Here is a 103,620-nt window from a genome sequence, read left to right on the forward strand (position 1 = left end):
CCGGACAGAAGTGCCCGGCTCTGGAGGTGTCTCAAGGCCTGCTGGAATGGTGCTTACAGTCCTCCTGCTGCTGCTGCTTCCCCAAGCCCCCGAGGTGACAACGCTGGTCCCAGAGGAGCAACGGGCACCCTGGAGACAGCAGACGGGGGTGTAGGGCTGGGAACCTCCCTGGGCTGACCCCACCTTATACCATAAAAAATTAAATGATCTTTTCTCCATCCCTGGTGCCGTGGTTCTTCCACCCAGCCCTTGATGCGCCTTCTCCCCCGTCCCACTGCCAAACCTCCCCTTTGCTGACCTCCCCCTCCTCTGCCGGGTCTCCCCCAGGTCCTGGCTCCGAGCTCCCCCGGGCTTCGTCCCCTCTGTCCGGCCCCGCGTCCGTAAGCACCACAATGGGGACATTTTCTTGGCCCAGAGCTGCTCCTGCCAGAGCAGGCAGGGACTGTGCCTGCCTGCACCCTGCCTCCTGACCCCCTCCAGAGCCTGGGGGCTGCGGGTCAGGGGCCGACCCCCTGGTATGCCCCCACCAGCTATATGCCCCCAGGTACCATGCAGCAGAGCGTCTCTCTGGCTGGGTAGGGCAGCAGATGCTGGGGGGACACGGAGCGGGGCCAGACAGGGACCGGCACCCCCGGGAGCAGCAGCTAGAACTCGGGGCACCACAGGGCTTTGTTTTGGGGGATGGGAAACCCCTCCTGAGCTGCACCAATCCTCGCGGGAAATGCTCTGCCCACTCACCCCCCCTCCGCTGCAGAGCTCCAGATGGCACCACAAGGGCTGGGCACAGCCCCATTCACGGAAGGATCCCGCCAGCCCTCAGGGCAGTGACACCCCGCAACCTCCCCAGCCCCCAGCCCCCCGGCAGGAGAGGGAGGACACAGTCCAGGGTTTATTTGGTTTTTGTTGGGTTTCTTGGGTGGGACGTGGAATGGGATGATGTGGCCCTGGCTGGGGTGGCGGTCCCGCTGTCAGGTTCCTCTTGCCTGGTGCTGGTGGAGCTCCCATCCTGCAGCTATGGGGGGGCCAGGGACGAGCCACTCTCGTGGGACACCCATGGCCACCATCGTCCCCAGAGCGGGCGGGGGGGTTGTGGGCAGTGGGTGCATCAGGGTGATGCGTCCAGGGGGCCGTCAGGCAGCTTGGCCCAGGACCAGCACGCTCATGAGGAAGACCATGAGGAAGAAGACCCACATGAAGAAGCGGTCCATCACCTTGGCCACCTTCTTCCACTCGCCGGTCCGGCACTGGGCGGCTCGGTGGCGTCGGAAGCAGCCGGCAATGTAGCCAACGTTCCTCAGCAGCCCATCGTGGTGGCACAGGCAGCGGTCCCAGGGACAACCTCTGGCCTCAGCACCCACTTCCCCCTCGCCAGGGCTCTCCCCCAGCCCTGCAGCGTCCCCTCCGTCTGCCCGCTCGCCCAGAGCCCGCCGGGGGCTCTTGCAGCTCTCGCCCACCTCGTAGACACAGCAGAGCCGGGCCATGTGGTGCAGGATGAGCCGCCTGGCCCAGGGGGGCACAGGCCGGGCCCCCGGGCTGCAGTGGTGGACGCTCATGATGAAGATTGTCAACGCAGTTGAGGCCGTGATCATGGTCATGGTGGCGATGTAGTACTTCCCTGCGTGGGCAACGGACAGGGATGCTGCGAAGGGGTAGAGACCCCCACCCTCCCCTCCCCACGCCACAGCCACCCTCGCATGGGTGCTGCCCATCCATCCCCTCGTGGGTCCCATGGGAGGGTTCTGGGTGCTGTCGAGGCTCACCGATGAGCGGGACGCTCTCCAAGGGCGGCATGCTCTCTGCCACCAACAGCTGGAAGACGGTGAGGGCCAGCAACACCGTCACCCCCAGTGAGACCTTCTCCCCCGAGTCGGCTGGCAGGTAGAAGCTGAGCAGCGCCAGGAAGGAGACCATGATGCAGGGCAGGAGCAGGTTGAAGATGTAGAAGGAGGCGTGGCGGCGGAGGAGCAGGGTGTAGGTGACATCAGGGTAGGGCTCGGAGCAGCAGCCGTAGGTGATGACGTTCCTCGTGGCCGGCATGCCCAGCACCTCCCACTCCACGTTCTCCACGAAATCCGTCAGGTCCGCGGTGTCCAGGCGGTTGTGGAGGTCAATCTGGTTCCCGTTGTAGGTCCAGGAGCCAAAGGTGAGGCGGCAGCGCTGCCCGTCAAAGGGGAAGTAGGAGACGTCCACCTTGCAGGAGCTCTTGGTGATGGCAGGCGAGTCCCACATGATGAGCTCGTCAGAGCGCAGCACCACGTTGGTCTCCATTGAGCCACCGAAGCGGTCGTCAGCGCTGGGGGAGGGACGGCCGTAGGGCCGGGATGGCCCCGAGCCCCACGTGGGCCAGGGCTTTGCAGGGCCAAGCGCCTGCCCCCAACGCTGTGTCCCCTCCCTGCATCACCCTGCCCCCCAAAGTGTGGGCTCGGTGGTGCTGGCCCCCCCCACCCTCATCACCCACACTGGGACCCGCCCCGTGCAGCCCCAAGGTTGGAAATACCTCCCGTGCAGCCCCTCCCCAGTCCCAGCCTGAGCCCTCCCAGCTCCGGGAGCCGTTGGGGGCGGGGGGGGGTGTGTGTGTCCAGCACAACCCACTTGTTGTAGAGGATGATGTCCGGCTGCCAGACGTAGCTGCTGGGGATGCGGATGCTGTCGATGCCGCCGTAGGTGTCCTTGTCCCAGGCGAGGTGGGCGTCCAGCCAGGCCTGGCGGACCCACAGGTAGGTGGTGAGGACCTGGTTCCTCTCGTCCTGCCGAGGGCAGCGGGTGGGTGCAGGGGACAGACCCTGGTGCCACCCACACCCCCCCGTCAGTCCCCAACACTCTGCGAGGGTTCCGGAGGGGCTGAGCTGCCTTCAAGGGTGCTGCTTTTGGGGTGGGGGTGGAGAGATCTGAGTCACAGAATCCCAGAATCATCGAGGTTGGAACAGCCCTTGAAGCTCCTCCAGTCCAACCATGAACCTCACCCTGACCGTTCCCAACTCCACCAGATCCCTCAGCGCTGGGTCAGCCCGACTCTTCAACCCCTCCAGGGATGGGGACTCCCCCCCTGCCCTGGGCAGCCCATTCCAACGCCCAACAACCCCTTCTGCAAAGAAATCCTTCCTAAGAGCCAGTCTGACCCTGCCCTGGCGCAGCTTGAGGCCATTCCCTCTTGTCCTGGGGCTGGTTCCTTGGCTCAAGAGACTCATCCCCCCTCTCTGCACCCTCCTCTCAGGGAGTTGGAGAGGGCCAGGAGGTCTCCCCTCAGCCTCCTCTTCTCCACACTAAACCCCCCCAGTTCCCTCAGCCGCTCCCCATCACACCTGTGCTCCAGACCCTGCACCAGCTCCGTTGCCCTTCTCTGGACACGCTCATTCATCCCGGCCCCCTGGCTCCAGCCTTTTCTCTCTCTTGGGGAAGGAACAGCGTTGCCTCTCCTGCCCCGTCCCTGTGCCCATCCCTGTGCCCAGCGCAGACGTCTGCACTGCTGGCTCATAGAATCACAGAATCCCAGAATCCTTCAGGTTGGAAAAGCCCCTCGGGATCATCGAGTCCAACCCTCAGCCTGACTCTACAAAGTTCTCCCCTACCCCACATCCCCCCACAGCTCATCCAAACGGCCCTTAAACACACCCAGGGAGGGGGACTCCACCCCCTCCCTGGGCAGCCTATTCCACTCTCTGACCACTCTTGCTGGGAAACATTTTTTCCTCATGCCCAGTCTGAACCTCCCCTGTTGCAGTTTAAAGCCGTTCCCTCTTGTTCTGTCACTAATTCCCTGGGAGAAGAGACCAGCACCAACCTCTCTACAACGTCCTTTCAGGGAGCTGTAGAGAGTGATGAGGTCTCCCCTCACCTTCTCCTCCTCACACTGAACAGTCCCAGCTCCTTCAATCTCTCCTCACAGGATTTATTCTCCAGGCCCTTCCCCAGCCTCGTTGCCCTCCTCTGCACTCGCTCCAGCCCCTCGAGATCTCTCTGGTATTGAGGTGCCCAAAACTGGACACAACCCTCCAGGTGTGGCCTCACCAGTGCAGAGCACAGGGGGACTGTCACCTCCCTGCTTCTGCTGGTCACACTATTGCTGATCCAAGCCAGGATGCCGTTGGCTTTCTTGGCCACCCGGGCACACTGCTGGCTCCTGTTCAGCTGCTTGTCAGTGAGAACCCCCAGATCCTTCTCTTCCAGACAGCTCCAGCCACCCCTCCCCAAGCCTGTAGCCATGCAGGGGGTTGTTGTGTCCCAAGTGCAGGACCTGGCACTTGGCCTTGTTGAAGCTCATGACTTGTGACAACAGCTCTGTGAGAACCACGAGCTGAGAAAAACAGCCTGAGAAAGCGATGAAAGAGAGCAGGGGGGGTGGAGGCCGTTCGAGCTGAGGAGTGCCTCAAACACTCACAAGTAACAAAACTACGGGCCCAGGGTGGATGGTGGGAGGTGGAAGCTGATGAGGCTGCCCCAGTAACACAGGGTGCAGCCGGAGGAGGGAGCCCTGTGGAGACAGGACGGCTCTGCTCTGGGGCACCTGGCCAGATTTCAAGGGGCATCTGTCCGGTGAATGCCCTTTGCTTCGTTATCCCCCACATGCATGTTAAAGTTAACACCCTCAATATGCTAACGAGGGCTAACATGATCGTGCTAATTACATCACCCCAGGAAACACCCGACCCCTCCCGTACATGGGATACGTAGGGATGTGGGTCGGCCTAGGGGACGGACCCAAGGGCAGTGGGTATAAATCAAGGGGGGGAAGAAAGGGGGGGCTGGAGAGTGCAGTGAAGGAAAGAGGACGGCTGCAAGCGAAGAAGACGGCTGCCTCCTGGAACCCCTGGCGGGATCAGCGCAGAAGCCCAGACCCGTGAACCCCACGCCATTCCCTCTCTCCCTCTTTTCCCTTTCCCATTAAGCAGTGCAAGGCATATTGTATTGCTTGCCACAACTTGCTAAATACTTAGCCAATTATCATGTGTTCAATTAGTACATTGTGGGTAGTTAATAAGTGTTTGGACTTGGAGAATTGTTGTCTGCTCCGTTGGGGATTTGTGAATCTGAGTCACTCGTCTCCCTCATCTGAGCGGGACGTGACACAGTATCACAGCTCCAGCCCCAGTAATGAGACCCCAATTCCAATATTGGAACTCCAGCTCAGTTTAAGGACCCAGCTCCCAGTATCAGCCCTCCAGCTCCAGTATTGAGCTTCAACACACGTATTGGGATGCCAGTCCCAGTATCTGGCCCCCAGCCCCAGTATCAAGACCCCAGCCTCAGTATCAGGACCCCATTCTGTGTATCGGGACACCGGTCCCAGTATCAAGACCCATCAGAGCTGCAAAAACGACGTCCTTGGGCACAATCCTGTCCGAGGCCCCTCACAGCAATGAGCACCAACTGCTGGCAGCCATCGGCTAGCAGGCATGCGCTCCCCCCTTTTCTTGAGACTTTGGGCTCACAAATCCAAGCTCTCAGCACTCAACACCCAAACCTCAGTTTGCGGCAGAAAAAGAGCCGCCGTCGCTGTGGCACAAGAGTCAGAGGTCCCTCAGCCGGAGCGGATGCGGTCGTTCCTTTGGCCAGTGCTGATCAGTAAATGGCAAGTATGGAAGCACAGAGGGATCGGCGGGCAACGCCCCGCTACTCGCTACCCCCCATTGGGACGGGACACAAAGATGGTCCCGTGAAGGTTCCTACGTGGATCTCGGGCGTTACACGCAGGCAGGCAGAAAGCGCCACGTCCCAACGCGCCGGGGCCTGGCCTCAGCTACGGGGTCTCGCAGCTACGTTGGCCCCGGGGACCTGAGCGGTTTGGCTCTGAGCCTCCAAGCGTGCCGTGCCGTGCCGTGCCGACACAGGGGTCCCTGATTTCGAGGGGGACACCCCAGCCCCTCCTGAGTCCCTCGCAGGGGGAAGGGCGTGGCAGTGGGGGCTGCCGGGTGTCACCGGGTGTCACTCTGCCCACCCTGTGATGTCACAAAGGGGGCTCCGCCCGCCTGCCCCACTATAAAAGGCCGCAGCCGCACTGGGCCCACAGTCATGGCGCGTGGCAACGGGCCCACCCTGGCCCAGAGGCTCCCGCTACTGATGCTCAACGTGCTGCTCGTCCTGAGCAATGCCACGTCGAGGGCCAAGAGCTTCTGTGTAGGTGACGCTGCACCGTGCTGTGCCGGGGGGGTGGGATGCTGTTGGGTGGTGGTGGGGGCTGTGGTGTGGGCCTGAGAGCTGCTCCCGTCTCACCCAGCTCTTGGGGTCCTGCAGGAGATGAGGAAAAAGGAGAAACGTTGCAGAAGGAGAGCGAAAGCCCAGATGCAGAAGCCAAGTGCTGAGCGGTCACGGTCCCGAGCACCCTGCAAACGGCCGACACCCCACGGCAGGCCTGAGCAAACTCCATCTCCTTCCTGGGCGGCTTCTCCACCGACAGAGAGAGGAATGAAGGAGCCCGCACCGACCCTGGAGACATGGTGAGTGCCGGGGGAGACCCCTAGATCCTGCCCCAGCCCCTCAGCCCGTGCCCTGCCCGTCCCGCCGGAGGGGCCGGCTCGGTGCAGCAGGTTCACTCCCCTCTGCTCCTCTGCAGTGCCATCGCGAAGGCGCCAAGCACGGGCGACCTGTGGCAGCGGCTACCCAGGAGGATGTACTCCTCAAGCCCCCCCTTGATGTCCAGCTCCGTTTCCTTGGACAGCTTCTTCTGTGACCCGCCCAGGCAGCGCTTGTATCAGCCGCATTGGATACACTCCTCGACGAGTGGCTCCATTTCATCAGGGGACAGCTGCTTCTGCATCCCGGAGTGCCCCGAGGACAATCAGGGGCTGGTCGCAACAGCGGGCGGCGATGGGACCCTCCCCAAGGAGGGCCTCCAGCCCCCCACCTGCAGGGAGGTGGAGGCGAAGCTGCTGCAGCCAGGAGCCAAAATGTGGCTCAATGGGCAGAGAGTGGAGCTGCCACGGGGGCTCCTGGACACAGACGAGGCTGTGGATGGGGACAAGATCAGGAGGAACAACGTGGCACCGGACAGAAGTGCCCGGCTCTGGAGGTGTCTCAAGGCCTGCTGGAATGGTGCTTACAGTCCTCCTGCTGCTGCTGCTTCCCCAAGCCCCCGAGGTGACAACGCTGGTCCCAGAGGAGCAACGGGCACCCTGGAGACAGCAGACGGGGGTGTAGGGCTGGGAACCTCCCTGGGCTGACCCCACCTTATACCATAAAAAATTAAATGATCTTTTCTCCATCCCTGGTGCCGTGGTTCTTCCACCCAGCCCTTGATGCGCCTTCTCCCCCGTCCCACTGCCAAACCTCCCCTTTGCTGACCTCCCCCTCCTCTGCCGGGTCTCCCCCAGGTCCTGGCTCCGAGCTCCCCCGGGCTTCGTCCCCTCTGTCCGGCCCCGCGTCCGTAAGCACCACAATGGGGACATTTTCTTGGCCCAGAGCTGCTCCTGCCAGAGCAGGCAGGGACTGTGCCTGCCTGCACCCTGCCTCCTGACCCCCTCCAGAGCCTGGGGGCTGCGGGTCAGGGGCCGACCCCCTGGTATGCCCCCACCAGCTATATGCCCCCAGGTACCATGCAGCAGAGCGTCTCTCTGGCTGGGTAGGGCAGCAGATGCTGGGGGGACACGGAGCGGGGCCAGACAGGGACCGGCACCCCCGGGAGCAGCAGCTAGAACTCGGGGCACCACAGGGCTTTGTTTTGGGGGATGGGAAACCCCTCCTGAGCTGCACCAATCCTCACGGGAAATGCTCTGCCCACTCACCCCCCCTCCGCTGCAGAGCTCCAGATGGCGCCACAAGGGCTGGGCACAGCCCCATTCACGGAAGGATCCCGCCAGCCCTCAGGGCAGTGACACCCCGCAACCTCCCCAGCCCCCAGCCCCCCGGCAGGAGAGGGAGGACACAGTCCAGGGTTTATTTGGTTTTTGTTGGGTTTCTTGGGTGGGACGTGGAATGGGATGATGTGGCCCTGGCTGGGGTGGCGGTCCCGCTGTCAGGTTCCTCTTGCCTGGTGCTGGTGGAGCTCCCATCCTGCAGCTATGGGGGGGCCAGGGACGAGCCACTCTCGTGGGACACCCATGGCCACCATCGTCCCCAGAGCGGGCGGGGGGGTTGTGGGCAGTGGGTGCATCAGGGTGATGCGTCCAGGGGGCCGTCAGGCAGCTTGGCCCAGGACCAGCACGCTCATGAGGAAGACCATGAGGAAGAAGACCCACATGAAGAAGCGGTCCATCACCTTGGCCACCTTCTTCCACTCGCCGGTCCGGCACTGGGCGGCTCGGTGGCGTCGGAAGCAGCCGGCAATGTAGCCAACGTTCCTCAGCAGCCCATCGTGGTGGCACAGGCAGCGGTCCCGGGGACAACCTCTGGCCTCAGCACCCACTTCCCCCTCGCCAGGGCTCTCCCCCAGCCCTGCAGCGTCCCCTCCGTCTGCCCGCTCGCCCAGAGCCCGCCGGGGGCTCTTGCAGCTCTCGCCCACCTCGTAGACACAGCAGAGCCGGGCCATGTGGTGCAGGATGAGCCGCCTGGCCCAGGGGGGCACGGGCCGGGCCCCCGGGCTGCAGTGGTGGACGCTCATGATGAAGATTGTCAACGCAGTTGAGGCCGTGATCATGGTCATGGTGGCGATGTAGTACTTCCCTGCGTGGGCAACGGACAGGGATGCTGCGAAGGGGTAGAGACCCCCACCCTCCCCTCCCCACGCCACAGCCACCCTCGCATGGGTGCTGCCCATCCATCCCCTCGTGGGTCCCATGGGAGGGTTCTGGGTGCTGTCGAGGCTCACCGATGAGCGGGACGCTCTCCAAGGGCGGCATGCTCTCTGCCACCAACAGCTGGAAGACGGTGAGGGCCAGCAACACCGTCACCCCCAGTGAGACCTTCTCCCCCGAGTCGGCTGGCAGGTAGAAGCTGAGCAGCGCCAGGAAGGAGACCATGATGCAGGGCAGGAGCAGGTTGAAGATGTAGAAGGAGGCGTGGCGGCGGAGGAGCAGGGTGTAGGTGACATCAGGGTAGGGCTCGGAGCAGCAGCCATAGGTGATGACGTTCCTCGTGGCCGGCATGCCCAGCACCTCCCACTCCACGTTCTCCACGAAATCCGTCAGGTCCGCGGTGTCCAGGCGGTTGTGGAGGTCAATCTGGTTCCCGTTGTAGGTCCAGGAGCCAAAGGTGAGGCGGCAGCGCTGCCCGTCAAAGGGGAAGTAGGAGACATCCACCTTGCAGGAGCTCTTGGTGATGGCAGGCGAGTCCCACATGATGAGCCCGTCGGAGCGCAGCACCACGTTGGTCTCCATTGAGCCACCGAAGCGGTCGTCAGCGCTGGGGGAGGGACGGCCGTAGGGCCGGGATGGCCCCGAGCCCCACGTGGGCCAGGGCTTTGCAGGGCCAAGCGCCTGCCCCCAACGCTGTGTCCCCTCCCTGCATCACCCTGCCCCCCAAAGTGTGGGCTCGGTGGTGCTGGCCCCCCCCACCCTCATCACCCACACTGGGACCCGCCCCGTGCAGCCCCAAGGTTGGAAATACCTCCCGTGCAGCCCCTCCCCAGTCCCAGCCTGAGCCCTCCCAGCTCCGGGAGCCGTTGGGGGCGGGGGGGGGTGTGTGTGTCCAGCACAACCCACTTGTTGTAGAGGATGATGTCCGGCTGCCAGACGTAGCTGCTGGGGATGCGGATGCTGTCGATGCCGCCGTAGGTGTCCTTGTCCCAGGCGAGGTGGGCGTCCAGCCAGGCCTGGCGGACCCACAGGTAGGTGGTGAGGACCTGGTTCCTCTCGTCCTGCCGAGGGCAGCGGGTGGGTGCAGGGGACAGACCCTGGTGCCACCCACACCCCCCTGTCAGTCCCCAACACTCTGCGAGGGTTCCGGAGGGGCTGAGCTGCCTTCAAGGGTGCTGCTTTTGGGGTGGGGGTGGAGAGATCTGAGTCACAGAATCCCAGAACCACCAAGGCTGGAAAAGCCCTTGAAGCTCCTCCAGTCCAACCATGAACCTCACCCTGACCGTTCCCAACTCCACCAGATCCCTCAGCGCTGGGTCAGCCCGACTCTTCAACCCCTCCAGGGATGGGGACTCCCCCCCTGCCCTGGGCAGCCCATTCCAACGCCCAACAACCCCTTCTGCAAAGAAATCCTTCCTAAGAGCCAGTCTGACCCTGCCCTGGCGCAGCTTGAGGCCATTCCCTCTTGTCCTGGGGCTGGTTCCTTGGCTCAAGAGACTCATCCCCCCTCTCTGCACCCTCCTCTCAGGGAGTTGGAGAGGGCCAGGAGGTCTCCCCTCAGCCTCCTCTTCTCCACACTAAACCCCCCCAGTTCCCTCAGCCGCTCCCCATCACACCTGTGCTCCAGACCCTGCACCAGCTCCGTTGCCCTTCTCTGGACACGCTCATTCATCCCGGCCCCCTGGCTCCAGCCTTTTCTCTCTCTTGGGGAAGGAACAGCGTTGCCTCTCCTGCCCCGTCCCTGTGCCCATCCCTGTGCCCAGCGCAGACGTCTGCACTGCTGGCTCATAGAATCACAGAATCCCAGAATCCTTCAGGTTGGAAAAGCCCCTCGGGATCATCGAGTCCAACCCTCAGCCTGACTCTACAAAGTTCTCCCCTACCCCACATCCCCCCACAGCTCATCCAAACGGCCCTTAAACACACCCAGGGATGGGGACTCCACCCCCTCCCTGGGCAGCCTATTCCACTCTCTGACCACTCTTGCTGGGAAACATTTGTTCCTCATGTCCAGTCTGAACCTCCCCTGTTGCAGTTTAAAGCCGTTCCCTCTTGTTCTGTCACTAATTCCCTGGGAGAAGAGACCAGCACCAACCTCTCTACAACGTCCTTTCAGGGAGCTGTAGAGAGTGATGAGGTCTGCCCTCACCTTCTCCTCCTCACACTGAACAGTCCCAGCTCCTTCAATCTCTCCTCACAGGATTTATTCTCCAGGCCCTTCCCCAGCTCGTTGCCCTCCTCTGCACTCGCTCCAGCCCCTCGAGATCTCTCTGGTATTGAGGTGCCCAAAACTGGACACAACACTCCAGGTGTGGCCTCACCAGTGCAGAGCACAGGGGGACTGTCACCTCCCTGCTTCTGCTGGTCACACTATTGCTGATCCAAGCCAGGATGCCGTTGGCTTTCTTGGCCACCCGGGCACACTGCTGGCTCCTGTTCAGCTGCTTGTCAGTGAGAACCCCCAGATCCTTCTCTTCCAGGCAGCTCCAGCCACCCCTCCCCAAGCCTGTAGCCATGCAGGGGGTTGTTGTGTCCCAAGTGCAGGACCTGGCACTTGGCCTTGTTGAAGCTCATGACTTGTGACAACAGCTCTGTGAGAACCACGAGCTGAGAAAAACAGCCTGAGAAAGCGATGAAAGAGAGCAGGGGGGGTGGAGGCCGTTCGAGCTGAGGAGTGCCTCAAACACTCGCAAGTAACAAAACTACGGGCCCAGGGTGGATGGTGGGAGGTGGAAGCTGATGAGGCTGCCCCAGTAACACAGGGTGCAGCCGGAGGAGGGAGCCCTGTGGAGACAGGACGGCTCTGCTCTGGGGCACCTGGCCAGATTTCAAGGGGCATCTGTCCGGTGAATGCCCTTTGCTTCGTTATCCCCCACATGCATGTTAAAGTTAACACCCTCAATATGCTAACGAGGGCTAACATGATCGTGCTAATTACATCACCCCAGGAAACACCCGACCCCTCCCGTACATGGGATACGTAGGGATGTGGGTCGGCCTAGGGGACGGACCCAAGGGCAGTGGGTATAAATCAAGGGGGGGGAAGAAAGGGGGGGCTGGAGAGTGCAGTGAAGGAAAGAGGACGGCTGCAAGCGAAGAAGACGGCTGCCTCCTGGAACCCCTGGCGGGATCAGCGCAGAAGCCCAGACCCGTGAACCCCACGCCATTCCCTCTCTCCCTCTTTTCCCTTTCCCATTAAGCAGTGCAAGGCATATTGTATTGCTTGCCACAACTTGCTAAATACTTAGCCAATTATCATGTGTTCAATTAGTACATTGTGGGTAGTTAATAAGTGTTTGGACTTGGAGAATTGTTGTCTGCTCCGTTGGGGATTTGTGAATCTGAGTCACTCGTCTCCCTCATCTGAGCGGGACGTGACACAGTATCACAGCTCCAGCCCCAGTAATGAGACCCCAATTCCAATATTGGAACTCCAGCTCAGTTTAAGGACCCAGCTCCCAGTATCAGCCCTCCAGCTCCAGTATTGAGCTTCAACACACGTATTGGGATGCCAGTCCCAGTATCTGGCCCCCAGCCCCAGTATCAAGACCCCAGCCTCAGTATCAGGACCCCATTCTGTGTATCGGGACACCGGTCCCAGTATCAAGACCCATCAGAGCTGCAAAAACGACGTCCTTGGGCACAATCCTGTCCGAGGCCCCTCACAGCAATGAGCACCAACTGCTGGCAGCCATCGGCTAGCAGGCATGCGCTCCCCCCTTTTCTTGAGACTTTGGGCTCACAAATCCAAGCTCTCAGCACTCAACACCCAAACCTCAGTTTGCGGCAGAAAAAGAGCCGCCGTCGCTGTGGCACAAGAGTCAGAGGTCCCTCAGCCGGAGCGGATGCGGTCGTTCCTTTGGCCAGTGCTGATCAGTAAATGGCAAGTATGGAAGCACAGAGGGATCGGCGGGCAACGCCCCGCTACTCGCTACCCCCCCATTGGGACGGGACACAAAGATGGTCCCGTGAAGGTTCCTACGTGGATCTCGGGCGTTACACGCAGGCAGGCAGAAAGCGCCACGTCCCAACGCGCCGGGGCCTGGCCTCAGCTACGGGGTCTCGCAGCTACGTTGGCCCCGGGGACCTGAGCGGTTTGGCTCTGAGCCTCCAAGCGTGCCGTGCCGTGCCGTGCCGACACAGGGGTCCCTGATTTCGAGGGGGACACCCCAGCCCCTCCTGAGTCCCTCGCAGGGGGAAGGGCGTGGCAGTGGGGGCTGCCGGGTGTCACCGGGTGTCACTCTGCCCACCCTGTGATGTCACAAAGGGGGCTCCGCCCGCCTGCCCCACTATAAAAGGCCGCAGCCGCACTGGGCCCACAGTCATGGCGCGTGGCAACGGGCCCACCCTGGCCCAGAGGCTCCCGCTACTGATGCTCAACGTGCTGCTCGTCCTGAGCAATGCCACGTCGAGGGCCAAGAGCTTCTGTGTAGGTGACGCTGCACCGTGCTGTGCTGGGGGGGTGGGATGCTGTTGGGTGGTGGTGGGGGCTGTGGTGTGGGCCTGAGAGCTGCTCCCGTCTCACCCAGCTCTTGGGGTCCTGCAGGAGATGAGGAAAAAGGAGAAACGTTGCAGAAGGAGAGCGAAAGCCCAGATGCAGAAGCCAAGTGCTGAGCGGTCACGGTCCCGAGCACCCTGCAAACGGCCGACACCCCACGGCAGGCCTGAGCAAACTCCATCTCCTTCCTGGGCGGCTTCTCCACCGACAGAGAGAGGAATGAAGGAGCCCGCACCGACCCTGGAGACATGGTGAGTGCCGGGGGAGACCCCTAGATCCTGCCCCAGCCCCTCAGCCCGTGCCCTGCCCGTCCCGCCGGAGGGGCCGGCTCGGTGCAGCAGGTTCACTCCCCTCTGCTCCTCTGCAGTGCCATCGCGAAGGCGCCAAGCACGGGCGACCTGTGGCAGCGGCTACCCAGGAGGATGTACTCCTCAAGCCCCCCCTTGATGTCCAGCTCCGTTTCCTTGGACAGCTTCTTCTGTGACCCGCCCAGGCAGCGCTTGTATCAGCCGCATTGGATACACTCCTCGACGAGTGGCTCCATTTCATCAGGGGACAGCTGCTTCTGCATCCCGGAGTGCCCCGAGGACAATCAGGGGCTGGTCGCAACAGCGGGCGGCGATGGGACCCTCCCCAAGGAGGGCCTCCAGCCCCCCACCTGCAGGGAGGTGGAGGCGAAGCTGCTGCAGCCAGGATCCAAAATGTGGCTCAATGGGCAGAGAGTGGAGCTGCCACGGGGGCTCCTGGACACAGACGAGGCTGTGGATGGGGACAAGATCAGGAGGAACAACGTGGCACCGGACAGAAGTGCCCGGCTCTGGAGGTGTCTCAAGGCCTGCTGGAATGGTGCTTACAGTCCTCCTGCTGCTGCTGCTTCCCCAAGCCCCCGAGGTGACAACGCTGGTCCCAGAGGAGCAACGGGCACCCTGGAGACAGCAGACGGGGGTGTAGGGCTGGGAACCTCCCTGGGCTGACCCCACCTTATACCATAAAAAATTAAATGATCTTTTCTCCATCCCTGGTGCCGTGGTTCTTCCACCCAGCCCTTGATGCGCCTTCTCCCCCGTCCCACTGCCAAACCTCCCCTTTGCTGACCTCCCCCTCCTCTGCCGGGTCTCCCCCAGGTCCTGGCTCCGAGCTCCCCCGGGCTTCGTCCCCTCTGTCCGGCCCCGCGTCCGTAAGCACCACAATGGGGACATTTTCTTGGCCCAGAGCTGCTCCTGCCAGAGCAGGCAGGGACTGTGCCTGCCTGCACCCTGCCTCCTGACCCCCTCCAGAGCCTGGGGGCTGCGGGTCAGGGGCCGACCCCCTGGTATGCCCCCACCAGCTATATGCCCCCAGGTACCATGCAGCAGAGCGTCTCTCTGGCTGGGTAGGGCAGCAGATGCTGGGGGGACACGGAGCGGGGCCAGACAGGGACCGGCACCCCCGGGAGCAGCAGCTAGAACTCGGGGCACCACAGGGCTTTGTTTTGGGGGATGGGAAACCCCTCCTGAGCTGCACCAATCCTCGCGGGAAATGCTCTGCCCACTCACCCCCCCTCCGCTGCAGAGCTCCAGATGGCGCCACAAGGGCTGGGCACAGCCCCATTCACGGAAGGATCCCGCCAGCCCTCAGGGCAGTGACACCCCGCAACCTCCCCAGCCCCCAGCCCCCCGGCAGGAGAGGGAGGACACAGTCCAGGGTTTATTTGGTTTTTGTTGGGTTTCTTGGGTGGGACGTGGAATGGGATGATGTGGCCCTGGCTGGGGTGGCGGTCCCGCTGTCAGGTTCCTCTTGCCTGGTGCTGGTGGAGCTCCCATCCTGCAGCTATGGGGGGGCCAGGGACGAGCCACTCTCGTGGGACACCCATGGCCACCATCGTCCCCAGAGCGGGCGGGGGGGTTGTGGGCAGTGGGTGCATCAGGGTGATGCGTCCAGGGGGCCGTCAGGCAGCTTGGCCCAGGACCAGCACGCTCATGAGGAAGACCATGAGGAAGAAGACCCACATGAAGAAGCGGTCCATCACCTTGGCCACCTTCTTCCACTCGCCGGTCCGGCACTGGGCGGCTCGGTGGCGTCGGAAGCAGCCGGCAATGTAGCCAACGTTCCTCAGCAGCCCATCGTGGTGGCACAGGCAGCGGTCCCGGGGACAACCTCTGGCCTCAGCACCCACTTCCCCCTCGCCAGGGCTCTCCCCCAGCCCTGCAGCGTCCCCTCCGTCTGCCCGCTCGCCCAGAGCCCGCCGGGGGCTCTTGCAGCTCTCGCCCACCTCGTAGACACAGCAGAGCCGGGCCATGTGGTGCAGGATGAGCCGCCTGGCCCAGGGGGGCACGGGCCGGGCCCCCGGGCTGCAGTGGTGGACGCTCATGATGAAGATTGTCAACGCAGTTGAGGCCGTGATCATGGTCATGGTGGCGATGTAGTACTTCCCTGCGTGGGCAACGGACAGGGATGCTGCGAAGGGGTAGAGACCCCCACCCTCCCCTCCCCACGCCACAGCCACCCTCGCATGGGTGCTGCCCATCCATCCCCTCGTGGGTCCCATGGGAGGGTTCTGGGTGCTGTCGAGGCTCACCGATGAGCGGGACGCTCTCCAAGGGCGGCATGCTCTCTGCCACCAACAGCTGGAAGACGGTGAGGGCCAGCAACACCGTCACCCCCAGTGAGACCTTCTCCCCCGAGTCGGCTGGCAGGTAGAAGCTGAGCAGCGCCAGGAAGGAGACCATGATGCAGGGCAGGAGCAGGTTGAAGATGTAGAAGGAGGCGTGGCGGCGGAGGAGCAGGGTGTAGGTGACATCAGGGTAGGGCTCGGAGCAGCAGCCGTAGGTGATGACGTTCCTCGTGGCCGGCATGCCCAGCACCTCCCACTCCACGTTCTCCACGAAATCCGTCAGGTCCGCGGTGTCCAGGCGGTTGTGGAGGTCAATCTGGTTCCCGTTGTAGGTCCAGGAGCCAAAGGTGAGGCGGCAGCGCTGCCCGTCAAAGGGGAAGTAGGAGACGTCCACCTTGCAGGAGCTCTTGGTGATGGCAGGCGAGTCCCACATGATGAGCCCGTCAGAGCGCAGCACCACGTTGGTCTCCATTGAGCCACCGAAGCGGTCGTCAGCGCTGGGGGAGGGACGGCCGTAGGGCCGGGATGGCCCCGAGCCCCACGTGGGCCAGGGCTTTGCAGGGCCAAGCGCCTGCCCCCAACGCTGTGTCCCCTCCCTGCATCACCCTGCCCCCCAAAGTGTGGGCTCGGTGGTGCTGGCCCCCCCCACCCTCATCACCCACACTGGGACCCGCCCCGTGCAGCCCCAAGGTTGGAAATACCTCCCGTGCAGCCCCTCCCCAGTCCCAGCCTGAGCCCTCCCAGCTCCGGGAGCCGTTGGGGGCGGGGGGGGGTGTGTGTGTCCAGCACAACCCACTTGTTGTAGAGGATGATGTCCGGCTGCCAGACGTAGCTGCTGGGGATGCGGATGCTGTCGATGCCGCCGTAGGTGTCCTTGTCCCAGGCGAGGTGGGCGTCCAGCCAGGCCTGGCGGACCCACAGGTAGGTGGTGAGGACCTGGTTCCTCTCGTCCTGCCGAGGGCAGCGGGTGGGTGCAGGGGACAGACCCTGGTGCCACCCACACCCCCCCGTCAGTCCCCAACACTCTGCGAGGGTTCCGGAGGGGCTGAGCTGCCTTCAAGGGTGCTGCTTTTGGGGTGGGGGTGGAGAGATCTGAGTCACAGAATCCCAGAATCATCGAGGTTGGAACAGCCCTTGAAGCTCCTCCAGTCCAACCATGAACCTCACCCTGACCGTTCCCAACTCCACCAGATCCCTCAGCGCTGGGTCAGCCCGACTCTTCAACCCCTCCAGGGATGGGGACTCCCCCCCTGCCCTGGGCAGCCCATTCCAACGCCCAACAACCCCTTCTGCAAAGAAATCCTTCCTAAGAGCCAGTCTGACCCTGCCCTGGCGCAGCTTGAGGCCATTCCCTCTTGTCCTGGGGCTGGTTCCTTGGCTCAAGAGACTCATCCCCCCTCTCTGCACCCTCCTCTCAGGGAGTTGGAGAGGGCCAGGAGGTCTCCCCTCAGCCTCCTCTTCTCCACACTAAACCCCCCCAGTTCCCTCAGCCGCTCCCCATCACACCTGTGCTCCAGACCCTGCACCAGCTCCGTTGCCCTTCTCTGGACACGCTCATTCATCCCGGCCCCCTGGCTCCAGCCTTTTCTCTCTCTTGGGGAAGGAACAGCGTTGCCTCTCCTGCCCCGTCCCTGTGCCCATCCCTGTGCCCAGCGCAGACGTCTGCACTGCTGGCTCATAGAATCACAGAATCCCAGAATCCTTCAGGTTGGAAAAGCCCCTCGGGATCATCGAGTCCAACCCTCAGCCTGACTCTACAAAGTTCTCCCCTACCCCACATCCCCCCACAGCTCATCCAAACGGCCCTTAAACACACCCAGGGATGGGGACTCCACCCCCTCCCTGGGCAGCCTATTCCACTCTCTGACCACTCTTGCTGGGAAACATTTTTTCCTCATGTCCAGTCTGAACCTCCCCTGTTGCAGTTTAAAGCCGTTCCCTCTTGTTCTGTCACTAATTCCCTGGGAGAAGAGACCAGCACCAACCTCTCTACAACGTCCTTTCAGGGAGCTGTAGAGAGTGATGAGGTCTGCCCTCACCTTCTCCTCCTCACACTGAACAGTCCCAGCTCCTTCAATCTCTCCTCACAGGATTTATTCTCCAGGCCCTTCCCCAGCTCGTTGCCCTCCTCTGCACTCGCTCCAGCCCCTCGAGATCTCTCTGGTATTGAGGTGCCCAAAACTGGACACAACACTCCAGGTGTGGCCTCACCAGTGCAGAGCACAGGGGGACTGTCACCTCCCTGCTTCTGCTGGTCACACTATTGCTGATCCAAGCCAGGATGCCGTTGGCTTTCTTGGCCACCCGGGCACACTGCTGGCTCCTGTTCAGCTGCTTGTCAGTGAGAACCCCCAGATCCTTCTCTTCCAGGCAGCTCCAGCCACCCCTCCCCAAGCCTGTAGCCATGCAGGGGGTTGTTGTGTCCCAAGTGCAGGACCTGGCACTTGGCCTTGTTGAAGCTCATGACTTGTGACAACAGCTCTGTGAGAACCACGAGCTGAGAAAAACAGCCTGAGAAAGCGATGAAAGAGAGCAGGGGGGGTGGAGGCCGTTCGAGCTGAGGAGTGCCTCAAACACTCGCAAGTAACAAAACTACGGGCCCAGGGTGGATGGTGGGAGGTGGAAGCTGATGAGGCTGCCCCAGTAACACAGGGTGCAGCCGGAGGAGGGAGCCCTGTGGAGACAGGACGGCTCTGCTCTGGGGCACCTGGCCAGATTTCAAGGGGCATCTGTCCGGTGAATGCCCTTTGCTTCGTTATCCCCCACATGCATGTTAAAGTTAACACCCTCAATATGCTAACGAGGGCTAACATGATCGTGCTAATTACATCACCCCAGGAAACACCCGACCCCTCCCGTACATGGGATACGTAGGGATGTGGGTCGGCCTAGGGGACGGACCCAAGGGCAGTGGGTATAAATCAAGGGGGGGAAGAAAGGGGGGGCTGGAGAGTGCAGTGAAGGAAAGAGGACGGCTGCAAGCGAAGAAGACGGCTGCCTCCTGGAACCCCTGGCGGGATCAGCGCAGAAGCCCAGACCCGTGAACCCCACGCCATTCCCTCTCTCCCTCTTTTCCCTTTCCCATTAAGCAGTGCAAGGCATATTGTATTGCTTGCCACAACTTGCTAAATACTTAGCCAATTATCATGTGTTCAATTAGTACATTGTGGGTAGTTAATAAGTGTTTGGACTTGGAGAATTGTTGTCTGCTCCGTTGGGGATTTGTGAATCTGAGTCACTCGTCTCCCTCATCTGAGCGGGACGTGACACAGTATCACAGCTCCAGCCCCAGTAATGAGACCCCAATTCCAATATTGGAACTCCAGCTCAGTTTAAGGACCCAGCTCCCAGTATCAGCCCTCCAGCTCCAGTATTGAGCTTCAACACACGTATTGGGATGCCAGTCCCAGTATCTGGCCCCCAGCCCCAGTATCAAGACCCCAGCCTCAGTATCAGGACCCCATTCTGTGTATCGGGACACCGGTCCCAGTATCAAGACCCATCAGAGCTGCAAAAACGACGTCCTTGGGCACAATCCTGTCCGAGGCCCCTCACAGCAATGAGCACCAACTGCTGGCAGCCATCGGCTAGCAGGCATGCGCTCCCCCCTTTTCTTGAGACTTTGGGCTCACAAATCCAAGCTCTCAGCACTCAACACCCAAACCTCAGTTTGCGGCAGAAAAAGAGCCGCCGTCGCTGTGGCACAAGAGTCAGAGGTCCCTCAGCCGGAGCGGATGCGGTCGTTCCTTTGGCCAGTGCTGATCAGTAAATGGCAAGTATGGAAGCACAGAGGGATCGGCGGGCAACGCCCCGCTACTCGCTACCCCCCCATTGGGACGGGACACAAAGATGGTCCCGTGAAGGTTCCTACGTGGATCTCGGGCGTTACACGCAGGCAGGCAGAAAGCGCCACGTCCCAACGCGCCGGGGCCTGGCCTCAGCTACGGGGTCTCGCAGCTACGTTGGCCCCGGGGACCTGAGCGGTTTGGCTCTGAGCCTCCAAGCGTGCCGTGCCGTGCCGTGCCGACACAGGGGTCCCTGATTTCGAGGGGGACACCCCAGCCCCTCCTGAGTCCCTCGCAGGGGGAAGGGCGTGGCAGTGGGGGCTGCCGGGTGTCACCGGGTGTCACTCTGCCCACCCTGTGATGTCACAAAGGGGGCTCCGCCCGCCTGCCCCACTATAAAAGGCCGCAGCCGCACTGGGCCCACAGTCATGGCGCGTGGCAACGGGCCCACCCTGGCCCAGAGGCTCCCGCTACTGATGCTCAACGTGCTGCTCGTCCTGAGCAATGCCACGTCGAGGGCCAAGAGCTTCTGTGTAGGTGACGCTGCACCGTGCTGTGCTGGGGGGGTGGGATGCTGTTGGGTGGTGGTGGGGGCTGTGGTGTGGGCCTGAGAGCTGCTCCCGTCTCACCCAGCTCTTGGGGTCCTGCAGGAGATGAGGAAAAAGGAGAAACGTTGCAGAAGGAGAGCGAAAGCCCAGATGCAGAAGCCAAGTGCTGAGCGGTCACGGTCCCGAGCACCCTGCAAACGGCCGACACCCCACGGCAGGCCTGAGCAAACTCCATCTCCTTCCTGGGCGGCTTCTCCACCGACAGAGAGAGGAATGAAGGAGCCCGCACCGACCCTGGAGACATGGTGAGTGCCGGGGGAGACCCCTAGATCCTGCCCCAGCCCCTCAGCCCGTGCCCTGCCCGTCCCGCCGGAGGGGCCGGCTCGGTGCAGCAGGTTCACTCCCCTCTGCTCCTCTGCAGTGCCATCGCGAAGGCGCCAAGCACGGGCGACCTGTGGCAGCGGCTACCCAGGAGGATGTACTCCTCAAGCCCCCCCTTGATGTCCAGCTCCGTTTCCTTGGACAGCTTCTTCTGTGACCCGCCCAGGCAGCGCTTGTATCAGCCGCATTGGATACACTCCTCGACGAGTGGCTCCATTTCATCAGGGGACAGCTGCTTCTGCATCCCGGAGTGCCCCGAGGACAATCAGGGGCTGGTCGCAACAGCGGGCGGCGATGGGACCCTCCCCAAGGAGGGCCTCCAGCCCCCCACCTGCAGGGAGGTGGAGGCGAAGCTGCTGCAGCCAGGAGCCAAAATGTGGCTCAATGGGCAGAGAGTGGAGCTGCCACGGGGGCTCCTGGACACAGACGAGGCTGTGGATGGGGACAAGATCAGGAGGAACAACGTGGCACCGGACAGAAGTGCCCGGCTCTGGAGGTGTCTCAAGGCCTGCTGGAATGGTGCTTACAGTCCTCCTGCTGCTGCTGCTTCCCCAAGCCCCCGAGGTGACAACGCTGGTCCCAGAGGAGCAACGGGCACCCTGGAGACAGCAGACGGGGGTGTAGGGCTGGGAACCTCCCTGGGCTGACCCCACCTTATACCATAAAAAATTAAATGATCTTTTCTCCATCCCTGGTGCCGTGGTTCTTCCACCCAGCCCTTGATGCGCCTTCTCCCCCGTCCCACTGCCAAACCTCCCCTTTGCTGACCTCCCCCTCCTCTGCCGGGTCTCCCCCAGGTCCTGGCTCCGAGCTCCCCCGGGCTTCGTCCCCTCTGTCCGGCCCCGCGTCCGTAAGCACCACAATGGGGACATTTTCTTGGCCCAGAGCTGCTCCTGCCAGAGCAGGCAGGGACTGTGCCTGCCTGCACCCTGCCTCCTGACCCCCTCCAGAGCCTGGGGGCTGCGGGTCAGGGGCCGACCCCCTGGTATGCCCCCACCAGCTATATGCCCCCAGGTACCATGCAGCAGAGCGTCTCTCTGGCTGGGTAGGGCAGCAGATGCTGGGGGGACACGGAGCGGGGCCAGACAGGGACCGGCACCCCCGGGAGCAGCAGCTAGAACTCGGGGCACCACAGGGCTTTGTTTTGGGGGATGGGAAACCCCTCCTGAGCTGCACCAATCCTCGCGGGAAATGCTCTGCCCACTCACCCCCCCTCCGCTGCAGAGCTCCAGATGGCGCCACAAGGGCTGGGCACAGCCCCATTCACGGAAGGATCCCGCCAGCCCTCAGGGCAGTGACACCCCGCAACCTCCCCAGCCCCCAGCCCCCCGGCAGGAGAGGGAGGACACAGTCCAGGGTTTATTTGGTTTTTGTTGGGTTTCTTGGGTGGGACGTGGAATGGGATGATGTGGCCCTGGCTGGGGTGGCGGTCCCGCTGTCAGGTTCCTCTTGCCTGGTGCTGGTGGAGCTCCCATCCTGCAGCTATGGGGGGGCCAGGGACGAGCCACTCTCGTGGGACACCCATGGCCACCATCGTCCCCAGAGCGGGCGGGGGGGTTGTGGGCAGTGGGTGCATCAGGGTGATGCGTCCAGGGGGCCGTCAGGCAGCTTGGCCCAGGACCAGCACGCTCATGAGGAAGACCATGAGGAAGAAGACCCACATGAAGAAGCGGTCCATCACCTTGGCCACCTTCTTCCACTCGCCGGTCCGGCACTGGGCGGCTCGGTGGCGTCGGAAGCAGCCGGCAATGTAGCCAACGTTCCTCAGCAGCCCATCGTGGTGGCACAGGCAGCGGTCCCGGGGACAACCTCTGGCCTCAGCACCCACTTCCCCCTCGCCAGGGCTCTCCCCCAGCCCTGCAGCGTCCCCTCCGTCTGCCCGCTCGCCCAGAGCCCGCCGGGGGCTCTTGCAGCTCTCGCCCACCTCGTAGACACAGCAGAGCCGGGCCATGTGGTGCAGGATGAGCCGCCTGGCCCAGGGGGGCACGGGCCGGGCCCCCGGGCTGCAGTGGTGGACGCTCATGATGAAGATTGTCAACGCAGTTGAGGCCGTGATCATGGTCATGGTGGCGATGTAGTACTTCCCTGCGTGGGCAACGGACAGGGATGCTGCGAAGGGGTAGAGACCCCCACCCTCCCCTCCCCACGCCACAGCCACCCTCGCATGGGTGCTGCCCATCCATCCCCTCGTGGGTCCCATGGGAGGGTTCTGGGTGCTGTCGAGGCTCACCGATGAGCGGGACGCTCTCCAAGGGCGGCATGCTCTCTGCCACCAACAGCTGGAAGACGGTGAGGGCCAGCAACACCGTCACCCCCAGTGAGACCTTCTCCCCCGAGTCGGCTGGCAGGTAGAAGCTGAGCAGCGCCAGGAAGGAGACCATGATGCAGGGCAGGAGCAGGTTGAAGATGTAGAAGGAGGCGTGGCGGCGGAGGAGCAGGGTGTAGGTGACATCAGGGTAGGGCTCGGAGCAGCAGCCGTAGGTGATGACGTTCCTCGTGGCCGGCATGCCCAGCACCTCCCACTCCACGTTCTCCACGAAATCCGTCAGGTCCGCGGTGTCCAGGCGGTTGTGGAGGTCAATCTGGTTCCCGTTGTAGGTCCAGGAGCCAAAGGTGAGGCGGCAGCGCTGCCCGTCAAAGGGGAAGTAGGAGACGTCCACCTTGCAGGAGCTCTTGGTGATGGCAGGCGAGTCCCACATGATGAGCCCGTCAGAGCGCAGCACCACGTTGGTCTCCATTGAGCCACCGAAGCGGTCGTCAGCGCTGGGGGAGGGACGGCCGTAGGGCCGGGATGGCCCCGAGCCCCACGTGGGCCAGGGCTTTGCAGGGCCAAGCGCCTGCCCCCAACGCTGTGTCCCCTCCCTGCATCACCCTGCCCCCCAAAGTGTGGGCTCGGTGGTGCTGGCCCCCCCCACCCTCATCACCCACACTGGGACCCGCCCCGTGCAGCCCCAAGGTTGGAAATACCTCCCGTGCAGCCCCTCCCCAGTCCCAGCCTGAGCCCTCCCAGCTCCGGGAGCCGTTGGGGGCGGGGGGGGGTGTGTGTGTCCAGCACAACCCACTTGTTGTAGAGGATGATGTCCGGCTGCCAGACGTAGCTGCTGGGGATGCGGATGCTGTCGATGCCGCCGTAGGTGTCCTTGTCCCAGGCGAGGTGGGCGTCCAGCCAGGCCTGGCGGACCCACAGGTAGGTGGTGAGGACCTGGTTCCTCTCGTCCTGCCGAGGGCAGCGGGTGGGTGCAGGGGACAGACCCTGGTGCCACCCACACCCCCCCGTCAGTCCCCAACACTCTGCGAGGGTTCCGGAGGGGCTGAGCTGCCTTCAAGGGTGCTGCTTTTGGGGTGGGGGTGGAGAGATCTGAGTCACAGAATCCCAGAATCATCGAGGTTGGAACAGCCCTTGAAGCTCCTCCAGTCCAACCATGAACCTCACCCTGACCGTTCCCAACTCCACCAGATCCCTCAGCGCTGGGTCAGCCCGACTCTTCAACCCCTCCAGGGATGGGGACTCCCCCCCTGCCCTGGGCAGCCCATTCCAACGCCCAACAACCCCTTCTGCAAAGAAATCCTTCCTAAGAGCCAGTCTGACCCTGCCCTGGCGCAGCTTGAGGCCATTCCCTCTTGTCCTGGGGCTGGTTCCTTGGCTCAAGAGACTCATCCCCCCTCTCTGCACCCTCCTCTCAGGGAGTTGGAGAGGGCCAGGAGGTCTCCCCTCAGCCTCCTCTTCTCCACACTAAACCCCCCCAGTTCCCTCAGCTGCTCCCCATCACACCTGTGCTCCAGACCCTGCACCAGCTCCGTTGCCCTTCTCTGGACACGCTCATTCATCCCGGCCCCCTGGCTCCAGCCTTTTCTCTCTCTTGGGGAAGGAACAGCGTTGCCTCTCCTGCCCCGTCCCTGTGCCCATCCCTGTGCCCAGCGCAGACGTCTGCACTGCTGGCTCATAGAATCCCAGAATCCCAGAATCCTTCAGGTTGGAAAAGCCCCTCGGGATCATCGAGTCCAACCCTCAGCCTGACTCTACAAAGTTCTCCCCTACCCCACATCCCCCCACAGCTCATCCAAACGGCCCTTAAACACACCCAGGGAGGGGGACTCCACCCCCTCCCTGGGCAGCCTATTCCACTCTCTGACCACTCTTGCTGGGAAACATTTTTTCCTCATGCCCAGTCTGAACCTCCCCTGTTGCAGTTTAAAGCCGTTCCCTCTTGTTCTGTCACTAATTCCCTGGGAGAAGAGACCAGCACCAACCTCTCTACAACGTCCTTTCAGGGAGCTGTAGAGAGTGATGAGGTCTCCCCTCACCTTCTCCTCCTCACACTGAACAGTCCCAGCTCCTTCAATCTCTCCTCACAGGATTTATTCTCCAGGCCCTTCCCCAGCCTCGTTGCCCTCCTCTGCACTCGCTCCAGCCCCTCGAGATCTCTCTGGTATTGAGGTGCCCAAAACTGGACACAACACTCCAGGTGTGGCCTCACCAGTGCAGAGCACAGGGGGACTGTCACCTCCCTGCTTCTGCTGGTCACACTATTGCTGATCCAAGCCAGGATGCCGTTGGCTTTCTTGGCCACCCGGGCACGCTGCTGGCTCCTGTTCAGCTGCTTGTCAGTGAGAACCCCCAGATCCTTCTCTTCCAGACAGCTCCAGCCACCCCTCCCCAAGCCTGTAGCCATGCAGGGGGTTGTTGTGTCCCAAGTGCAGGACCTGGCACTTGGCCTTGTTGAAGCTCATGACTTGTGACAACAGCTCTGTGAGAACCACGAGCTGAGAAAAACAGCCTGAGAAAGCGATGAAAGAGAGCAGGGGGGGTGGAGGCCGTTCGAGCTGAGGAGTGCCTCAAACACTCGCAAGTAACAAAACTACGGGCCCAGGGTGGATGGTGGGAGGTGGAAGCTGATGAGGCTGCCCCAGTAACACAGGGTGCAGCCGGAGGAGGGAGCCCTGTGGAGACAGGACGGCTCTGCTCTGGGGCACCTGGCCAGATTTCAAGGGGCATCTGTCCGGTGAATGCCCTTTGCTTCGTTATCCCCCACATGCATGTTAAAGTTAACACCCTCAATATGCTAACGAGGGCTGACATGATCATGCTAATTACATCACCCCAGGAAACACCCGACCCCTCCCGTACATGGGATACGTAGGGATGTGGGTCGGCCTAGGGGACGGACCCAAGGGCAGTGGGTATAAATCAAGGGGGGGGAAGAAAGGGGGGGCTGGAGAGTGCAGTGAAGGAAAGAGGACGGCTGCAAGCGAAGAAGACGGCTGCCTCCTGGAACCCCTGGCGGGATCAGCGCAGAAGCCCAGACCCGTGAACCCCACGCCATTCCCTCTATTCTCTCCATCTCCCCCCTTCCCCTGTCCCCCTTTTCCTTCGCTTCCATGAAGCAGTGCAGGGCACACTGTATTGCCTGCCACAACTCATTATATACTTAGCCAATTATCATGTGTCCAATTAGCACATTGTGGGAAGTTCATAAATAGCTGGACTTTGAGGCTTGTCTTAAGAAATACCAATTCTCCATCCAACAAACTCGGACGGGGAGAACCTGGAAGTGACCTCTCAGCTCTAAGCCAGGAGAGGTTCAAGCAGTGGCAGCCATGAGCGGCCGGGAAATGTCGGTGCTTGACTGCTCCCCTATTTTTGAGAAACTGCAGGAGTACGAGGCTTGTCCTACTCCTCCAGTAATGGTCTGGGCCCATAATAATTGGCATAATGCAGAAGCAGTGGCAAGCTGTATCAGTCTGCTTGAGGAGGGGCAAGGGTCGCAACCAGGAAAGGAAAAGCTACGGTGTGCGCTGTATTAGGGGCAGCACTGACTGCAGCCCAAAAAGAGGAACATTTTCGCCGAGAATTAGAAGAGGAATTTATCAAATCCTTGCAAGATCAGGCACAATTTCTCCAGGATCATTTGGCCAAGGAACGTAATGTTCATGAACAAAAAGCTAAACACTTGCAGAAGCAAATTGAATTTTTGCAAAGCCAGTTAGCTGCTGAGCATAACACCAGTCAGTGACTCCACACGGCTCCATCGGGTGTCTTGGACCAAAAAAAAATCTTACGGTCTGAATTAGAGGAGAAAAAACAAGAAATCCGCAACCGGACAGATCTCGGCTCTGTTCTGGAGAGTGAACAGGGAGTTACGAGTCTGGCAAAATCAGCAGCCAGACCCTCGTATCCAACAAAGGAGTTAGAGATAAGCCAAGAAATTTTTCACCCTGAAAACGAGGGGGCAAATTTAAAACCATTAATTAAAACAGAGACCACCGATGGCCAGGGTGGAGAAGCTCCGCAGGTCACCATTTGAATGACACCATTTTCAGTGACGGAGCTTGCGAAAATTTGGGAGAAATACACCCGAGGAGCTCAGGAAACCGGGACTGAGTACGTGTGGAGGGTATCTGACTGGTGGCGACCGAATCTTGTTATCAGCAGATGAGGCCCGGGGGTACTGGGGGTCAGGGGTTTTTTTAATTACTAATGACCAGACAGAGCCGTGGTCGTTAACTCAACGAGCTGCTTATTGGGCTGGGGGTCTGGATCCCTTGGAAAGGGGGGGATCCAGTATGTATTGAGACCCCAACCATAAATCATTTGACTGAAAGTCTGCAGAAGGCTGCTTGTCTCCAATTAACGCATGCCAGGCGTTCGGTTCCGCAGCAGCCTTCCCGGGTGCTGTTAATTGCTAATCCTGATCAAATGACTCCCCTGATTCGGGGCTTGCCGGCCTCTTTGAAATTAGATGCGTTAGAACTACAAGATCGTTTGCGGGATGTATTAGTCCCGCGAGGGGGGAGACAGGCAGGGGGAGGACCCAGTAAGCTCAAGACTTAATAAATTACATCCAGAGAATGAGCCTTACCGGGCCAAGGGGTAAACCTAAGCCCTCGGTAGGCAGAGAGGAACAGCAGGAAGATCCGTCTCCTTCCTCTCCGCGAGTATTAAGGGCAAAGAGAGACCTCTTGTGGGTTGAGGGAATTGGACTGGGGATTCCCCGAGAGTTAATGGACAATATGCCTACTACAGTTTTAGAAAAGCTCATTGGAGCCCGGAAAGACGAAAGGCAGGTGCCCCCCTCAACCGAGCAGACCTTTAGGGAGACTGGAGGGACAGAACTGAAACCTGGCAGGAAGGTGGTAATTGCTTCTCAAACACCAACTGCCCCTGAAGAGGACTTGATTGATTTAGGGTCGGGAAACCAGACACCTTGTCCCCAGTAAGTGAGCGGGGGGGGGGGTGGGGGTGGCGGGGGGGGTGCAGTTAAGGAGGCTTGCAGAAAATTGTAACGGAGACTTGTTGATCACCTTTCCCCTTGGCCTCCTTAAAACTCCAGTTACATTTCTAGTAGATAGGGGGGCTCAGATCTCAGCACTCAGAGCTGATGTTGCCAAGCACAATGGCACAATTGCTGACAAAAAGCAGATCTGGGTTACAGATGGTTTTGGGGACTCTAAGCCACAGTCGACTGCTCAGGTAAAATGCTGGTTGCCTGGTGCAAGAGAGGCTGTTATGATCCTGGGAAATTTCCCCACAAATGTCCTGGGACTTGACCTATTGAAGGGACAAGCCTGGGTGGATTCAAAAGGAAGGGAATGGAAATTTGGGTCCCCAACTGCCTCTGTAAGACTTTTACAGCAAGCGCCTGCGCTTCCTCCTTCTAAAATTGTGCATGTGAAACCTTACGCCTTACCGTTAGGTGCTGGGGGGGGATCACTCTGGTCATAGCAGAGCTGCAGGAACAAGGGATAATTATCCCAACTCACTCACCCTATAACTCCCCAGTGTGGCCAGTCCGTAAATCTAATGGTTTTATTTATTTGCCCTAACTAACCACTGACTCTTGATGATGAAATGCCAATACAGGTCCTCTAACAGCTGCAGTACCGGTCATAGCTGAACTGATGCAACCGTACAGGAACAAGCCCACCAGATCTTAACAACCACGGATGTAAAAGAGGCAATAAGCAGGGGATGGTCCGGAATTGTGCAATACCCTTATTTCAGTGTGTGGTCTATGTCGTACTCGGCTGGGAGAGCACCACCCTCTTAAGGACCAACCCCTACACCTAAGAGACAACCAGGGACTATGGGACGCCTGGCAGGTGGATTATATTGGCCCTTTCTGGCTCTCTGAGGGAAAACGCTCTGTATTGGTGGGGGTGGAAATAGCGTTGGGCCTAACCCAAGCAGAAGCTGTATCTCAAGCAACTGCAGAAAATACGGTGAGGGGGTTAAAACGCTGTTTTAGCTGCTTGCCTAAGCCCAGATCAATCCAATCAGACAATGGTCGTCACTTTAAGGTGGTTCAAGAGTGGGCTCGGGATGAAGGAATCCAGTGGATTTTCCATATTCCATCCTATCCCCAAGTGAATGGGATTGTGGAACGCACCAATGGGCTTATAAAGCAGGTCCTAAAACCCCACGAACTGGGACAGTCACAATGGGTGCCAGACACAGTTATGAGGGCCGGGGGATCCTCAGGGCTGGAGGATGCTCAGGGCCGGGGGATGCTCATGGCGAGGGGACACATGGTGCTGTGAGGGCCATGCAGGCCATCGCTTGGCACAGTCGGGGGGAGGGCCAGCAGTGCGATGGGGGCTTGCCCCTCTTGCCAGCCCCAGATCCTGCACCCCGGCCCTGCCTGCTGAAGGGGGGTGAGCGTGATGGGGAGAGGGAACGGGGATCTTGGGCCTCGTTTGTTATCAAACAGCAGCCGCAGCGGCCAGCAGCTCGGCAGGGCCCCGGAGAGGCTGCGGGAGAGCTGCTCTGCTGCCAGGGCCTGGCTGGCATTGCCACAGGGACCTGCCAGCTCCCGGCAGGGTGTGGGGCTGCAATCCTTCCCACCAGCACCAGCCTCCTGGGGCACAGGCCCTGTCGCCCTGGGGAGGATGGAGGGACCCCCTAACCCCCCCGCAGAGGCTGCCCCAGCCACACAGTCCTTCCCTGGGGTCCCCTCTGCCACCAGGGCTGCAGCATTCCCCAGGGCCCCCCAGGATAGATCCCACCCTCCCCAGCACGGTCGGACTGGAGAGAGGAGGATCAGCAAGAGAGAGAGGGGTGCCCCTGGCTGGAGGGTCTAGTAGGGATGTTGTCACCTGGGGAATTTCTTTTAGCATCAGTGTCACAACAGAGGCAAACGGTTGTTCTCAGCCCAGGCACGCGCAGCCCGCGGGGCCTCACCCCAGCCCTGCCTCCGACAAGCCCAGCGCTGCTGTGACTCAGTTTCCCCCAGCCCGGGGGTCACGGCAGGGCAGCGTCGCTCAGTGACGAAGCAGCATTATGATTCACACACCACAAAGCTGAGGAGATCAGACCTGATCTCCCGCGCAGCACAAGCCAAAGGCTGGACTGCCCAGGCTTCGCTCTCACTGGAGCGTGAGGGTTTGTTTTAGAAAAGGAGCCAGTTTTGAATTAAACAAAAATACCCTCTGGGGTGCAGTGGCCCTGCCCAGGCTCGAGGAGGCTGCACCAGTGTTTCCTTGTCCTGCCTGGCATCCTTTTCCTCAACTCACACCGCCCTTCCTGAACAACAGGGACAGCCACCAGGACAGTGACCTGTAAACCCCCACCAAACCAGGAGAGATGCTCCTCCATCTCTACGGTCTTCAGGGGCTGCAGAAATCCTGAAATCCAGCCCATTTCCCAGCTCCAGCCCTTCCTCCCAGGGCTGCGGAGCAGCCGGAGCACTGGCCTGGCTGAGGGTGGCTCTCCCAGGGCAATGCCACAGGGTCTCCGAGATGTTTTGAGGGGCAGTTTCATGGCCACATGCAGCCCCAGGACACCGGGATGTCTGCTTTTGTGCAAGACCTAGTGAATCCTGCTGAGCCTGCCAGGCTGTGCCAGGAGTGCCCTGTGCCCCTGGCAGCGTCTGCCATCCCCACACCTCCCAGGGCTTCCCGCTACCAGTGTCCTCATCCCCCATCACCCACAGCAATGGAAAGGTGGTTGTAACTGCTTACAAAATGGGGCCATGCCACCCGTCTCCCCGCTGCTTTGAACGCAGGAGGTGATAAATGTGCAGCACTTCCCTGGGGAGGTGAGCGAGGGTGGATGGGGAGTTAAAATGCTACCAGGGACTGCAGTAAACCTGCCACAGGATGATCAAATCTCCTGGCCCAGGGTGCTGCTCTTGCCCTTCTCCCGCGGGGCTGCCTTGTACACGCACCCGCAGCACCCATGTCCCAGCCACGGGGCCCGCCAGGCAATTACTGCAGTTATCAATCACCCCCACCCACTTCCAGTCAGGTTTTATAGGTATTGGAGCTGTGCAGGCCCCGCTCCCCTCCACCTTCCCCACCCCAAACGCTGACAGACGCGACCAGGGGGGTCTCAGGAAGGAGAACGAGGATGGGGCCGAGGACAAGGGGTGCTGGGCAGCCTTCGGCAGGGCTGTGCAAGTGTCCCGGCCCCACTGCTCGCTCCCTGCTCACCACGGGGGACGCGAGGGCTCCAGCCTGGCCAGTCTCAGCCCAGAGCACCCAGCGCTGTCACTGTGACCAGCCCTGTCCTGTCCCACGTCCCCACATCTTGCACTGCAACGGGACCAGTCGGCTGAAGCCCCGAGGGCAACTCGTAGCCCCCCAGGCCAGACCAAGCAGCCCCATCACCCCCCCATTCACGTACCCCACGCTGGCTGGGGTTACCCGGGAGCTGTGACCCCCCACCTTGGCCTGACTGTCCCACACCCTCTGTCCACCAGGAGGAAATTTGCCCCAGCAGCAACCTGCAGCCTGAGCTGTTGGGTGGGCAGCGGGGTCCCTTTTGGCCCTTTACAGAGATGCTCTGGCCTCTGAACAGCATCAGCCCCACGTGCCCTCGAGGGGAGAGCCAGCCTCGCTGGGCACAGCCTCCCCTGAGCCCTCCAGATGGGTGGGAGACCTGCCCCGCGCCCAAGCGGACACGGGGCTCCGGCTGCTTTGTGCACCCTGCAGAATCCCAGCGGCTCCACCAATCTGCAGCCATGGGGTAAACTGGAAGGAGGTGTCCCCCAGTTTGGAGATGGAGAGAGGGCACTGCTCTGTGGCAGAGGGGCTGCAAGAGGAACCGAGCCAGGCTGAGCCCCAAAGGCCTTGGCACGTGGGTGCCCAAGAGACACCGGTCCCTACAGAATCCAGACATCCCCCATGCTGCTCCCACTACAACCAGGACTCACTGCGAGGAGGCAGAAGAAGGTGTCAGGCTCCCACCCGGTGCTGAAGGCCAGTGGGCATGAAGGCATGAGGGGGGGAATGGTACAAAGGGACACAGAGGGGTCCTCTGTCCCCCCCAGGCTGAACAGCATCCAGGTGGAAGGGGGGAGCAGTTTCAGGAATGGCTCCATCTCCCTCTCCAGGTTATCTTTGATGACTGCATCCCCTAAAACCCCCGTTACTGTCACCCTGTTTTCCCAGTTAGTGCCTGTGCTCTCCTGGCCCGTTTGCTGGGAAAAGCAGGCAGCCAAATAAGGAGCAGAAATAGTGGTGCGGGTTTTCTGGGAGACAGACTGCTGCCGCCTTCGCACAGGCTCAGCGTCAGCAGTAGTAGCAGCTGCTGAAAGAGCTCGACTTAAAGCTGTGATCTCTCCGTGAAAGAGTCAGTATTTCTCCCACAGTTCCCCCGATCCAGCCGCTGAGTCATCTTCTGCTCTTGATAGCACTTCCGCCTCCTTTCCTCTGCGTCTTCCAGGGGATGCTGGGCTAGATCCCCGGTCCTCTGCCGCACACCAGCTTCTCCCTGGCTCTCAGTATTAACGTGCGTGTTTTTCATGGCTGAGGCACTGGCCTTGCCACTCTTTGGCCATGGCCATCACGCCGCACCTGGAGCCAGCTGCTTCCAAACTCTGAATGGAACAGGTTCCTCGGAAGAAGGAAATACCCCTTGAACCAGGACTATCCCCCACCACCGCAGCAGGGAGAGTGGAGAAAGGGACAGATTTCAAATGCAGGTTCAGCCGAGTCAACTCTGTTCAACCCAGAACACTTTTGCAGGGTGGGAATGGGTTGTGAATTGTCCAGTGACCCACTAAGCTGGTGACCCCCTCTGAAAGACCGCATGAAGTCTTTGTGGGGTGACTGCAATCGCATCTAAGTCAGGAACAAAAAGGAAGCTCATCATGGGAGGAAACCAAAGGAAGAAAGAGTCATTCTGCTTGGTGACTGCGGTTGTCTTCATCTCACGCCATCTGCCAGAGCCCGGCTGTACTCCTGGGGCAGTGCAAAGCCCTGGACCTCGCAAGAGAGACAGTCAAAATCAAACAGCCTCTTCAAGTGAACAGCATTTCCACAGATGTTTCTGGGTCAAGGAATTAACTGTAATTCCACCCGAAGGAGGGAAATGGAAGAGGTCTTTTTAACTTGGGTAATTTTGGTGGTCTTGTTTTGGCACAGCTATGCAAACAGTTATGGTACAGCTTTTCGAACAGTTGCCCCAGGGCAACTGAGAGACCAGCAATCAGAGCTGGGGAATTAGCACAGTGTGCTACGAGGCACAAAACAACCAGGAGGCCGAGGATTAGACTCTTCCATCTGTATTTTCTCCTCACAGACTGGATCCAGTAAGAAATGCCCAAGATACCTAAGACGCTCACAACTTTCCCTGTAGCCTAGGGGCCTCAGAGCCAGAGTCACAGAGCAGCCCAGGTCTTTGTCCCTGGCAGGGTTAAAATACTTCTGTGCAGCTCAGCCCATGGCTCAGGGCCTCCACCTCACCCTCATGGTTTCCTCTGCTTTGGCCAGAAATGTTCCTCAAGCCTGACAGCTCTCCACTCACAGCAGGAGTGCTGCCAGCTGGGCAGCCTGGCACCACAGCACCGTCAGGATCTTCAGGATGTCTTCTCTCAGGGCCCAGACCAGTACAAAAGCACACAGCACACACCAGCAGGACTGGGAAAACCAGGAGATCTTCATCAGGAGAACTGGAGAGAGCCTCCTTCCTGAGGACACTTGCAGCCTGCCAGGGACAGTGCTCCTTGGGTGATGGGGAGCACAAGTGTGAATCCCTCCTCCAAAGGGAAGACGTGAACTCAAGACTTGCCCAGCTTTACCAGCTACGTGGTCAGATACATAATCATCAGCTTCATCAATGGCTGCTTTGAAAGAGAGGCCTGAACTCTGTTGCCTGCTGAAAGGAAGGTTGGACCTTTTGGTCCAGAAGAGGGGTCAGCACCCAGACATCACATAGCGTGTCAGCTCTGGATTGAGAGAAGATGCAAATCTCTGCAGCAAATCTCTGGTCCAGTCCTGGGTTCCCTGCAGAGCACACCAGGGCGGTGGACTCACACGCAGGCTCCCAGCTCCCTTCCTACCAGGCAAGACAGAAGCGTGTGGGTGAGAGCAGGGAGCCACGCTTTCCTTGGTGTGTCTGTCCCCTTGATCCATGGCAGGATCAGACCTGCTTTGTGGCTTCACATTGCGTGAATATAAGGTACTGAAGCAACCTTGGTTGGGTTTTGAGTGCTGTCCCGTCTCAGCGCTTGTTTCCTAGCTGAGAAAGACCCAGCTGAGGTGCCAGCTGCACGTGCCTGTGGCTCTGACAGTGTGAATGAAGCAGCCTGTTCAGACAGAGGAAATTTCACTGTGGAAATCAGCGCAGGAGTAACAAGAAGAACCTGTTAGCACAGAGGGTCCACTCCAGCCACAGCTGTCTCAGAGCTGGGTGGAGGTAAAGTATTGTGCAGCCTCAAGAAGTTTGGGTTTTGTTGCTACATTTCCTTCCAACACTCACCTCTCTCAGGAGTTGGGTTTATCTTGGTCAGTCTGATCTCACCACAGCCGTGCTGGAGGGGAGGAGGCTGGTTTTCCTCTGAAGCAGTTTAATCCATGACATACAGGCAGATTCTCATGAAATGAAACAACTGCCCACCTACTACTGTTTTTTCAAAAAAGAGTAAATAAAACACAAAGTAGAACTTGAGGGCAAAGATCCACGAGCACAGCTCAGGCTTCAAATGGATCAAAACACCATGTTTTTTCCTCCTGTAAGCTTTTTTCCAATAAAACAGAGAAACAACCCCGAATTTATTCCCATTTCCTGATGAGTTCCAAAAATTCCCTGTGTCACATCTTTGAGACGAGGGCTCTTTGGGCTGCCAGGCTCCGTGCTGTGCTCCTGCTTGGCTCGCTCAAGCTGAGCGGGGTCAGGCTGATCTGTCGGTGTGCTGGGCACCTTCAAAGCCAACCTTAGTGCTGAGGAATCAGTAATTGCCATTTTTGCTTAGAGTCTGAAGGGAATCAACACCCTCATGTGGGAAGTGACAGCGGTCTGTTCAGAAGAAATAAATAACTGAATTTCCGGCCACTTCGCGCCACCAAAGCGCATGGGATCTCTTTCTGAGACTCACAGGATTAGCCTCAGCTGAACGGTACGTTGGATGATTATAGGCTCACAGTGCAAAACCTGAAGTTTCCGTTGCGGTGCTGTATTCACCTCAGCTTCCCGTTTCCCACTCGCAGAGGTGAGGCCTCGTGGTATGAAGCTGCTCAGCATTGTCCCCTGTGGGTAGGGTGCTCCTGGGTGGCGGGGAGAGGCACTTCACAGGCTCTGTGCAGAAAAGGAAGATGCTGTAAACGATAAACACAAGATATTATCACGCCATTTCAGACTCACAAGTGCCACAGCTGCTGATCGGCTGCTGGTTTCCAAGACATTCAGAGCAGGTTAGCAGAGGAACTACTGATGTTTTGGGTTGGATTATGCGCCTAAATGTCAGCGGTGCTTTGAGTGCCGCTGCCTGTGAGCCCTGTCTGGAGTCCCAGACTTTTCCCTGCCTCTGTGAGGAACAAGCACTGCAGAAGGAGACGGTGGTTGCCTACGTGGGCAGGGATGGGTCTCACCTTCCTGTCTGTCCTGATGTTTTAATGGCAATCATGGGCTCGTTTGAGATCCCAGAAGGTCTTTGTGGCAGGACGTGTGCCCATCATGTCACCCTCAGCTGGGGCACCCTCAGTGTCCCCCGGTCCTGGCCTTCAGAGCCCTCCAGGGGTTCTGTGTCCCCTGGGGGCCTTTCACTTCACGGGGTGCCAGCTCCCCTCCCATCCCCTGCCCCAGCCCCCTCACAGCAGGGCCTGGGCTGGGCGCCATGTCAGTGCACAGACTGCCATGCCTGTACGGGCCTCTGCCCCAGGGGCCTGGCATTCTGTGTGGGGCAAGGGCAGAAAGGGAGCCGTGGGGCCGCCTCTCGTTTGGAGGATCGCATCAAGTTTTATGTCTGGGTCTCGCTTTAGTACAACTGGAATCGCCATTGTTCTCCTGCTTCTCGCGGGACGGGGGCGTTTTGTCCCTTCGCGGGCTCCGTACGGCGCGCCCTGGCGCCGGCCTGACCCGCCCTTTCCCGTCCCACCGCCTCCTTCCCGGGCGGCCGCCATCTTGGAAGCGGGCAAGCGGCGTGGTCTTCCCTGGCGGGCTGGTGTTTCCCGGGAGGAGAAGGAGGGAAGGGTGGGGATGGAGGAAGGGGCGAGTCTCCGCTAACGGTGAAAGGCAGCGCTGAAGTTGTGGCGGTGGGGGAAGAGGGCAAAGAAGGCGGCTGTGCCCGGAGGCAAGATGTCGCCCGCAGCCTCCGCCGGAGGGGTGGAGCGCTACGGCGGCGCCGCGGGGTCAGCGCAGTTGGCGGGAGCGGGAAGCGCTTAGACCGCGCTTGGCGCTGAGCAGCCGTTGAGAGACCCGCGCGCCGGGACGCCGACCGCCGCCATGCACGTCGTCAAGCGGGGTGAGGGAGGGCTCTCCGCCGCCGCACGGGGCTTCCCTCGGCACCGCGGGGGAGGGCACGGGGCCGCATCTCTCCTCGGGGGGAAGGGGGGGGTGGGGGGGGTGGGGGGGGCCGTCCCTTCTCATGGCACCGAGTGTGGGGGGATGGGGTCAGTCCCTCTGCTTTGTGTGTGTGTGGGGGGGCCCTCTCATGGCACCTGGTGTGAGGGGACGGGACCCCCTCTGCTTTGGTTGGGGGGGTGTCCCCTCTCATGGCACTGAGTGTGGTGGGACGGGACCCCCCCTGCTTTATGTGGAAGGATGGGATCCCCTCTGCTTTGGGGGGACCCCTCTCATGGCACTGAGTGTGGGTGGACAGGACCCCCTCTGCTTTATGTGGAAGCATGGGATCCCCTCTGCTTTGGGGGCAGCTTACATGGCACCGAGTGTGAGGGGATTGCACCCTGTCTGCACGGGGGGGGGGGTCCCTGGAGTGAGTGCGCTCCCCCCATGACATCAAGAGTGACGGATGAGACCCCCCCCTGCCCCCCCAATGGCAATGAGCTTTGGACTTGGTCCCCACACCTTGAGTGCTTGGCCAGAGCAGGGACCCCCAGCCTTCTGGGGGGGGTGCGTGGCCCTCAGCTGGGTTCCCCATCTCTGCAGTGGTCGTCCTGAGAACTGGGTTTATGCAAAGTTTTAGGTGTAGCAGAGTGGGAATTTCCTGGCCCTGTAGTGGGTGCTCGTGCCCCCCTTGAAGGGGTGTGGGCTCCCCAGTTTTCTTCACTGTACCAAGACCTGCGCCTCAGAGGGAGGGATCCCACGTGTAGTAGATCGTCTGCAGCAGGAACGTGCCGGGGTGGAGGGATAGCCTCTCTTTTTGGGCCTGAACAGGTTGTCTTTGGTGATTCCCGCCCCAAGTTGCCCCAAAAGAGGGCTGGCTCCTTGCGCGAGGTGGGGGTGGGAGGATACTGCGCTGAACTGCTTCTTTATGGTAACGGGAGCTGTTGTGACAGTCACCTCTTCCCCCCCAGATGGACGCCAAGAGCGTGTCATGTTTGACAAGATCACGTCGCGCATCCAGAAGCTCTGCTACGGGCTCAACGCCGACTTTGTCGATCCCGTGAGTCTTTTTGTCCTTTTTCCTGCTGTCCTGGTCCCTGCCCCTTGTTTTGATCTCCGCTGAAAGCCAGCGACGATGAGCCGGTGGTACCCGGTTACTCACCTTGGCCAAAGCCAAGCATGGCGGCCTGTGCAGGAGCTCTTGCAAATGCATTCGTAACGAGCTGCTTCTAGTGGGGTCCTGAGGTTTTGTGCTTCACAGGTACAGAGTCGGAGACTGCGGTGGGGGAAAAATCAATCTATTGTAAATTACTTTTACCTCAAAACACTGCTGAAGCGATTGAGCTTCTTGTGCTTAAAAGAAGAGCCGTTTGTTGCTCCAATTTGTATATTTTGGGTTTGGCAGATTGCTCTCAATTTCAATCTGCAAAGCTTGAGCAATGCTATGTGGAGAGGAGCTCTTGAACCTCTCTTAATAAAGCAAGGTGCCCTTTCTGTCTGACAGAACCCCCCTGTCGTTATATTATCCCTACTTTGTTTTTTCGAGCTGCGTAGGATTTTGAGTGCCTGTTGATCCCACTCTTGTAAGCTTCTCCGTCCACAGCCTGTGCTGAGGATGACTCCCTCGTGGATCCGTTGATCTCTCTGAGATTTCTGTGCAGATGTGCAGACCCAGTCTGTTCATTTGGTGTTGCCAACTTAGGCTCTTCCCGTCTCAAAGATCTAATGATCTGATTTTCTGTCTTAAATTGCACCTGTAAATTATTTGACGTTCATTCCATCCCAGAGTAGTGCTCTTCAGCCATAGCTAGAGAGCAGGAGGAGCATTGGTGACTTGGTTACTGAAACACAAAGTGTACTGACTTGATCTCAGTCACACAGGGTGATGATGATTAGGACAAAAGCAAGATTCCTACTCTTCCTGTCTCTTAACGCTGTCTCAATAATGAAGCAAATCTTACATGGAGCACTGCATTCTTATTTATTCTGCAGTAGTGTGTGACATCTCTCTTCCTGGAATGGAGTTTCTCCTTTTGGACTTGGATCTTCTTGTGCCAGATGCTTCACAAGCCAGTACTAAAAATCCTTAACCTGACGTGCTTACTTTCAGAGAGTAAGGTTTGAAAATTACATGTCCTGGTTTTGTGAGACTGTGGGCACTTCAGTGTATTTGGGAGTTACCACATTAGGTCAGACCTCTCCAGTGCAGAATATGTCCTTTCTTGTAGTGATCAGCTTGAGAGGAAAGCAGAAAATACTTTAGAGATGGTAGATGCAAGTCTTCTCCCATGAAAGGTCCCAGCCGTCAGGTGAAGATTAGGTTAAACCATGAAGCAAAAGCCCTTCCAGGGTTGGGGATTTTTTCTCTTGTCATGAAATAATTTTAAGTGTAGCACTTCCATGTCCCATCGGGCATTTATACAGACAAGCTTCCTTTGGAGTTTCAAAACTTCCAAGCGAGTGCTGTTTTAATCTGCCTTTTCTCCCTATGAACTTGGCTGCTACTTTAGGAAAGTGTCTGCAGAGAAGAAACTGCCAATGATTCCAGATTGACGGTTTCTGCTTTCTTCGCTCTCCCTTCTGCCCCAGTATTTAAAATTTTAGGAGTCAGTACTTCACCAAGAGGGTTTGGCATTTTAATTTGCTTTTCTATTCAAACAGAGCGGATGGTACTGTTTATAGTGAAGCATATCTTACGTCTTAAATGGCCAAAACACCAGATTTTCTTTTCCCTGACAACAGGTAGCTAACCTCCAGAATTTTCCTTGTTCAGGCCCAGATCACCATGAAAGTGATTCAGGGGCTGTACAGTGGTGTCACGACGGTGGAACTGGACACGCTGGCAGCCGAGACGGCCGCAACCCTGACCACCAAGCACCCTGACTACGCTATCCTGGCAGCGAGGATTGCCGTGTCCAACCTGCACAAAGAAACAAAGAAAGTGTTCAGTGGTGAGTCTCTCTGGGGGCACCTGAGTAGCAGTTAGTCAGAAAGGGAGTAGGAGTTTTAGAGGATATAAATATGGAAATCTCTTTCTTAAGCAGAAGTTACTAAGTACCCAGGCTAACTAAAAATGCCATGGAGATGAAAACCGTGAGTTTTAGGCATGTCACAAGAAAAATTGAATTGCCTGGTTTGTGAAAAGTATCTGTATAAATAGACTGATGAAAAATGGAACTGACTGAAATTAGGTTGCACCCAGTTTCTTTCCCATTTATTATGTCTTATAAATTCTGTTCAGAAACGCTGTAAGAGAAGTGCATTTTTAAGGTTAACAGACTAGTAATAGTACTGAGCAGTTAGAAGAGAAGTTGTACGTTTGTAGAGCTGGAGGGGGTTATTTCAGAGGCTGAGCAGTCCTGCCTGTGAAATCCTTGGAAACAAAGGGCTGATGATGCGTGTGCGGGTCTGTGGATGTCCTGTCTGAACACCTTTCTGTTGCAGATGTGATGGATGATCTCTACAAGTACGTAAACCCTCACAATGGGAAGCACTCGCCAATGATCTCCAAAGAAACTCTAGACATAGTTTTGGCCAACAAAGATGTACGTAACTTTTTTTTTTTTTCCACTTATAAGTTTTAAAAATTCAGCAAACTAGTCCAGATAATTAGTTTTTCTTACTTTTAGGCAAGCCATATTAGTTTTAGGACAAAAAGCCAATGCAGAAACCAGTGCAGGTGATAACTGCTCTGTTCTGGAGAGTTTAAAAGAGAGGATGCAGGAATTTCCTTCATGTAAGGTTGTTTCTGTAACAGAATCTATTTTCCTGGATGTCCTCATAGTCGTGATCAGCAGCACTAATTAATTGGCGAAAAAGTACCTTTTGATGTAGCAATCTGTTTTGTGTGCACAGAAGGGAGAGGTGAGGTTTGGTTTCTGATTTCAAGTTGCTCCAGGTCTGTGTTCTTACGGGAAAGTCACATTTGTGTTTTGATTCTATCTTGTGTTTCTTAGCATCTGATTAGACTTCAGTAAAATGTAGCCAGCAATTGTGCATTGTACGTGGAAAAAAAAAAATGTTAAAACTGTGCATTTCTTGTTTCAAGCTAAGCGCTCCTCCCTACTTTAGTCCTCTGATCCTGCTATCTGTTTCACTGGAGCTTTGAGGCCAGAAATGGCAAACAATGATGGCACTGTTATACCTTAAGGTGAGGCAAGAAAAAGCTAGTTGTAAATGTAAATTTTTCTCTCTATTATTTCCTCTCAGCGCCTGAATTCTGCCATTATCTATGACAGAGACTTCTCCTACAACTATTTTGGTTTTAAGGTAAAAAGCATGATAATGAAGACTGCTGTTTTGATGTTGTTCTTTTGGGAAGGATGGGAATACCTGCAGAGTCACCTAGCTTTGGGCAAGGAGGGCACTGGAGTAGGTGGGACATCAGAGGGTTTGTGAAGAACTAAGGGTATCTGCATAAAGCTGTTGGCTGGCTGAATTATGTACTTTCTTCTTGGCTTCATTGTGTACCCATGGCTGCTACAGTATTTTAGCTGTTGGGCTCTAACTGTTTTGCAGCGGACAGCACTGCGTGTTGCTGAAAGCTTCCCAGCTTGTGCCATTCCTCAAGGAAACAAATCTGATTCTTAATAAACCAAAAAAGGCAGTTTTGGTTTTCCCCCTAGTTTCGTGTAACAGTTGTTCTCAGTGTGTCATCCCACGCGTTTGCCGTCTTCCGTGCTGCTGGAACATCTCCCCCACAACCAGTCCCGTCTCCTGAGCCCCCACCATCTGGTCCTGCTGCCCGTGCTGTTCTTTGCTGGGTTGTTTTCAGGTGTGACGCAGTGGGCTCCCCGGAGGGGCGAGCTGGAGAGAATTTCACTGTTCCACAGCACTGGGTGCTTCTGATGGTTCTTGTGAATCTCGGAGAGATCTGGGGGGCTCTGGAGTATCGGCACACCTGATACGGCGCCTTCTGGTCTGGGGGAAGGAGTCTGCAGTGAGGAAACAACTAGTGTGTAAAGAGCAGAGCAGCTGCAGAAACAGGCCAGGATGGAAAGAGGGGACCATGAAGGGAGGGGGTGTTTCTATATGCGTATAAATGTGCAATTCCTGACATCCCCTCCTGTAATTACTGCTGCAAACCATCGGGCACAAGCTTAAAAGGCATCTTGCCCCGTCTGTCATTTGTGCGTTCAACACCCAGCACGGCAGCCTGTGATGCAGGTTGTCTGGAAAGCGTTTTCCTGGTAAAACTGGCAATTTTTTAAGGAGGGGTGGGGTTGTGGGGAACAAGCACTCCCTTGGCTTCTAGCCGTAACTCACCGGGGGCTGAGAGGCAGCGCTGAACCTTGCGGCTGCCGGCTCCGCCACCGCTCCGTAGTGCAAAGCGTAGAGTCCTCAGTGTGGGAATCTTACAGTGGACTTCTGGTTTTTATAGTCATTAGTCACCTAATACCCGGTGCCATTACTGAGAGGAGGAGTGGAGTGCAGGGTTGGGGCTTCTACCAAAGCCTGGGATGAGGAGCATGAAGATGCTTGAATTCAGAGCTGATTTTTTAAAAAAACTGAAATCTGCATGTCTACTAAACTGCATTCTCTTTTTTTTAAAGACTCTAGAACGCTCCTACTTGCTGAAAATCAACTCAAAAGGTATGAACTGTCTGTATCAACCTAAGGTATTACTTAAAAGCCAAGACCGTAGCTCAGAGCAGGCGTTGAGGGGGCAAAGTGGCTACCCCGTAGCTTTCCATGAAGCACTCCAGTGAAAGCACTGTGTACTGGTTTTAAAAACTAGCAGAACCTTTGCAGTAGGTGTTCTCTGGGCATGCACAGCTTCTTTTTGTAGGCTAAGGGTCTGGCATTGTTTTGGTGGCAGCGGTGTGCTCGTTGAAGAGCAGCGCTGTAACGAGTTTACATGGGCATCCGGGTAACAGCAGTGTGACCTGACAATTGTGCTTCACCTGCCTGAGTGCCCCAGTACTTTGAAAGCTGCCTCTTTGGGATTTAGGAGATGAAGAAGTTCCTGTACAGCTGATAACTTGTTCCCCAGTGCTAAGCACTTTTTAATAGAGTTAAGTTGAAAGAGCTGCTCTGCTGCCAGGGCCAGTTACTGCAGGCCCTTAGCATGACAATCCTTGGACACCCGAAGGGTGAGAGCTTCGTTGTAAAATAATAGACCTGGATTGGATGTTTAACTGGATTTTAGTGGTCCATACAGGTGGGTTTGGGTTTTTTTTCCCCCCCCGAGACAGTCGAGTGCTGGAGCAGGTTGTTGAGAGGGGTTTTGCAGTCCCCGTCCTGGAGTTTTTTCAAAACCTGACTGGATAAAGTCCTGAGCAAACTGGTGTGATTCTCTTAGCTGACTCTTCTTTGAGCGGGAGATTGGACTGGAGACCTCTTGAAGTTCCTTCCAACCTGAATTATTCTGTGGCTCTCAGTTTGCACGTTGTTTGTAGCTCGCTGCTCCGACCCCTACGTCCGTCTGTGCCAGTCGTGTCATACTGACATTCTCTTCTCTCCTTTGCTTTTCACGTTTAGTTGCTGAGCGTCCTCAGCACATGCTGATGAGGGTGTCGGTGGGGATCCACAAAGACGACATCGATGCTGCCATTGAAACCTACAATCTGCTCTCTGAGAGGTGGTTTACCCACGCCTCCCCCACGCTCTTCAACGCAGGCACCAACCGGCCTCAGCTCTCCAGGTACCTTTGGCTTTCAAGTTCACTCAGTGCAGAACTGGATGAAGATAAAGTTTTGGAGATCGGGTCTGTTCAAATGAGATGCTTTCACAACTTCTAAAAGTAGTAGCTGTGTTTCTGTGATTGGTTTAGGAAGTTTTGAGAAACTGCTGTCAAATTTAACCTGGTACCTAGTGTAGTCTTGGTGGAAGAATACCCAGGTTTCTGTAAGCTTCTGAAGCTAATGGAAGTGTTTACATGGCTGAATTTTATTTAGAAGTTACTTATGTGCGTGGTCTCCTATGGATTACAAAATGAATCCTGGTAATTGTTTCCTAAAACATGCTACAAGTAGCAAGCGTAACTGATAGGATGTAAAAAACGTTTTGCTTTGCTAACCCAGGTAACAGTAATACAACTATTGCTGGTGATGTTTTCCAAAAGTATCCTTTATTCCACTTTGCAAGCTGTGGTTTTGCTTCATTTATTTGCTTTGTGTAGCATGTTAAAGAGTCAGTGTTTACCCTTGTTTTTCTGCAGCCCTGGTGAAATACTTCTTGACTTTTTTTTTGGTTTACTCTTTGTATGATAAAGCTATTTGCTTTCTTTAGCTGTTTCCTGCTGTGCATGAAGGATGACAGCATTGAGGGCATCTACGACACTCTCAAGCAGTGTGCGCTGATCTCCAAGTCTGCTGGTGGGATTGGCCTTGCTGTGAGCTGTATCCGAGCCACGGGCAGCTACATTGCTGGGGTGAGAGTGCAGCTGGTGTTCCCAGCAGAGGTTAACCTCCTGACTTCAGGAAATGTCTGTATTTCAGTTGCCAAATCAATGCGGCTTCTACTGACTCAGTTCGAGACAGCAGTCAGCCTAGCTCAGTAGTCCTTCCCTTCGCAGTAGCCTCTAAGGCAAAAAGCTTGGTTTCCCGTGGTGTTTTGGCTTCTTAATAGACGTTCTTCCAAAAAGAGGATCTTACTCCACTGTTTGATGAGACAATTCCAACTTGGTTAGGTTAGCAGCCTGGGAACGTGCTCAGAGACTCCTGCGGGAGCCCTTTCCCTCTTTGGGTGTCTGACTGCTCAGGATCGCTGTGGGGGTGCGTTTGCTTTTCTTGTCACAGTGTTTATAACCTCTGCAAGCCTGTGGGTCACATAACACAGAGGAAAAGTTAGGAGGTAACTCGGGGACCCGTAGCTGATAGATACATTTTTGTCTATTTAAAAAAAACCCAGAGGGGGACGGGGCTACCAAGTAACTGTTTGGGGTGGTGGGTTCCTCCTGCTTCAGCACAGGAGTTCTGCAGGCATAAGGCAAATGTAGGCCCATCTCTCCAGGTGGTTGCTTTTCAGTATTGATGGTTTTCCTGTGCCTCTGCAGACAAACGGAAATTCCAATGGGCTTGTTCCGATGCTGAGGGTCTACAACAACACTGCCCGTTACGTGGATCAAGGCGGAAACAAGGTACTGTCTTTCCGTTAAATGGGGGTCATGAAGGGGACCCCGGGTCAGAGGGAGAGGTTCCACATCTCTGAAAGACTGACCCAGTGACACATGATTAAAATAAGGCATTTTCCCCCCTTCTGGTTGATATCCTGGTGTTCCCCTTTCACTGTGCATCAGGTCATGTCTTCAGGCTGCTGCAGGACATGCACGTTAGAGCAGCCTCTGGCCCTGGTTATTAGTCGCTCCTTGAATGCCCTATAGTGAATTAAGGTATAAGACTGTAGGAAGCTTCTGGATCCTTTGTCTTCACATAGTCCAGAGCTCAGTGACACAATAAGTAAATCAGAGATTTGTCAAGCTCCTGTTTACACAGAGGAAATATAATTTTGGTACTAAATCATGTTTATTGACAATCCGGAACTAGTAACATGGCCCGGTTCCAGTAACCGAGAGCAAGAATAATGCAAAAAAGCATATTGAATAGCCGTAACGAGATATTGTGTGCACTCGGGAGCAGTGCAGGAGATCTTGTTTTCAAGGGTGGTTTGTTCTGATCTTGGCTATGTTTTATGTTTCAGAGACCCGGGGCTTTTGCCATCTACCTGGAGCCGTGGCATTTGGACATCTTTGAGTTTCTTGACTTAAAGAAGAACACTGGGAAAGAAGAGCAGCGAGCCAGAGACCTTTTCTTTGCCCTCTGGATTCCTGATCTCTTCATGAAGCGAGTTGAAACCAACCAGGTAGGAAGCTTGATTGGTGCAGAAGAAGGGTGTGAGTGGAGAACCAGGGCCCAGTGCTGGGAGGAGTTGGTGAAGGGCTGCAGAGCTGTCCTGTCAGTGAAGGAACTGCCTGAAGGAGCTGCTGCATCTTCTTTGAGAGCCAGGCTGTGCAGGCAGAGAGTGGAGCTGGAGCACTCCAGTGGGATATGTTGCTTCAGTGCTTAATATTGCAGCCCATGACTTTTGTGCTTGTGCTGTTAATGCTAAACTTTTGCTCTGGAGTTTCCTTAAAGCATCAAAATCTTCTCAGTAAATTGATCTTCATAGGACTGCTTGTATTTGCTTTCAGATGGGTTATATCTTGACAGCCAATCATTTCAGGGCTGCAGTTTGGTCATAAATATTCATATAATTAATTTTTAAATAAATCTGGCTAGTCTGACAAACACCTTCCCCGTGGCTGCTGGCAGAGTTGGTTCCGGGTTTTTCGGGATGGAAATTGTAGTTGACATGTTCCTGTTCACAGCAGGATCTGCTGATGGAGTTGAATGCCTTTAATTAACAGGGTGCCTGAAGATTTTCTGTGAATATTTTTTCTTTCTTACAGGACTGGTCCCTAATGTGTCCGAATGAGTGTCCTGGCCTAGATGAGGTCTGGGGAGAGGAATTTGAGAAACTGTATGAGAGGTAAGAAAAGCAAACAGGCTTTTAAGGAGTGGTCACCCACTCCCAGAACTGCCCTTGTGTGATATCCCGGTGCCAAAGCACAGGTTTGTGGTGTTGGCTGGTCAGTGGTCAGTGAGTTCTGTTATCAGACTGGTAAGAGGGCAAAGATGGGGATGTCTGCTTCAAGCTGGGACCTGCTCAAGACAGAAGTATGTAGGAATGATTGTTTTAGCTTGTTAGAGGGAAATTCTGAAGTGATCCCCTGCTTAAAGTGGTCAATGGGTTTGTTCTGAACAGGTTGTGTAGGATCTTGTAGGGAAAAATTTCTATTTCCTTTGGACAAGGACAGTCTTGATACCCTGCTGTTAAGCCTCTCCTGGCTAGTTCAGAGTTCACACAGGTCAGAAGTGAACAGGGTCTTGCCTGCCTGGGAACCTGATGTTGTGTTCACAGAATCCCAGAATCATCTGGTTGGAAAAGCCCTTGAAGCTCCTCCAGTCCAACCATGAACCTCACCCTGACCGTTCCCAACTCCACCAGATCCCTCAGTGCTGGGTCAGCCCGACTCTTCAACCCCTCCAGGGATGGGGACTCCCCCCCTGCCCTGGGCAGCCCATTCCAACGCCCAACAACCCCTTCTGCAAAGAAATCCTTCCTAAGAGCCAGTCTGACCCTGCCCTGGCGCAGCTTGAGGCCATTCCCTCTTGGCCTGCCGCTGGTTCCTTGGCTCAAGAGACTCATCCCCCCTCTCTGCACCCTCCTTTCAGGGAGTTGGAGAGGGCCATGAGGTAAAAAAAGGTTAAAAAAAGTGTTAAAAATGCTTGTCTTTCCCTGGGAATTCCTAAGCAGCGTGTGCTCTGTTGCAGTTATGAGAAGCAAGGCCGCGTCCGCAGAGTGGTGAAGGCCCAGCAGCTCTGGTACGCTATCATTGAGTCTCAGACGGAGACTGGCACACCCTACATGCTCTACAAGGACTCTTGCAACCGGAAGAGCAACCAGCAGAACTTGGGGACCATCAAATGCAGCAACCTGTGCACAGAAATAGTGGAGTACACCAGCAAAGATGAGGTAGGTGGAGAATAGGAACCCGCAGCATTTAGGAAAGCTGTGACTGCTCCTCTGACAGCCTTCTAGAATGTGCCTGACTGTTGGCTGGGGAAGGGAATGGGGAGCCAAGAAAATTCTGGGGATGTTTTGACCCGAGTCCACTGACTCTGTATGTGGGTTTTCCCAACCCTTCCAACTCCTGTGGAGGGTTTGGTATAAAACAAGATACCCCTCAAAGCGAACCTCTGAGAGCCTGAGGGAGAAACGAGCTCTTTGCCTGGCTGGTAGCTGACGTAAGCGTCTCTTCGGCGAATGATTTAGTAAAACCATACCTCTCTTACCCCCAGACTTACATCTCAGTAACAATTCCCTCTGAGTTCCCCATGTACTACCCTAATCTTGCTGCTCCAAGGTTGTGCGATGTTTGGGCCGCAGCATTGCCAACAAAGGTGAAGGAAGGACATAGAAATGAGTTAGTGCCAGCAGAGCAGGGGGGATTTCTAGTGCGGGAAAGCTCCTGAGGCTGTTGTAACTGAACATATCTGTTCCTGCTGCCTGAGCCAGTTGTTCTTTAGCTCACATGCTTTGGCATGTTCGTAAAATCCTGCGTAGCCTCGAAGAGGTGGAGAGCCAGCCTACCTGCCTGCGCCACACAAGAAATCTTAGCTGACTTCTTTCAATTCTCCTGGGGTTGGAAATAATGCTAGTGTTAAAAAATGACCAAGAAAATGCCCTAATACAGCCTGGATCTCCTTGAGATCAGCTGCTGGTTCTGGCAACACAAGAAACAGTTAGGCTTATTTTATGTAAGGGTGGCTTGCAGGCAATAGGATTGACCGGGCCAGAGAACTGAATTTTTTGTGGTAATACTGATTTCTACTGAAGCTTTTTGAACTGTTGTTACCCTTTTGACAGTTCAGAATCACAGAATCATTCAGGTTGGAAAAGCCCCTCGGGATCATCGAGTCCAACCCTCAGCCCGACTCTACAAAGTTCTCCCCTACCCCACATCCCCCAACAGCTCATCCAAACGGCCCTTAAACACACCCAGGGATGGGGACTCCACCCCCTCCCTGGGCAGCCTATTCCACTCTCTGACCACTCTTGCTGGGAAACATTTTTTCCTCATGCCCAGTCTGAACCTCCCCTGTTGCAGTTTAAAGCCGTTCCCTCTTGTTCTGTCACTAATTCCCTGGGAGAAGAGACCAGCACCAACCTCTCTACAACGTCCTTTCAGGGAGCTGTAGAGAGTGATGAGGTCTCCCCTCACCTTCTCCTCCTCACACTGAACAGTCCCAGCTCCTTCAATCTCTCCTCACAGGATTTATTCTCCAGGCCCTTCCCCAGCCTCGTTGCCCTCCTCTGCACTCGCTCCAGCCCCTCGAGATCTCTCTGGTATTGAGGTGCCCAAAACTGGACACAACCCTCCAGGTGTGGCCTCACCAGTGCAGAGCACAGGGGGACTGTCACCTCCCTGCTTCTGCTGGTCACACTATTGCTGATCCAAGCCAGGATGCCGTTGGCTTTCTTGGCCACCTGGGCACACTGCTGGCTCATGTCCAGCTGCTTGTCAATTAGCTCATGGCATAGCAATGACAAATGCGTTTTTCCAGCCTTGCAGGTTGCTTGATCCTTGGTTTCCATATAGTTTGGACAGAGAGCGTGCTGTGGCGCTGAGGCTGGGGGGGTTTGGCTGGGCTGTCCTGGCGTGCCTGCTTTCCCTGTGTTTCCCCCACAGGTTGCGGTTTGTAATTTGGCTTCTATAGCCCTGAACATGTACGTCACTCCAGAGCACACCTACGATTTCAAGAAGCTAGCCGAAGTCACCAAAGTTATTGTCCGAAACCTGAACAAAATCATTGATATTAACTACTACCCCGTGCCAGAGGTGAGCGCCACGTTGGTGTGGGGCTGTGGGCGCGCTGAGAGAGTTGGGAGTTCCCTTAACTACCTGTTTGCAGATGTGACTCGTTGTTAGGGGCTTCTTGAGCCTCAACCCAGAACGGTTCCTTCGTGAAGCAGTTGTAGAAAAAGCCTCCCCTGGAGATGGCTCTGCAGCTGGAATTTTTTCCTGCGTGAGGATTTCCACAAAGCACAGAACAGCACTAGGAACAGAGTGGCAAGTGGGACAGAGAGAAGGATCCTGGAGACATTCCAGGGAGGAGTCACTCATGCTTGTTGGTTTTAGGCGTTTTGGGGAGGGTGCGTGGACTGCTTTCCGGAGGGAAAGCGGGAGGGGGGTTGGTGGTTGCTGAGGAGGAATGGCAGCAGGGTTTGTTGCATTGCGAGAACACAGAAAGGGAAGCAGCGGAGCTGGGTGCTGGAGGAGGAAATGAGCACATGCCCAAAGTGTGAACCCAAAGCTGATGAGGATCAGATTTTTCTAGCATGCACAATTTGAATGCGTGAGTTTTTAAATGTCTTCACAGGCCTGGTCTTTTTTTTTTTTCTTTTTAAGATGATGCTTAGTGTTCATTTTTAAATCATGGCTCCCTCTGTGTGTCAGGTTGAGCAATTACAATCAGTGATTGCTTCTAACTAACTTCATCTGGGTCCTCAAATCACAGAATCCCTGCCCCACCGAGCAGCAAACGGTGGGGAAGGTGGCAGAATTGGAAGGGGGGGTAGTTGCAGCACAGTGGTTGGCCCAGTGGTACGGATGGAAATTCCTCGCAGGGGTCCTTTCCAACCTTATTTATTTTGATTCGATGTAGTTCTGCTAAAGGTGATTATTCTCTGCTTGAATGCAGGCTGAACGCTCCAACAGGCGCCACCGTCCCATCGGCATTGGCGTGCAGGGCCTGGCGGACGCTTTCATCCTGATGCGATACCCCTTTGAAAGTCCCGAGGCCCAGCGCTTGAACCAGCAGATCTTTGAGACCATTTATTACGGTGCTCTGGAAGCCAGCTGTGAACTCGCCAAGGAGCAGGGGCCGTACGAAACCTATGAGGGGTCTCCGGTCAGCAAAGGAGTAAGTACAGGAGCTGTCCTGTGCCAGCGCTGCGGGGAGCAGATGGTGCGACCGTGCCTGGTCCTTGCTACAGAAGGAGAGGTGTGACTGGAACACCTCAGGCTGATGGTGTTGCTGCAGCACAAATGGTGCTGGAGTTTTCCTCCATCATTTGGCTTCTTAAGCACAGTAAGAAAAGCATAAGTTAAACTGAGGTGCAGGGAGTAACAGAAGAAAAGCAAGACTGGCCTGTGCTGGCTGTCCCCTTTAGCGCAGTTAAAAGATTTGTGAGATCATGATGCGGGAGCTTCGCTGAGGCTGAATTGTAGAGAACAGTCAACAGGAATAACAGGTCAATTTGCAATGTGATCTATAAAATGCGGAGAAAAGAGCTCCCTGTCTAATTTGGACTACGCCTGTGTTCTTCAGGTTCTCCAGTACGACATGTGGAATGTCACCCCGTCCGAGCTTTGGGACTGGAAGGCTTTAAAGGAGAAGATTGCTAAGTGAGTAGTCTTGCACGGTTTGTATTAGATGTGAAATACACTCGGTGTGTTCTGAGTGACTAAAAAGATACGGCATGAGTGTGAAAAATGGCCCTATGTGTTTCCCCCCCCCCCCCAGTAAATCTTTCTTTAAGAGTGTTTTGCGGATGGCTTGCTTTCCTTTTTCTTCTTACAAGCCAGAGGGCAGCCACCCCCCTGACTCCAGCTCTTATTTCACCTTGGATGCATCAGCAGAACGGTTTGTGTTCCTGTTACACAAATGTAGTGATGAGTGAGGCAGAGTCAGCCGGGCACTGACAGGGAAGAGCAGCGGAGCCTTGAACATCCTGAAGGCAGGAATCGTTAAAACGTGAAGTGCCAGTAATGAACTTGCTCAATTTGTGTGGGTTTGATTTTTAAATTTAGTAAATCTGTCTGCTGTCTGTGTATGGAGGGGCCTCAGGCTCTTCACGGGCTGCTCGTTCTGGTTTTGCCCAAGTGCTGTGGAGTGCCTGACAGATTTGCACCCTTTCTCATGGCTGGAGAATTTGGGAAAGCCTCTGATTAAAGATAAAACCAGCAAAGACTTGATTTATGCTTCCGTGTTGACCCACGTTACAAGTTTAGCGTAGCTTCCCTTTTTTTACTGCGGGTAATCTGAGGGTTTGCAGGTGACCCTGAGGAGGTGGGATTTCTGAGCGCGTGAGCTGAGCGTTCCTTGTACGGGCCCTCTCGGCTCTTTAGCACAGTTTATACCGTCTGCAGTCTTGGGTCTTCTGTCTCATCTCATTTGGTTGAAGCTTTCTAACTCATGACTGTTGTCACTAGATACGGGGTCAGAAACAGCCTTCTCCTTTCTCCCATGCCAACTGCTTCTACAGCTCAGATCCTGGGCAACAACGAATCCATTGAGCCCTACACCAGTAACATCTACACACGCAGAGTTCTCTCGGGAGAGTTTCAGGTAAGCGAGGCAGCTGTGGGAAAGAATTTTTCTGTTTTCACCTCTTTGATGACTCTCACTGCTAAGAAAGAAGGTGGAGGCCCCACACTCGGTTCGTTCAGGTGTTTATGTCGGAGGCCAGAAGCGCCGAGGGGAACACCTACCCTGGAATATGCAAAACTGTGAAGAAGTGCTGCTTTTGTCTGGAAAAAAACCTTCATGAGGCCTTGTGGTGGTTTGACCTTGGCTAAATGTCAGCTACACACCAAGTTGCTCTATCACTTCCCCCCACACACACACTTTTTTCTCAACAGGGCAAAAAGGGGGAAAGAAAATAAGGTAGGCTGACCTGCAGGAATAACTGTTAAATGAGTGAGGAATAGGGAAATTACTGAGGGAAGATGAAGAGCATGGTGCTGCTCTGCCCAGTCCTGAGGAAACAGCTGTGTGTGAAGTGCTAAGAGATGGGAGGAGGTCATGTAAAAGCTGCTCAGATGCAGAGGGGTTTAGGAAAGAGTATGAAACAATTTGAGTTCTGGAGGCTGGAGTTAGCAGAGCCCTCTGAGGCGAGGGGAATAGCTGCCTTAGGGAAAAGCGCATAAAAAAGAGAAACGTAAGAAATTTCAAGAGTTATGGTTCTTGAGTTAAGGCCAAAGTGTCAGTTTATTAATTCTCTGAAATCTTTGATGGAACCGTAAACACTTTTTGCATCCATGAGCTGTCATTTGTTTTCAGCTTCCTTTTTTCTAAGATTATCCAAAGTGATTTTGATGATCCACTCCTTTACAGCTAAAGCTTAAACCACTGAAATGATTGTTCTTATTTTTGATAGGTTTTATTTTTTGTCTTGGACATAGAACATTAACGCTGCATAATGGTTTGTAGATACGCAAGTTGTTACCAATGTATTTTTAAAAAAAGTTTTACAACTGAAGAGCATCTTTTACATTAGAGAAAATAGTCATTAAATGGAAACTGTTTATTTGGATACAAGCCCTCAGTGTTCAGGAGACGTGTTAGTAAGTCACTGACATATGGATGTGATCGCTGTTTCTTTGACCAGATTTGGTTTCTGTGGAGTGCGTGAGAAGGGAAGATAAATTTTGTCCTAGTAATACTGTAGTGACTCATAAATAAATGGAGAAAGCACTCCATTTCCCCCGACCGTGGGGTCAGATCAGGCATGTGTGGTGGGGTCAGAACAACAGGGTTATTACCTGCTCCTCTGTGTAGGGCTGCTGGACAGGTACCCCCAGTCCCAGCAAGCAAAACTTCACTGGTTTTTCTTCCCAAATAAACAGCCTGCACCTATTTTGTTCTTTCCCTTTTGACCCCAATCTCGATGATTGTTTACACCCATGTTTAGTAATTCAGGTGGTGGTGAGTGGCCCTGGTAAGCCACGCTCTCTCCCTTTCACATCTTCTGGCATTCCTCACGCAGGGGAGTTCCACACACTCCCCGTTCTCACTTGTAACGCCCAGGAATTCGGCCGTTCCTGTCCTGCTCGTTCGGGCCCAGGCTGGCGTCAGCCCAGCCCTCTGTTGTCTGCAGGGGCCAGCAGCATCTCACACGTGCCCCGTTGGGTTGGTTTAAGCTCGCGCCCAGCCTGGTCGTTTCTGACTGAAGGGTGAGAGCGTGTCAGTGCTGTGCAGGGTCGTCTTTAACCATTTCAAAACCTGCGCCCCTTGGGGTGGATTTGCCTCCTCTAGGATGCTGTGTCTGCCTTGAGCAGGGCGCCTGGCTCAGCAGAGTATGGACAGTGCTTTCATTCTTTGGCCTTTGACCCTTACAGGTTGTGAATCCCCACCTGCTGAAAGATCTCACAGAGAGGAGCCTGTGGAACGAGGAGATGAAAAACCAAATCATCGCCCACAATGGCTCTATCCAGGTACGCGTGAGAAAACCAGGAGAACAGCGCAGGGGTTCCTGGGGGGCTGCCCTGTGTGGGAGGGACTCAGCTGGCCTGGGGAGGAAGAGCTGCGACGTGAGGCGTTTCCCTTAGAAGTGTGGGGGCACGTGTTTGATCTTGGCAGTGATTTGCTCCTGCTGGAGCTTTCCATGTGACAGAGAAGCCCAGTGGAAACGTGCTGCTAATTATTGCAGGAACAAATACCGAGTCAGGCTGCTTTACTTCAGGCAGGTTCTGCAAATTGCTTGGGTTCTCATTTATCATGAAGATTATCAAGGGGTAGTTTTGTAGTGGGGAGTCAGCCTGGGGCGGGCTGAGTGTATGACGTCCAGATCCAGCAGTTACGTGTGGAAGAGTCAGTGTGGGATGAATCCTTTAAGCTGTGGAGTTCGAAATGCTGCTGCAACTCTTGCACGTGGCATCATGCACACTAGCAAAGCGCATCCCCCTCGTCATGAAGCTCGAAGGGGTACTAGCTGCTGGACTGCTTTTTGTAAGACCTCACAACTCTTTAGGGCGAAGCAGTAACGGTCTGTTTGCAAACAGCTTTTTCTCTCAGATTCCCCTGAAGGAGCTGTCCTGTTTCAGCAGGTTTCTTTGTGCTTGGGTGCTTTCAGATGCTTGGATTCAGTGACAGAGTTCAGCTGCAAAAAGCCTTAGTCCTAGTCAGGATTGCTGAAGTCTTAGCAGTTGGTGAAGCGTTTGATTTTATAAATATCAACATTTGGGCAGTCAGTGGTTACGCCGCACAGCAAAACTTTCCCTGTGCCTTTCAGAACATACCCGAGATTCCCGATGACCTGAAGCAGCTCTACAAGACAGTGTGGGAGATCTCCCAGAAAACCATCCTCAGGATGGCAGCAGACAGAGGCGCTTTCATCGACCAGAGCCAGTCTCTCAACATCCACATTGCTGAGCCCAACTACGGCAAACTCACCAGCATGCACTTCTACGGCTGGAAGCAGGTCTGTGCGCGGGGCCGGGGGCTCGTTCAGAGCACAGAGCCAACGGGGCTGCTCCCTTCTGGCCTGACAAGTTGGTCTCACCCGTTCTTGGAAGGGGAAAGGGCTGTTTCCTTCCATAAACCTGCTGTTACTAGGGGAACGCCTCTCTGGAGCGCTAAAGCTGCGGATGTGGGTAGCATTGCTCCGTTAATCCTGGCTACTAGACACGAGCGTGCAGCCAGTGCAGTGGAGGGGGTGGCCTTGGTGGCTCGCTTTGGCTGTGCCGCTTGCCCAGCCCGCGGCTCTTAACGCTCGTGCTTCTGCTCTGCAGGGTCTGAAGACCGGCATGTACTACCTAAGGACAAAACCAGCTGCCAACCCCATCCAGTTCACCCTGAACAAAGAGAAGCTCCGGGAGCGGGAGAAAGCCTCCAAGGAAGAGGAAGAGAAGGAGAGGAACAAAGCAGCCATGGTGTGCTCCCTGGAGAACCGGGAGGAGTGTATGATGTGCGGCTCCTAACGCAGCCCCCCCGCAGCGCCGGCAAAGCCTCCCCCACCCCGGCTGGAGTCCTCCGAAGATAGAAGCACCCGGTCTAACTCTGGGACGTAGAGGTTTGCTGGGACTGCGGCAGCAGAGGGGGGCACAGTGGGGGTTGTAGCTTCCCCGGCCGGCTGGGGCTGGTGCACAGGTATGGTAGGGTGCATAACAAGTTTGTATATCGCTTTAGTAGCTGGGCTTCTGGAAAACTTAAGTGCTCTTGAATGGTCTTACGTTGAACCCTGTAGGCAGGACTTCTGAGCAGAGAGGGTCAGTGCTAATGCCACTTACCTTAGAGCTCTGTCTGGGGACTTCAGGCAATTCTTTTCATTTAATAACGACTGTTACTCGTGTCTTCAGAGAAAGAAGCAGACCTGACTAGTATCTTTTCCTTTGCTGTGATAAGACATCAGGAAATCATCCCTCGGCTAAGTGTGTGGTGCACTCGCTGGGCTGTCTGTCACAGCAAAGGAGCAATTTCTGTTAAGCTTGGGAAGCTGGAGTCTGCACACATCTGCCAGTGAGACCCTTCTCCCACCACTGCTACTGTGTCCCCTCCTCCTCCCTTTCCAAAAAGCTTTTTAAGGGAGCAGACTGATGGCAGGTGCATTGTTACCTGGAGAGTTCATCTTCTCCACCCAGCCTGGCAGGGCAGAGCCTTGGTAAATATTCCTTCTCAGTTCAGACCAGGAAATGCTGCAGTGCATTTTATTCTGTACTAAAAACCTGCTCTAATTTATCAATCAGTTTTCTGGTAATGGGCTTCCATGCTGTCCTTGGCCGGAAAGCCACCTGAAGTGCACACACCATCTTTTTTTTTTTCCCCAAGAGTTGCATTTATCCACCCCAGCTAGTTATTTGATCTTTTAAAAATACATTTTTACTGTTCTATGTTCTTAACTCCTTACTCAAATGTGATGGGGCTCCATCATCCAGTTCTTAAATATTTATTGAACTCATGTACCATACAACTAACCCTTCAATCCAGCCAAACTCAATAAAATGTGGAATGTTGAAGGAATGAGTGGTGGTACTTTGGGAACACTTTTTTTTGATTAAAAGTGAATTGAAGCAGCTGGAGGCTGGGGCCTTGTTTGCGAGCCCAGTGCACGGTTCCTTCCAGAGAACCATCTGCTGGTTTGTGTCGTGTAAAATGAGGCACATAAGCAGAAAACCTCTGTGTGCTGGGGCAACCGTGCTTAACTCAGCAGGGGGGCTGCTGTTGTGTCGTTTTGAAGGTCTGGGCTTAAGCAAAACACGTGGAAGGGGCTGAAGTAATGCCAAGGCTGTGTTTCAGTAGTGTGCAAAGGTTTGCTGTGTTCACAGGGCAAATCTGGGTAAGGCTGGAACTCTTGTGTCTTGATTTTACATCCAGCACTTGCCCTGTTTCTTCTGCTTCTGGTTGCTCTTACAAGGTGCCGCTGCAGCTACCTGGGGAGGTGTCTTCCAAGTTAAGATTGCCGTGTCTAATCACTGCTTCTGGCAGCTTTCACCAAGAAGATTGAGGGGACAGGGCCTTTGGGCTACAAAAATCCTCTTCTGAGGGAGTTTTGGAAAGTTGGGAAGCTGCAAGGGCTGGAGCAGGGCTGCTGGGGAAGCAGAATCCCTCTTGCAGAACGTGCTCGCCTCTCCTGTGGGATTGGGCAGAGAGTTCATGAGGACTGAAAAGGGCTGTGTTAGGCTGTTGACAGGTGCATGGAAAGGTGTGGGCTCGAGGCAGAGATGCTGAGGAGCTGCTGTTAGACCCTCACAGGTGGGTTTAGTGAAGTTACGATGCTTGTGTGTGTCTGTCCTCCCTTGTTTGCTGCAGAAATTCAGTGCTGGGCCCTTTCCTCTGCCCTGCTCCCACCCACCTGGTGCTCACCCTTCACTGCCTGGACTGCAGAGCACAGATCATGAAACCACGGGAGGGTTTGGGTTGGGAGGGACCTCAAAGCCCATCCAGTGCCACCCCCCTGCCCTGGGCAGGGCCACCTTCCACTAGCCCAGGTTGCCCAAAGCCCTGTCCAACCTGGCCTTGAACCCTTCCAGGGAGGGGGCAGCCACAGCTTCTCTGGGCAACCTGTGCCAGGGCCTCCCCACCCTCACAGGGAACAATTTCTGCCTTACATCTCATCTAAATCTCCCCTTTTTTAGTTTAAACCTGTTCCCCCTCATCCTATCTCTCCCCCCTGATGACAAGTCCCTCCCCCCTTTCCTGTAGCCCCTTTCAGTCCTGGGAGGCCGCTCTAAGGTCTCCCCGGAGCCTTCTCTTCTCAGCCTGTCCTCACAGGGGGGTGCTCCAGCCCCCCGAGCATCTTGGTGGCCTCCTCTGGCCCTGGTCAGGCAGGTCTGTGTCCTTCTGCTGTTGGTGCCCCCAGAGCTGGACCCAGCACTGCAGGGGGGTCTCCCAGAGTGGAGCAGAGGGGGAGAATCCCCCCCTCGCCCTGCTGCCCACACTGCTCTGGGTGCAGCCCAGCACACAGGCGGCTTTCTGGGCTGCCAGCGCATGTTGCTGGCTCACAGACAGTTTTCCACCCCCCAACCCCCCCAAGTCCTTCTCCCTGGCTCCTTCCTGCCAAGGCTCCTTTTGGAGCGGGGGAGGCCCCAGGAGCCGCCATCTCTCCCCTATACACAATTCCTTCTTAGCCCCCTCCCCAGCTCCTGCTTGCTCAGCTTTTGGGCTCTCTCCTGCTGCCTCTGCTCTTCTGACAAACTGTTACTTCTTTCAAGGCTGACCAGCCGCTCCTGTTGCAGCGTCCCTAGTCCCCCGCTGGCATCGTGGGGTCAGTTTGGCTCTGTTCCTGTTCTGAAATGGGGTCCTGTTACCTCTGTTGTGGGTGGGCTAAGGCAAGGCTACACCGGCTCTTTCCCTCTTGAACATCTCCCTGCTTGGCAGCAAGGTGCTGCTGCTCTCTAGGAAATAGCTCGGAGCTACAGAGAAGAAAAAAAAAATAAAAAAAGGGGGATAGAAATGCGTGGTTCCTGGAGCAGGGGCAGGAGGAGGGAAGCTGGTGGGTTCATGGGGGTAACGTGCTGCCCGTGGGGGATCTGAGCAGGCAGACAGGCCGAGACCCTTCCCGCCAGGATCCTCTCCAGCCAGCCCATGCTCCCTGCCCTGTTGCTCTCAAATCTGAAAGCCACAAGGCAGGGATCGATGCTGGCCTTGGCGCACGTCTGGGCAGGCAGCCTGGAAGAGGAGTGTGCCTCTGGCTGCTGAGGGGTTAGAAGGTTAAAATTCACGTGAGTGAGGCCAGCGGCGGCCTGGGCTGGGCTCCTGGCTCTGCCAGCTCCCAGCTTCATCCCCAGCAGCAGCACGAAGCTGGGCGCATTCTCCCTGGGGCTGGCGTGAACCCGATCTTCATGTAGCCACGGTGGGAGTTAGCCCATCCCCGTGTGCGGGACGCATCCAGGGGAGGTGTAGGCTTGAACTTCATCGCGTCTGGGTGAGCGTTAACGCCAAGACCTGCCACCTCCGCGCTATTTGCTGTGAGTGTCCGGGGAGGTGCTCGCTGCTGAACCGCAGCGGTGTGGCTGCAGGAATGTCTGTGCAGAGCCAGGACCCAGGTCCCGGGTGGTTTCTGAGCTGCTCGTTTCACCCCCTCCTCAGAGCCCACGGTCCAGCATGTTCCCTGGCTTCCTCACTTCAGGGGTTTCATTGCTCTTGCTCAGAGTTCCCCTAATTGGAACAGAATTCCCCTGAACATGAGCCAGCAGTGTGCCCGGGTGGCCAAGAAAGCCAACGGCATCCTGGCTTGGATGAGAAATAGTGTGACCAGCAGAAGCAGGGAGGTGACAGTCCCCCTGTGCTCTGCACTGGTGAGGCCACACCTGGAGGGTTGTGTCCAGTTTTGGGCACCTCAATACGAGAGAGATCTCGAGGGGCTGGAGGGAGTGCAGAGGAGGGCAACGAGCTGGGGAAGGGCCTGGAGAATAAATCCTGTGAGGAGAGATTGAAGGAGCTGGGACTGTTCAGTGTGAGGAGGAGAAGGGGAGGGGAGACCTCATCACTCTCTACAGCTCCCTGAAAGGACGTTGTAGAGAGGTTGGTGCTGGTCTCTTCTCCCAGGGAATTAGTGACAGAACAAGAGGGAACGGCTTTAAACTGCAACAGGGGAGGTTCAGACTGGGCATGAGGGAAAAATGTTTCCCAGCAAGAGTGGTCAGAGAGTGGAATAGGCTGCCCAGGGAGGGGGTGGAGTCCCCATCCCTGGGTGTGTTTAAGGGCCGTTTGGATGAGCTGTGGGGGGATGTGGGGTAGGGGAGAACTTTGTAGAGTTGGGCTGAGGGTTGGACTCGATGATCCCGAGGGGCTTTTCCAACCTGAATGATTCTGTGATTCTAATTCCGGGTGAATTAGCGATGCTGCTAACTAAGCTCCTCATGCTTTGGTAGTCATGGAGAGAAACAAACCCCTACTCTTTAGAAAAGCCTGTTACCTCCTGACGCAGCGGGGTGTGCACCCCTTCCAGCTCCCTGTTTATTCCAGAAAACAAACCCAGTCTCTTCTTTCCATGTGTCGTTATTTTCCTACTGATGGGGTTCGTACGGATTCTTCCTGTTTCTGTCTGTCGGGGTCCGCAGTGCCCAGACCCTGTGGTCTGGGGCTCTGGTACTCCTCGGCACCAAGCAGAGCTGAGCAGTGACGCCCGTGTCCCGTGCGTGATGCTGCTGTTAATTGAGCTTTGCAATTAGACGGGGCTTTTCCAGTACTGGCACTATTGGGGTTGCAGCCTGCCCCAAGCCCAGCTCCTTCCTTTCCTCCCCCCCTCCATGCCGTACCCAGGTGCTTCTCACCTTGCCACCACACTCTGCTGCTCCCCCCGCAGCCTGGGGCTTCCCTGGGGTTTGGCTGAACCTCACGCTGGGGGTTTTGGGCTCCGTCCCACTGTCAGGGTCCCTCGAAATCCCGCCCTGCCCCTGGGCCAGGCACAGCCTCCTCAGCTGGTTTTTGGCCCCAGGTTTTGCTCCATCACTTGGGCTGTTTTGGGCTCAGCTCGGGAAGGCTGTAAGCCCTGATGCTGAGCCTCTCCCAGCTGGAAAACTCTGACTTTTTTTCCTTTTCTTTGTGCCTCTGCATGTATTTGAGCTGATGCTTCTTAATTTACAGCAGTAAAGTGTAACTTCACTCTGCAGCCGCAATGCAGCAGGAAAACAAGGAGCTTGTTTTTCCCCCCAAGGCTCTTTCCTATCTATTTCCCTATTTTAAAAGTTACAATTTTTAATGTATCGCTTTCTTGCTGTAGAAAGCGTCCTCTGAACTTTTTGTAGACGCTGTTGAGAAACACCAGATGACAAATACAGGGGAGTACTCGGAGACTCGCCCCATCTCTGCCCAGAACTCATTTGTGCTCCGTAAAAAAATGAGGCATTTATGCTGGGGGAGGATGCCGATTCCCTGGCGTTCCTGCATTGCCTCGGATTCTTTTTTTTTCCACCAGCATCGAAGTCAAACTCAGTAACAAGCATAAAATATTGCCTGCAAATAGTGCAGCTATTTCTGTTTAATATTTGCTCAGCTCCTGCTCTCTGTTGCTTCCCCCCTCGTCCCGCAGCGGAGCGATGCCGTGCGGGTGGTTGGACAGCGAATGCCTGGGTTTCGCCGGAATAAAGTGATGGAGCAGCTTTTGTGAGACTTCAGTGAGAGATATCTGGGGGAAGGGGGAGGAGCAGCACCCGCGGGCACAGCGCCCTTTCTTTGGGGGGCTCTTTGTGGCTGTCTTGGCAGACGCTGGCTGCCGTGTCAAGGAAATAATCGATAGTCTGCGGATAATAGTCCCAGAGGGTAGAGCTGGTAATGCCTCAAACAAAAACCTCAAGGCCCAGCTGTGTGGCCTTTGTGATTAGTCTCAGGAATGTCACCCAAGGAAGTGGGAGAGTATTGAAGGGTGCTCCTCCCCCCTCCCTTGGGGCTGTATTGACAAACTCCTTAGATAAGCTCAAAGCAGGGAAAACTGGGCTGAGTGAAACCAAATGTTTGGGTGAAAGGCCTGATAAGAGGTGAGGGTTCTGCCCCAGAAGCTGGATGGTTGTTCAAGAAGCATGGAGGCAGCAAAAATCTGTGGGAACTGAGGAAAAAATAAAGCCGGGGAGGATGGTGGGCAAGCATGACCACCAGCTGCACTGGACGAGGGGGTTGGGGCACCCCATTCCCCCTCAACGCATGTGCTGAAGCCCCGCTCCACCTTCTCGTCTCTCCTGGAAATGAGTCCGTGGTATCTCTGCCTCTCCTCGTCTCGTATGCAAATCAGCTGGTAAAACGAACTGAAAAGACAACAGAAAACTTTGCTGGGCGTGCACCCACCACCTGAGAGAATGGGCCTGAGACAACGCTGGATCCAGGGGTGGTGAGCGGATTTCTTTGACTTTCCCCTTTTCCCCCCCCTTTTCCCCCCCCTTTTCCCCCCCCTTTTCCCCCCCCTTTTCCCCCCCCTTTTCCCCCCCCTTTTCCCCCCCCTTTTCCCCCCCCTTTTCCCCCCCCTTTTCCCCCCCCTTTCCCCCCCTTTCCCCCCCTTTCCCCCCCCTTTCCCCCCCCTTTTCCCCCCCCTTCCCCCCCCTTTCCCCCCCTTTTCCCCCCCCTTTCCCCCCCCCTTTTCCCCCCCTTTTTCCCCCCTTTTCCCCCCTTTTTTCCCCTTTGATACCATAAAAGCCAGTCGGAGAAGAACTCTCTAAAACTCAGAAGTCCGAGTGTTAGAAAGCAGGCATTCTTTATTTCAGCGCTGGGTGCACGGGGGATCTCTCCACCCAACGTGCACACCTAAGCCAGTGAATCTACAACTTAAATGTAGGTATCTCATACATACTCATGAGGTCTCACAACACAAACATACATATTTATAACACAGTGTAATTGGTTCTGAAGTTTTGTGTCAACAGTTCCTTCCGCCTTATCTGAAATGTGATGCGTGTCCTTGAGATGGGAGTCATCCGTTTGGGCCATAAACGTACCAACATTCTCATGCTCTCTTCCGCCTTATCGGAAACGTGATGCGATGCGCATCCTTGAGTGGAGTCATCCCTCTTGGATCACAGATGTCCTCCATCTCTGGGTGTCAGAGGCCCAGACTCACTTCGTTGACTCATAAAATGCCCGTATATCTCTCGTCACCCTGGTGCTCTGTCCTTGGGGCCTCTATCTGTGTTCAGTATGCTTGTTTTCTTTGTTCTCACAGTTCAGAACTGCCTTGTTCTCACAGCTCAAAAAGGCCTTAATTTAAACAGACAAATCTCAAGCTTACTATTGCTAACCATTCTATAGTTATGTACTTAATTTTCTTAACATTTCTATATCACCTTTTTTCCCCCTTTTTTCCCCCTTTTTTCCCCCTTTTTTCCCCCTTTTTCCCCCTTTTTCCCCCTTTTTCCCCCTTTTTCCCCCTTTTCCCCCCTTTTCCCCACTTTTTCCCCACCTTTTCCCCACCTTTTCCCCACCTTTTCCCCACTTTTCCCCACTTTTCCCCACTTTTCCCCACTTTTCCCCACTTTTTTCCACTTTTTTCCACTTTTTTCCACTTTTTTCCACTTTTTTCCACTTTTTTCCACTTTTTTCCACTTTTTTCCACTTTTTTCCCTCTCCTTCAGATTTATAAGAGACCACATCACATATTACCTAACCGGTCATTTGGTGTCATTTCACCTTAATTTAACCCAAGGGGATCACGGAACTTTGTAACTCCCTGGGCTCCCAGTCTGGGCGGTGACAGCAGGCGGGGGGGTCGCTGCGATCGGGGCCGAGCTGCCGGGATTTGGCCCCTTCGTGCTGCGCATCCCGCGGGGCCCCACACGCCCGACTCAAGGAGCTGCTTTCCGCCCTCTGGGTGTTTGGGGCTGTGTGTTACCTTGGGCCTGTGAGTTTTTGGTAACATTGATTTTAAGTTTTTTTAAATTCAAAATACCAAAGCATTTTTTTTTTCCAAGGAAAAACAGCACACACCAAGAATTCAGAAGTTTTCACAGCTGCAAACAGAAAGCTCTGGGTACCCGTGGCCAGATCCTACCGCTGACTTTCAGCCCGAGGCATCCCCTGCCCTGCGGGGCTGAGGCTCCCAGAGCAGCGTGGGGAACCTCCGCGCTCGCTCCCGATGCTCTGCCCGGGCTGAGTCTGTACCCTGGAGCTGAACAGGAGCACCCCATTTCTGGACCCTGGCACCCAGCTCCGCCATCCTCCCCTGCCTGGCAGCTCTGTGCTCCTCAGCCCTGCTCTCCCCTTCCCAGGTGCTGGCGACGGGATGCTGCCACAGCTGCTTCTGCATGGTTTCCCTCAGAGGTGATTTGGTGCAGGAGAAAGAAATGTTTTCTCCTGTCTGTTGGGTATGTGCAGGCACTGACTTCCAGATGCACGTGTGTGAATATTTGGCCACTCTTGTGAAAAACAGGGGAAGAGGAAAAACTGATCTGATCCGAGACTGGAGCAGGGATCTGGGGTAGATCCAGGACCTTGCAGAGATCTCCCTCTTGGACAGCTGCACTGGGCAAAAGTACGTCCTTTTGGCTTTGAACTACACCCAATACTTGTATATTTACCACCAATTCCGACCTTGGGTGCTTTTTGTGAGTAAGAAGAACTTGGCATTAGCAAGGCCATGTGTGTTGCTCTTTGCCTGCTGCAGGTTTTTGCAGGTTTTTTTTCATATTATTTCTGCAGCACTTCTTACCTGATGGTCACGTAGGTGAACGAAGCAATTCCTGGGGAAAAGGGGGAAGGCGGTCTGGTGAAACTATGGATTCAATAAACCCACCAGCTGGTGACCGCCAGGACCTGGGCGGGATGAAGTGAGACAGTGGTGCTTGGTGCCAAACTGACCCCATTTGGTGTTTCCAGAAGACAGGAAGACACAGCTGTACCGGGGCGAGCGGGGGTCCCCCCAGAAGGGCCCTGCAGCCCCATGGACGCGCAGGCAGTTACCGGTTGAGGGAAGGGCACTCACAGCACCCGAGGGGTGTTGGATGCTGGGTGGTTGGGCCTCTTCCTTGCTGTCTCTGCATCTTCCAGGCTCTTTCTGATTTGCCTGGGCAAGGAAACTTGAGACAAGAGCCTTCTGGTGAGTGTCCCCACTTGATTCACAGAATCCCAGAATGATCTCGGTTGGAAAAGCCCTTGAAGCTCCTCCAGTCCAACCATGAACCTCACCCTGACCGTTCCCAACTCCACCAGATCCCTCAGCGCTGGGTCAGCCCGACTCTTCAACCCCTCCAGGGATGGGGACTCCCCCCCTGCCCTGGGCAGCCCATTCCAACGCCCAACAACCCCTTCTGCAAAGAAATCCTTCCGAAGAGCCAGTCTGACCCTGCCCTGGCGCAGCTTGAGGCCATTCCCTCTTGGCCTGTCGCTGGTTCCTTGGCTCAAGAGACTCATCCCCCCTCTCTGCACCCTCCTCTCAGGGAGTTGGAGAGGGCCAGGAGGTCTCCCCTCAGCCTCCTCTTCTCCACACTAAACCCCCCCAGTTTGCCCGCTGTCCCTCAGCCAGACCAAGCCCAGCTCTGCCAGCAGCACCTCGCAGGAGAGGGCTCGGCTCAGGTCCTGTGGAGCTGGAGCAGGGCTACAGGGGAGGGAGTTTCTCCTCGGGGGTGTCCCGTGGTGCAGGGTTACTTGGTGGCTGCTTTCCTGCATGGAAAAGCACTTGCCAGGGCTGAAGCGTTCCCAGGCCACGGCTGGGACACCAGTGACTTCACCACCGGCAAAGCTGGTTATCGCAGTTCCTGACGCGGTGCTTGGAGGGGTCTGTGAGAGTGGGGTGTCCCGGGGGAGCCCAGTTTTTGAGACATGACTCAGGCAGCGTTGGTCCCCTTGGTGGGGAAACAGGCTCGAGTCGCTGTGCAGCTTCCCGGCAGCCTTGACCCAGAAAGGCTCATTTTAAACACATACTCAGGGTTGTGAATGTCAACGAACGGACTCATCAACGGCGTGACCCACCAAAACACCCAACGGGAGGGGAACGTGGTTGTGGCTTCCCTTGGGAGTGTCCCGGGGCTGGGGAGTTGGGCATGGGCACCTCCATCTGAAATGGGAGGTGATGGTGCAGGCTGGGAGTAGCTCGAGGGATGCCCTCAAGGGCCACAAACCTCACCACCAAGAGCAGGGAGACAAGCAGCCACCCCTGGCAAAAATACCCAGAAAAGGTGAAAGAGGAGAAAACATGGAGGAGAAGATGGTGGATGTGCACACCAAAAGAGCAGGGCAGCAGCAAGGGAAGAGGAGAAGTGATGGGCAGTGAGAAAGGCAGCTTCAGGATTTAGGATTTAAACCCAAACCCAGCCCCCTCAGGGCACCCCAAATCCCTGCCAGGCTGGGACTTCTGCTGGCACACGGCCACATCGCAGAGCCTGGGGTGCACCCCATCAGCGGGGAGGGAGCAGGTAACGGGGGGCTCTGCCAACACGCAGCCACAGGCTAAAGATAGAGCTTGTGCCTGTCAGCTGGGTTTCACAGGAGGCAGGTTTCTGGCAAGGGAGCCGGCTGTTTTTCCTGCAGGATTATGGATGTTCCCGCACCGAAGCGCGTGGGCTTCGCCCCAGGTGGGTTTCTCCACGGTTCCTGCCGGCGCTGCGAGAGCTGAACCTTGCGCTGTGCGGGCTGAGCCGGAGCATCGGAGGGTGCAGCGGCTCGTGAGTCACCCGCAGCCTCAAGGGAGCGTTATTAATTGGGAGGCCTCGAGGCTGCTGCAGCAAGGACTGCCAGCAATTGCTTCTCCCTCCTCTCCTATTAAAGATTTTGTTGGCAACCCGGGTGTCAGAATGAGGGCTTGAAACTTCCCTCCTCCGGGTCCCCTGTGATAAACACCCACACCTCCCCGGGTGACGCCTCCCAGCCTTGGGCTGTCGGCAGGTTTTATCAGCTCCTGCAGACTGGGAAGGACCTTAACGACATCAATCCAGCCCCCGACGGCTGCTCCTGTGCTCCCTGGGGCTGGCACGGCCGTGTCGGTGCTGCCCGAACCTGTCCCAGTCCTTGCTCCTCTCCCGATTCCTCCTCTGGTCACCATCTCCTCTCCTGAGCTGTCCTGGGGGCATCCGCTGCTTCGCCGGGTCCGGGCTGGCCTGGTCCCGTGGCCAGGCGCTGTCAGAGTCAGCTGGTCTGACACCCCTCTCCCTTTTGGTGTGTTTTACCCCATTTCCACTCAAGTCCAGTCATTCTTCTCTTCAAGCCAGCGATCGTTTACTGGATGAGTCACAGAGCAGCACAACTTGGGCAAAAATCCAATCCTGCTTTGGCAGGGGATTTATAAGTGCCCCCCTCCATCTATTACACAATAGAGGATAGTTAGGGAGTAATCAGTATGAATGCTAATTATGATATTAATAAAATTAGAAAGGAAAAGCCAAAGTCTTTAGGAAAGATTCCTGACTGCAGGGTGAAGGCCGGGGGAAAAAAAAAACCTCCAATACATTGGAAAAATATTTTGAAATTAATATAAAGCAAAGCAAATACTCTCCCTCAGTGATGGATGTGGTAAAACCGCCGGTAATGCTGCAGAGAGAAGGGAGGTGTTTGGTTGAGCCCTGTCTTTGAAAAGCAGCCAGCCACTGCCCCCGCATCACGGGCAGATTAAGAAGCACCTTTAGACCCTTTGGGGACAAAGTGTCTGATCACCCACTGCAGGGAGCGGTTTTGAACTGAGTGTCAGGATTCTCTTCATATTTGAATTGGGTGAGAAGGATGTGGCCCAAAATCTGGAAGCTGGGAAGTGCTGGTGTTGCCCAGTCCTGGATAACTGAGGTTCCCTCCTGCGCCCTCAGGGTCACGCTGCAAAGACCAGAAGGTCACCGGGGCCAGTCGGTGTGGTTTGAGGAGGAGAAGGTGAGGGGAGACCTCATCACCCTACACCTATCCGAAAGGACATTGTAGAGAGGTTGGTGCTGGTCTCTTCTCCCAGGGAATTAGTGACAGAACAAGAGGGAACGGCTTTAAACTGCAACAGGGGAGGTTCAGACTGGGCATGAGGAACAAATGTTTCCCAGCAAGAGTGGTCAGAGAGTGGAATAGGCTGCCCAGGGAGGGGGTGGAGTCCCCATCCCTGGGTGTGTTTAAGGGCCGTTTGGATGAGCTGTGGGGGGATGTGGGGTAGGGGAGAACTTTGTAGAGTCGGGCTGAGGGTTGGACTCGATGATCCCGAGGGGCTTTTCCAACCCGAATGATTCTGTGATTCTGTGACAGCATCTCCCAGTTCGGGTGCCTGACTCAGGTCCTCTCCTACACCGTCAACTCCACAAGTTTTCCTCCACAACCTGCCTTTGCCCCTTTGCTCGGGGGGGGGGGGGGGGGGGGACACCCCTCTCCCACCAGCACCCCCGAGCAGGATGGGGCAATGCTGCGCGGGTTTCCCTGCTCCCACCATCTGACACGGGCCACTGTCACCTTTAGGGAATGGCTCTTGATTGGCACTTAAAATCTGAATGCCCTGCGCTGGCTCTGGGTTTCCATGGAAGCTGAGGCTGTTCCTGCAGCCTCTTTCTTGAGGCTCTTTCTTGCCGTTTGTGTTTCACCGTGCGGGCTGTAGCGCGGGGTGGGTCAGAGCCTCGGCAATCGGGCAGGTAGGAAAAACACAACAGGAAGGCTCTGACTCAGCTTTGCCTCGGGTGATGGGGTGCGTTGCAGTGCGATTGTCACTGCGTGGTGGGGGCTGATCCTGGCCGGACCTGGGAGCAAAGTCTGTCAGACACACCAGGAAAGGCTCCTGGACGCGTCGTCCTGCACTACAGCAGGCAGCGAGCATCCCCCAGCAAGGGCCCGGCCATGGTCCTGTTGTCCCTCAAACAGGGCTCGTCCCCGCTGTGCAAGAGCCAATCACACACCCAGAGCTGAAATACCAGTTTTATTCCATAGTTGTGCAAAGAGGGGTGCGGAGGGGGGGGAATCCACCAAGCCAGCGCCCCACACAGAGGAACTACAGCCTATTTAGCCTGTTACACGATTAGGAAAAACCTGTCTAAGTTTACACTCCTTGGTCCATAATTACCACCCCACTTGCTATTGGTTAATTCTATTTAAATTAGCCATGCTTGCTGGGTAAATTAGCTCCTTGCAGGTGTGGGGGGGGCAAGTTTTTTCGATCTTGACTTGAGTCGATGGTTGCAATCTCAAACTGAATGACTCGAGCGTGTCCAGAAAAGGGCAACAGAGCTGGTGCAGGGTCTGGAGCACAGGTGTGATGGGGAGCGGCTGAGGGAACTGGGGGGGTTTAGTGTGGAGAAGAGGAGGCTGAGGGGAGACCTCATGGCCCTCTCCAACTCCCTGAGAGGAGGGTGCAGAGAGGGGGGATGAGTCTCTTGAACCAAGGAACCAGCGGCAGGCCAAGAGGGAATGGCCTCAAGCTGCGCCAGGGCAGGGTCAGACTGGCTCTTAGGAAGGATTTCTTTGCAGAAGGGGTTGTTGGGCGTTGGAATGGGCTGCCCAGGGCAGGGGGGGAGTCCCCATCCCTGGAGGGGTTGAAGAGTCGGGCTGACCCAGCGCTGAGGGATCTGGTGGAGTTGGGAACGGTCAGGGTGAGGTTCATGGTTGGACTGGAGGAGCTTCAAGGGCTTTTCCAACCACGATGATTCTGGGACTCTGGGATTCTGATCTCCCCCTGCTGCCTTTACTTCTCCCCCAGTTCCCACAGGTTTTTGCTGCCTTCCTGCTTCTCAGGCAGTCACCCAGCCTCTGGCACCTCTGGGGCAGGACGCTCCCCTCTCTCTTACCAGCCCTTTGTCACCTGTGTGCTGGGAAGGGCGTTAGCAAGGCCTGGATCCTACGGGCTGACACAGTGGAGCTGCTGATTCCTGGTCCTTGTGCTGGATGAGAAACATTTGTACCTGTGTCCGGGGACAGTGGCCACGGGCAGGTTAGACACAACCCTCCTGTTCTGAAGGCCGAGAGAATTTAATGCACAGCCTGGGGCTGGGGCACAGCTCAGGAAAACCAGTCGAATGCTCACAGGTGTTCTTAGAGCAGCATCAGAGCAGTCCGTAGACAACCCTGAGTCGTAAAGCCCAGTCTGATCCCCCCCCCTCCTGCCCCGTGGGGATGCTTGCCCCTGCCCATGGCCTCAGCGAGTTTCGAGTTTCGGGGGCCGCGCTGGTGCTTTACACCTTCTCCCGAGGCTGGAGCTGCTTCGCGCCGGGGGGTGTCTCCATGGGCAGGGGCTGGGTGGCCAGTGTCCCCCCCCCGCTGTGCTGCGTGGGGCTGGGAAGAGCAGGTCTGTCCCACAGCGCTCCGCGGGCAGAGGGAGACGAAGAAACAGGGTGGGGGAGAGACCTGGAGATGGGTGGGAGCGGAGCAGCACTGGATGGGGATGGCTGTGGGGCTGGCGGGGCTCTGCTCGCTGCCCCCCGCCCCTGTTCCGGGGGGCACAGAGCCCCGTCCCTTGCTGGGTCTCCGTGGGTGCTGCAGGGTCGCCCCGTCCTTGCGGGGCAGCGCAGAGCCCAGGCAGGATCGGCGGCAGGTTGGAGCCGTCCTCTGCCACCGCCTGCCTGCCTGTCCCTGGGCATGTCCCCCAGCCTTCGCACCCCGCCACAGCTGCTGCGCCCGCGCACGGCCCAGGGCGGGGGGAACCAAACCAAAATGACCATTAGTGTGTTCGAAAGCTGCTGGACAAAGAGGACCCCGGTGTCCCAGCCAGGAGCAGGGGCTGCATGTGCCTGGGGAAGGCGGCGCAGCCCCCCCGCCCACCCGGGTGGCCGCGGCCGGTGGTTTCGGCACTGGACATGGCACAGCGTCGGCAGCTGCGGCACCGGGGGGGTGACGGGGGGTGACAGTGCAGGGAAGGGGTAGAATGGTTGGTGGCAGTGCAGGGAGGGGACAGCGCAGGGAGGTGACAGTGCAGGGAGGGGGTGGCAGTGCAGGGGGGTGACAGTGCAGGGAGGGGACAGTGCGGGGAGGGGGTGGCAGTGCAGGAGGTGGCAGGGGGTGGTGGCAGTGCAGGAGGTTGATGGCAGTGCAGGGAGGTGACAGTGCGGGGGGGGTGACAGTGCGGGGAGGGGGTGACAGTGCAGGGGGGTGACAGTGCAGGGGGTGGCAGTGCAGGGAGGTGACAGAGCAGGGAGGGGGTGACAGTGCTGCCTTCTGGCCAGGAGGGGCCCCCGCGCTCCACGCCTGGCGCCGTGCCCGCTGCCATCGCCATGTCCCCGGGGCTGCCCAGCGCAGGGGGGCGGGGGGGTGCAGACACGGTCATTCATTTTTCGGTCGCCTCCCGGACAGCCCGGCAGTGCCGGCAGCAGCGCGGTCGGGGCGGGCAGGGACCCCCCCGGCAGAGCCACCGGCAGCCTGGGAGGGCCACGGCTTCCCAGAGAGGTGCTGGCGATGTGCGGGGCACCCCCGGCACACGCACCCCTCTGCACCCAAACCTGCACCCACGGCCCTCGCTGGCCCCCCCGGGGCACGGCTGGGGGGGGGTGGACACCCCCCTTCTGGCTGCCCCGGGGACGGGGGACACGGAAGGGGGGGAATCTGCCCTAGGAACCCCACGGCGGGGCTGGGGAGGGCGGGGTGGCCAGGGCGGACCCCTGCCCCTCTCAAGAGGGACCAGCACGGCGGGGGGGGGGGGGGGGGACGACGACCTGTGACAGTGTCACTCCCTGCAATCCGCCATCCGGGCACCAGCCCAGCAGCCGTCGGGGGGGGTGTGTGCAGGACTCTGGGGGGGCCGTCCGTGACCCAGAGGACACAGAGCATCTCTTGCACTGCCCGCTGCCAAAGGGGTTCACCAGTGACCCCCCCAGTCCTGGCCTGGCAGCAGCCCCTGGGCCTGCACGGCGCTGGTGGGCTCAGTGCAACAGTGTCACGGATGGAAATATTAACTCGGTAATGATTTGGCAGCAAATCAATATTCATTAATGACCAGCGGCACTTAATCATTAGCCAATTTAAGAATTTACAGAATAATCCAGCAAAATGATGATTAAAACGGCAACTTATCTACAGACTCAAAAATGACAAGATTAACACTAACTTACTATAAAGTATCCACAATCGGTATGTATGTATATTTATAATGTATATTCATAATGTATATGCATATTCATAAACACATCTGCTCATACAACACACAGACAGACAAAATTATTTGGATCCAGTGAAACGTGGATGTGCCCACACTCGTAAAAAATAACTGTGTCTACCCAAACACATCGGTAGGGGGAGAGGTGGATGCAAGAGAAGCCGGCTCGAAGTTACAATTTCCCTCTTCTCGAGTTTAGAGGGAATATTCACAGCGCATCGGCCTTCCTCAGCGGGGGATAATTGAGACTCGAGGGGATCGACTTCGCCCTGGGCTCCCGTCGGCTCCATCAGCGGACGGTGCCTCGAGGGGTTGATACCCGAGAGGGTCCCAGCCCAGGGGAGATGCTGGTCAGGGGCATCTTTAGTCCTGTTTAGCTGGGCTCGATGGCCGTGTTAGGTGATGGAAAATGCAACACTTTATTTTAAAGGAGAGCTCAAAGGGTCTCGCTTAGGGCCACTGTTTATACTGCCCAAGATAATTGATTTCTATCAGGTACTTTTCCACTCCAGCCCAATATTTCGAGTGATGAAATATTCTGGTGTTTTTCACCAGTTGCACAGCCCCAGAACTCGCTGGACGTGCGGGTCTGTTATCCCCGTCCCTTGGCCACGTCCCAGGCCCAGATGTACCCGGCTGCCAGGGGGTGACGGACTGTTATAACCCTCCCCAGCCATCGCGGGAGCAGGAGCCGGTCACGCCAAGGAGGGGCTTAATGCTCTGGTCCCCTGCATTCACAGTTCAGACCGCCCTGGCCTGGTGTGTGGCCCAGGAGGGGGGGGTTGGAGTCACACCAAGCACCCAGCAGCCCAGCAAGGGGCCAGGGAGGGGAATTGCACCAGAGTCCCAGAATGATCTCAGTTGGAAAAGCCCTTGAAGCTCCTCCAGTCCAACCATGAACCTCACCCTGACCGTTCCCAACTCCACCAGATCCCTCAGCGCTGGGTCAGCCCGACTCTTCAACCCCTCCAGGGATGGGGACTCTCCCCCTGCCCTGGGCAGCCCATTCCAACGCCCAACAACCCCTTCTGCAAAGAAATCCTTCCGAAGAGCCAGTCTGACCCTGCCCTGGCGCAGCTTGAGGCCATTCCCTCTTGGCCTGCCGCTGGTTCCTTGGCTCAAGAGACTTCTCCCCCCTCTCTGCACCCTCCTCTCAGGGAGTAGGAGAGGGCCAGGAGGTCTCCCCTCAGCCTCCTCTTCTCCACACTAAACCCCCCCAGTTCCCTCAGCCGCTCCCCATCACACCTGTGCTCCAGACCCTGCACCAGCTCCGTTGCCCTTCTCTGGACACGCTCGAGTCATTCAATGGCCTTTTTGGAGTGAGGGGCCCAAAACTGAACCCAGGAATCGAGGGGCGGCCTCACCAGTGCCGAGTCCAGGGGCACCCCCACAGATGGGGCAATTTGGGGATGGCCACCGGCAAACTGCCCCGTGTGAGCCACGCCAGGGGCTCAGCCCCACAGCTCCCCGCAGCCCTGCGGGGCCTTTCTTAGGCTCAGCCCATCCTCTGGTCTCACCCCTCTGCTCCCTGCCCAGGATCAGATACTCTGGGGGTACCCAGGACACCTCCTCCCAGGGTGTCAGGCTCTGGGGTTGTGCCCACAAAGGGGGATGCAGGAGAGTGTGTGTGTGGGGTTCCAATCCAGACTCTCCCCGACCTGTCCCATTGGCCACCCCTTGCCTGCTGTGGCTGGTCCCAGTACTCCAGCTGGGGCGGGAGCAGGAGGGAGCAGTGGCCAAGGGACCTGTCACCGACCGTTCAGTCCCTGCTGCCTCCTTGATGGCCCTGAGGAAATCCCCCCCCCAGGTGGTTCTGCTCTGCTGGGCCCCCCCAGCCCCAGCCCAGCAAACCCCTGGTGGCACTGGGGTTTTGGGAGGTGTGAGCTGAAGGCCTTGTTGGGGACCTGGGTTCAGAGGCGCACCAAGAGCTGCCCCATGCCCCGGGCAGCCAGGAGAGCCTCGAGGCTGTCCGCGAGGCTGTCCTCGAGGCTGTCCGCGAGGCTGTCCCCAAGGCTGTCCCCAAGGCCATCCCCAAGGCCGTCCCCAAGGCCGTCCCCAAGACCACCCCCAAGGCTGTCCCCAAGGCTGTCCCCAAGTCCATCCCCAAGGCTGTCCCCAAGGCTGTCCCCAAGGCTGTCCCCCTCGCAGCCCCGTGTGGCCTGGCCTGGGTCAGACACTCCTTGCACCCCCCCCCCAGCGCTGCCCCAAGTTGCACATGGCTGGCACGCCTGCAGGCCACAAGCACCCCCAAAATGGGGCCAGTGGGGACAGAGATCAGGACACCCCCAGCATTTTGTGCTGGGGTGGCCTTGGGCAGCGGAGGCGAGAGCACAGCTTGGCCCTGGCTTGGGAAGAGCTGCTCCTGGGCTCGGGAGCCCCCAGCACCCCCCAGATGGGGTATTTGTGAGGGGCAGCACTGGGCTGGCAGCGAGCTGAGCACTCCTGGCCCAGGGACAGGCTGGATCCTGCCCACAGAAAGTCCTGGGGCAGAGACCCTGGGCTGGTGACACGAGCCACATCTCTTCTGAGCCACGGTGACAGGAGGCAGGACAGGCCCTCCCGGGTGTCGCGGACCCTCTGCCTTGTTTCCTTCCCTGGGCTTTCGAAAAGATAGTTAAAAGCAATAGAACTTTGTTTATTACTTTTTTCCATCAGGCTCCCTTCCTGGGAGTAGTCCAATTAGTGCTAACGAGATGGATGGTAATTGCAGCCCTGGCCCGGGGAGGATTGATTGCTGGTGGCCCCTGGCCCCCCCTGGGCTCACTGCCGCGGGGACAATTAGCAGGTTTGCAGCCGATGATGCTTCGCAGGGGCTTCTGCTGGGGCTGGTGGCACTGGCGGGCGGGGGGACACACTGTCCCTGCATCCCCTCGGTCATCGCACAGTGGGGAGAGACGTGGCTGGAGGAGCCTGGTCCTTCCTTCCAAACACCCCCCCCCCCCCAAGTAATGTGCCCCTTTTCAGCCCCTCCCCAGCCCTGCACAGGGGCACTGGTGGCACTGGGACCCCTCTGTCCCTTCGGCTGTCTGTCCCCTCTGCAGTGGGGGGGTTGTTTGTGCCTCGCTGTCCCCTGGTGCCTGCTATTGCCAGGCAGGGACTCTCCTGGGGTGTCCCGTGGGGACCCTCAAGCTCCCTCCTGGTGCTGGGGGGGTTTATTCCCACACCTCACACTCGAGGGCACTCTCCGGGGGCAGCTGCTTGGCACCAGGAACAGCAGCCAAGTGCAAACTTTTCAGAGGTCTGTAAAAATCAGAGCTGCCGTCTCCCAAACCCAGCCCCGGGGCCAGGACATTTTTAGGGGCTGAAAATGCCGCAATAAAGTGAGAAAACCTGTTCCAGGGGCGCCTCCAGCACCCGCCGCTGGGAGGTTGAGTCTGGGTGGTGTGTGCAAAAGGGACCTTTAGAGTTGCAGATCCCAAGCAGGGTTCCTGTAAGGAAGAGCTGCTGAGCGTGTGAATTTACCCGGGATTAAAATAGACATTAATTCTGTGAGCGACCTGGGGCATGGGCTCTGCCACGGCGGTTTGGGGGTGCCAGCCTCGCACCCAAAGGCTTTGCAACTCTGAAACCAGCTCTGGAGGGAGCAGAGACACCCCCACACGTGGCCGGGGCTGGCTATCGCCCCCCAAACCTGCCAGCCCTTGCAGGGGCCCGTGGCCAGCGCAGGTCTCTGTGCCCCGCCCCCCCCCCCCCCGCCCATCTCAGAACAGCCCTCCTGCCCAGCACTCACAGGGTTAAACTGTTGTTTGCTTTGGACACTTCACCCCAAGGAGAGATTAAAAATTAGCAAGTGAGCTCTGGTTAATAGCTGGAAGTGTCCTGAGGCTAATTACTGAGCAGCCATCTCTTGCCTTGTGGCTACCTTGCAGGTAAACAAGGGCTGGTGCCTCTTTCCTTGAGGCTCCGAGGTGAGAAACCCGGGTCTGGGGGGGCTGCCCCCGGGTCAAACACACACTGGGAGCTGCTGGGTGACAGGGACCCCCCCAGCCCCCACTATCACAGCCCTGTGCACCCCATCCGCAGCGTTTGGCTGGGCCAGGCTGCTGTCCTGGGAGCAACAAGGTGGCCTTTGCCACCACTATTGTCCCTCAAACAGGGCTCGTCCCCGCTGTGCAAGAGCCAATCGCACACCCAGAGCTGAAATACCAGTTTTATTCCATAGTTGTGCAAAGAGGGGTGCGGAGGGGGGGGAATCCACCAAGCCAGCGCCCCACACAGAGGAACTACAGCCTATTTAGCCTGTTACACGATTAGGAAAAACCTGTCTAAGTTTACACTCCTTGGTCCATAATTACCACCCCACTTGCTATTGGTTAATTCTATTTAAATTAGCCATGCTTGCTGGGTAAATTAGCTCCTTGCAGGTGTTTTTTTGGTCTGGAATTGAGTCAGTGGTCATGATTTCGAATTGAATGACTTGAGCGTGTCCAGAGAAGGGCAACGGAGCTGGTGCAGGGTCTGGAGCACAGGTGTGATGGGGAGCGGCTGAGGGAACTGGGGGGGTTTAGTGTGGAGAAGAGGAGGCTGAGGGGAGACCTCCTGGCCCTCTCCAACTCCCTGAAAGGAGGGTGCGGGGAGGGGGGATGAGTCTCTTGAGCCAAGGAACCAGCGCCAGGCCAAGAGGGAATGGCCTCAAGCTGCGCCAGGGCAGGGTCAGACTGGCTCTTCGGAAGGATTTCTTTGCAGAAGGGGTTGTTGGGCGTTGGAATGGGCTGCCCAGGGCAGGGGGGGAGTCCCCATCCCTGGAGGGGTTGAAGAGTCGGGCTGACCCAGCGCTGAGGGATCTGGTGGAGTTGGGAACGGTCAGGGTGAGGTTCATGGTTGGACTGGAGGAGCTTCAAGGGCTTTTCCAACCCAGATCATTCTGGGATTCTGTGATTCTGATCTCCCACCACCACCTTTACTTCTCCCCCAGTTCCCACAGGTTTTTGCTGCCTTCCTGCTTCTCAGGCAGTCACCCAGCCTCTGGCACCTCTGGGGCAGGACGCTCCCCTCTCTCTTATGAGCCCTGTGTCACCTCTGCGCTGGGGAGGGCATTAGCAAGGCCTGGATCCTACGGGCTGACACAGTGGAGCTGCTGATTCCTGGTGCTTGTGCTGGACGAGAAACATTTGTGCGGGTACAAGGCTCCACCGGTGAGGGGCTCAATCCAGCCCAACCCTTGGGCACCCCCTTGCACTGAGCCACCCACGTGAGCACGGAGCCAAGCGTCTGAACTTTTGAGATTTTAACTTTTATTTGTGGAAACATCATCCTGGAGATGTTTTTGATGCAGAGAGCAGGAAGCAGAGACAGAAAAGATGGCATTTAATTTTCACTCCTTTCCTCTCTCCGAGTCCCCCTGTCTGAAGTCATGCACTGAGCTCTGGCAGTGTTTAACGAAGGCAGGAGCAGCTCTTGGGGCACTGATGGCAGGAGCGAGATGCTCAGCAGGTTGCTGGTCTAAGGCTCTCTGGTGGTGGATTGCCTCCTTGCCAAGCCACCCACTCGAGTGCTAAACACCTTCCTAGTTGACTTTTTTTTTTTCCAACATGTCTAACCTAGACGTTCATAGCCAAGATCAACATGCAAGTTTGCCAGCAGATGTGTGTCAGTGGGACTCTGATGGTTTATGTTGGTTTTGAGAGAGGTTTGGACGCTCTATAAAGGGAGGAAGGAAGGAAGCAAAGATGGATGCATCACATTTTAGAGGAAACATTTTCTTTTCCTTACTCCTTGGCCGCACTCTCTCCTAAGTAGGTGATAAATCTGCATTCACTCTTTGCAGAACTATGAAGTAACTCTTTTTCCTAGAGTGGTCTGTGATCATTCCTGGCACCATAGGTTATGTGGGGAATAGGAAACAGCTTTCACTTTAGATTTCTGAGTGATTTTCTGAGGTTGGTGTATGCAGCAGCAATTGCTTCTATGCAAATAAACCATGTCAGCCTTAGACATCTGGTCTAGTTTCCCTTTCTAGTTGCTGAGAGATGGACATTTCTGGGGGATAATTCACTGCACTTAACTTCGCACCGATTCTAGGATGGGATAAATTATTATCTGGTGGTGCCTCCTTCTCTCAGCATCTGACCTGTCTTCATCAGCTTGTGAGATACTGAGTCCCGCCAACTGTCCCAGCATTTTGAAGATCCCTTCCTGGATCTGCTTCATCTTCATGCCATAAATGAGGGGGTTGAGCATGGGAGGCACCGTCAAATAGAAATCAGCCACCAGGACTTGGACGTGGGGTGCCAAGCCAAAAGAGAACATCTGCAGGTACATGGAGAGCAGGCCACCTATGTAAAACAGCAGGATGATGGAAACGTGGGACCCGCAGGTCCTGAGGGCCTTAAGACGAGCCTTTGGGGATGGCAGCCTCATCACAGACCTGAGGATCATACCATAGGAGAGGGTGATGAAGACAGAGTCTGTCCCCACCAATAGTGTTGCCACAGTGAGGCTGTAGAGATCGCTGGCAGCCGGGTCGGCACAGGCCAGCTCCACCACGGCCATGTGCTCGCAGTAGGAGTGAGGGATGACTCTGGTTTTGCAGTAGGGTAAGCTGGTGAGGAGGCACATTAAAGGCATCATGACACCAGCTCCCCTGGCCAGGGACAGCAGCCCTATCTGGATGGTCCGGGAGCTTGTTAGGATGGTGGTGTATCTCAGGGGTTTGCAGATGGCTATATACCGGTCGAAGGACATTGCCAGGAGCACCCCTGACTCCACTGCAGTGAATGTGTGGATGAAGAACATCTGGATGAAGCAGGCCTCAAAACCAATCTCCCTTGAATCCAACCAGAATATACTCAGCATTTTGGGAACTACAGCAGTTGAGAAGATGAGGTCGATGACAGCCAACATGGAAATGAAATAGTACATAGGCTCGTGGAGGCTTTTTTCCAGTCTCACAGCAAGAAGGACCATGCTATTTCCCAGCAAACTCATGATGTATGTAAAGCAGAATGGGATGGAAATCCACATGTGGAGAGCTTCCAGGCCAGGGATGCCCATCAGGAGAAAAGGAGAAGAGTTGGTGTTGGATCGGTTGGCGGCTGACATGGCACGGGTGGGCCAAGCCACATCTTTAGTTCCCTGGAACAGTGACAGAAAGGTTGGGATTCTGCTACTGCCGGTTTGATCAGAAAACTCTGCACACTGCGGTTTTCAAGCATTGCACAATTTTGTTGTATTTATTTGGGGAAAAACTTTCAGAACCTGTTAACTACAGTTGGGCTTTTAGACTGATGCTGTGGCCAGTGCTTTCCAGAGGACACATTGCTGGAGAGTCCTGGATGTCCTATGGCTTGCATGGGGCCACCCTCCCTTCTGCTCCTCCTTCCAGCCCCTCTGATTTACCCAGCACCTCTGATTTACCTCTGGCTTTTGCCATATGGGTGCCCTCCCTATGCCCTGCTGAGAGAGGGGACTGGGCGTGTGGGTCCAGGTCATGTAAGTTCCATCCTGTTGCCACTTTGGGTCATGCAGAAGCTGCACCTGGACAACATGTCCATGGTGAAACTGGGCTGAGACAAACTGCATCCGGAAAAAAGATGCTCCAAGCTGTCGCCCAGCACTAAGTGGACACAAGCCCTGTTGACAGCCTCTAGCTGCTAGCCCCAGTCAAGGAAGGTACAGTTAAAATGGTCCTTACCCCTCCTCCACACTCATCTATCCATGAGACTGAAGGCCAGACTGATGCAGAATGCTGTCCTGTCAAAAACGGTGGAGTTACACCCATTTTTTTCCTTCTCTGGAGCCCGATAACATGGGATTTGCTAAAGCACACTTTCCTGGAAGAAATTGCAGGCTTGTGGGCATCCAGAGATGGAGAACCTCCCTCCCTTGATTTTTGCCTCAAGTGCTAATTGTCCTCATGGTTATAACCATGTGCCTTTTCTTCCCATTGGACACTGGGTGTCTACTCCTCCCAGCCACAGCATCCTTCTGACCTTCCTCTGCTTGGCCAGAGAGTCTTTTATTTCGTGAAGGTATGTATTTCCCATGGCCAAGGAGTTATTCTGGATAAACTAAAGACCTAGGGCACTGCAGGTTTCTCATCTCCACTCACCTGTTTCACTATCTGTCTTCCTGAGAGGGTTTTTTTTGCAAATCTCCAAGATTTCAACATGTTTTTTGAAAAAATAGAACCTCTTCCATTTCCCTCTTATGCACCCAAAATGGCCCTGACCCTTTGGGTCCCAGTGTTCCCCTCTCAGTGTGCCCTCTCCAGGGTACAGTGTTCCACCCTGAGAACCTGCCCAACTCTCCCCACCCTGGTATTTATTGCAGGTGGTTCCTGTGAACGACCAAGTCTCTGTTGACTGCTCTCCATGACTTGCCTTTCCCCAGCATGGTCTGAGACACATTTGTCCTGACTTTGGGACAACTGATGAAAATCGTGCAGAACAACTCCTAGTCTAGAGCCAGCCACGGTGACAGCCCTGCGGAAACAAAAGGCTTTGTGATGGTGGTTCTGACAGCTTCGTTTTGAGGTCTCTTAACCACGCAGTCCTTCATCCACTTTGCTGATGCCTCACAGATGTTGTGTTGTGTCAGCTCCTCACCTGGAAGCAGCGAGGTGGAGGCACATTTCTTTTAGATAACTCTGTGTACTGTACTCAAACACATGCACACGTTGATTAACTGAACTTGCTATCTCATCAGAAAATGAAATCTGGCTTGTTTGACAAGAGCCGTTTCCTGCAAGGCTGCGTTGATTGCCATAATTTAATTTGATTCCAATCCTTTAATTCTTTATTGACCAAATCTCCTGTTAACTTCTTGGACATTCTGCTGGGCATTGACGTCAGGCCAAGCAATCTGCAGCTAATCACATCATTGTACTTTCTCACTAAAATAATGGCCCGAGGAAGCGTCTGCAGTCACCGCAGCATGCCAGGACTCATAAAAGTTTAGCAGAACAGGCCAAAGACTTCCTTGGCCGACTCAGAAATGCTTTTTCCCTTGTGGAAATCACCCAGACCTGCTACTGCATTTGTTTTCTGTTCTTAGCAGAAGCTGTTTAACATCATTCTCAGCCACCAATCAATTAAATTATGTTAAAAAATAAAGTTCTCTGATTGCTTTTCTCTCAGGTAGGCATGGACCTCTCTTCTCCATGCAGAGGGGCAGATGCCTTCACCTGCCTTGATCTGATTTCTCTACTTAACAGCTTCTAACTCCCACCAGATGTCGACCAGCTCCCCCATTTCACTTTGTCCACTCTCAGCGCTCCGTTCCCTTTCCTAACCAGAGCTGTCCCTTCCTGCAGGCACGCCGGGGAGCGGGGCCACCCGTTACCTGAATATCTCCCAACTTCGCAGTTTCCTTGTCTAAGTTCCCTCTGCCTTTAAGTTCCCTCAGCTTTGGGAAAATGGAACTTCAATGAAAAATCAGTGCCACAGGCTGAAAAGCATTGAGATCACCGCCACCGGTTCCTAGGCACCACCAACTTTTTTTTCCGGTAGTTTAATTCCTCTTTACTCCTCACAGTTAATTAGTGCTGGACGCAGAACCCTTTGATTGAAGGCACGTCCCTGCACTCTGCTGTGACATTTTCTAGCTGCTTTGTCACATCTTCCAGACCGAGCCCCCCCCCCCTCAACCCTTGCACCCCTTTCCTTCTCATCACAGACCCCTCGGTGGCAGCAGGGCATTGCCCTCGGCAGCACAGTGCAGGCTCCAGACACCTTTTTATGGAGATAAAACAAGGTTATTTCAGGAACTGGGCACAGAGCGAGTGCTGCCTGCGCTGTGTTTAGGACACATGTTCACGTCAAAGGCAAAGCTCCAGCTCCAGACCGTGCCCTGAGCGTGCACCTGGTCCGGTGTGTGCTCCCCCTCCGCAGGGGACAACCCCCCAAAATAACACTTTATCCCCGCTCTGGGCTGGGATCCGGGGCCAAGGGGCTGCCTGCCTCCTTCACCCCCCCACCCCATCCCAGCGAGCTGCACCACGGGTGACACAATCCAGCCTATTTCACGGAATTTAGCCTGTCCGCGAGAACCCCCGGCTGCCCGCCCGCAGCTTTCTGTTCAGATACCTGCTGCTGTGTGCAAGGGGTTAAGAACATCATTGTGGTTGAAAATCTAGTTTGTTTCACAGCAAACGTGTATTTAGCTAATTATTGATTAATTTATACAAACAGAAACAAGCTGACTCTTTCGCAGCAAACAATTTCTGCTTTTGGTTTAAAGGTTTGGTGTTTGTTTATGTTTTTAAACTCAACTCCTATTTTTACCTAAAAAAATCAGAATTCTGCAGCCTTGGGTCAGCAGTTTCATTTAATAAGAAACTTTAAAATTCCGAAAACCTACTTTTAAAATAAATTTTCCAGCGATTGCCTTTTTCCTTGCCTGACTCCCACTGTGCATGCACACAGGCCAGATGCTGAGCTCCCACCAGCCCGCCGTGCCCTGGCTGGTGCCAGCCCTCCCGTACAGCCACCCACCTTGCTCTCCGCTCCAGACAGCTGCCACCCTCGGGGACGTCTCCTGGGCGCGAGGGCAGAGCCGCAGGGCTGAGCATAAATCACCCCAGGCAATGCCGCCGGGTCTCCTGGATGCAGATTCCCAAGAGCATCTTCTGTCATAACCCCAGCGAGGGGGCTGGACGGTAACAGCCTTAGTCCCAAGTCAATTCTCCCTCATCTAATTTCTTTTACAAATGACGGCTGCAAGGAGTGACCAAGCCAGGCAGGAATAGGCTGCGAAGTTGTCTCCAGCAGAATGAAAGATCTTTGTGTTTCTGCCTGGAGCAATATAAGTGCAGTTTCATTTCTGGCTGCTGAACAACAGCTGTGAGTGTCTCCCAGCTCTCCATACACAGGGCCATGTCCTTGACCCCCTCCCCAAGCCCCAGGCAGCATAAGGCTGAAATGTGCAAATACAGCACAGCAAAAAATGGAAATTCAGGATAGCAAAAACATCCTGTCAACTGTTTGTTCATGATGTCAGGGAGGAGTGCAGCAGAAAGTCAGATAAACACCACAGAGACAGAAAAAAGTATTTTTGACGTGGAGAATGACACATTCAAACCACTTTTGAAACCAAATGCTTTTCACTGAGTTTAATTTTTAAATTAATGTAGATGTGAGGACTAAACGTGACCTTTTGGGTGGGATTCATGTGAACAAACACAGGTGGCAGTTTAGAACTGGTGCCAGTCTATGACAGGAGCTCATCCTCCAGCCTGCCTTCACATCCGTGGAGACAAACAGTGGTTTCAGGGCAGTTTTCATCCCAGCCTAAAGCTGAGATCTGAGATCGGTCGGAGGAACTATGCTGCACCTGCCTGTTTTATCGTCATGACCATCAGGGAGATGGCAGCGACCACGTGGACCCTCTGCCCCGAACGTCGCTGAGGAGGGTGAGAGCCACCCCCCCCCCCCCTTTGCTGTTGGAGGAAACCCACCACCCCTGTTGCTTTTCTTCTGAGTCCTTGTGTCAGTGGAGACCCTCCACGTCATCCCTCTGCTCCTCTGCCACCCTCACACCCCGGTGGGCTCACGGCTCCTCTCTCTGGTTGAAACTCCCCTTCCCAGGCAGAGGACCACAAGCACCTCTGAGACACCACCGTTCACCTCTGCCGAACTCTACTTCATCACTCCCAGATCTGAAACGTCCTAATGGGAGCTCTCACCCTGGGCAAATGCTCGCCAGCCTGCTGCTTTTGCCCCAAACATTGACTCTTTGTACTTTTGGTGTTACTGAGTCTCAGAAGGCTCCAGTCCGACCCCGGGAGGAGCATCCCTGCAGAGCGGGTGCAGAGCATCCCCCTGTCCTTGGAGCACCCTCCATTTCTGAGGAGCAGGAACCCTTGGGGTGGCTGAACCTCTGAACCTGCTGAACCTCGAGGAAAGGCAACACATGGGGATACGAGTTGCTGGTACTTTGGGTAGTTGCTGTTGACATGTATCATCATGTGCACTGAAATTGCACCTCTCCCAGGGAGCCTCCAGTTCCAAATAACACCTGTAGAGCACCTCCTTATCCCAGGTCAGAGCTGGACTCTCCATCTGCTGCCACTAAGCTGTAGAGCCTCAGACCAGCTCCTTGTGCCTGCAGCTTCCCGATAAGACCTGTCATTGCTGGGGGACCTGAGCTGTCTGGGTTGTTCCCAGCTGGTTCCCAGCTTCCAGAACAGGAGGGCTCTCACTCTCGGGGAAGGCTCAGCATGTTTGGGTGCTGCAACCCCCAGACAGAGCCTGTGAACCCTGGTAGGACATAGCTGGCTGGATGAGAGATGGCTCAGAAAAGTCTGGGATGCAGCTGGTCTACCAGCAGCAAGAGTTAGCTGGGCTCAGGACACTCAGACCTACAGCATGCTGTCCTTCAGGCCTCCAAGACCTGCTGGATTTAGCTGTTCAGGCGCTCGTGGTCATTACAACAAGCAGACACAGGATTGGTAAGTACCCCAAGCAGACGCAGTGTTTATTTCCACCACCACAAGCTGTGGACACCTGGGTACAGTGAGGAACACCGTTGTGCATCTCCCCCCTTGGGTTTCCTCACCCAGCTGCTGTGAACTGTCGGGTGGACAGAATGCTTTGAAGAGATCAGTTGTGAAGATGCTCAGTTTCCATCATCACCCAGAAACCCAGAAGAGCTGGTCTGTGCTCAGTGAGGGCCGGCCTTTTGGGCAGGAGAGGCTCAGAGAGGAGACCCTCTGTGGCTGGGGCACCTGTAGTGCCTGGCAGTCTGTTGCCAGCCCCTACAGTCCTGCAGGACTGAAGACAACAGAGAGAAAATTTCCCCATTTTGAATAGAATCTGTGTGTTGACGCAAATACACCTGGAGTCCTGAAATGCTGCTTTAAATTATCACAGGGATGTTCATGGCATTGGGAACATCTCAAAACTCAAAGGTGGTTGCTTACTTCTCTGTGCCACCTGGAAAGAAGGAAGGGAAGTAGGACCTGACACGCTCATGCTCCCAGTCCCAAATAACTCTCGTCACAGAGTAGGGTCTCACGTGGTCATTAAAGCCAGCAAGTCCTCCCTCCTCCTCTCATTGCTTCTGTTCACCGTGTGTGTTCAGTGGGAATGAAATTGGTGCTGTCTTTGGGTAGAGAAGTACACCTGGAAAACCACCAGCTACCGCGTCAGGCATGAACCTTCCTGGGAAAGAGCATTTTGAGGACTGCCCGACGGATCTGCTTGGTCCTCATGCTGTAAACGATGGGGTTCAGCATGGTGGGGAGGGTCAGGTAGAGATCAGCCAGCAGAACCTGTGCATGCACGGACACACTGCTGCCAAACTGCTGTGTGTAGATGGAAACTATCCCGGGGATGTAATACAGCAGCATCACGCAAATGTGACTCCCGCAGGTGCTGAAGGCCTTCCAGCATGATTTCTTCCCCAGAACAGTTTTAAGGATCATCCCGTAGGACACCGCAATGAAAGCCACGTCCATCCCTACTATAAGAGAGGACCCAGCCACGCTGTAGAGCCCGCTGGGCCTGGGGTCTGCGCACGCCAGCTTCACCACGGCCACGTGCTCGCAGTACGAATGGGGAACCACACGGGAATGGCAATAGGGGAGGTTTGTCACCATCACAGTTAAGGGCACCATGAAAAGGAGAGCTCTCCCCACAATGGACAGGCCTATTTGGGCAATTGTTTGGCGATTCAAGATGACTTGGTACCTGAGAGGGTGGCAAATTGCAACGTAGCGGTCAACAGCCATCGCCAGGAGCACTCCCGACTCCTCCGATGTTGTGGAGTGAACAAGGAACATCTGAACAAAACAGGCCACGTAACCAATCTCCGTAGAGTTCAGCCAGAACACGCTCAGCATCTTGGGGACGATGGATGTCACCATCACCACATCGATGATCGCCAGCATGCCCAGGAAGCAATGGATGGGGTCACGCAGGGAGTTGTCCAGCCCAATGACAAGCAAAACTACACCATTTCCTACCAAGGCAATGATGTAGCCTGAGCAGAAAAGGATGCCCAGGCAGGTGGGGAAAGCTTCCAGGCTGGGGACACCCACAAGGATGAAAGAGAAGGAGCTGCTGTTGGGGCGGGTTAAGGGATCAGAAGCCATGCAGGAGAATCTTGCTTTTATGCATAAAAAAAGGAGCCCAGTTTTGAGCCCTGAGATGTCCAGAACTAAGGGGTGGGGACTCTGCATCAGTGCAAGAGTCAAATCAGGAATCCACATCGTTTTTACAGCGTGTGAGACAGGAGTGCTACAGCATGGCATGACCAGGTAGGAGGGGTAGTGGAGCAGAAATGCTGAATAAATGGGGCTGTTGTGGCTTGACAGTTCCTATCAGGTGAAGAAGTTCATGTTTCAAGTTGTGCCACCAGGGATAACCAAGGCACATCTACAGTTTGTTGCTTGTGAAAGGCTTGTTTCTTTGCTGGTTGCTCACCACTGCTCACCTGGCATTTTGAAATAAGCTGCAAGAGAGGAGAAAAAGGTCAGCATCCAGCTTCCCTCAGGCAGCGCTTTTGCCTGAGCAGACCTGGCTTCCCTGCAATGGGCCCAACTTAGGACATTGCTCCAAATTTGTAGGATAAAAAGTGGCCTCAGAAAGTGTTCTGGGACATTAAACATGATCATGAAAATGTCTTTTGCTGCTCTGTCTTCATTCTGTCATTTACCCATGAGAAAAGCCTGAAAAACTAGGCAGTAAGTCAGACAAAAAGATTAATTTCTGAGGTTTTATTCTGACGGGACAAGTTTGAAGGTAATAAAGAAACTCCAGAGAACAATCCTGGAGAGACAAGAAGATGAGTCTGCGTATGGTGGGCAGCATCTACACATTCATTTGTGCCAAAACTTTGCTACTGCTCCTGCTGCTTCTGCCCACCCAGTGGCAGAGACCAGGCAGGTGATGACCACACCAGACCCCTGCCTGTTAAAAGAAATTCCCTGGGTGATCATCCACCAGCAGCTTTTTAGCCAGCAGCAAGCTGTGGGGTGGCTGTGGCTGGCAATACCCGTGCTAGTGACAACACGGAGTAAAATTCACCTGTGTACAGCCCTGCTATTGGGGTCATTTAGGCTGAAATTTAATGTTAGACATGGGCAGTGTGGCAGTAGGGAGAAGCAGAAGGTAGACAAGTTCAGAGCAGAAATAAAGAAAATATTGGGAGGCACTAACACAACGCTTGAAGTTTTAAAATAGAGAGCTTCAAATAGGCTTCGAACCCTCCTTTTGAACCATGGCTTAGCCTCAGGTTTGGGGTTGCTGCAGGAGGTGCTGGCTGAAAACACTGCTCAGGACAGAAGCACTTACCTTCTGGCCTAAATGTCTGCGAATTGGGACATTTTAGAGGCTGAAACAGGAACAGAATTCCTTTTTAATTACTGCACTTAACTGGGCTGCACTGCCCCTCTGTGTGCTGGTAACCAGCAGCTGCAGGAGCCAGGCGTGACCCCAGGTTTGAGCAGCGGGGTGAACCCGCGGCTGCTTTCACTGTCCCACGCTCCCGAGCAGCCCCACGTGCTGCTGCTGCCACCCACCAGCCTTTCGGAGCAGCCCCTGCTGCAACGCACCAGATCGAAGTGTCTACACGGGGGTCCCCCCGCAAAGACTCAGGGTACGGTTGAGCTGCCCAAACACGGGTGTCTGGAGCCATCTGAGACCCCCCCGGAGTGTCCCACTTGGCCTCTACCGGTCCCTGCAAACCCTGGGTGGTGGTGTGCCTCTCCCACATGGATGCCTTGGGTACCTGGGGGCATCTCAGGTGGCTGTTGACATCCAAGCAAGGGGCAGTGGAGTGACACCCCAAGGGTCTGAGACCCTCCTGCGGACAGAGAAGGGCTCGAGCATGGAGCCTGCAGTGTAACCGACTCCCTAAATGTAGGGATCTGCCCCAGGGGGAGCTGAGTTGCTCTCCAGGACCCACGGGCCAAACTCTCATGCACACAAGGGTGTGTGGACACCTACCTCCAGGCACCTACGTGTGTCTGAATCCAGAGCTGCATCCCCAGGTGCCTACATCCCAGGCAAGAGTATATTTGCTTCCAGAAGCTTTCTCCCCCAGCCAGTGCCCCTCACACTATTATTATCAGTATTGCAGCAGTACTGAAGAGCCCTGATCGCTGGGACTTCTTGTCCTGGGAGATGGAAAACCAGCACAGATGAGCTTTGCAGCCTAAGCAAAGGCTTCTGATCCCAATCTGCCAAGAGGATAAACACAGGTATCTGTCTCACCCCGAGGCTGCAGCAATACCTCTCTGTGCACCTCTGAGCGCAGCAGCGCTGGGGTATTAATCCCTCCTCTGGAAATTCCCTAAGGGACAGCAGATGGAGGACGCAGAGATTAGGCTGTCTGTCCTGCGAGGAGATGGAAATTTTCAAGACTGCTTCAGCTTCTTTCACGAGCTCTCCCTCATCATTCTGTGGGGGATTGGGGTGGTGTCCCATAGTGAACATCCCACAGTGTGTGCCACACAACCCCAAAGTCCTGGCATCCCAGACTGCTTGTCCCCCCACCCCGCAGGCCGTACCCCGTGTCAGTTTGCCAGGACCCTCTGCCATGGACCAACTGGGAGGTCCCACACTTGGCCATGGGCTGAACATCCAACATCCTCCTGGGACAGCCTGGGAACAGCTGGGCTGGGGGGTTTACTGGCTCTGAGGAGGATATTGGAGTTCCCCTGCCTGCCACACTCCTCTTCTCCTTCAGGTTTATGGAGGTGAAGCTTTAATCACACAACCCAACAGCCTCGCCACGCAGCAGACGGGCTCCGTTGTAGATCTTTGCGGGACGGTGTCCATGGCTGTCATGGTTTAAACCCGGCAGGCAGCTCAGCCCCACACAGCTGCTTGCTCCCCCCCCCCCCCCCCAGTGGGATGGGGGAGAGAATCAGAAGAATAAAAATGTGAAAACTCATGAGTTGTGATAAAGACAGTTTAATAAAAAAGGGAAAAAAGCAACACCCAACAATGACAACAACAAAGGAAAACAAACCCCAGAAAAACAAGTGATGCAAAAAGTCTAATTACTCACCACCAGTCAACTGATGTCCAGCCAGTCCCTGAGCAATGGCAGCCCCGGAAAACCTCCCCCCGTCCCCGCCAGTTTTTATTGCTAAGCATGATGCCATAAGGTCTGGGACATCCCCTGGGTTGGTTGGGGTCAGCTGTCCTGGCTGTGTCCCCTCCCTGCTCCTTGTGCACCCCAAGGGGTGGGGGACAGAGACAGGGAGAGTCAGGGAGGTGTTCAGGTGACTGATTAACTTCGGTGAGAGGCAGATAAAGCGTGTGCTGTGCTTGTGCATTCAGGACAGTGTGTGGGTACCTGCTCCCCAGGGCAGACAGACCTTCACCGAGGAGGAGGGGATGTTCTCAGCAACATGGTCTGACCTCGTAGGTGGTCGGACTACAGTTTTCCTGAGGCCTCTTCCAGCCCGAGTTATCCCGTGGTCCTGCGATCCCACATCCCTCACATCTCTTGACACGGCTCCGCTGCACACAAAGTGATACATTCAGGATACAGCTATTTTCTGTGGCTTGGCTGCAGTAGGTCATTTTGCCAACACAAGGTCAGGTGGTGGCTGCAATCCTTATTTATATTGGGAAATCTGAAGGAATGGGACCACCCAGGGGTGCTGTGCTGATGTCACTACCTTGTGCTAGGGACAGGCAGGAGAACAACCTGCTGAAGCCCTTGGTGCTGAGTTCAGTGGGTGCCAACATTTTCTGAGGCACCTGCAGCTCTGAACGTACCCTGAGAGCCACACCAAGGTCCAGCAGAGGTTTTGGCCATTCTAGGGAATGGACTTTGTCTTCATGAGCCTCATCCCTGTGCCCTGAAGGCTCTGCCTTGGGTCAATTCCTCCTGCATGGGTCTCCTCCAGGAGATTGCCCTGCGTGCTCCATCACGAATTTGCTTCGTCCTGATGCCGTAGATCAGAGGGTTGAGTGCTGGTGGGATGAGGAGGTAGAGATCTGCCAACAGGACCTGGACATGGGGTGGTTGCTCCTGGTGGTACCTCTCCATGTACATGGAGAGCAGCCCAGGGATGTAGAAGAGGGCCATGACGCAGAGGTGCGAGCCACAGGTGCTGAAGGCTTTTTTGCGGGCTTGTGGGGAGGAGAGGCTGAGCACAGCTCGGAGGATGAGCATGTACGAGAGGGCGATGAGCAGCGAGTCGAAGCTGCCCACGTAGGTGGAGACGGAGAGGCTGTAGGTGTTGCTGAAGGCAGCGTCGCCGCAGGCCAGTTTGAGCACGGCCATGTGCTCACAGTACGAGTGATCCACGATGGCTGGCCTGCAGAGAGGCAGGTGGCAAATCTGGAAGGTGAGGGGGCTCATGAAGACCACAGCCCTGAGCAAGGTGGCCAAGCCAATGGCAGCCACAACAGGGCTGGTCAGGATGGACAAGTAGCGCAGTGGATTGCAAATAGCTACGTAGCGGTCCAAGGCCATCGCCACCAGCACCCCTGACTCCATCACGGAGAAAGCGTGAACAAAGTACATCTGGGTGAGACAAGCATCCAGGCTGATGGCTGTGGAGTGAAACCAGAAGATGCCCAGCATTTTGGGGGTGATGGAGGTGGACATCACCAGGTCAATGACAGCCAGCATGGACAGGAAGAGGAACATGGGCAGGTGGAGGCTGGGATCAGCCCTTATCAGACACAGGAGAGAGCTGTTCCCGGCCAGCGTGATGAGGTACATGATGCAGAAGGGGATGGAGATCCAGGGGTGCAGGTGCTGCAGCCCTGGGATGCCTGTCAGGTGCAGCTCCGACAGCGAGGCGTTGGCGGGATGTGAGTGGGCCATGGTGGTCACTGCAGGAGCCTGGGCGAGGAGGACCCAGGCACACAAGGACAGCCATAGCCTGGGTCACACCAAAGGTCCATCCAGCCTCAGATCCTGTGTCCAGCACCAAAAGTAGACGTTAGGGAAGAATATAAGAAAGGAAACATGCCATGATACCTCTTCCCAAGTGCCTCCCCAGCTTCCAACCATTGGAAGGTCAGGGACTTCCTCAGCTGGACATGGTTTCTCCCTACCCCAGAAACTCATCGAGCCTCTTCTGCGCAAAAGTTGAGCACCCACGCTGTCTTTTAGCAAGGAGTTTCACAAACTAATGGCACCTTTTGTGAAAAAACCCCTTCCCTTCCCGGTGGGCCTGACATTTGCCAGTGTCATTTGATGTCCCATGGTTCGTATATCAAAGTGAGCAGAGAAGAGTTGGCCCAATCCTTGTCCTTCCTTCACATGCCACCATGAGATGTGGAAGTAAGCAAACCTCAGATGATGGAAGTTTTATTCCAGACATGCAGGACAGTTTTTAACTCCTCCGTCAGGACTGACTATTTGATTTCCCATCTTCATCTCCCATCTGCCTTGCTCTGTGTCTAGAAAGATGGAACTGAAAAGGACCTTCTGTATCACAGAGCCGAGGGCCTGTTGCTTTAGGGGTGACAGCTTACCTGACCCAGGGAAACCGGTAGTCACCATCCTACGATATTTTGCTCTCATGCATCTGCTGGAAGGCAGCTCCAACCCTCCACCTTGCTTCAACAGCTGGGAAATTACCTCTACTCTCCTCTCCAGTTTCTATCACCTCTGAAGTTAAATCTGACTATGCTTTCCCCTCACTGGCATTTGCACCCCAGCATGTCTACAAAGCCACACAGCCTGACATTTGCTAAGAGAAAGTCTCTGCTCCTTTGTTCCCTTTCACAAGGCCAGAGCTCTGCTCCCAGTCATACGAGCTGTTTTTCCTCTTTACACCTCCCCTTAAAATACCTTTCTTGGCCACATCTGCTTAGAGTCACACAGACGAGGCCTCACAGAGGGGACTTAGATGGTGCACAACAGTTTGCCCAAGACCAGCCTTCGCAGAGCCCCACTTTATGTGTGGTTTCAACACTCCCACACTTCTGGGGCCCAGTTGCCCACATCACTTTCACCTCTCCCACTTGGGAACGAGAGGGAATTGGGGTTTGTTTCCCAGGGATGTAACCCACCTTTCAGTCAAATAATTATTCTTTTCCAGCAGGACCTTGCAGGCTGAGTGTGACATGCCCAGAAGGTAGATCAAGGGTAGATCATCCCAGGCAAATCTGATTCTTTCTTTCTCATCAGTTATAAAACACACTAGCAGATTAACATAAAGTTTCTGAGCGAATCACACTCTCAGAATTGCTTGTTTGGTGGATACCAGCAGGCAGGAGGAATGTGAAGGGCAGCGGCAAAGGACTGAGCTGGAGGTCTGCAGACTGAAGCGCGTTGTGACACTTTAGGAAAAATAATGGCAAACTAGAGGGAGTTCAGAAATAAGGATGAAGTTAAGCTGGAGAGCTGAGGGGGTTGGTTCACCTGGGGAATGACCTTGAGAAAAGCCTTGAAACGTGTTAAAGGCTACAGTGAAGTGGAAAGGAATAATCTGCCCTACATGTCCTCTGAAAGGACAATCAGGGGTCTAAACCCCAGAAAGAGTAGGAGAAATTCAGTCTAGGCTTAAAGGAAATTTCCCCATGGTAAAGATAGCAATGCACTGATGAAAACAGAACTGCAGTGCCCAAGGAGACTGGCGCTGTTTTCGCAGAAAAGGGATAAAAATCTGTTAGGGATGACCCTGGTACAGCTGCCTTGTGTTGGCAAGAGTGCCAGATCGGATCAGGTTTTGTTCACATCTGTTCTGTGAGACTTCTGAGGGGGGTCCGTGGAGCGGCTGCAAAAACACTTTCAGAAACCAAAACCACACGTTCCCTCCCCACTCCCCCTGCCCACGCGTTCCCATTCCCGAAAGCAGGCAAACAGAACGGAGGAGAATAAAAGCTACGTGCCTGTGGATACAGTTTACCCTTAAATTTATGCAGCTGTAAAGCAAGCTCCCTGCGATGGCAGTGTGCAAGGTGGTCTGAGATTTTTCTGTTGAAAGAAGGGAAGCTTGCCTAAGATTTGTTCCAAAATCCAAGCTGCATTGTTTTTGTATACAATGTGGTCAAGAAGTGTGGGACTGGAGAGGCTCGTGGGGCCTTTTCCAGACTCTTTTTATCTGTCTGTCTGTCTGTCTGTCTGTATCTATCTAGCTATCTATCTATTTTGTTACTAGATATATTTTCTAAGTTTCTAAAGAAAAGGCTGCAGCCACAAGTCCTTTGTACTACTCCTATTTAAGATCCTTAAACTGATGGATGACCGACCTGGCTTGCTGCTGCAGATTTGTCCAGATAAATGAGCTCGCCCAGCCACTGCGGGGGTGATGCAGCCAGTCCTGCTTCCCCCAGGTTCGTCTCCTGCTTCTCTGACCCAGCAGCTTCCAGTGGTGGAAGCATTTATAAGTTTGGTGAGAGGAATCCCTGGTGTGTCTGTCTCTTGGCTCAAGAAATGAGTCCACACACACGCATGTGTGCAGCTGACTTGCTCATTTACTGACTCACCTCCTAATTCAGTTTGTTTAATTGAGAAGATAGTGTTGCCAGTCCCCTGTAACGCTTACACCCCTTGCAGTGTGTTGAACTCTTCCTCATCCTTTGACCCTGCAGCCCTCCAAACACAGGTCCCTTGTCACTGCCAGCTCCCTCTTTTCGGGATGCTGAATCCTTCCAGATGCGAACGAGGTCTGGGTCTCCTTCCATGGTCTATGTGGCCATGAGATGGAGCTCCTGGCTGCCTCCATCCTGTCAGGGGCTGCAAGTCAGGGGAGGGATGTCCTGTCCCACACTTGCCCTTTGCATCCTCTAAGGCGACAGCAGAAAGAGCACAGCTGGATAGAAACCATTTGGCAGACAAGTTCTGACCACTTTGACCTAACTGAGACTAATTTTATCTAAGTCTCCTTCTTCTGTGAAGCCAGGGTTTGCTGTTGAAACCCCCGACCAACGTTGTGTACATTGCTGCTGAGGGGGGTGATGGTGGTGGTGGGATACAACTGTACGTAGCCCAGAAGGTGCCCAAAGGCAGCGGCATCAGGAGGCGCTGAAGGAACTGAGTTTATAGCCACCAGCTCGGGTTTGGTGGTCACCCCGGCACTTCATAACACTCTCCTCACCTCTCACCAGGCAGGATATGTGCGGGACCTCGGGCTTCCCTCAGAGACCAGACTGAGGGAATCCCTCTGCCCTGATTTCCATGGGGTGAAGGCACAAGGAGAGCTGGGATGGTAAGTCAGTATGTGCTGTTAGATGAGTTTTCATCACAGTTAAAATCAGGTACAGGTTTGCTGAGAAGAACAAGAGGAGCTTAGTCCCTGTTCTCTGGTCCCCTACTTTAACCCACACTCCTGTTCCTGGACTCCAGTGCTCAGAGGTGACCCTCCTACAACAGCCCCACAGGCTTTTTTTTTTAGTTGATGTCCCCGTCCTTCACATAAGCGAAGGAGACTTGTGCAATTGCACTCTCCAGCTGCTCTACTCACCCCACTGCAAAAAATTCCTGCTCTCCCTAATGCAGTGCTGCGCCTGGGTGTTAGTTCAGGGGAAAGAAGCAGTGATGTATCCTCCTGCCGCGCAGCACGTGCGGAATTACACCGTCTCCAAAGAGGAGAGCCAGTCTGCTCAAGTGCCAAAGCCACAGGAGTGGGATCTCACACGAGTTCAGAGGCAAGTGAAGGCTTATGAAAAACTGGAGCTTCTGCAAATCCCATTACAGGTGCCTGTGTGTTAGGGGAGAGACACAACACAGAAAGTTAGAGAGTCTCATTAAAACATTGGGAAAAAAATTGTAGAACAACATTCCACGACTGATGCTGTTTTGGGGTTTCTAATAAGAAAGGAACAAAACCTTGCAGTGGCACTGCAGGGTTTGAGTGTGACTTGCAGACCCTGTTCTCTGGCTCTTTGTGATTGCTGCAAATGCTTCAGTAAGGTTTCAAGAGGGGATTAGGAGGAAAACAATGTCTGTTTGGGCCAATGTCTGGACGAGTGTGTGTGTGCAAATGTGCATACGCACACACCACGCTCTTCCCTCATAGCCAGGCACCAAGATCAGGCAGCTGCTATAAACTAGGAAGTGAATAAATAGAGAGTTACAGACTGGGTGAAAAAGGTACATGGGGAGGATGAATCCAACAACAGACTTTAATTTCAGAGTGGTAACAGTCTTTTATCAAGAGCGGAGATGGATAGTCATGAAGTGACACAGATCTGAGGAGGAACAAAGATACAGATACAGTTAGACACGATTTATCTTTCCATTCTAAACAGGAATGTAGAATTCACTTTCTAAAAATAATATTTCACCAGTCAAATTTTCCATGGTGCCTCCAGCTTTCAGGGCTTGGCCGCAATGCTGAAGGGATCATCCTGCTTTTCCAGTAGACAGCTTTTTAAGCTTTTTCTTTGCTCCCCAAACATGCTGCCGTTGTTCCCTGCTCTGAACCCTATTCCTTGCCATCTGGCATTAGCAATGGGCTGGGCTTGTTCCCCTTCTGCCAGAGCAGGCTCAGCACCCGATCCCGGATCGCCTTGGTCCTCATCCCATAGATGAGGGGGTTGAGCATGGGGGGCACCAGCAGGTAGAGGTCAGCCATCAGGATGTGGACGTGCACGGGGATGCTCCGGCCCCAGCGCTGCGTGTAGAAGGAGAAGAGCCCAGGTGTGTAGAAGAGCAGGATGACACCGATGTGGGAGCTGCAGGTGCCGAAGGACTTCAGACGAGCCTCTCTGGAGGAGAGGCCTACGACCTCCCTCAGGATCAGCATGTAGGAGACAGCGATGAGGATGGAGTCTGATCCCACCACGACAGTGGCAACCGTGATCCCGTAGATGCTGTTGGGCCGGGTGTCCCCACAGGCCAGCTTCACCACTGACATGTGCTCGCAGTAGGAGTGGTGGATGACGCGGGGGCCACAGTAGGACAGGCTGGCCACCATGCAAGTTGCAGGGGTGGCGATGGCGATGCCACGCACCGCAGCGGTCAAACCCAGCTTGGCGATGGTGGGGCCAGTCAGGATGGTAGAGTAGCGCAGGGGCTTACAGATGGCCAAGTATCGGTCGAAGGCCATGGTGAGCAGGACCCCTGACTCCACCATGGAGAAGCTGTGGATGAAGAACATCTGGGCCACGCAGCCCTCAAAGTTGATCTCGTGGGAGTGGAACCAGAAGATACTCAGGAGCTTGGGCATGGTAGAAGTGGTGAGGACGAGGTCAATGGCAGCCAGCATGGAGAGGAAGTAAAACATGGGCAGGTGCAGGCTCGGGTCTATCCTAATCACTAGGAGGAGTGTGATGTTCCCCAGCACTGCCATAAAGTACACGGTGAAGAATGGGAAGGCAATCCAGAACTGAGCATCCTCCAGCCCAGGGATGCCTGTCAGGATGAAGGACGAGGGACTGGAGTGGTTTGAGTAGGACATGAGGCCCTGCTGCTGAGCTGGAAGGGAAGACATAGACAGGTAGAGGAATGAGCTGGAGTGAGCACTGCTGTGGACTCCAGCCACAGGCAGAATCCCCCTGCCCATCTTTTCAGGCACACAGACCTGGACCTGATGATCCTTACGGGTGCCTTCTAACTTGGGATATTCTATGATCCAATTCATGTCCTCCTGTCTCTTACCCAGCTGCACTCAGTCCCATCATTGGCAAGACGCAAACTCACATGGTCTTAGCCCAAACATTTGGGAGTTATCTGACCTCTCCTCCCATCCGGGGCTGGCCTCTGGCTGTTGTCTTCACCCCTCCCCTCTACAATTTGGGATTTACAAGTTAGCAGTTGAATACATTTAGTTGCCATCGGTACAAAGATCTAAGATGGGAGAAGGGGGAGTATCCAGAATACTTGGAGGATGCAGCTCAGCAGGACTCTGCTCACCCACACTCTGCTGCAGGTGTAAACCACATCCTCTCCTGGGCTGGTGTGTCCCATCTGATCCCCACCCTGGGAAACTGCAGCAGATGTATGTTTACAGCATCAATGTTTGTTGCCCAGAGCATTTTTGCTGTGAGAGCTGATGCCTGTGGGAGCAGCCACTGACCCCGCACGTCCCCCAGCTGCATAGCACCATCAGCTGTGGGACTGTTCCTGCTGGAGCCCAGACCCAAACCGCCTTGCTGGAGTCCCTCTCTGAATGGGCTTCCCACCCACAGGGCCCCCATCGGAGGAAAACCAATGTCCTGACCAAAACTGTCCCTGTTTTATGGGGAAAAGCCAGGCACAGAAAGGTTAAGTTAACCCACTGGCAGTATGGGAATTAGATGCAAGTTTCTCAGGCATTTGTACCCTCAGTTTTCCCCAACATACCAAAGGGCCAGACTTCACCTCCTTGGCTTTCCAGATATTTGACTTTTTTGACCCCTAAATAGTTTCATCTTTTCTCCAAGCTGCTCCGAGTCGTCCATGTGACACAACCCAACAGGCATTTCAGTCCGTTTCTAGCCACTGCTATTTGCAGTGTAAGGCCAAATACTGCAAAGCCAATATTGTGAAAACACTGCCAAGACAATGTTATTTATAATAGTTTACTGCAAAGAGGACTCTGTTTGCAGTGCAGTCAGCTACCTCGGCTATAAATTCAGGGAGGCAGAGCCACAGCTGGCACAAGCCAGTCCAGCAGGAAACGTGTCTTGTGCCAGAATTATTTATCTGGAAAAGGCAAACACATCTGAGATCCTGTAATTCAGTGCTTGGGAAAAAAGCAGATACCCCCTCCCTCCTCTCTGTCAAAGGGCAGTGTTACCTGTACTTCATCTTGTACAATAAAGCTACCCAGATTATTAAATAATGCTATTCAACACGGATCAGACTCAGTTTTTACTGGGTCCTTTTCACGTACATGGACAGTGCTGTGCCAGGGCTGGTCCCTGAGCAGGGTCCCGTTTCTTGGGTGCACACAACACACAACCACTTCTTTAGCTCAGTCTCTCTGACCAGCCTGTTTGGGTCGCACCAAGACACCATCCCCACTGCGCTTCAGTTCCATCCACGCTACTCCTGACCTCCTCTGTGCGTCATTCGTCCTCCTCTTGACGTGCCCTGCGGCCACGGTGCCCGTGCGCCAGCAACTAAAGGTGTCTCCAGACCCAGAACACACACACGGGAGCTGGCGTCTGGTGCTGCTTCCCAGCCCTGCCCAGAGCATCACACCAGAAGCAGCAACTCCTTCACCTTGCCAGCTCCAAGCCAGCACAGACCCCTCACTTCTACCACCAGCCCCCAAGAGCGGCTGCAGTTGCAGCCTACAGACAAATGCCACGTGAGGAAGATATCCCCTTTTGGGCTATTTTTGAGTTGTACATGCAACAGCAGCACTTTCAGACTTGTCACTGCTCAAGTGGAACAGTACTTTCAGGCCTGTTGACATCCTTCTGAGCATTTTTTTGGTGCTTCCTTGGCAAGAGAAGCTGATAGAGTTTTATTTTGTGCAATTAAGTAGTTCAGTAACTTGTAAAGCTGCAAGTTTTGCTCATTGCAGTAGTCAAAATCCAGAAGATTTTCTAGAAATGGGGGACATTACCAGGCACCTTGACCCAGCTTGCTGTACCCCATTAGATTTGTTACAAACTTACTGTACTTTATTTTTAAGCAGTGAAACAGATTAAAATGCCCTCAGAGAATGAGCTGCTTGGTATTGAACAAACTGCAAAAGGAATTGAAATCTTTGCTTGCCAGCATACCAGCAAAGCTTCCCTGACTTTGGAAGGAGGGAATAGATCCTGGTACTTGAAGTTCAGATTTTAACTCTTTCCTTCACTCAATTTTGTCAGCTCTGCCTCTCTGCTGCTAAGCAATAATCGTTAAATTTACCAGATTTGACGCGCTTAACATTTTGTGTCATTCTTAGACATTGTAAATCCACCAGCCATGAAGCCTGAGGCTGTGAAAAACAACCAGCCAACGCCTTTTGCAACCACACACCGACCTGCCTGTGCCAAGAGCCAGCCAGCACTCCTGAGCAGCACACAGCCTGTCCTGAAACAAAGATCCCTCCAACTGGGGCTTGTAAGAGAGATAATGATCCAGTCCACACCCCTTCCCCAGTATAAGATCAAAAGTAATCTCTGATAGATACATGCACAAACCGATCTCCCATCACAGAAACTCAGTATTTTCCCCAAATCACCCGTTTCAGAGCATTTCCTCACGTCAAGTCTACATCTCACCGGAGCTCGTGACTTTTGTCCTTTCCCTAAGGGAGAAGAACAAATTATTACCTTCCTTGTGTTTGCCATCCTCTTCAGGGGTGTGCCAGCCAAAGGGACAGCACCAGAGCTCTGATCAGGCAATTGCAGGTCTCACAGAGGACTGCCTTAGCAGATGTTACGCCTACGTGTCTGCAGCTTCTTTGAAGTTGATTTAACCAAGGAACAGTTTGCAGCCCAATAATTAGCACTGTTGTAATTAACCCATGCAAGGAAGCAAACTGAGGTTGCAGGGGTCTGACTGGCAGTTCTCTACCACAACGTTCCCTTAATGTGAGGTATCTAGAAGTAATGAAGCAGCTCATTAATTCAATAAGAGACAAAGTCCACTTAGATGTATTGGCATATCTGCATAGCAGCTTTTCTGGATAGATTGTTTTATATTCCACCTCAATTTGGCTAAAATTTGAACTTGGCTCAGAGCTTGGCACTATGCTTAAAAATACTGGCATAACACCAGGTTAAATGAAAGGAAAACATCTACCCAGCCCACCTGGATGACTTGGATGTGACCCTGGCTGTACCTACATCACCTTCAAATACTGTTTCTCTCTCTCACACAACCAAGCAACTCCTCAACCTGCCAAAAGGCACTGCATGGAAATATTTATATGTCTTAAGGAACCTGATCACCCTAATCACTCACTGCTGGGACTTCAGAGACACTAATCATCACAGAGGAGAAACAGCTGCCTGGGAATAACCAGAAATAGCAAGGTTTGTAAACAAATTCACTCCTCTGTCCCACTGCAGGGGTTATGTCTGTCTCAGCATTAAGCAGTGACAAACAGATCGCTGGTCCACAAGGGGGGAATTTTACCTCTGGGTGGGCAAATATCCCTCTGGGCATGACTAGCTGTTCTCCTGGTCCACACGCAATGGTGCATGAGTCCTTCGGGCTTAACCCTGTTTGTGTAAAGCTTGCTTTGGTTTGGTACATGTGTCATGTGGTCCTGGGGCACAAGATAGCAGCCTGGATTCTTAGGGCTGTATTTTAATGTCACCCTTCCTATGAGGATCTTGAAGCATCCATGAGCTTCAGTGAATGCTTTGTAAATGAGGGCTGATCCTTTGGACCTAGTTTAGGTATTCCCTGTCCTTGCAGCCTCTGAGGGTGGAGGTCAGGTATGAACCACAGTGTGGCATTTAGGGAGAGGTGAGGTGGGGATGGAGGGCAGGAAGCCGCTCAGATCATCCCCACAGCTGTGATCAGTGTCAGTTTTTCAGCTGTTTCAGTCCGGCAACTACAAACAGGACACAAAGAGCAATGACTTATGGGTGTGCTGGCCCCTTGGGCTACTGGTCCTTCAAAAGAAAGCAACCAAAACTAGTAGAAATCTGCAGAGACTGGAAAGAAGGAGAAGCCCAGAAGATCAGTTTAAGGAGCCTTGTGGCTTCTGCTGGCATTTTGGCTACAGACAAATAGACGGCATGGCTGGAGATGCTCTTGGAAGGAGGAGACCCATGTTGGGGCAGGAACAGCCCTGAGTGACCGTGGGAGACCCAAGGTGGGGCAGAGGAGAGTGAATAAGGACCAAGGAGCAGCAGAAGAAAAGCACCATGCACTGATCCAGACCTGCTGCACCACCGTCATCCCACCAAAGGGGCTGGGAGGGCAGGACTGCAATGTGTGGGGACGACACGGGGAGCTGAGACAGGGGAGATGTTTGCCCCCGTGGTGAACCCCATTGTGTATGGTGTGGAAACCAAGCAGATCCATGACCAGGTGCTCATTGCATTTTCTCTCATGAGAATCTAAATCCTTGCACATCCCGTCCACAGGAGCGTGTACGTGTTTCCATATGACTGCACATGCAAATTGCAGCACATGATGGGCCACAAAAATTAACCTTAGACAAGTGTGCAGCATGTACATGATCCCCTTTAAATGAGTCCCATCTCTTCTCCTGAATCTTCCCAAGTTTAAGACTTGCAAATTGTGAGAGGATTGTACGTATATGCTAAATATGGCAGCATTTCAGCTCATCGCTGCCTGAGGCAAGCAGCAAAGCCTGCTTGGCAGACTGAGGAGGGTGCTAAATCCACAGGTCAGCCTATGTAGAACTGGAAAATTTTCAGAGTATTCAGCTTTGATGTCACTGCGCTGATAATGAGCTGGAGGTAAATAACATTCTTGTTTGAGCTCCACGGGCTACATTTCTTCTCTTTTTGTGTGCTAAGGAAATGAGCTGATGGCCTGCAGGTCATCCAAAGAGCTACTGATGCTGCTGGACCATTTAAAGTGGGTGGGGGAAAGAGGGGCCAAACCGTCTTGTGCTGGAGAGGAGTGAGGTTTGAGGTGCTGACCCTCGGTGCCAGGAGAGGGGGTGGGTGGTGGGTGCTGCCTGCTCCTCAGGCACGTGGTGCTGGCGCCTGCTCCCAGCCTCTTGGCTAGACGTGCCGCGGCCGATGACGCATCTGCCTGGAGGAGGGTTGCTCACATTTTCCAGCGTGAGCTCTGAGGATGGTCTCAGGAAGGGTGAGGTTAAACCTGCAGCACACACCTCACCCCCTCAACAGCCCAGGCAGAGCACTGGCCCCTTCCTCCACCCCTGCACGCACCAGGGGATTGGGGGAGCAGCTCCCAGGGTCACGGGGAGGAGCACAAACACCTGTGAGCACGGCGGGTTTTAGCTGTGTTTTGCTGATCAGGGATATCAATTAAACTCAGACACCAGAGTGAAAAGAGCAGGCATATTTTACTAGAAATAACTAAATAATGTAACAGAATAATACAGAAAACATACAGTAAGAAAAGACAGAATAGTGCACTTAAACAAATAGGAAAATACAGGGTAATGCATCAAATCATTACTACTTGAGAGAGAAAGAGAATAGTGATTAAGAAAGATACATCACCACTTGCATACTTTACCATCATCCAGATCCGCAGTCGCTGGGGAGCCCCGGTTACAGCGAGGATTTGGAGAACCTTTCCCTGCAAGTGGGAAATCCTACGCGGTGCGTCCACCCGTAGGTGAGGCTTCCAAAGTCGCTGTGAGCGGGCCCAGCCTTATATACCTAAAAATCAGTAAGCCAGAATAGCTGACACCTTTGTTTTAAGCGGAAATATCTGGTTTTCATCTCAGTTAGGTTCCCCCCAGAGCCTGGCCAGGGCTTAAGGGAGAAGCTAAGGGAGTTTCCCTGCTTATCTAGTTAATTTATGAGCAAGGTCACAAGGCCAGACAACTGTTTCCGTGGCCTTGTTATCTTGCTCACACATAAAGAAATATAAGGATACATTCAGGATAGACATGTTTTATGCTGTTTAAACTACATCTTCTATGCATATTTCACTAATGACTACATACAGAGTTAGCAGTTTCAGTTCAGGGCCTGTTGCTCAGGCTTCAGTATTCCCACCTTTTACATCAGAACAGTTGGTTTGCTATAACTTAGTATAATACCTAATAGCACAATGGTTATCAGTTATAAAATGTACAGGATTCATCTATAGGTCAACTCTGGCTTGGGCTTATTGTCCAAGCCTTAGCACTTCATTCGGTCCTTTGACCTATAGGTGAATCATGGCTCTCAAACCATCTCTATGGTTAGTGACATTAGTTTTCGTTCATCAGTTGATGATGTTTTGTCAGGCGTGTCCCGATCCAATATCAGGGAGGGTTCTTAAATGATCTCAGTAGTGATCTTAAGACACAAACGAGGTTAGATACCATGCAACCTTGTAAACTCTATTTCCTGTAACAAGCAATAATAGCAATAGGACAGAGGAAAGAAGAAAGAAAAAGTCAGAATACCTAAGCAAGTAAACAGAAGAGATGCAACAAAATCAGTTACCACCACGAATCCAGTGATGTCCTGTTGGTTCAGTCTCTCCTGAAATCTCAGCTCTGAGCCCTGAGAGAGGAGTACGCAGTCTTTTTATTGTCCTAGTCCCCACAATTTCTCCAAAGAGTCCGCCCATTTCCACGGAGCTCATTGTCATACGTGCCGCCCCGTGTTCCTCCAGGTGCGCATGTGTTCCCGTGTTCACAGTGGTCGTGCTGGAGGAGGGGTGTCGGTCTGTGGCGTCTTCAGCTTCCGCACGCCTTCCTCACCCTGATTTCTTCTCCACCTGGTTCGTGCACAAGCGCAGCTTGGCAGGCACTGCCAAGGATGATGTTGTTCTGGCTTCAGGCAGATATGGTGGTTTCTTCGGGGACAATTCATCTCCTTCAGAGCGTACTCCTTCACGGCGACAGGATGTTGAGGTCAGGTAGTGGTAGTGGTGCAGCAGCAATGTCGAGGCAATACAGTCTCTCACACTGCCCCATGGCTTGACATTGCTGTCCTCGTGGTGGTGCGAAGGATAGAGATATAAAGAGAGAGAGAAAGAAAGGACAGAAATAGCGTGCAACATGACAACTAACGATATTTCTGACTAACATATAACTAATAACATCTTTAACAGATATATAAATTTTCCATTAATAAACATGTAACTAACAATATATTTAACAAATATGAATATCTTCAGTTAACAAGCATATAGCTAACAACATCTCTAACAAACATGTCATGCTCAAAATTAACTAACTCTACAAAACCAAAACATTCTACAAACCGATTTTAAGGTTGCAAGGAATCAGTAGAAGAACACAATGGCAGTTTACATGATTGACATTCACAGGGACAAAAAAGATGTATTATAAGAACAAATAAGAAAATTATTATCAAGGCTCAGGCTATAAAGTGAATTGAAATTATTACTAACATATTATCCATTATTTCTCCGTGATTCTGGTAATATATCACTGAGTGTTTGTGGCTCTGGTAGTCCACGCAGTCTGTTGCCCTGCTCTGACAAAGTTGGGGTCAGCATACACAGCAGGAAAATCTCTTTCCACGCCCCTTTATCCTAAAGCGTATGTGTCATCTGGGTCTAGAAACTTCTATCCCAGATTTAAACAAAGGTAAATGAGCAATAACACTACAAATAACAAATAAAACAATATTAACACTGACAATGGTTAACAACATCCTAACCAAACATATAATAAAGGTAACAGTGACAATAACAATGTCAATTAACAATATTTTAACCAAACATATTTAACTAAAATGTGTCCCACGCTGGGCCTAATGGATGTACTCCCGGTCCTTGGGGATTGGGGGAAGAAGGTGGTTGTCTGCATGAACAAGTACAATTACAGGATGTTTTACATGGACACTTATAAGACTAACACATACATATCACAAGGGAAAATATTCTGGTTGTTGTTGTCAATTGTGGAGCTGAAGATGGTCTGGCTCGCTGGAGCTGGGGTCTGCCTTTGCAGCAGGAAAATGAATTTCCATGCCCCCAGCCCAGAGTGCATGTGTGGTTTAGGTCTTGGTATTTCCATCTTGCCTTCATGGGCCCAGTAATGACCTTTTAAAGCCCAGGCCCCATTAGCAAAGGGACCTTCCCCTGATTTGGTGTCTGTTGTTTGCTCATAATACTGGTAACTGACTTAAATCCACAAATTCGTTTTCCTCCCATTCTTGGTTAACACTTAGGAAGCCGGTGCTTCCCCCGGGGAACCAAGGGAGAGGGGAACAGTCACCCAAAGCAATTTTTGCAATGATAGACAATACATCTTAGAAATATTAATAAGACAATGAACATCAACACTATACAAAAATTTAAATTCACATAAGGATCCCCCGTCGTGACTCAGGATATCTTTCTCCGGGGGGTTTACCTGCAAGAAAAAGGAAAGAAAAGCTTCTCGGTTCATTTTGAGAACCGGAAGTGGGTTATAATTAGAAAGATGGGATAATCCACATTGTATTAATTTCGTGCTCCTTTCCATGAGCATCTTTGCTTTCCAGGTATACTTGTTTATTTGGGTATCCAATACCAATAGTACTGCTCCCACCATGGGGATTTTGACTAAGATAGGTTGTCCTGTAAAATAGGATGGATTTCTGGTGTGGTCAGGGCCATGTGGGGCTGGCTTGATGCCCACAATGCCACTGAATTCCCAGAAACTTCACTGTCTCAGACGGTCCTTGGATTTTTGCAGAGTTAATTTCCCAACCCTTCTGTTTCATATGATCTACCACTAATTCAAGAACTTGTTGTATTTCCTCCTCATCATTTCCTTAAATCAAAATACCATCTATATAGTGGCTTAATTGTGTGTGAGAAGGCAGCTGTATTTTATCTAAGTGTTCAGCTACA

General features: G+C 54.8%; 9 protein-coding genes and 1 long non-coding RNA gene across 10 annotated transcripts; 1 reads left to right on the top strand and 9 right to left on the bottom strand.

Annotated features, from left to right (window-relative positions):
- Positions 1-1,130: 1,130 nt before the first annotated feature.
- LOC141920078 (neuronal acetylcholine receptor subunit alpha-10-like) lies at positions 1,131-6,011 on the bottom strand. Its single transcript, XM_074816761.1, has 4 exons — positions 5,976-6,011; positions 2,593-2,846; positions 1,761-2,293; positions 1,131-1,615 (listed from the first exon to the last, which is right to left on the bottom strand). The coding sequence occupies exons 1-4, from the start codon at positions 6,009-6,011 to the stop codon at positions 1,131-1,133; spliced, it is 1,308 nt and encodes a 435-aa protein (XP_074672862.1).
- Positions 6,012-8,062: 2,051 nt separating this feature from the next.
- On the bottom strand, positions 8,063-9,626 carry LOC141920340 (neuronal acetylcholine receptor subunit alpha-10-like). The gene is made up of 3 exons (XM_074817048.1): positions 9,573-9,626; positions 8,741-9,273; positions 8,063-8,595 (listed from the first exon to the last, which is right to left on the bottom strand). The coding sequence occupies exons 2-3, from the start codon at positions 9,246-9,248 to the stop codon at positions 8,111-8,113; spliced, it is 993 nt and encodes a 330-aa protein (XP_074673149.1). The 5' UTR covers positions 9,249-9,273; positions 9,573-9,626; the 3' UTR covers positions 8,063-8,110.
- A 5,417-nt stretch (positions 9,627-15,043) lies between these two features.
- Positions 15,044-16,607, bottom strand: LOC141920341 (neuronal acetylcholine receptor subunit alpha-10-like). Its single transcript, XM_074817049.1, has 3 exons — positions 16,554-16,607; positions 15,722-16,254; positions 15,044-15,576 (listed from the first exon to the last, which is right to left on the bottom strand). Exons 2-3 carry the CDS (start codon positions 16,227-16,229, stop codon positions 15,092-15,094), a joined length of 993 nt encoding a protein of 330 aa, XP_074673150.1. The 5' UTR covers positions 16,230-16,254; positions 16,554-16,607; the 3' UTR covers positions 15,044-15,091.
- Positions 16,608-22,023: 5,416 nt separating this feature from the next.
- LOC141920342 (neuronal acetylcholine receptor subunit alpha-10-like) lies at positions 22,024-23,587 on the bottom strand. Its single transcript, XM_074817050.1, has 3 exons — positions 23,534-23,587; positions 22,702-23,234; positions 22,024-22,556 (listed from the first exon to the last, which is right to left on the bottom strand). The coding sequence occupies exons 2-3, from the start codon at positions 23,207-23,209 to the stop codon at positions 22,072-22,074; spliced, it is 993 nt and encodes a 330-aa protein (XP_074673151.1). The 5' UTR covers positions 23,210-23,234; positions 23,534-23,587; the 3' UTR covers positions 22,024-22,071.
- Positions 23,588-35,787: 12,200 nt separating this feature from the next.
- RRM1 (ribonucleotide reductase catalytic subunit M1) lies at positions 35,788-55,478 on the top strand. Its single transcript, XM_074816630.1, has 19 exons — positions 35,788-36,151; positions 37,164-37,252; positions 38,966-39,143; positions 39,637-39,737; positions 40,402-40,461; positions 41,745-41,784; positions 42,673-42,835; positions 43,423-43,564; positions 44,189-44,272; positions 44,833-44,994; positions 45,581-45,660; positions 46,506-46,707; positions 48,425-48,574; positions 49,437-49,658; positions 50,067-50,143; positions 50,951-51,086; positions 52,859-52,954; positions 53,752-53,940; positions 54,251-55,478. Exons 1-19 carry the CDS (start codon positions 36,133-36,135, stop codon positions 54,437-54,439), a joined length of 2,379 nt encoding a protein of 792 aa, XP_074672731.1. The 5' UTR covers positions 35,788-36,132; the 3' UTR covers positions 54,440-55,478.
- Positions 55,479-61,802: 6,324 nt separating this feature from the next.
- Positions 61,803-62,023, bottom strand: LOC141920343 (uncharacterized). Its single transcript, XR_012622292.1, has 2 exons — positions 61,909-62,023; positions 61,803-61,867 (listed from the first exon to the last, which is right to left on the bottom strand). It is a non-coding gene; the product is annotated as an uncharacterized LOC141920343 (long non-coding RNA).
- A 13,701-nt stretch (positions 62,024-75,724) lies between these two features.
- Positions 75,725-77,451, bottom strand: LOC141920079 (olfactory receptor 52K2-like). Its single transcript, XM_074816762.1, has 2 exons — positions 76,481-77,451; positions 75,725-75,815 (listed from the first exon to the last, which is right to left on the bottom strand). Exons 1-2 carry the CDS (start codon positions 77,449-77,451, stop codon positions 75,725-75,727), a joined length of 1,062 nt encoding a protein of 353 aa, XP_074672863.1.
- A 6,043-nt stretch (positions 77,452-83,494) lies between these two features.
- Positions 83,495-84,442, bottom strand: LOC141920344 (olfactory receptor 52I2-like). Its single transcript, XM_074817051.1, has one exon. The coding sequence runs from the start codon at positions 84,440-84,442 to the stop codon at positions 83,495-83,497; it is 948 nt and encodes a 315-aa protein (XP_074673152.1).
- A 3,710-nt stretch (positions 84,443-88,152) lies between these two features.
- On the bottom strand, positions 88,153-89,142 carry LOC141920345 (olfactory receptor 52K2-like). The gene has a single exon (XM_074817052.1). The coding sequence runs from the start codon at positions 89,140-89,142 to the stop codon at positions 88,153-88,155; it is 990 nt and encodes a 329-aa protein (XP_074673153.1).
- Positions 89,143-93,697: 4,555 nt separating this feature from the next.
- On the bottom strand, positions 93,698-97,473 carry LOC141920080 (olfactory receptor 52K2-like). The gene is made up of 2 exons (XM_074816763.1): positions 97,467-97,473; positions 93,698-94,689 (listed from the first exon to the last, which is right to left on the bottom strand). The coding sequence occupies exon 2, from the start codon at positions 94,670-94,672 to the stop codon at positions 93,698-93,700; it is 975 nt and encodes a 324-aa protein (XP_074672864.1). The 5' UTR covers positions 94,673-94,689; positions 97,467-97,473.
- Positions 97,474-103,620: the final 6,147 nt, after the last annotated feature.

The sequence above is a fragment of the Strix aluco genome, chromosome 2 (genome assembly GCF_031877795.1).
Source record: "Strix aluco isolate bStrAlu1 chromosome 2, bStrAlu1.hap1, whole genome shotgun sequence".
Lineage (NCBI taxonomy): Eukaryota > Metazoa > Chordata > Aves > Strigiformes > Strigidae > Strix > Strix aluco.

Coding starts and splice junctions, on each gene's coding strand:
- LOC141920078 (XM_074816761.1), bottom strand. CDS start 6,011: ATGACTGTGGGCCCAGTGCGGCTGCGGCCTTTTATA. Junction 2,847..5,975: donor TGCGGCTGCGGCCTTTTATA/GTGGGGCAGGCG, acceptor CCTTGAAGGCAG/CTCAGCCCCTCCGGAACCCT. Junction 1,616..1,760: donor GGAGAGCGTCCCGCTCATCG/GTGAGCCTCGAC, acceptor TTGCCCACGCAG/GGAAGTACTACATCGCCACC.
- LOC141920340 (XM_074817048.1), bottom strand. CDS start 9,248: ATGGAGACCAACGTGGTGCTGCGCTCCGACGGGCTCATCATGTGGGAC. Junction 8,596..8,740: donor GGAGAGCGTCCCGCTCATCG/GTGAGCCTCGAC, acceptor TTGCCCACGCAG/GGAAGTACTACATCGCCACC.
- LOC141920341 (XM_074817049.1), bottom strand. CDS start 16,229: ATGGAGACCAACGTGGTGCTGCGCTCTGACGGGCTCATCATGTGGGAC. Junction 15,577..15,721: donor GGAGAGCGTCCCGCTCATCG/GTGAGCCTCGAC, acceptor TTGCCCACGCAG/GGAAGTACTACATCGCCACC.
- LOC141920342 (XM_074817050.1), bottom strand. CDS start 23,209: ATGGAGACCAACGTGGTGCTGCGCTCTGACGGGCTCATCATGTGGGAC. Junction 22,557..22,701: donor GGAGAGCGTCCCGCTCATCG/GTGAGCCTCGAC, acceptor TTGCCCACGCAG/GGAAGTACTACATCGCCACC.
- RRM1 (XM_074816630.1), top strand. Junction 48,575..49,436: donor ACTACTACCCCGTGCCAGAG/GTGAGCGCCACG, acceptor GCTTGAATGCAG/GCTGAACGCTCCAACAGGCG. Junction 51,087..52,858: donor TTCTCTCGGGAGAGTTTCAG/GTAAGCGAGGCA, acceptor TGACCCTTACAG/GTTGTGAATCCCCACCTGCT.
- LOC141920079 (XM_074816762.1), bottom strand. CDS start 77,451: ATGTCAGCCGCCAACCGATCCAACACCAACTCTTCTCCTTTTCTCCTG. Junction 75,816..76,480: donor TCACAAGCTGATGAAGACAG/GTCAGATGCTGA, acceptor TCCTGCCATCAG/TGCCCCAAGAGCTGCTCCTG.
- LOC141920344 (XM_074817051.1), bottom strand. CDS start 84,442: ATGGCTTCTGATCCCTTAACCCGCCCCAACAGCAGCTCCTTCTCTTTC.
- LOC141920345 (XM_074817052.1), bottom strand. CDS start 89,142: ATGGCCCACTCACATCCCGCCAACGCCTCGCTGTCGGAGCTGCACCTG.
- LOC141920080 (XM_074816763.1), bottom strand. CDS start 94,672: ATGTCCTACTCAAACCACTCCAGTCCCTCGTCCTTCATCCTGACAGGC.